Genomic DNA, 144179 nt, shown 5'->3' on the forward strand with positions numbered 1-144179 from the left:
TTAATATCCTGGCTCTACTGTTTACCAAACAATTAGCTGTGACATCCTGACTTAATCTATATGACATTCCATTTGCTAATATGTAATATGTTGATTATTTTTATCCATTCTGCAAGGTTGTCTTAAAGATCCAATTCAATATACCAAAATCACTCAGTTTAATACTCGCATGGCTGCTGTAACAAGCAGTCAATAAAGGGCAACTGTTTATTATTATACTATTATTATTACTCAGATTTAAGTTCATTGATTTCAATCATAATATGGAAGGTTAAATATTTATCCATGAATTGTTTTATACCTTTATTGAGATATAATTTATATACCATAAAATGCATCATTCATAAAGTACAGTTTTGTAGATTTTAGCAAGACCAAATTTAGATAACCATCACCACAATCTAAGTTTTGAACATCTTTATTATTCCAAAAAGAAATCCTGTGTCTATTAGCAGTCATGCCCCTTTTCCTCCCAGGGACTACCCTAACCCTAGTCAATTACTAGTCTACTTCCTTTCTCTATAGATTTGACTATTCTACATATTACATTTAGATGGAATTATAAAAGATGTGATGTTTTATTACCTGCTTTCACTTCACATAAAGTTTTCGAGATTTATCCATGCTGCAGCATGTATCGGGGCTTTATCCCTTTTTATTTCCACACATTCCATTGTGTGCATATACCACTTATTGTTTAGCCATTTATCTATCAGTTGATAGATATTTTGTCTTGTTTCTGCTTCTTAGTTTTTATGAATAATGCTGCTATGACCAATCACGTACAAGTTTTGTCTGGACAAATGTTTTCATTTTGCTTGGTTTGTCAAATTTGTTGATCTTTTTAAATATGCCACTTTTAGATTTATTTATTTTTTTATTGTTTTCTAGTTTCTATTTTATTCATATCCATGCTAATCTTATTCCCTTCTTCCTGTTATTTTCAGTTTGGTTTGCTGTTATTTTTCTACTTTCTTAAATTGGAAGGTTAGGTTATTAATCTGAAACATTCTTTTGTAGGTGGTAACAGCTATAAATTTCCATCTGAGCACTTCTTTAGCTGCATCTCATCAGGTTTGGTAAGTTGTGTTTTTGTTTTTCAAAATATTTTAAAAATATTTCCTTATTTTCCTTGTGATTTCTTCCTTGACTGATTGCTTGTTTGATACTGTATGGTTTAATATTTATATGAATTTTCATAATTTCCTCTATTGTTGATTTCTGTTTATATTTTTGTAATCAGAAAACATGCCTCTTATTATTTCAAACAATTAAACCTATTGAGGTTTGTCTTAGGTCATAATATATAATATATATGTGTATATATATATATATATATATATATATATATATATATGTATATATGCTTGAAAAGGATGTGTATTCTACTATTGTTGAGTAGTGTTCTATAAATATCTTTTAGGTCTAACAGTGTTTTTCAAGTCTTCTAGATCCTGGTGATCATTAGATGGTTTTATCCATTATTGACAATGTGATATTGAAATCTCCAGTTGTTATCTATGAATTGTTTATTTCTTTCTCAATTCTGTCTGTTTTTGCTTAATGTAATTTGGAGAGTTGTTTATAGGTTTATTCATAATTGTCATAATTCCTTTATCATTATGAAATATCTCTATCTGTAGAAATATTTTTTTGTTTTAAAGTCTGTTTTGTCTGAATTAATATAGCTACTCCAGCTCTCTTTTGATTACTGTCGTAGTCTGTTCAGGCTACTATAAGAAAATACCACAGACTGAGCAGTCTATAAATGACAGAAAATTTGTTTCTCACAGTTTGAGATCAGAGTACCATCATGTTTTGGTGAGGGCTCTCTTTTGGGTTGCAGACTTCTCATTGTATTTTCACATGGGAGAAGGGGCTAGGGATCTCTCGGGAGCTTCTGTTATAGGGCACTAATCCCATTCGTGAGGGTTCCACTCTGATGACATAAGTATCTCCAAAATTCTGTAAATTCTCTATTTCTGCAGTGTACAGCCACTGAGCTCTACTAGAATATGGTTAAGTTTTTGTTTTAATTTTAAGCCTAGCTTCCTAGACTCAGAACAAATTTAGTATTATTTAGTCAGTGAGTGGCCAGATTTCGAAAATTACCTTGCCTTTATGTCATTCACTCATGTCAAAAGGATTTGTGTGAGAAGGCATGCCTTCAAATTTCAGACCGTTTAAAATACAGCTTTACATAAACACTGGTGATATTGGTACAAGTATGCCTCTTTTTCATGATGTTCTCCTTTAAGAGTTGTATTTATCCCATTAAACACATAAAATAAGGCTTTATCTTTAAATCATAAGTACGCTTAAATAAAGTGAATACTGGGAAAGGTGCTAAAAAAAAATACAGCCTTAATTTTCACTTTCTGCTTTCATATGGCTTCAACACAACATCTGCCAGAGATGTGGGGGGCCTTCTATTTTCCCAGGTCTTTCCTGGTGTGCACATAGCCTTGTGTGTGTGAACAGCCCTTCAGATCCCTGGGGTAGCTGGTAGATTTTCAGAGTTCCATATAGTCACCTAGTTCACCAGCATTTCCTTTTAACCCCCTAACGAAGATCTTGTTTGTTTGCTTGAATTCATAGCCTTAGACACCAGTGGTATTGCCAGCAAATTGTTATTGTTTTGGTAATATGCTGGAGATAGGACTTTCCCTACTCCTTTCCTTTGCTGAACTCTGAATAATAAAATAGCCATAGTACTACAGAATATGTATTTTCCAGAGAGCTGCAAATTTGGACACAGTATTGATTGCTTCTGAGGGTGGTGCACATAACAAAATTACAAGATGGTTCAGTCATTTCTATTGACTGAAAGAACTGTTTTTTGTTTTGTTTTGTTTTGTTTTTTTATGGTTATTGTGCCACTATGATAGGGAGGGAAGGGTTAAAACATCACAGATTCTGCTGTTTTACTGATAGGTTCGGTACTTTCTCTTCGATAGACAATTTCAAGTTTGTTTTGTGGCTTTAGTCAGTTCCAAAGTTCTGCAATAATTTTAGGTTTCTGTCAGTATTTTTGCTGTTTTTGTGAGAGAGCTATAATTGAGGATCTCATTCCACCATTCCCAAAGTTGATCCTCCATGGATTATTTTAAAGCTATAGTCTCATGTTCTTGGAAGCTTTCACATTGTTATTTTATATCATTATTTAAATGGGTCAAATTCACCGTGCGTAGATTTTGTCTTGCTTATGGTACAGACAGTATGTTGGTGGTACTGAAACCTACCATGGACTTATATACCATCCTCTTCCATCTCATATCCTGACACATGAAATTAGGGAAAAATGCCCTCTAGACTAAGAAATAATAGAATCAGGAATTTATTTAAGTTGTGGGATTACATATGTGTATATACACACACATACATATATATATTCCAAGCCTTGACTATATTATTAACTATTGTCATGATACAGTTTGAAAGAAATGAAAGAAACAATTCACATACTTATAAATATTATGTCCGTACTCACCTTGTCACACTAACCAAATTACAAATGGTATGTGTAGGAAAATGGGAAAAAAAACAAAAACAGAAATCCTTGGTAAGTAGATGTGCTGGTGTTTTCTCTAGAGTTCCTGCGCAATAGGGAATATTACAGGCCAATCAGGACTGATCTTCTGGAAGCAGATTGTTTGGTAGCTTTGAAGGGGCTTTCCTTGTTACAGCAGCCACGTGCATATCAGACTGCTCAAACTATAATTTTCCTTTCAATGAATACAAAATTAAATAGAGACTTGGAGGACACTCAATTTCCACATTGGGCTCTGAGTGGTACTTATCTAATGGTCTCTTACATATGCAAATTCATATGTGATTAAGAAGAAAGAGGTGTTTTTTTGGGGGGGGGGTTTCTTTTTAAAGATTTTTATTGGGGAAGGGGAATAGGACTTTATTGGGGAACAGTGTGTACTTCCAGGCCTTTTTTCCAAGTCAAGTTGTTGTCCTTTCAGTCTTAGTTGTGGAGGGTGCAGCTCAGCTCCAGGTCCAGTTGCCATTGCTAGTTACAGGGGGCACAGCCCACCATCCCTTGCGGGAGTCGAGGAATCAAACTGGCAACCTTGTGGTTGAGAGCCCACTGGCCCATGCGGGAATCAAACCGGCAGCCTTTGGAATTAGGAGCACGGAGCTCTAACCGCCTGAGCCACTGGGCCGGCCCAAGAGGTTGGTTTTAAATGCATCTTTAAGCCCATTTTCACTTTTCATGGATGTGAAATAAACCAAATAGTGTATTAGCTTATTATTAATGAATGTATCTTTAAGTGTAAACACATTTGAAATATTATTATTAATAAAGGTTTATACTTTGACATTATGTTTATCTTCCTTCCTATGTGAGTATAGTAAATCATTCTGCAGATTAGTTCATTTTTGTAAAACACTTAAAACATACCAGTTGATCAAGGAGTGAATAGTTTATAGAATACACTGATTCACACTTCTCTAATACAAAATTTGAAAGTGATCACCCTAAAAATGCTTGGTTTACCAAGCTTAATGACATAAAATAAATAACTTTTTATAATGAATTCCAAGTACTTATAAAAATAATTCAATTGTTACCAGAAAACAACATACTATTGAGTATATAAGATGAGCAAAGAAAACCTAGAAAAAAAATGGTTGTATATACTTATAAAATTCTATAGATATAGATGTCAAAAAATGGTGAGATATAAGTTTCAGAGATTAGTAGAATACATTGTAAATATAAAGCTAGTTTGTTGACTTGATCAATAATCATCCAGATAAAGCAAATCAATTATGTAAACTCTAAATTTCTTCCAATTAACCTTTTTTAAAATCTGTCTAAGGGGTCAATAATCCTCATGCACTTGGAATCAGATCAGGCGTCTGGTCATCTTAGAGAAAATGGCCCTTTCTTATGGAGGGTAACAATCTCTTGGCTGAGCCTTTAAGAGGAACTTTCTTCTGCAATCTCTGTCAAAATCAGTTTGGACAATGAGTCAGTCTTAAAAATCAATTACACTTTCCTCTAATCATTTCTTATAAAAGTTGTGTAATTATAACTTCTTTATTTATTTAAGTGAGTCCTGGAAGTATCTTTCCTAAATCCTGATTTTAACACTCCTCTAAAAGACGTATCTTCCTTCTTCACCAGCTTATCAAAATCTGTTTTTTTTCAGAGGTGTTTTCACTTATTTTTTTCTATGTTTTGCATCTGTATTAATTACACCTAGTGAATTATTCTATAATAGCAAAAATCCTAAATTTTAGTGACTTAAAACTAGAAATGTATAGTTTCCACCTTTATGTTACCGGTCCATTGTCAGTGGGCAGCAGGATCTGCTTGCTACAATCATTCAAGGATTTAGGATGACAAATAAGAAACTATCTTGAATGCTGCTGGTCTTAGCACCAAATGAAAAATGAGATCCTTGGAATGTTTCACAGAGGCAAATAAACACTCAACCAAAAGAAACACACATCATTTCCATTCAAAGCTCCTTGATTAGAAAAAAATCACTCAAGTTCAACTGCTCATAAGTATGGGGAGTGGTGAATAAGTGCTATCCTATGATACAGCCTGAAAATAGACAGCTTGGAATATTGAGGGAGGGGGAGAGAGCAATACTGGTGTATATCAGTGTCGCTCCTGACAGCTGCAATACATGCAAGCATCAGTTTGGAGAAAAGCTAGATCATTTAGAAAAACCACAGATTACTCAGGATATGCACATTTTAAATTTAGTAAATTACTTATAAATCTTCTTTGTTCTTATGTACTTATGAATTTTCAACCTTAGGTGAGATTATTATCTTAAATCAGAAGATATTTGAATTGTGTACAATATATCCTTAGATTTTCAGGTGAAAATATGTCAGGGCAACACTGTTTTGGGTTGAAGTAAGAGTATCGACATAATTTGTCCTATAGAATCACAGCTCTTTAATAGAATATGAATTGTGGGCAGGAAAATAATATGTACAACAAATCAAGTTAAAGGGCAGAATGGATTTTAAATTATCCTGTGAAAATAAGAGAAATCCAAAGGAATATGGTTGTCTAATGAATGAGGGTGTCCTGGGAAAATAAGAAGTCATTAAATCAAGCTTTGACAAAAGAAAAAAAAAAAAAGAAAAGAAATGGTTCACTTTATCACTTTAATACAAACAATACAGTCAAACTGTATTGTAAAGCTTATTATTACATTATTATAAACCAACAATTATATTCTCATCAGGTTTCTTTAATATCATAAATTCAGTGTGATAGGATCATTTAAGACTTACAGACTTAAAATACATCATAATACTGAAAAACAGACAGGTCATGGACAAATTCACATGAATTCCCTTTTCTCCCAGCTTCAACTACCCTATCCAAAGTCTTATAGAGGAAAAGCATCATACAGTTAGTATCAAGATATATGTGTATATAATATATGCAATATATAATACACAAATTTCCAAATTATATGTCTATCATCCTAGAGATAGACTTTTGTTAAGCATGTGCAACATAGAAACTGAACAAGTAGTGAGGAAAGGAGAAAAAAACAAAGTTTAGTGTTTTCATGTCAACATGTCCCTGCAATCACTAACCATAATGAAGAATCATGCTTCCAATTATTTTGATAAATCTACTTTACCTTTATAAACATAGCAACATTATCTCCCCATAACAGGGAAAAATTTCTATTTTTATGCCTGTAAGTGTAAGGATGACAAAGTGGTGAGAAAGGAGAGTTTTTTTCTCAGCTTTGATCTTGACAGTGCTCCACAGAATCTATTGGAAAGTAGATGTAAATAATGCTATGCCATCATTACTGCTGATCTGGAAATTAAAGGTGCAACATTTGTTGCTCCCTTAGCCTCCCTGGTTAGAATGATAGCGTTGGCCTTTTCAAAGCCAAAGCCAAGCATAGTTGCAAATACGGTAGGACATTTTCCTCTACAAATTTGCTTAATGTCAAGGCAACTCGTATATAGGATTCTGTATATGAGTATATGTGCAATTGGCTGTCTTCAATAAAAAAATATTACAAATTACCTCATGGAGCTTTAATAGAAAATGTGTGATATTCATCTAATAGTTTTTATTAATTTTATCTTTATTAATTCATCTAATCCTAGCAACAATCTTATAAGGTGTTATTATCCCCAATTGAAGGTGAGGAAATTAAAACTCCAGCAGGTTAATTAACTTACCTAAAGTTACCCAACTACAAGGCAAAAAGAGGATGGGAACCCAGGCAGTCTGGCTGCAGAGTCCATATTATAACTATTGCTTTATGCTGTTCTGATCAAGAGGTACATAGGGCAGAGAAGTTGATTATTATTCAGTGGGGGTTATTTCCACGTGAAGGGACAAGACAATTTCCTATGTTAGTAGTTCTCTGGATAAGTCCAAACGTATTCCATACGGAAGCCTTTCCCAGTAGTTGGGTGCAGAACCCTAACCCATGCTGGAATGGCTGAGAGTATGGGCTCCGGAAACAGACACTAGGCATTTGAATCCTCATCCTACCTTTTTATTCCTTGGACTCTGGCAATTTGCATAACTTCTCTGAGACCTAGTTTCCTTATGTGTAAATTAGGAATAGTCATTTTTACTTTTATAAAATTTTTGAAAATGAAAAATTATATATAAAATATACAACATACGTGAAAAATATAAACACTCAATGAATGGTAGTAATTGTAGTAGTGGTGGTGGTATTCGTAGTAGTAGTATTAGCTATGGCACCATGAAGTGTTTTCTCTTTCTAGGGATATTTCTTTCCTGAAAAACTGTTCATCTCTAGTCCTCTACAATCAGAACCTTTTCTCTCTTGGGCACCCTTGAAGAAAATCAACTCTTTTTTCTCTACATAGTATAAAATTTACCATTTTAAACATTTTTAGGTCTACAGTTCTCTGGCATGAAATGCATTCACTTGGTTATGTAACCATCACCACCATCCATCTCCAGAACCTTTTCATCTTCCCAAACAGAAACTCTGTACCATTATACTAAAACTCCCCATTTCTACTTGGAAATAGCAACCACTTATTATACTTTCTGTCTTTATGAATTTGATTACTCTAGGAGCCTCATATATGTGAAATCATACAATATGTGTTCCTTTCTGATTGGCTTATTTCACTTAGCATAATATTTTCAAGGTTCATCTACATTGTAGCTGGTGACAAAATTTCCTTCTCTTTTAAGGCTGAATAATATTCCATTGGATGTATATACTACAGATTCTTTATCCATTCATATGGCAATTAATTGCTTCCACCTTTTCGGTTATTGTGAATAATGTTGCTAAGAACATGGGTATATAAATATCTACTTGAGTGCCTTTTGGTGTATATTCAGAAGTGAAATTGCTGAATAACATTAATTCTGTTACATTTTTTGTGGCACCACCATACTGTTTTCAACAGTGGGTGCGCCATTGTATATTCCCACCAGCAATGCACAAAGGTTACCAATTGCTCTACATCCTTGCCAACATTTTAAAGTTTCTGTTTTTTGTTTGTTTGTTTGTTTGTTCATTGTTGTTGTTGTGTGTGGCAAGGGGGTATGTTTTAAATGTTTTTATTAATTTCAGGTGGACAAAATAACATAGTGATTACACATTTACATGCCTCACAAAGTAATAACCACAATAAGTCTATTACCCATCTGGCACTGTGCATCGTTATTCAAACATCATTGACTATATTCCCTATGCTGTACTATATATCCCCATGATTATTTTTTTTTAATTATAGTTCACATTCATATGATATTTGTCTTTCTCAAGCTGACTTATTTCACTTAGCGTAATATCCTCTAGATTCATCCATGTTTTTGCAAATGTTAATATTTCAGTCTTTTTATGGCAGAGTAATATTCTAGTGTATATATTTACCACGATTTCTTTATTCAATTGTCTATTGATGGGCATTTCAGTTATTTCCATATTGTGGCTATTGTAAATAGCAATGCAGTGAATATATCTTTTCTAATTAGTGTTTTGGATTTCTTTGGATAAATACCCAGGAGTAAAATTGTTGGTTCATAAGGTAGTTTTTACATTTTAATCTTTTTAGGAACCTCCATACTGTTTTCCGTGGTAACTGCACCAATGTGCAGTCCCACCAACGGTGCACAAGGGATCCCTTTTCTCCACATCCTCACCACCACTTGTTGTTTGCTGATTTATTGGTGATGGCCATTCTGATAGGTGTGAGGCAATATCTCATTGTGGTTTTTATTTGCATTTCTCTAATGCTTAGTGATGTTGAGCATCTTTTCATATGCCTGTTGGCCATCTGTATATCCTCTGGAGAAATGCTTACCCAGGTCGTCTGCCCACTTGTTAATTGAATTGTTTGTTTTTTGGGTGTTGAGTTGTCTGAGTTTTTTTTTTAAAATAAATTTTGGATATTAACCACTCATCAGATGTATCGTTAGCAAATATCTTACCCATTCAGTAGGATGTCTTTTCGTTTTGTTGATTTCTTTGCTCTGCAAAATGCAAAACTTTTTAGTTTGATGTAGTCCCACTTGTTTATTTTTTCTTGTTTCCCTTTCTCGAGGAGCTGTATCAGTAAAAATATTACGAAGGGTAATTTCTGAGAGTTTACTGCCTATGTTTTCTCCTCGGAGTTTTATGGTTTCGAGTCTTACATTTAAGTCTTTAATCCATTTTGAGTTTATTCTTGTATATGGAGTAAGAAGGCAGTCCAGTTTCAGTGGGTTTGTTTTTATTTTCATGTATTAATATCTGTCCAGTTTTCCCAGTATTTATTAAATAGACTGTCTTTACCCTATTGTATATTCTTGCCTCCTTTATCATAGATTAAATGACCATATAGGCCTAGATTTATTTCTCGGTTCTCTATTTTGTTCCATTGATCTGTGTGTCTGTTTTTATTTCAATACCATGCTGCTTTAGTTACTATGGCCTTGTGGTATAATTTGATATCAGGTATTGTGATACCTCTAGCTTTGTTCTTCTTTCTCAGGATTGCCTTGTCTCTTTGAAGTCTTTTATGTTTCCATATAAATTTTAAGATTGTTTGTTCTAGTTCTGTGAAAAATGCCTTTGGTATTTTGATATTTCAGTGAATCTATATATTGCTTTGGGTGGTATGGACATTTTAACTATATTAATTCTTTCTATCTGTGAGCATAGTATATGCTTCCATTTATTTGTGTCTTCTTTAATTTCTTTCTTCAATGTCTTATAATTTTCTGAATACAAGTCGTTTACTTCATGGTTAAATTTATTCCTAGGTATTTTGTTCTTATGCAGTTGTAAATGGAATTGTTTTCTTAGTTTCTCTCTCTGATAGTTCATTATAGGTGTATAAAAATATAACTGATTTCTGAATATTAATTTTGTATCCTGCTATTTTACTAAATTCATTAATCAGTTCTAATATTTTTTGGTAGAATATTTAGGGTTCTCTTTCTATATAGCATCATGTCATCTGTAAATAATTACAGTTTTACTTCTTCCTTTAAAATTTGAGTGTCTTTTATTTCTTTTTCCTGTCTCATTGTTGTGGCTAGGACTTCCAGTACTATGTTGACCAAAATGGGTAAAAGTGGACATCTTTATCTTGTTCCTGATCTTAAGGGGAATGTGCTTAGCTTTTCCCCATTGAGTATGATGTTAGCTGTGGATTTGTCATATATGGCCTTCATTGTGCTGAGAAACGTTCCCTCTATTCCCACTTTGCTGAGAGTTTTTATCATAAATGGATGCTGGATTTTGTCAAACACTTTTTCTGCATTTATTGGTATGATGACATGATTTTTATTTTGTTTATGTGGCGTATCCTGTCAGTTGCTTTTCAGATATTGAACCAACCTTGCATCCCAGGAATAAATCCGACTTGATCCTGGTGTATGATCTTTTTAATGTATTGCTGAATTTGGCTTGCTAATATTTTGTTGAGGATTTTTGCTCATCTAACTGTTTTGTGGGTTCTACTGTAGTAGAATACAAGTAGTCAATTAATTGCATTATAAAATTTATGATAACATGATGCTATAGAATGTAGAGAAATAATTAGAGAGCAGAAAGACTGAAATGCTTGCACACTAACTTGCACACGTACACCCAAAACACCAGTGTGGGTTCCACAGTAAACACACAATATTCTTAAAATAGGAAATTTTACTTACAAAAGATTAATTGCCAAGGGTGGGTATAAGGAAACCACATGTTCTAGTCATTGTGCAGTGACCTGAGCCTTCTGCCATAGCCTGTGGAGAGGATAGCCTGGGATGAAGTCAGCAAGGAAAACAGTTAACTGTGGTTGACAGAGAAAGTCAAGCTGAGGCAATTTCTCTGGAAGGGAGGCAGAAAATAAATATCTAACCTCATTACACTCCTCCAACAATCCAAACTTTTGCCAGCAGTCACAATTCCCTACACCCAATCTTGGCCCTTGGCCCAACCTAAAGAGAGATGTAGGTGGACCCAGTTGGTACCTGATGGACATACACACATGCAGACACCCAAACATAAAAATATATGCAATCTTTGTCTCTCTCTCTCTCTCTCTCTCTCTCTCTCTCTCTCTCTCTCTCTCTCTCTCTCTGTCTCTTTGTCTCTCTCTTGTTCTCTCTCTCTCTCTCTCTCTCTCTCTCTCTCTCTCTCTCTCTCTCTGTCTCTTAAATTACATATTAGTGGGAATGAGCTCCAATGTAGCAAGGATTTGAACTTGGATAAGTTACTAATATTTCTAAGTCTCTAGTTTCCATAGCCATAAATAGCAACAGTCATGTCCAATTCACAGAAATTTTGAGACCTTAGTAACAAATATATACATATGAGGTTTACCTAGAATATATACTGTAACAGAGGCCACATTATAAATGTTTAGAATGGAGGAGAAGTGACTGTGGGGGGAAAAAAAAAAACAACAACCTCCCAGTGAGATACTTTATATTCCACTGTTCTTCCATGATCAACTAACACAGTGTGTAGTCATAGTAGTTACTTCATAGCTGCTAAATGAGTTCATTCTTCCTTAAAATTTAAACTTAGAGTATCTACACTGCCTTTCTTCCCTTCTTCCTAATATTTTTGAAAGCTAGTTCTAACCTTTCCTCTGGTTACCTGCATTTGGCAAGTTCTTTTCATATTGCTACCGTGCGTTGAATGATCTGAGAATGCAGAGATCAAAGTCATGCATTGAGAATTTGGTGATAAAGACTGTGACACTGACTTCAAAGCTTTTGGAGAGCATATTGAAGGAGACAAACAAGTGAATACATCCTTACAACTCAGTGACTAGGCTTGTGAGGTAGGGAAACAGAATAGTTTTGTTAAAGAATGGAATACTGGAGAGAAACTGCTTGGTTTTGACTTCCTTACCCAAATTGAAGCAATACGATTTTGGGGTAAATTCTATGCTTTAGTTTTTATCATTTTTAAAATGGGAATATTAAGTGTCTGGTGTATGGTTACTACTATTATTACTACTATTACTTTTACTGTTACATGATGGTGATAGTGATTAGGATAATGAAAGTGGCAAAATATGGTATAGGAAACAAGATGTTTTGGGAAGACTTTAAGGAAAACAGGGATATTATAAGTGCTACATTTTAGAGAGATCCCTTTGACAAATGTGCCTGAACAGATTTGATGTGATTGAAGAAAGCTAACGACAAGGGAGTGGAAATCACAGGGTATAGTTGCTAAGTCAAATTAGGGAATTAGAAAGAAGAGAGAGAAATTCAGGACCTCAGATTTGTGTTTTGTACAACAGTGTGAAGGGTGGCTTTAACAGGAAGGAGATCATAGGAAAGTCATTTAATTTAAGATCCAATTATGATCAGTTTAGTAGAGTTTGAGAGATATAGTGAGATGTTGGGTAGTTGTTTGGCTTCACATGTGTAGAGCTCTAGAAAGGTACCAGGGTAAAGTTAGACTATGCTGGAACTTCGGTGAACATCTACATTTAAAAGGTAAGGTATGATACTAAAAAGGAATTATTAGAGATATAAGAGAAATATTGTTAGAGATATAACAAGGGAAGACTTCAAGACTTTCCAAAAGAAGTTGTGGATAGTAATATCAAAGAAGTTTAGTAAGATACCGATAGAAACGCATTCCTAAGAGTAAGGAGTATGTCACCTTAGAGTCAGAAATTAGTTTTCCCATTGCCATGGAGAAGGACAACAGAGAGAACGATCCCATTCTTGTGAAGATGGTTCCTAGACCTCCAAATGCACTGTGGAAGGTTGCAGGATTGGTAATCACAAATTGCTTAAGTTATTTGATGCTCATCTATCTCAAGAAAACCAATTTTTCTCTCTCACACTTGGCGTAGTAACAATTAAATACTATAACAACTTGTCTTATGTTATTGACATGATTAAAGAAAAACAAAACAAAATGAAAACCTTTCATTTATAATGCATTCTCTTTGTGTAGTTACAATTATTTTGTTCATTTACCGATAAGGAAGCCTAGGCACAGAAAATTTAAGTTACATATCCAAAATCACATAGTAAGGAATGAAGCCAGAACATAAACCCGGATATCTAACTATAGTTATCGAAGTATAGTATGCTGTACTGCTACATTAAAAAAATTAGATAAATTATTGTTGTTTTTAACTATGACGGCTGATGTAGGTATAATATATCTGAATATTCATAACTGTTAATTTCAAAAATACATTGTATTAATATTGTTTTGCATACTTTAGGGAAATAGTTTTCACGTGATTTCTCAAAAGTTGATCAAGAAAAGTCAACTGGATTTATTAATAAATATAGGATTTTATAGTCATATGGTAATATGATGATCCCCAAATCAAATAATTATGGAGAAATACTTATGGCTATGTGTGAGAATGGAAATTGTGTATAACACATGTTCTGCCTTGAAGTCTCAGCCTAATAGAGGGTGAAGGTTTGGGTCCAGGGGGATAGACATGTACTCAAATATTGGCGATTCAGTCTAGTTTAAATTTCAGAATCTCATCAAGTTTTAGAATTTTAATTCCATGATTGTCTAATAAAGAAATGTCTATTTGAGACTATTTGATGTATAAGAAAATATATATCTTGGTAAAGGAGTGGCAAATTTAACAAGCAAACCAGAGTGTATATTCAATCTTTTTGCCAGATTTTTATGTTTGCTGAAGTATATGAAGAACACATTTGTTAATGTAGCGTACTAGGACCCTCTTTCCTTATCTGTCCATCCCATTTGTATTCCAATGTATGTTCATCATGCACATATATGCTAAAACCCCAAATCCAGTACTTTGTGAATTCATTGATTTGTTCATTTGTAGAATGCTCATTTTATGTTCATTGTTGAATTGCCAGATAATAGGAGCACAGCAGTGATAAGACCCACACATGGGCTTTTGAAACTCCAGGGATAAATCCCTGTTAATGTCTTTTTAGCAGGAAATGCAGGAATGACTGACACCTTTTCCTTAGTGACTCAACTCCCTGCACTATGCCCTTGGATGATATAAAGAACTTTTTGTCCCGTTGAGTCCAGACATAGCCTCAGAACTGTTCACAACAGTGCCCCAAGCAGTCATCATCAATTGATCAGAATTGTTACATCAGATGAAATCTTTTTGACATTATTCGGCAGATGAATGGTATTACCCTGTTGGAGAGAAGAAATAGGCAGAATATAACAGTAGCACATCCTGAAAGCAATGTTATTTGATATGACAGTAAAAGGAATACAGTACAAACATTCAGATGTAAGTTTTATTTGATTTTTACCTTTCCAAAGATTGATTAGTTTTCCAATAATTCCCTTACATACTCTGTGAAACAACTGGTTTAGATATAGTACATCCTACTGTGCTTAACTTAGATTTGTTGCTGCTATTGTTTTTTTAATGATTCTGTTACTGTTTGTTTTGAGTGATTTTGTTTGTTTGCGTTTTGTTTTGTTGTTATTGTTCTTTTTCGTATTTCAGGAATTATTGACCAAGTTTTCAATAAGCTTAAATAAATTTAAATCTGTAGGAGAAGACCATAAGATCAACATATACTTTTAAATGGTTACAAATGTAGGGCAAAAATGGCTAATGTTTCCTGCAAATAAAGAGGTTTAAGTAAATACAGGTTATACTCAGGTTATATGATCTCATGAATAGTCATCCTCCAAAGTGTGTATCCATAACTAGATAACATGAAAAAAGGGTTTATACCTGTCTGTCCATCACTATGGTTTTGGGCATTCCATTGCTTTGACCTAAAGCTCCAATATATTAAAACATTCCATGTACATTGAATTACTTAGCCTATTGTAATTTCTGAGCATATTAGATATACACATATTTTTTTCTGATAGACATATGACCTATTTTAATCTACATAGTGTTAAGTAAAATGGTGAAACAGACACACAGTTTACAGAATAATTACCCACAAGAATGTTAGTCTTTGAGATTTTGAGCTGATCATTAGAAATGTTTTGGACTTTCCCAGCCCATAGAAATTGGTTCAAGGAAATTGTACTTAGAATGCAACAGACTAGGAAAAAAATTAAAAGTCATCTGAGTTTCATAGGAGACACACTGGGGAGAGGGTTCCTGTGGGGTATGAGTCATTTTAAGAGGAGGGGTAATATTAACACAAAAAAATTCAATTTATGGGCAAGCCTTTTTAAATCTCATTGACCCAGATTGAATTAGGTTTGTCCATCCCTGAACCAATCACTGACAGGGGGTAAGTTGACATGAACTGTTTAGATTAATCTTGTTACACAATGAGAATACTGGGAAATTGGTCACAATGTCTGCAGCCCGGAAAAATTAAAAATTCAGAATCTATGCTATTGAGAAGGTTGAATCTAGGTCAACAGTAAGTTTTCTTTGCTGGAGTCACAAATATTTACTAGGGAGAGACCATGGCTAAGTAATATTTTGAGATGTTTCAAATCAAATTACACTAATTTTATTCATTTTTCCCCCCTACTGGCAAGATACACATATACTGTGCCTAGTTAATTACCACTCTACAAACTGTAAACTGAAGTTTTGTATTTAATATCTTGATATGCATTAACAATTTGGGCCATTTTATTAAAATGATACTCTCCAAATATGGGAATCATTCAAGTGTGGCAGATTAAAGATGGCCACAGATTCTTTGATGCTCCACCCATCCAGAGGGGCGGTTTATGCCCTTCTCCCTTGTCTTGGTTCTGGGAGATCTCTGCGACTGTTCTGAACAATCAGGTTCAGCAGATATGGTGCCATGCCAGTTCTCTCGTCCAGGCCCTCAGAGACTGGCAGCTTCCTCTCTTTTGGAAGGCTCACGTAGGCTACTCCCTGTTGGAACACAGCTGCCATGCTGGAAGAAGCCCCAGCCACATGGAAAGACCACACTGGTGCTCCATACATCAGCCCCAGATAAAACCCGAGCCAAAAGCCAGCATCAACTGCCAGTCATGTAAAGGAGATATTTCACACTTCCAACACAGTCTTAAAATGCCTTTAAATGACTGTAGGACCAGCCTAGATCTTTTTTCAACTGCATGACAGACCCCAAGTAAGAAGTGCACAGTTGAGCTGAATCAACTTACAGTATCATGTGAGATAATAAGTTATTGTTATAAGCCACTATAATCTGTTTTTTTTAAATTACATAGCAATAGAAGGCTAGAACTTCAACTAAAAATTAAATGTAAAAGTGATCAAAATTTTATTAAATCAAATGTTTTCTTTTCTTTACATAAGCAGAATAATAGCTGTGTTTCAAGCAATATTTTGCTAGCTCTCACAATGTTGATATTCCCAATAGTTAGAACTGCAAACTGATAATGAAATACAAGTATATTCTTATTTAGATACTAAAAAGGACATTGCAGAGATGAAGAGAAATGGCTGCCAGATTCTGCCTCCTTCTTGCCTTTTACCCTCCCCCAAATACACAGATATACTCAGCCAGGAAAGTAAAGGCAATGGAATGTAACTGGCACTGGTAATGCTGATATATTCTTTCTTGTGCCAAAACAGTCTCTTGGCTATATCCACAGCACTATTGCCCAAACAGAGGATCTTCTGTTTTAGGGCAGAGCATGGCAAGGATTCCAGTCTTTTACCTTCTTCTTTTACCATTTAAGTTAGTAGAAAACATTTCTGTATTTTGCTTTCTAAAGAATTGTGCATGAATGGAAATGATACCTGTATTTACAACTTGCCAGAGATAATTGATCTTTGAAATGCTTGTTACAATTGGCAGAGTTATATATCATTCTGGGACACTGGATTTAAATGCCCTGGGCTTCTTACTAAAATGTTCATTGTTTTCATTAATGCCTTCACCCTTGGAGGCTTTCATTTCCTTTTCAATGGTGTTTAGAACACTAATGCATCATGTGCTTAAATCATAGCCCTTGGTACTCAGAAGCATAAAGCAGAAGTAACAGGCTGAATCAGTACTGATCTTGGAAAACACAGTCTGCTTAGACAGAAGTCTAGGAGAGAAAATTGGCAAGAATGAAGAAATCAGACAGCTTCATGGAGAGTGTCTCAGTGGGAAAACCACTGAGGAAACACATAAGAGTTGAAAGCAAATGATGGCAGGGTCTATTTTTCCATGGAGATGTTTGAGAGAAAGTTTGATTCCCAGCTGTCTAGAGGACTCTAAATGAAGACTGCCTAGATATAGAAGGATATACTTCATCTTTGGAGATCCCTCTCAGCTCCGTTATTCTTTGAATTATGACCCAAGTAATTTTTTTTTTTCCCTCATCACTGCCTGCAGGAACCAAAAATACATTCTATCCATATATGCTAATAAGAAATAGACTTGTATCTGTCTTGTATTTGTTGAAGCTTCATCTGTATTTACTAATAAAAATTATGTAATGCCTGTCACATCTAATTTTAATTGACTTTAACTCAAATCTTGTGAACTGGAATTTCAGTCAATTTCAAATAAATTGACCTAAATACAAAGGAGGAAAAGGAAAAAAGAATAACATTGATAATATTAACATACTCTATTACTTGCTTCAAATTTGGCTCTGTATGTCCAGAGAGGGTAGGCAAAAAAAGGAAATTTAACAGAAAACATAACTCTAATCTTACAGAACAGATAAACTTCTAACAGTGGAGATAAACTTTTCTTTGGCGTAAAACATTCAATGTCAATTACATAGGACTTGAAGTGACAAAATGGATCATATATTTACATCACTTTATATTAAATGCAGGAACAATTTTTTTATGCTTTTATAGAACAGGATAGAAGTAATTCTGGGGTGAGAGAAATGGTATGAATTTGGCTTCTGATAAACCTATATTAAAACTTTGTCTTACTTTCTCCGTTTCTGAATGTGGTCAAGTGACATCTCTAAGTATGTAGAAGTTATTATTTTTATTATCTTCTTCTTCTTCTTTACAAGTACTATAACTTCTATTTTCTATTTAATGAAAAGCCTATTACTATGAAAAAAGATTTGGGGATTTCCAAAAAATAAATATTGTGAATTCTTGATAGACAGAGATTATATATCTTGTATTTAATTTTGAACAAAATCAAGTTGTCATGTTTATTACTCTTAATTATTCACAATAATTCCTGTAGAGTCATCAAAGTGTGACATAATCAATTTTGTATCATTTTGTTTTAGGTAATTCCCATATGGATTTATCAGCCTAATAATTCCATAGGTATCCTAAATATATATTTGTCACTAGCTTTAGTCTGGGTTAGAATTTAATCTATCGTTTTGACAGATGACCCTTCTGTAGATGGTTTAAATTACAAAAGATTTTTACCAAACCTTTATCTTTTCAATTGAATTGGTATCTCTTTTATAGCAGGAACCATGTCTGATATTTTCTCATTACTCTTTAGACATGGTGCAAAGAAAGCTTTGCTTATTTCAAGGTCATGAAGATATTTTCTGATGTTATCTTCTGGAAACTTCATTGTTTAAACTTTTATTATTAGCTCTCTGATACATCTGGGAAAGATATTTGAGTATGGACATTTTTCCCCATATGGACATCCAAATAATCACTCCATTTTTGTAAACTGCTGCATGGTATTCCATAGTAAGAATCTATACTGGTTTATATCTCCTCCTGATTTAATGGACATTGAAGTTACTTCAGTTGTTTGCTATGCCAAACACTGTGGCGATAAGTATCCTTGTTCATGGTTCTGTGTCCACAAATTTGTATTTCTCTAAAGTAGATGTGGAAAGGTAGAAATGGTATATCAAAGTTAAACATTTTTTGATTTTTAATACATAATGTTGTCACTAGATAGTGATAATATTCCTTGGTTCTTTGTCTTCTCCGGGGAAAGAATTCAGTAGAGAGACAGCGTTTTGTACAAGTATAGGGTAGGAAGAAGTTTATTAGTGAAGGCACATACCGTCTTTCCCCTAATATTAGACATACCCTGAAAATAAGCCCCAGTTACGATCCCAGCCAGATGGACGCATTTAGTACGTTCTGACAATGTTCCAGAAGAAGATGACATGACTGTGTTTTAATAAATGTAGATTGTTATACATGAAAAAATAAGACATCCCTGAAAATAGCCCTAATGGAGCAAAAATTATTATAAGACCCAGTCTTATTTTGGGGGAAGCACAGTACACTCCAAGATTGGAGCAAACCAATTCCAAGAGGGGGAAAGGCTTCTCCTTACATTGTATGAAGACTTGTATTTCTATGGGTAGAATTGTCGCCCCCTCCTTTCTCTTTGTCTCTCTTTCTCTATTGCTGAGGTGCCTAGCCTTCCCTTTTGGGTCTCAAGGTAGTTTCTGTCAATTTTCTTTTTATGACTTGTTTGAAAGCTCACTCAAATGGTCCTGATAAACAGGTGTATACTCTGATAAGTGGGAGGTCTTCCTTCCTTCTCTGGCTTCTAATAACACATCCCTTTGATTTAGGGACATGTGTAAGCCTGGAATCCTGCTGGGCTAGTAAGGAGCTGGTATCCTAAGTGAGGACAGTTGCAAAGCGTCTTGACCCAAGTAGGAGCTGCAGCAAGGGGCTTTCTGACTGGGGCTAGGTCTCTCCTCCTGCTCATTTCTATCTGTCTGCCTACCCTATCAATATCAATGTGACCTCTAAAAATATTGTTATAAATTGTACTACCACCAGCAATGCATGAACAAATCATACTGCTTTCTCTTAGAACTTGTCTAGAGCATGGCTCTTTTTGGAAACTCTCTCCTCCAATTTTTTTGTATGTTGTCTTTTATTTTTCAGGGGAAATACATTTAAAAGATGATGTGGTTTTCCCAGTTTCCCAAATACTTTTCTGCTAATTGTGACAAGTAAATTTATTAATGCTACATACATGGTTATAGATATCATGATGGATCCTAATAAGTTTAGATGATTTTTTATATGTAAACATTTATATAAAATGTTTGGAGAGCAAAGTGCCAGAGTAAATTAAAACATACAACATTCTTATTTATAGAGGTATTTCTGGGAGATGTCATGATTGAAATCAGCTCACTAATCTGAATATGGATTCCTTTACACACTGCATTTACCTAGTAGTATGAGGCAAGTAATGCACTCATAGTGTTTTGCACATTAAACACACTCAAGCATTCATTTATTAGAAAGTCTTCATACCGTGTGCTTCTATTTTCTGATAGGAGAATGGCAGCAGCCTAACTTCAAAACTTACTACCCAGTTTCTAAAAGCCAAAGAACCTTCGTAGAGCAAATGAAACTATCAATGATCAAAAACTACAGAATACCTAGGAAACAGAGAATATAATAGTTTTCAATGTACATTTAAAGATGAAAGACAGTCACCATTAACAGAGTCAGCACTGAAGTTCATCCCATAAATGGAGAGACATGAGAAGACTGTGGAAAAGAGGAGAGGGCAGACGGGGCCAGCAATAATGGAAAAACAAATAAAATTATCTCCAGAAAGAGAGTGTCCTATCTGAAATGGGGACACACCTAATGAAATAGAACACTGATTTCCAGGGAATCTAAAGGAGTTTTCAAAGTGCAGAAAAGGCAGCTTTTAGAAAGTACTACCTCGAAGGTGTCCCATGAAGGCTGGATAGCAAAAGGGAAAAAAAAATGAGGAAAATATAGGATTCTACAAAACAAACAAAAAAACAAAAAAACTCTTTTCATTCATGAGTAAACACAATCTTGAATTACATACTATGCGTTATTTTTTTCTGGTTTAGAAATTTATATAAATATACAATATAAACTCATAGTGTCTGGTTTCTTTTTGTGTTATAGTTTTGAGATTTAGCCATAATTCCATAAGGAGTTGTAGTTTCTTTATTTTCATTATTGTAAAGTTAACCATTATCTGAACAAAACAAAAACATTTATATATTCAATTTTTGATCTACAATTAAGTAATTTCCAGTTTTTTCTTATGAATATTGAGAATATAAATATTTGTGTAATGTGTTTGGTGACCATATATTTGCATTTCTATTGGATATGTATACCTGCGAGTGGGTTTGCTGGGTATATTATCATGCATGTTTAGACATGGTAGATACTGCCAAATGGTTTTCCAAATAAGCCCAACAACTTAAGCTTTCACCACAAATGTATGTAATATCTGATTACTTCCTCCTCCAACTTCTTCCCTCCTCTTGGTTTGTTTTCTTGTTATTTCTCTCATTCTTTCTCTTTCTTTTTCTTCTTTCTCCTCCAACCCACAATTTTTCATTCTCTCTCTCCCTCCTTCTCTTCCTTCCTCCCTTCTTTCTTGTCCCTCCCTCCCTCTCTTTCTCTCTTCCTCCTCTCTCTTTTTTTTGATTTATCTTTTTTATTTTAATCTTTCAGTTGATATGTTTTACCATCTCATTATGTTTAAATTTTCAATATCTGAAGAATAATTATGTTGAATACCTTTTCCTAAGTTTATTGGTCATTTGGATCTTTACCTTTGTGAAGTGCCTGTGAAATATTCTGTCATCTTTCTTCTTGGACTGTATTTTTTCTTATTAATTTTTGTGAGATCTTTGTACATTCTAGATATAGCATAAAACAAAAACCTTATTCGATTCTGTGGCTTGCCTTTTTTACTGTATTAATTGTGCTATTTGCAGACCACTATTTCTTATCCTTAATATAATCTAATATATCAATCCTCTATGATTAGTATTTTTTATGTCCTGGTTAAAAAATATTTGTGGATTTCAACATCATAAAAATTCTCCCTGTTTCTTCTTAAGTATATTATATACATAGTATGTATAAAAGAAGAAATATATTATTTTCTTCTCCTTTACTTCTTATTTTTTTCCAAAAACTTTACTGTTTTGTTTTTGCATTTAGACTTACATTTCTTCTAGGAGCATTTCTGTCTATGATGTGAGGTAGGGGTAAATTTTAATTTTTTTCATGTGGATATCTACTTGAGCTAGTACTAATTATTGAAAGGATTTTTTGTTTTCTCAGTGCATTGGATAATTAAATTTGTTGCACATTAGTGTGTCGTATGTTTAGATTGCTGTTTCTGGATTTCTATTTTGTGCTATTGGTTTATTTGTCTTTTCCTGCTCCAAAACCACGTTATTTTAATCACTAAAGCATTTTTAATAGATCTTGATATCTAGTAGTATAATTCCTCCATGTGTGTCTTATTTTCAAGATTACTATTCATTGACACACCTTGCCCATGTACACACATATATAAACAAACACAACTACTGGGATTTTTGCTGGAGTTGAATTTAACCTACAAATCCGTTTGTGTAATATTGAAAATTTTACCAAATTGTCTCTTTCAGCCTAGGCATATGTTATGTCTCCCTCCATTTATTTGCATTTTAATAATTTTTGTCTAAACCTCATTATAGAGAACTTTTATGTCTGTTAGACATATTCCTGGCTTCCTAATGATTATCGATGCTTTTAAAACTGTATCATATTTTTAAAATGTAAATTTTAATTGTTTAATACTTGCATGGTAATACAATTTATTTTTGCATGTATGCAGTCTATATCAAAATATTGTTATCTAATTATGAAGTTAGCTTCCAACAAGGCAGAATGAGAAGGCTGACAATTACAAAGGTGGACAAAATTGAAAAATGCAACTATTTCAGTGCTCCAAAATTCAATCAAAGATAGACAATCAAATGAGAAGTATTTATACCTGAAAATGATTAAATTTCAATAAAATCAACATAATCCATGGCATTTTTGCCCAGAGCTTCTCCCTTTCTCCCCACCTTGGTCTGCTCTGAAGGTAAGCTTTGCCACCAAAGGGGCACACTTGATTTGGATTGTGTCATTTGAAGTGGCAACATCCATGACGAGGAAACAAGGAGTGCCTGCAGCTTTTACTATGAGATCATGAGCCTGTTTCATGCCAGTTAGAAACCAGTGGACTAGTGAGGAAGAACAGGGCGATAAGACGGTCGTACATCACAAGTCAGCCAGAGGCTGTGTGAGTGTGCTACATAAACTGTGTGCACGCACCATTCACCCACACATCCCTGGCAGAAGGAACCTGCGATGCCCAGAGGAGATGCCAGAGAGCCCACCTGAAATCAAAAGCAGACTTAAAAATGGCCTGCATTCTGAATGTGCTCCCTGACCTACACACAGATGCTTCAGCCGATAGTGGCAACCTTACCGGCTTGTGGTGCTTGAGCCCAATCTCTGACCGATCTTTGAATGAAAAATAAGCTATGTGGACACAAGTGTGACTTTTTGGGAGTCAGACTTAAAATCAATAAGAAAAAAGAAAAGTTAGCAGAGGCATCAGCAGCTGCACGTTGTTCAAGAAACAGACTGCACAGGTTTACTCCTGCTACAAAAAAAACGTACAAACGGCACGGAATGGCTGCAGAAGGCTCTGAAAAGTAATTAAATACCAGGCAGACTGAGGAAGAAGACCAAAATATAAAGCACCATTGACCTCATTGTTTTCCTCCAGTATTTCTGGCCAGTGTAGAACTGGGTCCTGGGTAGCACACAGAGAGGGCTCAGGGAAAAGCCCTCTATTTCTGACTCAGGGAATAAGAAAGAGCACTCGCTATGCTCAGAGAGGGGAGGGACCCCCTTCTCCTTCTTTTCCTCCTGTTTTCCCTCCACTACCTCATGTCCCAGGCAGTCCCGTGGTAGCATTGGCAACAGGAGCAACAGGAACCAGGAGGAGCCCAAACTAAACGAAGAGCATCTTCTGCTCCAGTTGCTGGATCTGTGTCCAGAGGACGGTGGGATCAGACCACACTGCTTTTATTTATTTATTTTTCTCTCTCTTTTCCTACTGCTTGACTTGCATTTTTTAAATCCTTGTAGTGGTACCCTTTGTTATTATAAGGTGGTCTATTTTTCCCTCTTTTAGTAGAAGAAAGCATACAAAATACGGGACATACACAGTAAGATTCTATTTATACGAAGTTTGAAGTAGGCACGTGTTTAGGAAAGCACTTTGGGGTGATAAAACTAAAAGAAAGTCAAGGAACCAATTGCCATACAAATTATGATAGAGCTTAATGGGAAGGGACAGGGTCATCATTGGTCATCATGAGCTTAATCAAAAGGTGAAAATGAGTGCGAGCTCCAAGGGTGTGTAGTAACCCCCTAAACCATACATCTACGAATATACTCAAAAGCTGCAAACACAGATAATGTTTGTCCTCACCTGATACAGAAACCTGATACTGATTATATAATGTTATATGTGTACCAGGAATAAAACTCCTTCCTCTATACTGTACATATTTGTATTTAAGTCTTTTTATGCACATCAGGTAATTTATCCTGATCCTGTGATCATCTTGGAATTTAAAATGCCACCCTTGTCCTAGTTTCTCTGTGCAACTGTTAACTTTGTAAATATTGAAATCACCGTCCTGTATGTTGACTTTCATTTTATAAAAATTCTCAGTAAGGCTTTCAAATTGAATTATTATGCCTTAACTTCTCAGCATATATAAATTACGTTAATCTTAACAGTAAGTTCTTAGCCCTAGACAGAAGTTTAACCTCGGGGTGAGACACTGAGTCTCTTTTGTGGGCCTGTAAATGTCTTCAATGTCTATCATTACCTCCTCCAGATTCCTTAGTGCTTCTTTTAGATACTAAATTTTCTAAAGAAATTGAATGGTAGCTACTGTCACTTTGCAAGTATTTACTGTAACTTTTATATACATCATCTCATGTAATGCTTAACATAAAACAAATGGGTTCAGTATTTCACAGATTGAGAACTTGAGATTCAAAGAAGTTGAATAACTTGGCCAAGGTCAGATAAATGATGTGGCATACTTGTATTTTAGAACTGTCTGGATCATTCATTTGTTCATTATCAATTATTGGCTAGCTCTCATACCAGGTGTTTGTGACACGCTGGCAATGGGAGACAGCCAGAGTCCCTCCCTCATGGAGCTGGCAACTAAATAAAGACTAATGAATAAACAAACAAAACCCAAATAAATGCATAATTGCAAGCTCCATTTATGTGCTACAGAAATATACAGTGAATGAAATCATCTGTGGTAGAAACTGTTAATTGACTTGTGCAGAGACTAACATACCTAGAATAACCCTTTGCATTACACAATATAACCCTTCATATTGGCAGTGGTGCAGCATCTGTTGACGTGGGGCAGCCTTTCTGCAAAATCAGCTTCAGAATAATGATTTTACCCGAGCTCTACCTCACAGGATGAAGTATTAATTAGTACTCAGTAACATCAGTCAGAACTTCAGTCATCCACAGACGTAACCCTGGTCCTCAGTGTAATGAACAGGCTGGAAGGGGACTTCAGAAGCTGAGTTCTGAAAGGCAGTTCATGAAACATTGATTTAATTGATGTTTCATGTTTATGATCTAAGAGACTATTCCCAGCTTCTTCCAATAAGAGCATCTCTTTTAATTTTACAAACATTCACTTAATGAAAAATATATTTCTGATAATTTTGGATTAAGAATCCAAGTCTAAAAGCTTTCATGGGATCAGAAACAATAAAATTAAATTGCATTTTATTAATTAGTAAAGGATCTTGATATATTTAAAAATGAATAATATAAGTATGTGCATTTGGCTTCCAAGTACTATTGTAATAACTTTCCTAGAGGTTTGTGTCCCCAGACTGTGGGTTCAAAATGCCTTGACTACATTGCCAGCTGGTTGTGTGACCAGAGAGAGGTTACTTAACCTTGATGTACCTCAGTATCCTCATTTGTAAAAATGGTTACAATAAAGCACATATCTCAGGAAGATTGGAGAGGCAGTGACAGTTCTTAAATCATCTAGCCCCGCAAATCAAAAGATGATTTTAGCTCATGTTAACAATCATGTGGGAAATAAGTAGAAAAAGGGTTAGGAGGTAACATTTAGTTATAATATATCACCCTCACAAACCAGTATACACAAAGGAAATAAAAGCACATGATCTCCATTTTTTTTCAATCTTATAATTTCAAGTGGATATTTAAGGAATGAAAGTTTTTTAGAAAAGATTTCTCATAACTAAATTCAAGAAATTATTTGAAAGATAAATTAAAGGTAAATGTGTAATCATCAGAGCAAATCCCTGGGTGCTCTCCAGAGAAATCTTACATAGATCATCACATATGCAGCAACTCTTCCTTCTGAGCTTCTACCACCAATTGCATAGTTGTACGCTTTATTCCTGTTTCCTACTTAGAGAAATTACTCATGTCAAGAATTTTCTTAAAGCACATAGAAATGTCAAGTTTATAGTTTAAATAAAATGTTTTGTACTTTCCTTTCTATAAAGGAAGTAAAAGCTATGATTTCAGACTAGTTTGGAAAAAAATGAAGAGGATATATATATATATATATATATATATATATATATATATATATATATATATCCATAAAGAGTCAATTAAGTAAGAATATAAGAAAACAATGTAAGACAATGTATGCTTGTCAACTAAATTGTATAGTGACAAGATCTATACATTCAGAATAAAGAAAGCATAAGTCTTGGATAATTTTGGAAAGCTTCAAACAACTTATATAAAATGGCCCTTGACACTCTAGATGGGCAAAACATGAGATAAAATGAATAGAAATGAAGTAAAATAAAACATACAAAGATAGAGGAATGGGGATATTTTATGTAGGTCTATCTGGGAGTGGGATGTCCATGTGGTTGGATTGGATGTGGTTACACAAAGACTAAGACTGACATACATGGAGGAAGCCACTGTGAAATTCTTCAAATTTCACAGCTTTAAGGAGTTTTGACTTATCCTGTAGTGTTTCATTTAAGAAAATTCAGTAAACATTAAGTAAAAAGATCTAACATGTGTTACCTAATAGTAGGCTTTTACCTTGGGCAATTCATTTGACGTCGTTTTCTAATAATTTATCTCCAATATTACAAAGCTACCAGATGAGCCATATTGTATAGATGGGGAACAGAACAACAGTCAGACCTTCACAAAGCTCTACAAACCAAGTGAAATGTGTGTGCATTTATTTAACAAACTATAAAGATTAAGCTAATATAAACTGGCACTAATATATGCATTGTAAGTTAAATATTATCAGTTGAAACAACCTGTCTGGCTAGGTTTTTAAAGGAGAAAAGTTGAGAATGCTTTTGAATTTTATTTTGAAGCATTCTTTTGCAAACTAGCACTTATCAAAATGCAAAATATTCTTATGTAGATTTTAGTTCACACACAAAAGCAGGAAATATGTTTGCAGTTTGTATTGCAACACTCCACATTATTGTAGAAAAACAAGAAAGAGCATTTGGATGGGTGGTATCACAAGCATAAAAGTTGTTTACATTTTTAAAGCAATTGCTACTCACATTATGAAATGTCCTTATGAAAACTTCCTCTAAGTGCATAAAGTATTGGCAGACAAAGCAAATTATTATGATTATGATCCTTAAGCAGTCTCTAAAACTATTTAAACAAGATCATCTTTTGGAAATTGAGTAAGATGGCATGGAGAAAAACAGTATTATTGATTTGGGAAGTATAATATGTTAAAAATGAGTTAAAATGAGTTATAATGAGTTAAAAAAAATAGATGTTAGTGACAGTTAAGTTTCGCAGAATGTGAAGATTCACTCACAAAGCTCCCTGTTATATGTTAGATTAATAAATGTAGCTCCAAGAGGTGAAGAAAGTTGTGTATACGTGGAAACACGGTAGAAAGATGAAACACCTTCTAGTTCCTATCCAATGAGTGAACAAAATAACCAGTATAGATAAGGTTTTTTTTGGTTATTATTTAAGAGCAGGATGAACATGTGACAGTGATCAGAAGGAAACTTGCTGTCCCTACAGTATGAACTTTTTTTAGACAATGATACACAGGAATGATTCAGGGAGACCAATGTTGGCATCTTGACACATGTCTTAGCTATGAATAGCCTACCTAAGGTTTTGCTTAAAGACCATTAATTCACAGAGAAACCAGTTGCTCACCATAGAGAGGACACCTGAAACAGAAAGATCAAGAAACCTCTCAAAGATGGGGATCTTGGAAGTTTTCTGACTGCAATACAAGAGGAGAATGCAGTAGTTAATACATTTATTGATACTAAGCTAATATCTGGATATTATTTTAAATGAATGATGTAGAGGATGTATATCACTTGAGCTAGGAAATGATTTTACTTCAAATTTTATCAAATCTATTAAAAATACAGAAAAGTGTACAAATCAAAACACACACTAATTTTGGTGATTTTCACAGATTTATAGATTAATTCTATATTTAGTCAAATGTTTTTCTTTGAAATTTATTGAGAATTGCTTTATGGAAAAATATATGGTCAATTTTGGCCAATGTGCCATGTTCCAATTGAAAAAAAAAAAGTGTACTCTGAATCTGCTAGGCATCTTGACATTCTTTATGCTAGTTATTTATTTTTATCCTGTTTTTCAATTTTTCATTATCAATACTTGTCTGCTTGTTCTATCTGATATTACAGGATGTAGGTTAAAATCTCCAAACATATCTCTGGATTTGTCTCCTTATTCTTATCCATATATTTGGAGATTTGCTATTAGGTATATTCAAAATTAGAAATGTTTTATGACTTGGGGGCAGGGCAGAAGGGATAATCACTTACTTGTTTTAAAATATCTTATTTCTAGTAATTGTTTTTGCCTTAAGACTTCTTTATCTGATATTATATTAACTATAATTGATTTTTTTGTGTGTGTTAGTTGTATGGTATAGCTTTTGCGAACATTTTCTTTTAACCTTTCTGTATCTTTAATAGATTTCATAAATTTCTTATAAGCATCACATAATTTTTTTATCCAGTTTAATTGTTTTGTCTTTTAATTGATGCATTTAGTCTATTTATATTTAACTTATTAATATTATTAGTGTCTTTGCATTTCCTTCTGCCACCTTGCATTTTTCTGTTGTTGTTCCAATGGTTTTATATTTTTTTCTCTCTCTTTTTTATTTTTTTCTTATATCCTTTTGAAATAACTCCAAATAAGCAACAGGTCTGGACCAGATTGGAGGGGAGGGAGTTAAACAGGATGTGAATATCTGGAAGAATAGTTAATTGAGAGCCACCAAAGTCACATATTATAACATATAATGTGTATATGTATGTGTAAACGTAATTATTTGTTTAAAAATATTTTCTAATTTCCCTCATGATTTCTCCTTTGTTACTCATTAATTATACCCTCTTTCACCTTTTTTAAAGATGGATTTTTTAATGTTTACGAAATATTTGGTGTGTTGGAGTCTGTATTAATGCTTTCCGTACTTCTGGAAAAATGTAATTACCCCCATTCTGCAATTACCTTTAATTACCATTGCCCATTTTTGACTTTTGTTCATGTTTTTATGCATTTTATCTAAATATATTATAAATTCCAAGACATTTTTTATTATTTTTATACTGTCAGTATGCATGGATATTTACCATTTTGCTTCATTCCTTTGCATTTCCATCATGTCTCTAGGGTCATTATTCTGTTGACTTAAGAACTCCCTTTATTCGGGGTGTTCAGGGTTGATTTCTCCCAGTTTTTACTTGCATGAAAACATGTTTATTTCACCGCTTTTTGGAGTTGCAGTTGCATGTGTTCTAGATCTTTTTGTCTTGTATAAAATGTCTCTCGTTTTCTTCTTCATGTCTTCCTTTTTTATTTTCTCTGTATGCTATTATCTGAGTATTTTCCATTGAGTTATATATCTGATTACTAATTCTTCTCTTAGAAGTATCAGATTTACTGTTAAACTCATCAATGTGGTTCATAATTGCAGTTAATGTATTTTTTAGTTCTAGAATTCTAATCAAGTTAAAAAAGATTTTGTTTTCCATTGAAATTATTCACCATTCTCTCGATTTTTGTTTGCACATGTTTAATCACAGTATGTATTGTGCCTTTGTTAAATTAACATTTGTTAAGAGTAGCACAGGGTGCCAGATGTAAGCCCCCCACAAGAGAAATTGAAATAGAGAAGTTTATTACTCACAAGTCCTGGAGGAAGTACCTGGCGTGCTTCAAGGGGCCAGGGTGCATGTAGAGACTAGAGACAGGACCTGAGGTACATGTCTTTATTAGGGCTTTTGGGTGGAGATTTTTGTGTTCACAGGCTAAGACTGGATTAGTCAGTTCAGACCTAAAACAGCAGGACTTTTGTAAGCTCCATGAGGGTCTTATCTAAGAGACACACAGGAGAAGGCCCTGGGAGTTGGGGGAGACTTGATCACAAAGGCTGCTGGAGGAGTCACATCAGGAAATTTGCTTGTGACTCTGGGGACTGATATCTAGGGCATGCGGTTACATGAGGTAGCCAATGTCAGTTAAAGGCTACCCTCAGGCTGCTCAGCCAAACAAAATGGATGCCTAAGCAGCAGTACCATGGAGTAGCATAGTTAACCTCTTGACAGGATGTTTGAAATCCACTTCTCACATCTCCAAGTCCCAGCCATCTGCAATTCCCTTTTTTACGAAATGGTCTGATGCTATCTTAACCTTGTCTCTTGGAATGCTTAGTAAATATGTTTTAGTTGAGAACTTAGTTTTACTTTAGGCAGACAATTAGAAAATAGTTAAATTACCTTTATCCAAAAAAGGATTGAGCTAAGTCAAGGCCATGTTTGAGTTTTTGTTAAGAAAACACTGTAGCTCCTCAGGGCTTCCAAATGAAAATATAGAATGTTTATCAGAATTCTCTTGGACAATTCCTGAATTACATTTTATTGCCTCCTCACACTGTAAAACTTCTGAAAGCTCTACTGTGCTTCTCACTTTTGGTCTGTCTTTTGTGTTCAGTTTCTCTGAACCAACTTAACAATTAGCAGATACCTTGAAGGGAAATATGGTGGACTATCAGAATAACCTAATTACTCTTCCACTGATTCAAGTATTTGGGCCTCTCAATTCCTTCCAATGTTGTTGTTCTTTTTCTGTCTTTTTGTTGTTGTTGTTGTTGTTTTTAATCATCAAACTGATTTTTAAAAATCTTTTAGAAGTTTTATGTTTGTTCTTATGAGGGATATACTTCTGCTTCAAGGTATTTTCTCATATTCAGACACGGAAATTCTTGATTCTTTTTCAATATTTGCTCTAAATAACACTTCTTTCTTTGTCTGTCTTAGAAATACTTATATAATTTGATGGTTATATCTTTGACAAAATATATTTTTCTATAAAAGCCTCCTTTCCTTTCTGGTCTGCATTTATTTGAAGGATATAATAGAGTACTTGTTTATTACCAAAACCCATTTCCATTTTGATGGATTTTTCTCAAACTGCATCCAGACGGTCCCTGAAGAAAAGGTAAAGGTTTCAAAGAACTTGGTTTTTAGATTTTAGTCAAAACTTATATCAAGTATCCCTGAGGGGTAAAATAAGCAAACAGAAAAAAAAACAACAACAACAAAAAAAGAAACTGTTCTTTCTTTCTTTCTTTTTTTTTTTTTTTTTAAATTTTTGAATTGAAACTTTGTTTTTAGGAATAATGTTCCAGAGTATATCTGACTTTTGAATTGAGTATGAAATTAATAATAACACATTTAAAAAAAAATGCACCCATTCCATTAGTAAATATCAGAACAGGAAAGGACTTAAAAAGTCATCAATTCTGACTTAATATACAAATGAAGGAGTGGAAGTTCTTAGAAGGTCAATGATATTCCAAAAAAAGAAAAAAGAAAAGAGACCACCATAGAAACCCTAAATTTTTATCACCATTTACAACAATGTAGAATTTTAATTTAAAATAATAGTCATGTCTATAGAAACATTATATATCGCCTCCATTCTCACAGTCTTAAAATATGTAAAAATATTAATATATATCTAAAACATTTATTTACATGAACCCATACTTAACTTTAAAAATTAAGAACTGAAATGATTAAAAAGAATTATTGAAGTTATATTTTTATATAATTTGTGGCCTTTATTTAAAACATGAGTAAATGCATTGAAATATTTTTAAACTACATTAATATTTGCAAATAAGTCTTGCTTTTCAAAGAAACATGTGAACTTTTCTCTGCCTCTCTCTCTCATCTGTATTTTGCTGAGCTAAGAATATAATATAAAAAGCAAAAGCATTATGTATATTATTTTGGAGGCTTTTAAAGAGAAACTCCAAAGAAACATCTCTATGTATGTAAAAGGCATGGCTATTTCCAATATTTTGTTGAAAATGATCTGTATTTATAATATTTTTGATTATATAATTAAATGTTATACTGCATCTTAGTGATTTTTAAGTCAATACTCAATTTAGCATTACATCTAACATTTTTAATTTGTACCACTATATATTATGACTAGTTGGATAAAATTAAGTACCAATTTTAATTGTTCAGTGTATTGGCATTGTAGGAAATATTTCTTTCTGAGATGTGAGTTTTGTAATTCATTCAGCTCTCTCTTGGTTTTTCATGTTACCAAGCTGGTCATACTGTGAGATATCTCTCATTTGTGATCTAAATTTGACAAAGATATGCAGCTATCTGAAAACAAAATACAGCCAATTTGTTTTGTCTCTAGAGAGAATTTGTCTCCTGGCTTTCTGTGCTTGGGTTCAGCGATTTCTCCTCCTCTGGCTTCCTCAGGCAACTTCTTGGGATCAACCTCCCCACCTACATTTTTGGCTTCAATACTCTGTTATGAGAAGGGAAGAATCAGATTATTACATGAAATATTTTTTTAAGAGGAAATCTCATACTTTCAAAAGCATGAACATGGTATACTTTTCGGAAGGGACAAAGCCAATGAAGAAAAGGGACAAAGGCAACGAATGATGTGGAAATGCCACTTGACAAAGAAAATCAGTTTGCATCTTATAGACTCTAAAAAAACACAGCTAACTTTGTCCAATGTGTTATTTTGCTACATTGTTTGATTTAAATTTTATAATGACTTGCAAAATGCCCAAGCAAAACATGTCACTTGTTCTCAGTTTGCTCGTTTTGTTTGGATCAGTGAGGTTGAGAAACTACTTACTTTTACTTTGCTCTATTTCTAAACACTCCTTTGTTAAAGAAATCCTACCTATCCCTAATGGATCAGGCTCACCTGAAACTGCCTGACACTGATGATAAGCTATGCTGGCATTGCATTTTGAGCTCAATCCATAATACTTCTGAAAACGTAAAAAGCATAGATGCCACTCTTTTCTTATTTTCATCCACAAATATCGGGATTATATGCCAGAGTTGCTTTACTCTTTGACCATTAGTACTTAAATCAGGCCATTCAGGAGAAAAGAAAAAAATACTTCAAACCCCTTCAACATACCTATTGAAGTTGTTTTTCATTTGTTCATATGCTGAATACTTAAACAATTATTTCATCTATATTAGAGTATCTATGCGTAAGCACACTATTTATGAATCCAAAACCACAACTTCAGGTGACATATATTTTTCTTGGTTTATAAGACACTAACATTACAAAAATATCTTTAGCCTTTAAAAAAAAGATGTTATTAAAAACTCATGGTAATTTTCTAAGCTGAAATAACCCAATCTATAAATTGAATGCAGTCCCAATCAAAATTCAAGCAAATTATTTTGTGGATAGTTGCAGACTGATTCTAACATTTATATAAAGAGGAAAAGACTCAGCATAACCAACACAATTTTGAAGGAGAAGATAAATTTTAAGGATTGGCACTACCTGACTTTAAGACTTTCTATAAAGCTACAGTAATCAAGACAATCTGGTATTGGCAAACGAATAGACAAATAAATCAATGAAACAGAATAGAGAGCCCAGAAATAGACCCCCATAAATATAGTCAACTAATATTTGACAAAGGAACAAAGACAATACAATGGAGCAAATATTGTCTTTTCAAAAAATGGTGTTTAAACAACTGGATATCTACATGGAAAAAAGAATGAATGTAGACACAGACCTTACCATGTCACAAAAATTAACTCAAAATGATCACAGACCTAAAGGTAAAATGCAAAAGTACAAAGTCTTAGAAGATAACATAGGAGAAAAGTTCAATCAATGGTCTTAGATACAGAGATTACTCTTTATACACAGGGTGCCAAAAATACGTATACACATTTTAAGAAAGGAAAAAATATGTATTTAAATTATGCTGATGGTAACCACTTTGAGCACCTCTTGTAATTGCAGAAGTCAAACGTGACTTGTATTCATCTTTTGTTATCAGTATATATCGAATATTACAATCTTAATATATTTTTTCCCTTTCTTAAAATGTGTATACATATTTTGTCACCCTCTGTGTATAACACAAAAGGTACGATCCATCAAGAAAATACCTGATAAGCTAGACTTTATTAAAATTAAAAAGTTCTGCTCTGTAAAAGATTATGTGAAGAGAATGAGAAGCCAAGCCACAGACTGGGAGGAAATATTTGCAAAAGACACATCTGATAAAGGACTATTATTCAAAATATACAAACGCTTAAAACTCAACAAGAAGAAAACAAACAACCCAATTTAAAAAATGATCCAAAGACACCTAATGAAAGAAGATAAACGAACGGCAAATAAACATGTGAAAAGTTTATACTACACACCTGTTAGAATGGCCAAAATCCGAACACTGACAACACCAGATGCGGAAGGGATAGGAACTCTCGTCCACTGCTGGTGAGAATGCAGAATGGTGCAGCCACTTTGGAAGATAGTTTGACAGTTTCTTACAAAACGAACTATACTCTTATAATATGATCCAGCAATCAAACTCTTTGGTATTTAATAAAAGGAACTGACAACTTATATCCACCCAAAAACCTGCAATAGATGTTTGTAGCAGCTTTATTCATAATTGCCAAAGCTTAGGAGCAACCAAGATGTCCTTCAGTAGGTTAATTGGTAAACTGTTGTACATCCAAACAATGGAATATTATTCAACACTAAAAAGAAATGAACTATCAAGCCATGAAAATACATAAAGGAAAGTTAAATGCATATTACTAAGTGAAAGTAACCAAAGAGAAAAGGCAGCATACTATTTGATCCCAACTACATTAGAATGTTTTGTAAAAAAGCAAAACTACAAAGACAGTGAAAAGGTCAGTGTTGCCAAAATTTAGATTGATGGCGAGAAATGAATGGTAGAAGGCAGAATTTTTAAGGCAGTGGATATACTCTATATGATACCAGAACAGTGGACACATGTCATTGTACGTTTGTCCAAACCCACAGAATGTACACCAAGAGTGAACCCTGAGGTAAACTATGGACTTGGAATAATTATGATGTGTCAATGTAGGTTCATCAATTGTAACAAATATACCCTATGAAGGGTATTGATAACTGGGGCAGGAATATATGGTAAATCTCTGTACCTTCCTCTTCATTTTGCTGTGAATCTAAAACTATTCTTAAAACATAAAATCTAAAATAAAAAAAAGAAGAAAAGCTATTTCTACATCCTAACATGAATACGTGGTGGAGGCATTGGGTGATGCTTATGCTATGAAGTGCAAGAGCAGGCTCCTACTTTGCAAGCCAGTTGTGCAGGCCGTTATTAAAAATTACAGAAATTCATAATTAAATAAATAAATACCTTAAAACAAAGGTAAAACTACTGGGAATTTGAATATTATAATGTGGTAATTCTAGAAATCAGATTCTTCTCATTCCTCATGATTTACTGTTTTGTGATTGTTAAAAGCTTTAGTTGTTCATTTGTTTAGTGACTTTTCCAAACTGGTTTTGAAAAGAACATATTTTTAAATTTTCTTTTTCATTTTTTAAATTTCAGTTCTATTGAGGTATAATTGACATATAAAATTACAAGATATTTAAAGTGCACATAGTGTTGACTTAATATACATACACATGGTGAAAGGAGTCCCACCATCTAGTTAATTAACAAATCCAGAAAACCGTATTTCTTACAGTGTATTGTCATCAGTCTTTCTTCCCTTAGCTTGTGTTCAGTTAATATTTTTTTCAGATACTTCCTTGAATGCCAAGAACAAAGACACAAAACACCACACAAAGGAAAAATGTCTTCTATTCTATACAGATTGCCGCAATTTGATGCACTAATTCAGCCTTTTCCAGACTTCTGTGAAGTCTATAGAATAGCAGAGTGAAAGCCTAGTATTTCTGGGGTCTTTTCTGAGCATGCACCTTCTCTTGGTATGCAGGTGGCTTACTAAATTCCCAAACATATATCAGATTTTTTAATTGCCCTACTATACCACAGAATCTCTCCCCAGCTTTTCTTCTGCGTGGGATCATGATAACCATCCCTTCAAGCATGTGCCTTATCAAAGCCCATTATCTTCATTACTGATCACCAGCCAGGTCGTGTGCTTCGGATCTTATGCAGCAACGCAAAATATTGCATTCTGAGTTTCTTTATGACCTTGAAATATTTGCCATCTAATTCTTCTCCAAAATGGAGCCGTAAGAAATAGCATTATGGAGAATTACCTAGAGTCATGCATATAGCATGATCTAGAGCACTGCTTCCTAAATTGTATACAACCGACCACTAATAACTTTACCTACTAATACATGGTTCTACTAAATAATATAAACAAACGAGAATGATTCAACAGTGAAACAAACAAACAAAATCAATAAAATGTTGCAATGAACATAGGTAAGTTGTTCAACGAATGGTATTTCAGAGCCTCAAATATGCTAATGTGAGCTCTGTAGCCTGCAAAAAGAATATAAAGGGCTGCTTCACAAACTATCTTATGATACTAGTGTTCTTCAGATTATGCTCTGGAAATAGTTCTAGATGTTCTAAATTATTTCCTTAGACTAAAGTAGACTGACAGTTCTGGATCACATTAATTTGGAGGTCATTAAATATACTTTTACACAATTACACAACAACACTCATTACCTACCCCAGAGCATGTTGAAGTCTCTACAAGTTAATATTCATTTACTAAAAATATGCCAGGCACTGATCTAAGTACGTCACTAAACATAACCCATTTTTACCTCCCGACAGCCTTGTAAAATTGGAGCTTTTTTCCCCTACTTTACAGATGAGCAATGAGCTCTTAGTTGGTGAAGTAGCTCAGTTGTTCTAAAGCCCAGATTCAATCCTAAACAACATGATCCCATGCATTCTCTCTGAACTATGCAAAGCATGTGTTAAAAGAAGGAACTGGGGTATCAAAGATATTTTTCTCCTTATAAAGACCCATGGGAGAAAATTGACACAGGTCTCATTTGGAGGAAAAATTATGTTTCTCTTATAAATGTGTTTGTTGGATACTGTGAGTCTTATAACTCTTTTGTACTTTATCCTCCATGAACCTCAGAATCAAATTTGGAGTTTACCTTTATCAACTATATATAGTTACATAAGATACCTCTCCATGAGATAATCTTCTCTTTGCCTTATTAATTTTCTCATGTATTTTAATCCTAATTTTCTCATTATTTGTTTTCCTTTTTATCTATTTTGATAACAACCTCAAATCTTAGGTTAAAAAAACAAGCTGTAAGCGAATGCATGCATGCATACATTAATTGAAATTCATGTTTGCATTCTTCCTGTTATATTAAAACTCAAAATAGAAAGTATAAATGAATTCACTCATAAAATCAAAATTCACAAAACTTGGGGAATATGAGCATTCAACTCAATTTTTACTTGAAAAAATATTTAGATTCTTAAGATACTGTGGTATGCTACACACATTTTTAACACTTATAGTTGCAAGGATGCAAAATCTGGGTGTTCTGAGATATACCCAGGAACATTTTTAGTTAAAAAAATATATATTTTTATGCTTCTTATACCTGCAAATGATTTGTATGCCAGGCAATTACAAACAATTGCTGCTAACCCCTGTAATTTCAATGACAGAGATAAAAATGTCAGAGAACACAATCGTTTCAAATGAAAATGTCAAGACATCCATTAGAGAGGCATCAGAGGCACATGGTAATATGAAAAGGTCAGTGTTCTACAATGCTGTCATAGCATGTAATGCTACTTTTCTTTAACTTTTGATGAGGTACATATTATTTAAACAACTTAAAACATGCTGCGAAATCAGACATTATAAAATATGGCTCATGAGTCATGGTAGACTAGAGAACACAACATGTAACAGAGTTCACCATTTACTCATAACTATGCCTCCAATATACAAGGTCACAAGCTGAATCACCGTGGATAAGAATTTGATAAAAGAAATTAATGTTTTCCTTTGGAATGACTAGTGCTCGGTGTGTCATCAGTATGTATCCAACTAAATCCCCTGGTGCTGTGCTGCCATGAGTTGCATCACGTACGGCAATGAGAAGTTTGCCTGACTTATGATGTTTGTGCCAGAGAAATAGTGAGCCTCAATTTCAATACCATTGCTTCCAGAATGATATTATGGTCTTGTGTTCTATAATCAGTGAATGCCTTGCAAATTGTGAAAAACAGCTTTAAAGAATTAAAATGTCAGGAAGAGCTATCCTCACCAACTGGTTTCAAATGTAAGAAACTCATTCTCTGAACTGGTAATCACCAAAAGGAAGAAAAGAAAAAAGTGAGAACTTTTTATCATTACATTCGTTTTACAGATATCAAGTCATTAGCACAAATTCCTTCTCTATAATTAGTTCTACAAATGTGTTATAAATGACCACTATTAGGACGTCAACATGGAGCAATTTTTTTGGTGGTAATAAGAAAAATAACACAATGGGTTTTTTTAAAAAAACATTAAAAGAAAAAAATATATGTATATCTGCCAAGTGTTGTTCTGTTCCTTTCATTTGGGCATAAATGGAAAATAAAATTATTTTTGAACTTAAATCCAATTGCTTTCAATACAAAAATAAAAGAAAATTAGGAAACTTTTCATTTAGTTTCAAATGGCATTTATCATTAACTTGGCTATTATACTCTGCATTTTCATATTCAAGTTTAATTATATACAGATGTAGACATATGTCTCCAATATTAACACTGGTCATAGTGGAACTATGTAAATCATATGTATCTATATATTATCCAATCTTCAATATTATAACATAGAGAATATTTTGATGTGTCGGGTATTTTCATATATGAAAATTTCTTTTCAATGGCGTGATTTACTTTTTTATCATTTTAATATATTTAATATTAAGCTCTGTAAACTTGATAAGGTTATTTAGACTCTGTCTCAGGTTTTTCATGTGCAAAATCAATCAGGGTATTATGAGTATCTATATCAAAGGATTGCAATGAAGGCTAATATAGCAACAGCATTTAATACTGTGATGGCACTTAAATACTCCATACATATTATCTATTATTGTTGTTGTTGTGTTTGTTATTAAATAAGAGAAACAAACTAAGTAAAAATCAAATACTTGGAGACCAGATGATTTGCAATCTTGTTGTCTTACAGTTTATTTCCAAATCTTTTGGATCACCACGGATCAGGATTTGGTTCTCAGTTTATAGCTGTCAAAGCTAGTTTTATTTTTTTTGGTTTCCAAAATAATATTTAAATTCTAGAAGTCAGAATCAGTTACCCAAACTCAAAAGAGACTCCTTTAAATAGAAAAATGTCTTAATGACGTAAATGGCAGTTAAGCAAGAGGATCACTAGCTGTTGGCCCTCACATTTTAGGACTAAAACGGTCTGTGAAATCAATATGTGGATTAGAAAGCATGCTAGTTAACACAGAAATGCATCATTTAGAGTTTGAGCTTCTTAACATTTTAGTTTTATTAAGCTGAAGAATCTAGATAAATTGTTTCTTTTCATCCTCTGCATTGAAGAGGATTCTTACAACACAAATATGAATAAATCATGTCCATAGCCAGAAAACTCTTCTTCCTGCATAGTATTAAATGGTAGTAAATATCACCACTTTTTTTTTTTTCCTACTCAATGTTCCAGTCTCCTGTTGCCTTTTAGTAGCATCAAAAATATCAAAAGCACCATTACCTCTTGACAGACTGTGGTACCTGAAAATATCCACATCCTAATTACCCCAGAACTTGTTACCTTACCTGACTAAAGGGACTTTGTAGATGTGATTGAATTAAGGGCCTTGAGATTGGGAGATTATCCTAGATTATCTGGGTGATCTCTATGTAATCAAAAGTGTCATTATAATGGGAAGATAGAGGGTCTGAGAGAGATTTGAAGATGCTACACTGCTGGCTTTGAAAATGAAGGAGGGGCCATGAGCAAAGGAATGCAGGCAGTTTCTAGAAGCATGAACAGGCAAGTTAACAGATTTTCCCTTGAACCTCTGAAAGGAACGCAGCCCTGCTGTCACCTTAGTTTTAACCAGTGGGATCCATATATGACTTCTGACCTCCAGACTGTAAGACCTGCAGAATTGTAAGAAAATAAAATTTTAAGTCACTAAGTTTGTGAAAACTTATGGTAGCAGAAATAGGAAAATAATACACAGGAAAAAAAATATACCAACCCTCTGCTCAAAATACTGTTATCGGCTTTCCATCTAATTCAAGTAAAAGTGAAGACCCACCTTAAGTGGCTTAAAGGACCAATGTGATCACACCTACCCCTCTCTTCTATCTTTTAACTCATTTACAATTCTTCTTGCTTTCTTTTCTGCAGATCACCTCCCCTCTTTACTTTTCCTTGAATATGCCAGGCATGCTGTCTAAACAGATCGTGCTCCAGCTACTTATATGGTTTATATCCTCAATTATTTCTAGTTGTATCACATTCACAAAGAGATATTTTCTGACCACCGTGAGTGGGCCATAACTGTTTTCCCTATTAAGGGAAGAAAACTATAAGCCACTGCCTATCTAACATTCCAAATTTCCCCTTTCTTGTTTTCCTTTCTCAATAGCACTTATTATATTCTAACATATAATTTGCTTATTTAGTTTGTGTATTAAATTGCTGAAAGCTCTATAGGGGCAAGGGGTTTTGTCTCTTTTCTTTGTCTCCAGTGTTGGCACATAATAAGCAGTTAGTAAAAATTTGTTGAATGAATGAAATAAATGTCACTCTAGATTAGAGCTTTTATATTAAAAAAATTCATTAAATTGTAACTTTCCTAGACCAAAATGACCCATATATCTTGATGGAGATATTGAAATAACATAATATTATTAGCATCATATTTTTGAATAACAAAAATAAGTGCTTTACATTTTTGAAAGCCCTCTCATACATTAAATCCTTTGATCCTCTGAATAAATCTATTAAGTAGTTATTTTCCCCCTCATTTTATTGTTTAGGAAATTGAGTTTCTAAAACTGTACAATTCATACAGAATTAAGTAAAAGAGTATTTCTTTAAAACAGACCAATGGTCTCTGCCCTTTCTTCATCAGACATCTCTCAGTTTATGTTAACCAAGTATCTGACTAATCTCATCCATACTAATGTGCCTTTACTAGTTTCAATTTTCCTGCTAACCAGGGAAAGTTTCATGCGGTTTTTAACACATTATGGGATGTCTACATACCACCATCATCAAACATAATGACCCAGCAAACCCAACTGAAGGGAGTTATTTACCCAGAAGATGTGAAAACATCTGTCAACACAAAAGCATGTACATGACAACCTAAATGCCCATCAACTGGTGAATGGACAAACACACTGAGACATATCCATATAAAAGATTACTACTCAGTAAAAGGCGTGAATTACTGATACATTTTATATCATGCATTAATCTCAAAATAGTATGCAATGTGGTATATGCTAGATGTAAATGGTTATGTGTAGTATGTTTCTATTTAGATGGAATTTTGGAAAAAGACAAACTACTAGGACAAAACACAGATCAGTGAAAGCTAGGGCTGGAGATGGGGAGAGAATGATGACTATAAACATTTGTGAGAGAAAATTTGGGGACAATGCAAATATTAATATCTTGATTGTGGTGGAGATCACGTGACTGAATAAGTTTGCCAAAAATCATAGAATCGTACTCCTAAAAGGGTCAGTTTTACTGTATGCAAATTATACCTTAATAAACAAAAACAAGTAAAAATAAAAGTAAAATTAATTTGTAAAGTTGGAATTTTAACCAGAACAGTTTAACATTAGATAGTTTATGCTGTAAGTCACCCATGCTACCCAATTATTAATTAAAACACTTCTTCATAAATAATCTCTTTCCATTTCAAGGTTTTATTTTGTTTTGACTGAGAAATTTACCCATGATTATATTTAATGTGAACTCTGGAAGGCATAGTGTTTGTATATTTACTTAGTTTATAGACTTAGTTTAAGAAATTCTATATTTTAGCTTTTTGCTAGTCTTTGTCACTGTAGGAAAGTCAACCACATTCCCTGTATACCAGCATGTAAAGTAATAAAAGGAGAGTATTAAATTATAATTTTAAGGTACATTTTCTCAATTCATTCCTGGACTGGTCTTCAGTTATTGATTCAAATAAACTCATGAAGTTAATAATAATAATAATAAATAATAATAATAATACATTAAAAATGAACCACACTTCTAAGATTTCTTGTGGATATTTCTGATAGAAGCACCCTTGTTGTTTGACTCAGAATATTTAATTTATAGTTTCCCTTTGTAATATGAGAAAGTATCGTAATGGCTAATTCTGTGTCAACTTGACTGGGCCACAGGGTACCCAGATACTTGGTTAAACATTATTCTGAGTGTGCTTTAGAGTGTTTCTGGGTGAGATGAACCTTTTAATAAGTAGACTGAGTAGATTGTCCTCCCTAGAGAGTGTGGGCCTCTTTCAATCCCTTGAATGCCGGAATAGAATACAAACCTGAGTAAGAAAGAACTGTTGCTCTCTGCCTCACTATCTTTGAGCTCAGACATCAGTCTTTCCTGTTTTCAGACTCAGACTCAGAATGGAACATTCACCATCAGCTTTCCTTGTTCTCAGGCCTTCAGACTTGGTCTGGAAATATACCTTGGGCTCTCTTGAGTCTCCATCTGCAGATCTTGGGACATTTTAGCCTCCATAGTTGTGTGAACCAAATTCCTATAGCAAATCAAGTTCCATCTATCTATCTATCTATCTATCTATCTATCTATCTATCTATCTATCTATCTATCTATCTATCATCTATCATCTAACTATCATCTATCTAGCTATCTATCTTCCTTGATAGATGCATAGATAAAGAGATAATTAGATATCATCTATATCTATATCATCAGCTATAGTATATCATCATCTATATATAGTACGTATATCTGCATCATGTTGGTTCTATTTCTGTAGAGAACCCAGACTAATACAGTATCGGTACCCATTACTTGGGTTATATACATAGTTGTATCCAATATATTAATGTCTACATTTTAATCTCACTGGGCATAGTACAATCAACATCTTGGAAAAAAAATTTTTTCCCCTGAATGTCTTTTATCTCCATTCCTTTCTGTACTGTTTTTCTTTCCTGTACAGGTCACAAGCTACAGTGACTTCTTCCAGTCTGACAAATTCATCCCTATCCACTTAATGGAAACATAATCACAAAAAATGATTCTGTATATGGATACTTTTTTTAAAAAATAAATAAGTGCACACTGTTGACATCACAGACAATCTGGGAGATCATGTGGGAATGATGTATCTTTTCGGGGGGTGTCTTTAAAAGTCGCACTGCATTAGTGATCAGTTTTTACTTAAACCATATCAATTAGTCAGTCCTGAGGGGCCAGTAGTGATTATATAAGAGTAAATAATAGGCATTTGAAAGATGTTCTTATTGCAAAAAATTTAGAGATTCAAATTCTATGAGATTATTCATTTAAGATGTGATATCCCAAGTGTAAGCTGACTGTTCTGCCTTTAAAACATGATCTTCAAGAGTAATATCATTCCTACAAGGCAATGAAAGTCCAGTCAGCTTTTTCTCATGGTTAGTGATTGTCTACTCCTATCAGTGGCATTAGAAGTGTTTTCTGTATTCCCTTCATTCTAAAGTATCTCTTTACCAAAAAGTGGCTGTTCTTTTCCTCAAAAAAAAATTAAGAATAACTTGTTTATTTAGTAGAAAATTAACTTTTCTGCAACTGAAGTGGATCTTCCTTTCAGGGATTCTAAGAGATGATTGTATGGCAAAGACAACCAATCTGGTTCCTTTAGAAATTCTCCTGGTTTACCAATTGAATCTTATAGTACCACCCCAAGGAATGCATGGTTTAGAAGTTCAGAAATTATTGTGGCTCCTAAGAAATTCTACACGATCCAGAATAATTATGTATCTCTAAATGTTTTGTTGTTTTCATCCTAGGGATTAATAATTTTGTTATTAGAAACTATTGTGGAAAATAGAGTTTTCCTTCAAAAATATTGTTTAAAGACTTCAAAGCTTTTTATAATTCTCTGTAATCACATCTATGATAACAAACAAAATATCGTTGATATTTCCTTTCTCCAAATACATTGAACTACAGGAAAAAAAAAGACAAATATATTGAGCTACAATTATTGCCTTGATCATTGGTCATTTCCAAACACATACTGGAACAAAATTGTGTTGCAGCCTGCCATGAATAGTTTGGCACTGGGTCTGTATTTTTTTCATGTTTACATATGTTTTCATGACTTACATATATTTAACAAGTTTACAACTTGTTCAAATTTCTTTTCATTATATACCACTACTAACTCTAGATTGTTAGAAAGTTTTCTGAAATCAGAAAGGAGTAGAATAGTTAGAATAAATATTCTCACTATTTTTTCATACACTCATGACCTTCAAGAGATCCTGGTCTCACTTCTTTCATGAGAGGTTAAATCTGCTATTCTTAGGACACTCCCAATTTGTTTGACTGGTATTTGATCTGTTCTAATAGTGATACATTTTAAAATATGGCTTTTAATATATCTTTGTATTAAGTAAAGTGTCACACTTTTCCTATGTTTGTTTTCACAATTCTTAATTCTTCGTATACCATTGTCTGTATAATTTTCTCAAAAAATGTCTTGAAGTTCTTTGTAAACTTATTTCCTAAGTACATTAAAGTTTTGTAGCTGGACATTTCAGTGTGGTTTTTTTTTTAGTTACAATAATATTTTATATTTACTACTATAATATTGTATAAGATGTGTATATTTCTATGGACATCCACATACAGATCATTTTATGAATTTAAGTTGTCATTTCTCTTGGATTAATACCTAAAAGTAGAATTGCTGGGTACTGTAGTAAATGCATATTTAAATTTATAGGATATCACCATACGAGTATTGTTTTCCAAAACGGCTCTACCATTTTGCACTCCTATCAGCAATGTATGAGATTTCTAATCTATTACATCTTCTCCATCACTTGCTAGTGTTAGTTTTTTTTTTGTTTTGTTTTTTGTTTTTTAAATTAACTCTTGTATTGGTATAAAGTAGCCTTTGTGATTTTAATTTGTATTTCTCTGATGATTTTGATGTTGAGCATCTTTGGGTATTTTTGTATCCACTTTTTGAAGTTTCTGTTCAAACATTTTTTTTCCTTTTTTCGGTGTTGTTATTGAGTTGAAAGAGTTTTTTTTAATGTATTTTGGATAGGAGTCCTTAGTTAGATAAGGCCGTTTTACAAATACCTTCTCCTTCCCTATAACTTACCTCTTCTAAACTATATATTTGAAAGCAAAAGTTTGCAATCTTGATGATCCCATTAATCAACATTTTTTCTTTATATTTTCCATTTTTGTTCCATGTTTAAATAATACATTTTGCTTAACTCAATATCACAAAGATTTCTTCTATGCCTCATGTAAAAGTTTAATTTTAGCTTTAACATTTAGTCTATAATCCATTTTAGGTTAGTGTGTATCTATTAGATAAAGGTCAAGGTTCATTTTCTATGTACCTATCCGATTGCTCCATTTGTTGAGAAGCCTAGCTGTTCCTCTTGAAAATCAATTGAATGTATAAATGTGGGTCTATTTGACATCTGTTCTGTTACACTGATTAATAAATTTGTCCATTCATACACCAATAGAGCACAGTAATGACTTTTATCTTTACAGTCGATCTTGAAATTAGATATTTAAAATCCTCTAACTGTTTTTTGTTCCAAATTGTTTTGGCTATTCTACATCCTTTGTCTTTCCACATAAATTTTAAGATTGACTTATCAGTTTGGTCAAAAATACCTATTAAGATTTGGACTGTGAGTTTGTTAGATCTGTAGATCAATTTGTGTAGAATTGTCATCTTAAGAATATCAAGCTTTCAAACCATGACCTTGGTCTGACTCTCAATTTATTTAGATCTTCTTAATTTCTCGTTGCAATGTTTTGTATTTTTAAGTATATAGAGCTTGGAAAGAATTTGCCACATTTATTGTGAAGTGTTTTATTTTATACTATTATAAATATTTTAGTTTTTTGTTTTAATTTAATTTGGGAAATGTTCATTACTTGTATATCAAAATGCAATTGATTTTGTTTAAAAGCTTTGTATCTTCCAAGATTTCTAAGTTCAATTATGCATTCTAATATATTTTTGGTAAATTTCTTAGGGTTTTCTAGATACACAGTTATTTTTTCTGTAAATAATGGAAGTTTTATTTTTTATTTCTGATCTGTAAAACTTTTTTTTTTTCTCTTGACTTATAGTATTTGGTGGGCTCTCTAGAATAATGTTAAATAGAAGTAGTAAGAGCAGACATTTTTACCTTTTTCCTAATCTTTAGGTAGAAAATATTGAGGTTTTCATGTTGAGAATGATAGAGCTATAATTTTTTGTAGTTGCCCTTAATTATGATATTGATGTTTCTTTCTTTTTCTAGTTTGCTCAGAGGATTTTTTGTTTGTTTTATTTTTTGAGGTAAAAAATATATGCAGTAAAGTCACCCATTTTAATGTACATTTATGTGAATATTGACAAATACATAGAATTGTTTAACCACCAACATATAAAGATATAAAACAATTTCACTGCCATCATCCTAAAAATTACCCCATACCCTCAGACCCCTTTGTAATCAATCATTTCCCAGCCCAAGACCCTGGCAACCACACATATATTTTCTAGCCCTATAGTTTTATTTTGTTAAATATCATGTAAAGGAAATTATATAGAATACAGTTTCTAGAGCCTCCTTTCCTTTATATCTTTCACTTAAATTTATTCATGATGTTGCATGTATCAATGCTGTACTTCATTGCACATTATTGCTCTGAGTATTATTTCACTCCTTTTAGAGAGGAAATGAAAGGTCAAAATGTCTAAGTAACATTCTTAGGGACACAGAGCTAGCAAGTGGCCAAAACTGTGTTTATACTCAGTTTTTCCTCATTCTAAAGTCCATATTATTTTCTGTACAACCATTCTGCATTAATGTGTTCAAGTGTATGTTTTTGTGTGCATGGGAAAACACTTGGAAGTAACATATCATCATATCAATAATGGCTATCTCTCGATGGTAGAATTTTAAATATTTTGATTTGATCCTTCATTCCTTTGTGTATTTTTCACCTTTAATAATAAGCATGCATTACTTTAGTAATCCATTTTTGCACACATATACATATACACTAAACATTATTTTAAAACAGTTTATTTTCTCATCATTACAAATCACATATACACATTAAATACATTCCCTTATCAGAAGCTAAACAAGTCTTTGCCTACTAATCCCTAAACATTCACTTACAAACAAAAGTATTTGAAATGGACTCCTCAAGAAACAGTATGAGTTCTGAAACATTTTTGAAATATCAAAAATAAATATTATTAATCTGATCCCCAATATGATCCCACAGTAGACACTTCTGTTTTAGATCCTTGACTAAAATGTTGTTTCTTTAGCTCTTAATTAAATTCCCTTTTTAAATCTGAACCATAATTCATTTCTTTTTATGAAATGTTTTTTGTGAAACAGCTATTTTCGTTATGTCATATCAATTATTTTGTCACAACCCATCTAACCCATCACCGACTCTTGGCATTTTTTTTTTTGCCCTCTAATATTACTTGAATATGTCTGTTTTTCTTTACATTGCCATTATCACAGTGAAGTCACTGTCATCCCTTACCTAAATTGATCCCATAGTTTCTTAACTGTTATTCCCACCTTTACTCTACGTTCACCCTGCTTCAGGCGCTCATTACACAATATCCAGAGTCAATTATTTAAGCTACCACTCTTATACTTAAAAGCGGGCAGTCGATCCACATTGCATTAAAGATAAAATCCAAACCGTTAAATATACCTTACAAAGACCTGTGTGATCCAGCCAATAGACATATCACCAATCTCATTTTGAGGTCCTTTTTTCCCCTTTCTCTTCTCCAGCTATGCTGGTCTTTGATAATTTCAATGTTGTTAAATTCTCTTCTGCTTCAGTGTTCTCTGAACACGTGTTTTTCCTTCTGCCTTTAATGCTCAGTCTCCTGGCTCTTCATTTGACACACTCTTTCTCAAATTTCAGGCCTCTCCACCTCAATAAGGTTTTCCCTTGCTAGTTCTATAATTTAGTTTCCCCTGACCCACTATATCTTATCATCTTCAAGGTATAGCCACACATAGACATTTTATTTTTTTATTTGTTACTTTTCTGTCCCTCTATAACATAGACTATTAAGACTTGGCATCATATTTGTTTGATTTATGAATATATATACCGTGTTTCCCTGAAAATAAGACCTAACTGGAAAATAAGCCCTAGCATGATTTTTCAGGATGGCATCCCCTGAACATAAGCCCTAATGCGTCTTTTGGAGCAAACCTTAATATAAGACCCGGTCTTATTTTTGGGGAAACATGGTAAAGCATCTGGCCAAGGCTCTCCTTGTATACAGCTCGATAGACTATAATGTAACCGATGCTCCTGTAGGACAACTTTGGCACTTAAGTTCTGCTGTGTGTGTGTGTGTGTGTGTGTGTGTGTGTGTGTGTCCATATATATATATATACTTACATTCATACATGTGTACATACATATATAAGACTTTTAGTATATTTGTATTGAAGTCCATTTGATGATCAATTCAACAGTAATATACACAATGAATACCTACATAAGTTATAAATAGCTCTATAGCCTCATCATCAGCCCATATAAATAGAAACATGGTTTGTAAACTGTAGTTATATTTGTGATATCTGTTGTTTTTAAGTTATAAGAAGACAACCACACTTTTTCTCCTCTGCTGATTATAGATAAAATTTTGTCCATAGAAAACTAAGGGTCAGAAATTCAAGGTTTATTGATTTCCAGAAACATGTCATCAAAGTGTCTGAGGTATCTGTCCTAGCATCTTGTTTGAAACCATGACATCAAAACAGGGATTCCTCTCAGATGCATATCCGCTCTGTTCCAGCATCAGGACCCTCCCATCAAGCCAAGATAAAGGGTTCTTTACACTACAAGATTTGTGGGCCAGTTGTACACATTGAATAATTTATAATTTATTTTCAGGACCATCGTGACAAAGGAGAGATAGCATGTCCCTAGGTAGACAGGGAGGTCCCTGGTGGAATAAACAAAGACAGTCATATCCTAAAACTTCAGGTTTTGAAATCACTCCTTCGCTCCAGGACATAATGTAACAAGGCCTTGAGGTTAATCATAAAATTCATTTTGGCCTGACAAATGGAGCAGATCTGATAGATAAAGAGTGGGTTACTTTGCTAATTCCTTTAGGATGGGCAAGCAGAACAAACCTGGTAGACGAATTTCATTAGAAGGCATCAGTTCCCTTCTTCAAACAAGTTCCCCTCTTCAAACAGCTCCCCTTCCCCAAGCAGGCAAGGGAAGGTATAAAAGTAAAAGTTTTTGCCTCAGTCATTGGGCACCTCCCATTTGGGACCCCCTCCCGCTCGGGAGCTGCAACCTCTTCTCCTGACTCTAATAAACTATCCTCTTTTTAAAACTTCTTGCCTCTCCCTGGTCCTGTTTCCATTCTTCGGCTTCACGAGAAACGATCCCGGCCCGCACTCAGAAACTGCCAGCAGATCCAACATCACCTACATCAATTGGACATTGTCACATCATCCTACAGGCATGAGGAACATAGAGAAAGTAAATTGTGGTAGACTCGATTAAAAATATGAATACAGCCAAAGGATAGCATTTTTAGAAGCTGATCGTTAGATATTATGGCCTTATTGAAATATATTGAATGTATTGGATACAATCCAAGTAAAAGATTGCCCAGTTTAAAAACATACTATAGCTGATCCTACTAATGTTTCATAAACTTGTTCAGTATGAAGTCACAATAAAACATGAAAAATTCAGAGGGTATTAATTTCTCTGGTTCTATAAAACTTTTTTAAAATGACATGAGCACAAATGCAGACACCTGTGAAAGCCAAAGATGACATGGGAGCATGTATTTAAAGCATCTAGGAATCACAGTTGTTCATTTACATCTCAAGATAATCAATAACCATTGTCATAGGGTCAAAGGAGATCCTTTTATCTCTGCTGCCTGACCACAGGACATAGTCAGCATTATATTCCTTTGAATCACTTATTTCTTCTGAAACTCCTACCAGTTCAAGCAATTTTCAAGCTTCTCTATGAAATGCTGTCTCTACAAAGATTTTTCTAATAGGTGATATGCAATCAGCAGTTAGATCTTCATTGCTAATGGTTCTATTGTCTGAGAGACAGGAACAATAGTGGACAGAAGTCTCAGACACTTTCTCACATTTAGGAAACTCCGAATATCTGAAACCTTGAAATGGCTTCTTTACATCATCAAATCTTATAAATGAAGGGTATAATATGTTATTAATGTCTGAAAGGGAAGGGGGGTTATTGCTATGGTGTATCCCTAATAAGTCTTAAGATAATTCTAGACAAGGAATATTCAATAAAGGTGGTGGCTTTGTTTGAGAATGTAAACATTGTTAGAAATACTAAGTGTTTAATAAGTAGGTGCTCTTATCTGTTTAAGCACTTATGTACAGCTATGTGTCTTGTTTATATATTTTAATCTTCATGATAGACCCCTTTTACATGTAAGAAAACTGAGGCTCATAAGGCTATATAACTTGTTCAATACACCAACAGCTAACAAGCTAGTATGGTATTCAAATCTAGGAAATATGAGCATACACATGGTCATCTTTGTATAATTTTAAAAAGTGCATGTTCCAAGAGCTGGGTAAAAGAAGATGAACACAGTGTCTCCTAACTCAGTATTCTTCAAATGTGGAATAGTGGATAGAAATAAAATCCGAAAATACAGAAAATGCATATCCTTTCCACAGACTTTCTCCAGTCATTATCCTTAACTAGTTGCTCAACGGTGAAGAGATGCTGTACCATATAACATGAGGAGAGGAAAGAGTTGATGACCAAGGTAAAATTGCCAGTAGCATCTATGCTTTTTCTGGCTCCATCCTGTTCATAGCCAATCATGCTGGCCCATGGCCTCTTTGGAGTTGTTAAAACTGTATACTGTCAGTATGGCACTGCCAAATGACTACCGTTTTCCTTTGCTAAAAATCTCAGTTTATATTATACTCCTGTAAAGTGTAGTGAGAAGAAGGAAAAAAAAGCTGGAGGGTAAAAAAAGGGCAAATAAAATATGAGAGCATTGTAAAATAAAATTTAAAAAATGGGAGGAAAGGGTTGATAAACTTGCTCCACGGTCAAACAATCTTCAGGGTCTGCATCAAATCATATAAAATCTGAATATATTGAACTTATTACAATGGATTGAACTTTGTTGTCCATATGAGGAATTAGGAAGCTTTTTCCTGTAAAGGACCAGATAGTGATACTTCAGGCTTCATGGACCATACCATCTTTGTAGCAACTATGTCATTCTTCTGTTGTGTGAAAGCAGCCATAGACATTACATAAACAAATGAGCATGGCTATAGCAATGAAACTTGACCCAAAACAGATGGCAAAATTAAAAATTAAAAAAAGGAGATAGAGGTAGTTATAGTATTAGAAGGCCCAGAAACTTTGAAAAACAAAAAACAAAATAAAGCAGGCAGTGGTCTAGATTTTTATGCCAGCTGTGTTCTGCTGATGCTTGGTAAAAACAAACAAACAAAAAGCTAAAAGAATAAATGGATTTATAATCAAAGTAGCCTACACTGATCTACCAAGTTTATATTATACTTGGAGAATGCATTTGAAATGCAAATATGTAAATATATCTAGTTAAATCCAATTCTTAACATAAGAAATACTCTATCCAAATTAAAATGCCTATTGTTATCAATGATTATGACTTTTTACAATATTTTGTTGGCTTAACTTACAGATTTCAGAAAAATGAACATGGTAATATGAGGTTAAATGTTAATAAATAGGAACATTGTTTTCTTTATATCTATATGCTTATATATTTAATTACTGTTATGCTATATAGAGTTTATAGTCAATTTTCTCCCACAATTAGCTTATGATGATTTTTTTTTAGTTTTTATAAATATTCCTTAAAAACATGTTTTTTTTTAATTATTTCATAATTATCCATCCTTTAGTATCATAACTAAACTAAAAACTTCCATGTTCTTAGCTATTTAAAGTGTTTCCTATTTGTGATAACAAATCATCTAAGTGTTTATGTATATACACGTGTGCAGGCTTCTCTATTTCCTTAGGACAGATATCTAGGAAAGAATTTATTGATTTAAAAGATATGAACTCTTAAGATTTTTTAATACACAATATAAAATTGACTTTCTAAAATATTATGCTTATTCATGACACCAAGAGCTCATATAACTGCAACTTTTATCATCTCATAATATACTTAATGTAAAGAACGTATCACTACCAATTTAATAAATTCAACTTATTTGAATGTCTTCGTATTTATTTGATTATTCGAGAGAGAAAGGTTGTGTAATTTTTCTTGTGTTGGGTGGCTAACTGTATTTCCTCTTGTATGAATTGCCTTTCCATATCTTGTCTAGCATAGTGGGGTTAACAACTCTGCCTTTTGAGAAGTACCAGAGATGTGCTTTGATTTACATTTAATCAGAATATGTAATTTTTATTTTCAAATATTAAAACAGGGCCTAAAATGTTTATTTTTACTGGAAAGAAACATAGTTGAGAAAAAGTTTTTGTCATGCTGTTTAAGCATTTACCATGATGGAGAAGAAATCTAGAAAGAATTAGATTATTGTATTTTGGTGATAATCACTTTTTCTACCTGAATGTCTGCAGTATGTTTTTGTTTTTCCCTGAATTTAATGAATTTGTCTAGGCCTTGTCTGTGTGTGGGTCTCTATTTCATAATTTAATCTGGAAAAGGGTGAGTCCTCTCAATGAACATATTCAGTAGTGCTGTTCAGCTGATATACTTTTTCTACAAATATTTCATTTTTTTTTCATTTTTTCATTCTCTCCTTCTCTCTTACTTATATATACCTATAATTCTTAGCCATAATTTTGTTCTCTTTTCTTCAACGAGCTACCATCTCATCATCATTTTCCTTGCTACCATTTTCCTCTTCATTTAGTAATCTTCATGTGTTAATTCAATACTTCTATTTTGCCTTACTACCAGTTATTTGTATTTTCTTCTCATTAAGGATGATTTTTTCTTTCCTATAATATTTGTTTTCAAATTTGTGATTGACAGGACAATGACCTTCCAAGTAAGTTCTCATCCTAATCCCCTGATTACATGACTTTACACAGAAAAGGAGGCTTTGTAGATGTGAATAGGTAGGGGCCTTGAGAAAGGGAGATTATTCTGGAGAATCCAACTGAGGTCCAAAAGAAATGTAATGATAGAAGAAGGGTCAGAGAAAGATTTAACTTTTATGGCTTTGAAGATGGAGGAAGTGGGTGGCCACAAACCAAGGACTGAGGGTGACCTCTAGATGTTGGCAAAGACAAAGAAATAAATTACTCCCCAAAGTATCCAGAAAGAAATGTAACCCTATTGATACCTTGGTTTTCGTCCAGTGAGACCTGTACCGCGCTTCTGACCTACAGAACTTTAAGATAAATGTGTGTTGTTTTAAGCCACTATATTTGTAGCAATATGTTACAGCAGCAGTAGAAAACTAATGCAAGAGTTCTTTCTGGATATATTCAGATTTATGCTCCTCCTTCACTGAAGAAAAAAATCTGTATAATTTTAAATGATGAAAGCTTTCGTATATGGATTGACCTTGGCCTCACTCGCTCTATTCCTGCCTGTTATTTTTAAACTTTGTCAAATCTATAATCAGATGCATTTGATCAGATCAAAGTAAAGCATTTGAGATATTTATCTATGGTTTCTATGGTGGTATCTATATTTAAATACCTCTTTGACATTCTCAACTGATGGATTATAGTCAAAATCAGTTATATGTATATTTCAAACCCTAATTTTATTTAGTACTTTTGTTTCTTCTTGTTTTCACACCAGCTACAGTATTATACTTTAGGGACTAGGTAATCTAGGGTGTAATTTGCAACCACCAGGTGTCGTCAACTTTCTATCTAGTTTTCTAAGACTTTTGATCTATGAATCAATATAGAAAAGAAAGTAGTGATAGGCAAAATAATGAAGAAAGAGACAAGCAATTTATCTGAATATTTTTTAAATCATCCCATCTATAAACAGCAATGGCTGTTATATTTTCTGAATGGTAAGAGACAAGCATTACTTAAACTAGAACATGTTTATCGCAGAATAGTTGAAAAATTCAGAAAATCACAAACAATAAAATGGAAATTATCTTATCTGTTAACCCACCATTCAAACATAGCTATTTTTAAATACAATATTGTATAACCTTCCAAGAACTTTAAAATATTAAAATCATATGGTTTTATAATGTCATTTGTGCACTTAACATATTAATTGTATTTCCCCAAGTCATTGGTTTTAATTTGGACCATAGTGACTTCAATATTCTATTGTATGTATTATACGTGGTAAGTTTGTGTGTGTGTGTGTGTGTGTGTGTGTGTACATATAATTAACAAATCTTCAAATCTTTGCATGTAAAATGAGAGCAATCACTAGAGTCACCTAATTTCTTTCAGATTTTGTCAGTTTTTCTCTGTCCAACCTTTTAGGTATACATAGGCCAGAGTTGTGATGCCTCCCAGATTTTTGCAATAAGTTGATTAATTGACTTGTAGTCAAAACATCCAGTAGTAAAATAAGTTCTTTCCTTTTTTCTTGTTTTGATAGATTTTTTTGTTTATTTCTTTTTCCTTAGTGGGAAATTGACAGATGTTTTGTTGGCATTTATTAAGCAGGCCTAATTGTAAGAATAAATCTGTGCAAGGTTCTGTTACTTATGCTATTATCAGGTGGTAGCGATGAATTCAATAATCTTATAATCATAGAATACTAAAATTTAGCACTAGATGACACATTATAAATTGTTTACTACTCCTATCTTGGACATGAGTAAGCTGAGGCCCAGAGAGGTATCAAAAGAAGTTCACAGAGTTATTTATTGGTAATATCAAAACTAAAATGCGTGTCTCTTTTTCTTCTAGTACTTTATCATGATGAAGAAAAAACTTGCCTGACTATTCCATTTGCAGTTTCTTGATTATTCATTTCTGTCTGAACATATCCCCCTTCTCATGGCACATTTCTAGAAGTGAAATTCAATAGTGAAGCTGGTTCTGATCACTCTGAAGAGCTGTCAGACATCACTGTCAAAAGGCCCTTTCTTTTAGGAAGGAGTTACATGTACCTTCATCTAATTTATGCAGGTGCTTTACTTCCCTTTTCAAAACACCTCTTTGTTTTTGTTGTTCTATGTTTTCAAAATTCTATGTGGCCAGCGGAATTAGTTTAGCCCATGTGAAAAAGTACTACTTGTTTTTTATTATTAGACTGTATTCTCTTCATCTATAGCTTGGAGTAATAGCCAGTTTTGTTTTTATTCTTTTTTTAATTAAAATGTATTAAGGTGACAATGGTTAGTAAAATTACATAGGTTTCAAGTGTACAATTTTGTAATATATCATCTGTATATCATATTGTGTGTTCACCACCCAGAGCAATTTTGTTTTTTAAAGTACAGTACAATTTAAGATGTGTTTTGTTCTGAGTTTTAATTTGGGGAATTATATTTTTTGGTGTTTATTCCACATTCTTGTGATCATTGAGACTTAAATCGTCAACTGCTATTTTATGACTCATTTGATGTCTATAAATTGTTTTAATTCACTTAAAATAAATTTTTAAACTTTTCTTCTAAAACCAGGAAGTCAAATGTTGATAAGAAAAAAAATCAAAATAAGTTTGTCTCATTTTTCTTAACTATAATAGCACCTTGTTTACTAATTCCTGTTCTACCAACTTTTGTGACTTGTATCAACACATCTAGATCACAATGAACTCTTGGCAAATAATATAAAATTCAGAGTAAAATGGAAGGATGTGATTCAAGTGATGAAACATGATAGATAGCTAGATAGATAGATAGATAGATAGATAGATAGATAGATAGATAGATAGATAGATGATAGATAGATAATAGATAGATAGATGATAGATAGATAGATAGATAGATAGATAGATAGATAGATAGATAGATAGATAGATAGATAGATAGATGATAGATAGAGTTAGTATTTCAAGAGTGGGATCCCTCACTTCCTCACTGATGTACTCTTTCTTTAACCACTTCCACCCATGCTATTTAGCAAAGTCAAGTATCTTATTTTAGTTTTCATTAAAGATTATGTTAAATTACCAAATATCATATAATAAGCAGCCAGGATAAATTACTAGTCCTTTACTCATTTCCTCAGTAAAGATATGAACAGGATTTGTTGCAAATACATTTAAAGTTATCATTTAGTTAAAGCAGAAAGTCATTTAGGGCACTGCTACTCAAAATGTGGTTCAATGACCAGTAGCTTGACATCAAACATACAGAGATGAACTGAAAATATATGACATCTCCCATATACCCATCACTAAGAATTAACAAATGCTCACATTGGCTCAAATATTGTTTTAAAGAAATAAAACATTATAGATATAGTTGAAATATTCTTGAACCTCCTGATTCCTTTGAACTCTGTTTTTCCATATCCCATATTGAAGTCTGTTAACACAGTTCATTTTAAAAATTACATATGTATATTGATAGTCAATATATAATACTGTTTTCTATGTTTTAAATATTTTGTACAACTAATGTGACACTATATTTACAATTCTATGAGTTTTGTTTTACTCAATATTAGTTTTAAGATTACCCATTTAGATTTGTTTCTATATTAATTTTTTTTTCTTCTATGGATTTTAAAGATATGCTATTTACATTTATGATTTAGTCCATCCAGAATTTATTTGTTTATGTAGCCTGATGTAGAAAAAATGATTTAAATCAGTCTTTATGTTGTTTTTTAAAATCCCTTTACCTTAGTCTTTGTAATTTTCTTGATTCTTTTTTATGTTTACCCTTGTTATATATTTTTTTCTGTTAGAAAGAGTTAAATCATTTCGAAAGCTTGTAATCATCCATGAAAAATCCATTGAGGTGCTCACTGAAATGGAACTGGATGTATAGATTAGAGTAGAACTAATATCTTTATAATACTGTAATGCTATCACTTCTATTTATAAACACAGTGCATCTCTTTATGTATTGTTTTTTCATGTCTTTTAATAAAGCTTTGTATTTTTGTCCATTGAATTTCTTATACTACATTTGTAGATTTAGTCTCAAACACCTTTTACATATTGTTGCTATATTGAATAAAATATTTTACTCTATTATATTTTAGAAGGATTCATGAGGTATACAAAAGGCATGTGTATGCATAAATACACAAACATGTGTATGCATGTGTACAGATATGGACAGATATAGATTTAGTGTATGTGTGTGTTCAGCAATCTTGTTGAGTTCTCTTCTTTCTTTATGTGTATACAATTTTGCCACATACAAAATAGCCAGCTTCTATGCTTTTTTCCATTTCTTGCTCTTTTTATTTTATTTTATATATCTATTTCTTTAGTTATTATTTATTTATTTATTTACTTTGGTATACTGAATTAGCTAGGACTTTCAGTAGTTAGGTAATAGCTGGCAGCCTATTAATGATATCAATTGGGATATATCTCGAGCCTCATACATTAACATGTTCTACATGTTTTTTTATATAAGACCTGTCTTTTACTTTGAGAGGAGTTTCATCCTATCTAGTTTGCTAAGTTACTTTATTAGATCATGGGTTTAATTTCCATGTTTTTCCTATACATCCTAGTTTATATTTTTCTCATTTGATTTATTATCTGTGTAAAGTATATTAACAAGTGTACTTACATTAAAATCTCATTGCACTATTGGGGTAAACTTTTTATTTTGATGCATTTGTTGTATTTATTGCATGTATTATGATGCATTTTATATGCATTACTGGAGAAGAATACATTTTTATTTCATTTAGATATTAATCATTTTAAACAATAATGAGATTGGTCTATAATTTGTATTTTATGGTATTGTTCTTATCTAGTTTTGGTATCAATAATATACTAGCTTCATAAAGCAAACGGTAGTTTTCTCTACTTTTTCTATTTTTAACACAGTGTAAGAGTTGGATTATATGATTTGTTTACTGAGATATTACTCACTTAAAACAATATATTCGTATGGGCTTTATATAAAATATTTCATCTTGAATGTGAGCAGTGGACAGTGGATGGTGTAAGCCACAGTGAAGTGGATTCTGTAATCTAGGGAATGGGAGCAAAACCATTAAGTCTGAAAAGGACCACTTTCAGGATTGCAGCTAATAAATATCTACACTTAGACAGATTTCCAAAAATAACCCATCAACATAATATGTTTTGAAATAGTTTATTTATTAAATTTGTATTTTTGTATTTGTTTTTTTTATTCCAAATTGACAGTTATATAATAAAAATGTCCATAAATTTGGAAGATATGTTTAAAAACTGATAAAATTATGCCTGCGAGTGGAATAAGACAGATATAAACAGGAGAAGCATAACAATTAAATTTTGAAAATTGAGCAATTTTTAAAGTTGATTTAATGACCTTAAATTTATTTATGTCTTGAAGGATGTAAAATACTTAAAATGGACAATTCCTTGGGATATATCATAGATGGATACTTCACAACTGTCCCATTGACTCTGTTCCATGTCCAAACTTGTAAAACAGATTCTGATTATGTGTTTGATTTCCCTGGGACCTGGCATTTGAGATAACAATTACTAGTATTTCATACACTGTAGAAGAATATCCAAGTGTAAATGAACAAGTTATTTTCTGATTAAAAAATGAATCTGTCAAATATATGGTGATGGAAGGAGAACTGACTCTGGGTGGTGAACACACACGATCTATGTAATTTTACTAACAATTGTCACCCCAATAAATTTTTTAAAAAATGAATCTAATGTGGATTTGGATTATGATAACATTGATCAACTTTGCATTACTAATTGAGCTGAAAAAACCTTCTAGTTTTACTACGTTATCAATTCTGATTTATTGCTGATAGCTGCCTATGTTGATAAATATTCTGAGGTCAAGTCAAGCTCATCATATAAATGCAATGACTTATTAGCAATGTTACAGTGAGATGTGAAAGAATGATTGGCAGTATAAATATCCCATATTCACCATCCTTACTATACTCAGTTTTTAACCACTGAGGTAAAATGTGAGTGCAACCTAATCTAAAAATAGTTATTTTTTCCTTGTCTTTCTACAGTGATAGCTATACTATAGATATCTATTAATCAAGTGCAATCTAACAAGGATAAATATGCAGGTACACCTTGGGCGAAGATGCTACAGTAAGAAAGAATCAATTGTCTCTCAATTGCAGAAAATACATGAATGTATTGATAGCCTTCAACGGGAAAAAGTGCCCTTGAACTAAGTCATGAATGCTAGTGCTACAAACACTACCGTAACTTACATAGTTTAACTTTGCTAACCTATCTAACTCTTTATAATGAACCACATATTTTACATATTAAATTTTTACTTCTTAAGGCTACTCTTCAAAAGCAATAGTATTGTACCCACTTTACATATAAGGAAACTGAGACTCAGAAATATTCATTAATTTGTCAAATGTTTAAAATAGATAAATTGCTTAACTTAACCTGGTGAGTTACAATATTTGCCTTAAGTCACAAAAGTATTAGATTTTGCAGTCATAATTTGAACCCAATCAAAATGCTGCAATAGTCTATTCTCTTTCCAATATAATGTAATCTCATAGTCTTCCAGGAAGTCCCCATGCTTTCTTTATTAACATTCTAATATGGGAAAATATAGTAAGAATTGTATTCACATATTTATATAAAGGTCATAAATTTACAGATGTTTAGAGATCATTAATACAACACCTACAGCAACAACAACAAAAATACCCATTCTCTTAGCATGCAGTTTTCAAGGAAAGAAAATATTATATTATTGCATATAATGTTAATTCATTTATTTCTTCATTCGGGGTCATTTAAAATGAGAAAGTAAGAGATTAGGAGAAAATCTAATCCCTCCTGCTTCTCAGATCACCTGTAAACTGAAAAGTACCCAAGAATAGGTACTAATTTATCATTTTTTCCAGTACCTAGAAGGTATTATGTACTCAAAAATAACCCATCACCATACAAACTGCCTACCAAAAAAAAAAAAATGTTTTTGATGAGTAAATGAAGAGCACTGAAGAGTCATCTATAAATTAGAGGTAATGGGACATACTTTACAAGAATATTGAGACTATTAAATGAGTGGTTATTTGTAAAACACCTACACAATGCCTCGAATGTGCATTTAAGTTTAGGACCCACCCCTAGCTGAATAAATGGCACTGAGAATGTAAACTCTAGAATAATATTTTTCACACTTTTATGTGCTTATTTAAGGATCTTGTGAGGAGATTGCCTTCAATGAATATTCCCAAAGATCCCAATTTAAGTAACTAACCCAAAAATCTATCTTTTACCATAACAGGTGATCTAGATTAATAAAGAACAAGGACAAAATGTTAGAAAATTCAAATCTAGAAAACATTGTCAACTAGAGTGAATTGTTTATTTACAATTAGGACATTTGACATAATATTTAGAAATAATATTTAGAAATTTAAAAAGTACAATATTTAAAAAACATTTTGCAATATGTGTTCTTAAGTAGGTAAGAGCCCCATGGAGATAGACAAAGTTCCTGAATTATTCCTGTTGCTGTGTGACCGTCTGGTAATGGGGATTAAGAACTAGTCTTCTCTCCGTTACGTAATAACACATTATCGTTACATTCACCCCACTTTCCTCCCACACCGCCTGCACATGATGGGATAATCACTTTTCTCCCAGCTACAGTATACAAAATGTGATTTAGAAAATTCATAAGAGGGGACTTGTCCTCTTCTCAGATTTACCATTTACACCTAAAATAATAGTTTGTGAAGTTGTAGAATATGGAAGCTTCATGCAGAGTACAATCTGAAGCTCAGTGTTCTTTCTGAAGTTCAATAAAGCTTTTCCTTCAAAGAGCTCCAGGCACTGAACAATTTGCTTTGAAAGTGTACAAATCACTTTTCCAATGAAGATTTCTAAATGCCCTTTGAGTATGTGAGAGTGGAAGCACAGAGAAGTGAAAAAAAGGAGTGAGAAAATGGAGGTGGGGGGATATAAAGAAGGTATGTAAAGAAAGCAAGCAAGTACAATCTCACATAGCTGAAAGCATTATGAATTGCCTAATTGACTTTATTTTTAGGGCCATGGGAGCTTCTGATAGTAGTGCTGAAAGCAGAAAGGTCCCCGGTCCTGTGAGAATTTTCAGAACCACAGCTTATACTCAGCTGGGCTGCTTTCCTTAACACCACTCTGGTGGCCTTTTCTCTGGTTTATTACAATATCAAATTTCCCACGTCTGCACACAAGCTAGGAATCTTTGTCTGCCAAGACCTTTGTTTGCAAAAATCTTTGTTTGCAAAAGTTCAGGGAGAACTTTTAATTCCGATGTAATATAAAATAAATAGGTGTATCTCTTCTGCATGTCGTATAAACCTGACAGTTGAACAGTGTAACTTCTATGCAGTACTTCACAAGTGGGTATTTCATGTAAACTCCAGTCATTTCCTTAATTTTTGAGGTAATGTCAATCTTACAAACTACGCTTTACTTTAGGAATCTCAGGTGAAGTTTATAGAAGTTAACTTTGATGAGACTGGAAAACTACTATTTTTATATAACTATTCTTTACTATAACTCTCACCCTGTGACTTAAAACATATGTTCCTTTTGAAAATATTCATTAACCTTTCACATGATGTATAACTAGCTTTATCACAGTGAATAAAAAAAAAAAATCCCACTTAGAGTTTTGAAAGAGAGACCCAGTGGGAAATACACAAATAGTAAACTCTACCGAAGGACACAAAAAGGCCCATAAAACATCACAAGGGTTACAGAGGTCTATGGATTTTAATTGCTCTGTGCCATTGGGCCTTTACAAAGCAATCAAGCAGGCAATCTCCAAAGACAGTCCTGCCATAATACATTTAACAATAGAGTTCTCACCCCATCGGCAGACTAGGGTTTATGAAAGTCCCAATAGCAATTAATGACCTTGTATGCTGAGAGAGAGAGAAAGAGAAGAGGGGGAGAGACTTAAATTGACTCTCTTTTTGATGCATAATATAAATATAGAAATGATAATTTCAAGAGGAGGGAAGTAAAAGAGTAAGGGATACAATGATATTTGTAAATGTTCTTTATATTTTCTTTCTTTAACTTTCCCCCAAAGGTAAAGAGAATTGGTGAAAAGAAGGGTTGTCACCTAAATTAATATTACTTAAAAGGCAGTTTTATTTTCCAGGATGGGGAAATGCGATTGACAGATTCATTTAAGATACCTTGAATATCTGATTTTTATTGATCCCAACTCACTAAAACTGAGTAATGTTACTATTTTCACTGCATTTCATCCTGCTGTGTATCATGCAATGCACATTATTTTATTTAACCCTATGTTCTGTTACTCTTTTTAATTGATGGAGTAGAGCAGGTAGAGAAATGGCTATACTGAGATTCTAAGTGACTATACTGAGATTCAAACCTTGATATTTTAACACCACAAACTCAATGTCTTTCTACTACTCATATACCACTGGAGTACTGCATAGCTGTGTTGTAAGCATCTCCTGCTTTGTAATGGCATTCTTCCAACTCTGGCCTAGGTTCCTGGAAGAATTGGAGTGTTTGGATGTGATAGACATTCTCTTCCTAGCTGCCTTGAAGTGTCCACTAAGCACGAACTTGACTGTATTTGCAGAATCTTTCCTACAAGCCAGCAGAGACTGTAAATAGTATGAAAGCCTTCTACCTAATATCCCAGTGCCTTATGTTGACTAGACCTATTGGCCTCCAGAGAACATTGTTCAGTAGCTTCCTCATTTGATTCCCATTATCGGCAGCCATTTTGGCCACACTGGCGCTTTGGCTCAGTTCCCCCAGGTTGAGTTTCTGTCTGTTGCCTCATATAGTGGGCATTCAGAGAGGGCAGATCTGAATCAAAGTTTCATGCAAAAAATAAAAACAACAACAACAAAAAACAAACACACACATACATAACCAAACAAAAATTTCTTATAAGTTGAATTTATGGCTCTTCAGATTATTAAAATGTATAACCTCCCTCACCCTTTGCTTTTGTGGGTTGAACATAGATTATTTCTATACATGTCTATCATGGAATTCAGAATACAGTATTTTTGCCTTCACCACAAATCCTGGCTCAATAGAAAATAAAGTCTATCTCAGTTTGTCCCAGACAATATTTTTAATACTTATTGTTTTGCCCCCAACAGACCTTATGTTAGCTGAGGAACAACCTGTGATAGAGGGGAGGTTATATGACAACATAAAACACTCCCCTTAACACTTACCAAGAAAAAAATGTTTCATAAAGGAAATTATTACATAAAACATTATTCACCCTATGTATTTGTGTGATTAGTGCCTTTGAACCACAGGACGGCTCTCATATCAAGACAGAGGAACTCTGATAATAGCAATACTAATAGACATCTTTTATTTTGAACTTGATAGGAATAAAGCTCTTTACAAGTGTTTCACATATTTATCCTTATTTAACCAATACTTAAATCAGAACTTTACTGTTTCCACAGGTAATTTTACAAAAACAATCTCTTAACTATATTTTTTAATATAAATAGTTCTATCTACGAAATTCAAACTTATACCTGAAATTGAAAACAAATGTTTTGAATCCTAACGTTTAATTTTGTGACCCCACACAGAGCAATGTATAATACCTTGATATATAAATAAAACAATATTTTCTTTGATTCTTTCACATGCAAACCTCCAAATTTACCAAAGGCTTATTTTCATTCTGATTAAAAGCTAGTCCTCGAAATGGCCCCAGACAACTAAGACTTGCTTCTATTGCCTCTCTGATTTCTCCTCCTGACTCCCTCCAGCTTCCCCAACTCCAGCCATACAGTCCACCGTTCATCCTGGAACAGGCAAGGACTCTACTACCTCAAGGCCTTTGTCCTTGCTCTGCCCTCTCCTTGCACAGTTCTTCTTCCAGATGTCTTCCTAGATCGCTCCCTCAACATCAAGACTTTGCAGATATGTCACTTTCTCAGGGAGGCCTTTTTTGACATTCTGCTTTAGAATGTCTACCCCAATCTCAATTTTAAAAATCTATATTGATTAATTGTCTTTCTTTTTGGCCAATTTATGAATCTCTGCTATATGGTACCTTACTAATTTATTTAATGTTTCCCCAGCTTCAGTGAGATGTAATTAACATATTACATTGTGGATGTTTAATATGTAATGTGATGATTTGGTATACATACATATATATTGTTGAATGATTACAGTAATATTAGTTAACACATTCATGACTTCACATAATTATCTTTCTTTTTCCTTTTTTATTTTTTATTTATTTATTTTTTTGTGGCAAGAACATTTAAGATCTAATCTCTTAGCAGCTTTCAAGTATACAACACATTATTGTTAGTATAGTCACCAGGTTGTACATTGTCCCCAGAATATATTCATTTTCTAAGTTTGTACTCTCTGACCAACATCGCCCCATTTCCCCCATTCTCTCAGCCTCTGGAAACCACCAATGTACTCTTTATTTCTATGAGTTTGTCTGTTTTAGATTTTGTATATGATATCATACAGCATTAGTGTTTTCTCTGTTTGATATATTTTACTTAGCATAATGCCCTCTAGGCTAATCCATGTTATCACAAATGGCAGGATTTTCTTCTTCTTTGTGGCTGAGTAGTGTTCCACTATTCATATATATTGGACAGGAATTGCCTTGAATCTATAGATGGTTTGGGGTAATATGGACGTTTTAACAATATTAATTCTTCCATTCCATGAGCATGGACTATCTTTGCATTTGTTTGTATCTTCTTCAGTTTTGTTCATCAATGTCAATAATTTTCAGTACAGATGTTTACCTCAGTTTAATTTATTTCTAAGTATTTTATTGATGTTTTTGTAAATGGGATTATTTTTTTTATTTCTTTTTCAGATTGTTTATTGTCAGTGTATAGAACTGATTTTGTGCGTTGATTTTTATATCCTATAACTGTACTGATTTTACTTTGTGAGTTTTAACAGTTTTTTTTGCTGCTGTCTTTATGGGTTTCTCTATATATCATATAATGTGCAAACAGAGACCATTTTACTTCTTTCTTCCCAATTTTGATGATTTTTATTTATTTTTTCTTGTCTAATTGCTCTGTGTGGCTCTTCCAGTACTAAGTTGAATAGGAATGGTGAGAATGGGCACCCTTGTCTTGTTTCTGATTATTTGGAAAGCTGTCAAACTTTCACTGTTGAGTATAATGTTTGCTGTACGTCTGTCATGTATGACTTTTATTATGTTGATGTACATTTCTCCTATGCCCAATTTGTTGAGAAATTTTTATCATGAAATGATGTTGAATTGTTTTCAAATGCTTTTTCTTCACCATTTGTGATGATCATACGATTTTTATCTTCTATTTCATTACTGTGGTGCATCACATTTATTGATTTGTGGATGTTGGACCATCCTTGCATCCCAGGGATAAACCCCACTTGGTCATGGTATATGATTCTTTTTAGTTTCCTTAGTCATTATGGATCTGTTTTATTTGTTTAATTAATGTCTCCCAACACATAAGCTCCTTGAAGACCAGGATTTTGGTCTATTTACTTTACTACTGCGTTCCTTACACCTAGAGAAATGTATGGCATTTAATAGGAGCTCAACAAATAATTGTGAGTAAATGAATGATTGCATGAATTCACAGCCTGGTTCAGTCCAGGATTTGTTTTTAAAGAAACAGAGCTCAAATAAGTTAAAATGAACTCCATTTTTCAATGTCAGAAATTGAATCTCTAGAAGCCTATAAAGGAGATTCAGTTTCTGACATTTGACAACATTTTACCCCTTCCCTCTCAGTCCCAATTCTCACTCATACCTGAAGCCTAATCCTTTTGTTACTAATTCCCCTCCAATTACAACATTCCTGTCCCTAGCCTATATAGGCATCTACCCTTCCCCTTTGGTCTTTACCCCTCCTTCTTTAAGATTTAGCATTATTTTTTTAAAAAATAAAAAATCCCAAATCAATCTGGCAATAGCTAGACTGTTTTATATGGATGGGTCAGGGAAAATTATATCAAAAACTGTTTAGCAATAAACAGAGAGAAAAAGATTGGGCAACATTCAAACAATAAAAATGTATATCCTTTCAAACTTTGTCAATGTTTCTGAAATAGTGGCTTGTTTTAAAATTAACATCAAAAGAAAAGTTTCACCTTGTTAGGGAGAGGAGAATGTTGTGACACAGTTGTCAGCGCCTGTCTTTATGTTCTTAGCCATGTTAAAAATGTATCTGTTTATTCAGTGATCAACTCAGTTGTGCTATTTCCATTTGTATTATCACAGTTAATTTTTAAGATGAATTTGGATACATAAGTATAGATTAAATTGTCTTCAAATATATTAAATTATGACGGCATTGAAATGAACTTTCTGTATGGAAGAAGAGCAGTAGAATGTAGTTTCAAAATATATATTTATAAATGAAGCTGATATCTGTCACTGATGGAAACAGGTCATTTTCACATTTGCTGTAAAGCTTTTGAAACATAGGGAAGATGGCTACAGATGCAACTTTGTTTCATTTTGTCAGCAAGACACATGAAACCAACTTTTACCTATCATGTATAGAGCAATGAAATTAGAACAGCAAAGTTAGGACATTGCTTAGAATATATAGTATGTTATAGAGTTCAGATAGTTAGGTTTTATTGGTGAATGCCTACATATGTGTGTGTGTGTGTGTGTGTGTGTGTGTGTGTGTGTGTATGCATCTGCTTACCTCAAGTCTCACCATTTAGGCACCAAACACCGGTCTCTCCAAATGATCCAATATTCATGTAAAACTGAAGTTCAGGAATATATAATCCAATTGAGGAAAACAAAATGACTCTACAAAATTAACAAAATAGGAAGTGCAGTCAAAACCCTGATATATGCTATTAAAAGATAAACAGTGGCATAATAAACATGTTAAGAGTTTATTTGAGCATTTATCTTTTGGAATAGGGCAGTGCCAACCCAGAAGTAGCTAGAAGCACTCCACAGAGGGGGTCAGGGGAAAAGACTTATATAGAGAAAGTGAGGAAACAAAGAAAGGAAATCGTTTCATTGGCAGCAGCTTAAAGCCTAGTTGATTCTCTATGATTGGTTGTCCTTAGCATTTTGATTTTGTGACCTTGAGGCATTTACATGCTTAGATTTTGGTGTACTTACATAGTCCGTCATGTGTGTGTGTGCGTGTGTGTGTGTGTGTGTGTGTGTGTCTGAAGCCACCTCAGTCTAATGATCTACTCAGTCTAATGACTCAAATAAATTACCCAAGAAGGGGCAATTAAATTTCTGGCAATTTTAAAGTAACTATATTAATAATAATAATAATAATAATAATATTTTTAAAAAATACAAAAATAACCTGAAGACAGTTCCTCTGCCTGGTCTTCATCATCTTCATCCTCTTTCTCTTTCTAATTAGTAAATGTTGGAATGCTCTGTGGTTCAATCCTTGGACATACTCTGTCTTCTTTCTATACTTAACTCCTTATGTGATCTCACCCAATTATTGCTGTATTATTCAGAATGAGCAAGGCTGTGCTACAATAACAACTCCCACATTTCAGGAGACTAAAATAGCAAAGCTGATTTCTCACTGGCACTATGTCACTGTGAGTCAGTTGGGAGTTATGCTATATGTCCTTATGTTGGTACCCAGATAGATGGAGCAGCCATCATCTGGAGAACTGTCAGTAGACAATGGCAGAGGAATGAAAGTTATTGAGATGTTCATACCGAAGTTAAATGGTTCCACCTAAAATAGCTTCGCCTCAAAGCTATTTTACAGGCCCCAACTGACCATAAGGTAGTTAAGAAATGCAGTTTTACCATATACCTACAAAGCAGAGGACTAAAAATGTCTGATACCACAGCATCTTCCTGAGTCTATTGGACTTTAATTGATTTCAGCTCAAAATAATCTGCATGCCTGGCAGACTCCTGCATCAATCTGCCATCAAATTCCTTTATCTCAATTGTCACAATATCCCAAACTAACCACTTTTTATACATCTTCTTCCAACTATCTTGTTCAAACCATTAAACTATCTTCCTTGGACCACTAAGATGATCTCCTAATAGGTGTGTCTATTTTTCAAAAAATTATAATCCATACAGCAACTGAAGTGATCCTTTTCAATCACAAAGATTATTTTATACCCTGTGTGTATGACTCCGGTGGCTTCTAATCACATTTATATAAAATTTCGTATGCCTCACCATGGTCTGTAAGGTCCTGTATAATGTGATGCAGACTAAAAATCTATTCACCTTCCAATGGCTAGAATGATCCTTTTAAGTTGAGTTTCTTATCATGACCCATCCCCTTTTAAGCACTCAGATTATTTCCCATTATACTTAGAGACAGTTCAAAGTTGTTCTTTGGCCTTAAATTCTCCTGTCACCTTGTCCCTTGCTCTCCCTTACAGCATCACCGTATCACTGTCTTCCTTGCTAACTTCTTTTTTGTATTTCAAACTTCCCATGAACACTGTGACCTCACACCTTTTCATCTGCTGTATTGCTGGACTGAAGCTCTCTCACCTGATCACCTGCTTAGCATGACCCTTCATTTCTTTGTGATTACTACTGAGAAATCACCCATCACAGAAACCTTCCTTCCCTGACTACTATCTAAAATAACGTTTCTCTTCTCCTCTCCCACAACACTCCTTCCCCTCACCCTGCTTCATTTTTCAAGTGCCAAAAACCACGATGTTAAAGTAGATTTAAGACAAAATAAGAGATCATGAGGAAAATAAAAGAATAGCTTTCTTGCAATAATAAAGTAGAATTAAGTGTCATTTTGATTAAAGGGTAGAGGATGCACCATTCCTTGCTTTTTTGTGCTTCATTAAGGACATTTCGATGCTGCCAGGGATTCTGAAGCCTGTGATTTGGGTCCTTCTTTAATATGACCTGTTCTCCCTCTTTGCTAGGATCTTGTAAAAAGAGAAGTGTTCTCTTATTGTCCCTATGATCTACTCTCATTCAACCCACTGACTATTCCCATGTGTTTGTTTGTTCCACTCCCAATTCTGCTCACATCACCTGCTGAAAATCAGTGCCTATTGAATGAATAATTAAATGGGATTGGAAATGTTGTAAAGTTCCTTTTTTAACAAACCCTTTTCCAAAATGACAGGAACTTTTTTAATATACATCTAATCAAATATAAGAGAATAAGAGAACACATTTTAATCACAGCTACAGTGGTTTTCTCCTAGACTTAAAGAGATATTTCCAGAAAAATCCAATGTGATTTGCATTCAAGTTTCTTTTCCCTCAAGCTTATGCTGCATAAACTTCAGTTTGGATTAATGTGATCTCCTTTACATAAAAGCCTTCTTCTTTTACATAACACTTCAAAATTATCATGCTATTAATAACTTCAAAATATGTTGATGAGAGTATGATGAGCACAAGAAACATTATATACAATTTGCAATAGATCTACATAGAGAATTTTGTAAATGAGACAGTGTGAACTTTGAAGACGACCATAAAAGTAGTGAGGCATCAATAAGAGTACTTCAAAGACTTAAAATTAAAGTTTTCATCAGGTTCAGTAATTTCCAAGATTATTTAACCATTCTGAATAATCGCAGCATCACAGAACCTAGAAACGATTTGAGAAACTAAGGAGTAATGGACTGAAGTCACATCCAAAAGGAGCATAAATTCCTTCTTAAACTAAGCTGTTAACCATTAGGATTATTAGATAGTTGGGTTATTTGTTAAGGTAGCATTTATTGATTACTCAAAATACACTAATTATTAGTCTATCCGGAGATAAGTATGAGATAGGTATTGAAAACAGAAATTAAAAAGCATAGTCTCCTATCTCATGAATAATATATATTGTAACAAATATATATTCATAAACTATATACTATGCTACAAGCTTACAAATACTATAATACTATAGATTTTCTAAGAAAGCCCATTATTGTTGTTCTTCTGCTTCATGATATACATATATATAACAAAAATCTGGGCTTCCTAGAAAATACAGTATATGGTGTCTGTAAGCCTAGTGGGCACCTTGTTTTAGCTGAGAAACTAAACAAGAAAGTTAATAATAGTAACTAATGATGATAATGACAGAAATAGCTAACATTCATACCTCATTAGTATCTTTGTAGAGTATTTGATGTTAAAAAAAGTTAATATACTTGTGAAAACAATTTTATAGGCTGACCTAGTCCCAAATCCTTCAAATACAAAACCAAACTTTAATTCAATATCTGCTGTGGCTTTGTGTTTCCTTTTTCATTGCATTTAACTGACAATATGCCTCTATCAGGCTGCTCTATGTAGTGGTTGGTAATAAAGGTTTGGGAGCCAAACTGCTTGAGTTTTTCGCCCCAGCTCTACCACTTAACAGCTGTTTGACTTTGGATAGATTACTTAGGCACTCTGTGCTTTACTTTTCCCCTGTATATACAGGAGATAATAACAGAACTTATCTCAAGAGGTTGATACAAGGAGTAAATGAATCAACAGTCTATAAAGCACTTAGAAAGAACAATGTCTGGCATCCGAGAAATATCTGTAAATGTTATGTACTATTATTACTTTCATTATTAATAATTTTCAAGCAGATAAATACCATAAAATATTATTTGGTATTTTATTGTTTCTTGTACTGTCAGAAATGTTGTGTTAACATTTTCATTTATTCATGACTATTTTTACTCCCAGACATGAATTTTTCACATTATTATAAATCCATTACTTAGATTCAAATTCTGCTAGAGCTGAAATAGCTATCCAGTGTTTTGGTTCCAGAGCATAAGAATATATTTTATATAATATTAATTTACAAAGATAATCTATTCTCCTATTTTGACTCTTGATCAAATTAAAGTGTAAAAACGCTAACTTACCTATTTAGGTAATAGTTGTTTCCTCTTCTCTCTCTTTATCCTCTCTTTTATCAAAAAGTCACATTGAATATCTATGGATTTTGGAAATCATGATTTTTTTTCATGTTGTACCAAAGAACATTTTACTATTTTATTATATTAGTGAAATTTAAATATATGTGTTGTTCTTTTACAATTTTTAGAATTTCTCTCCTTAGACAAAATCATGTCTTCTCCTACAAAATGATTATGTATTTTTAAACAGAACATGACCTAAAACTTCAAAATTCAAAAGCACATTTAACTGAACATCTTACATTTGAGGCCATGTTTTAGTCATCATATATCATTGTACTTTTAAAATGTTATTAAAAAGTAAAATAGGAAAATATCTACATTCCACAGGTCCAAAGAGGTAGAGCAAGTCATCCAGCTCACTTACAAAGTTGGTCAAAAAGCAAAAACTAAAAGGTAAGGCTCCAACTGTCAGCTCTCTGGTCCTTTCTACAGAGAATAGTCAAATATTATATACAATTAGAGTCAGGTTCTAATGTTAACATATTTGGTGAAAACCAAGTACACATGCAATTATTTTTGACATTTCTCTAAAGTATCTGTAAAGTACAGCATGGTTCTGTGTGTACAACTCTGTAGATATATCTCTTACTTTGTTAAAACTTTAAATTAAAGTTGGCAGTTAGAGTACATGAGATAGCAGAGTGAATTATGAGACTGGCCAGCCTATAGCACCAGTGGGGGGGTGGGGGGAGAAAAATAAACAAAAACACAATATGATACTTCAGTGAAGTAGCATATTGATTGAAGCTATAATAGACTGTAGGGTGGAAATTAGGAGAAAATTCCACAGACCTCATTAGAGAAGGCTGTGCTCTGTGCCTCCAGCACTTGGAATGGGGTACTTCCCAGTAAAGGGTCTTCAGTTGGATTACTCAAAGAATTTAATGCATGTGCTCTGCAGTATGTGGCACACAGGGGAGCAAGGTTTGTCTCATGCTAAGAAGTCTCAATGGCCAGAGGCAGGTTGGCCAATGCACATCAAAGGAGAGACAGCTGAAGTGGGCTTAACCTGAACTTTGAAATTCCATTTGGTCAAAGTGTGTATCAGTGTTTCTTTTGGACTGGGAGTGGACTACAAGCAATAGAGGATTAGAAAGAGAGTTGTACTATGTTCTGCCCCATAGTTATGCATGTTCTCAAACAGGTATCAGATTCTTGGATTCTTAATGCCTAATAATTAAGGTGAGAAAGTAGAATTGTACATGATAGGTCCCCAGCAGTGGGAAAAGAACATCTAGACAACTCATGAGCTTGGTGGATGATATGTTTTTCAGATCACACATTTCATCATCTGTTAATAGAAAGTTTATGTGAAAAGAAAATTCTGTGATCTTGTAACTTTACAAAAATTTAGTTACTAAATCCCTCACAATATTTACAATGCATATTAGTATATTAGGGATTCTGAAAATTCTGCAGTAAACAATGCAATTTTGCTTAATTAATTATTTACAAATGATTTCTTTAAATATAGACTTTCCTGTATACTTATTGCTATCATTCATATATAGAGTGAATGGGAGAATAATTTGCCACCCAAAAATATGCCTCTTTGGTACATTGATTGTTGGAGGCTGATTATTTTTAAGAAACAGCAGACACAGGAGAAGCTGTAAAAACTAAGTAGAAGTTGCTCTTTTATAAGAAACATTTATAATAGAAATTTTTAAGGGTGCCTCCCTCTCTGTACCAGAAAGAGGAGGATGACTAAATCTCTAGAAACTCTTACCTGTGGAGAAGACACCCACTTAAATCTGTGTAACAACCATACCTTGCTTACTGTTGTTTGCCTGATAAATTCCCACACTGACTCCTTTCCCCTACAACGTCTTTTATCTTTAGCTGAAGATGGTATTTTCAGGTGTTGGCTCTAGCCATTTCAAGGAGTTACTCAGCTTTTCTGGGTCTCTCCATGTATACAGGAAATACATATGTTATTAAATTTCTGTTTGTTTTTCATCTGTTATTATGGGGGAATGGGTGATTTCAGCCAAGAATCACAAAGAGTAGAGGGAAAATTATTTTCCCTCACCTACAATCACACAGACACACATATGTATATGGAAAATTTCCTATATGTACATGATTAAATATTAATATATAACATATATTTTACATGTATACTATATATGTTTATATATAATTATTATATAAAATATACAGATACATGCCATATGTACATTATATATATATATATATACACAAACATATATATATATATATATATATATATATATATATATATTCATATTCCTTGGACCTCAGATTGAGAAACCTTGCTCCATATTCTCTTCCACACCTCCAAATATCAACATGTTTTCAAAAGAAAAATGCTTTTCAAAAGTCATTTTATAATATATTAGTCACAACAAGATTGACTCCACTACAGTAACAAATCCTGAAATCTCAGTAGATTAACCTTTAAACATGTTTGTTTGTTTGTTTGTTTGTTTCTCTCATTTCACAGTCTGACGCTCTCATTGGTGGCTCTTTTCTCTCTCTTAGGGATCTCAGTTGCTTCCATTTTTCCATCTTGTATTTCCACCATTTCACACTTCTTTTCTTCAAACCTCAAAGAAAGAAGAGAGGGAAATGGAGACACCATTATGACCATTCTTATCTGACTCTAAGGAGAAGTGGCACATCATTTCACTACCTCTCACATTCCCATTGGCAAGGACTCAATTATAAGGCTCGAACCCAACAAAAAGGGAGGCTGGAAAATGAAATCTTTCTCCATGCTCTGAAAAAAGAAATGTTGTGGTGCACAAGTAAATTTTTTCTGGCACACACCACATGCATTTTCATGACAAGAAATAAATGAGTTTGCACAAAGGGGTTCTCATATTTCTCACTGGTTCTCCATAGCCACTTCCAATATTTCTATTCATACTCAAGATCCATCCATCCATTCATTCATCCATTCAGTTGAGAAATATTTATTTAATATCTGGGGGATGGGTGATTTCAGCCGAGAATCACAAAGAGTAGAGGGAAAATTATTTTCACATTCTATGTGATAGAAAAGATGTAGGGATATATTGGTAAACATAAAGGCAAAACCCTGCCCTCATGAATTTTAGGAACAGACAGTGAATAAGAATTTTATTTTTCTAAACCGTTGTTCTTTTCATCTGCCAAGTAGTGTTTGAGGACAACTATCACATATTTGTCATGTGGTGAGAATAGCATCTTAATTTTGATTTAGATCATAGGCCTAAATAAAGACTATTAGAATTTAAGTTGATATGTAATACCGTGTTTCCCTGAAAATAAGACCTAACTGGAAAATGAGCCCTAGCGTGATTTTTCAGGATGACATCCCCTGAACATGAGCCATAATATGTCTTTTGGAGCAAAAATTAATATAAAACCCGGTCTTATTTTGTGGGAAACACAGTAAATGTATAAATTTATCTTTAAAATCTTCCATTACACTTCACAGCATGGTTTCCTTTTTTTAAAAAGTTTTAAACGGAGAAAAAAATCACATTGATATAATAAACACAAATATGCTAGAATTATTTAAATATTTAATCACTTTACAATATATTTCTCTTACAGAGAAATATATATATATATATATATAATAGAAATTCGTTTATATACTTCCTGGTTTTTTTGCTTTATTTTACATTTATTTGTGTTCACAAAGAGTAAGTTATTATTTTGTGAATTTTAAAAATATGCCTAAAGTATATACTCTACAAAGATAAGGATTATTGTCTCTCTGGTATATAATTAGCATTCAATAAATATTTGTTGGTTGAATAAAGAAACATACATTATTCTGAAACTTGTTTTTACATAATTAAGAAACATTTTTACTGAATTATAAGACATGTACAAATAATCACACAATAATAGGTATTGTGATAGGCAGAATTCTAAAGATATCCACGCAAGATTTCCATTTTCCTGTGTTCAATCAAATACTAATCTAGGTACTTCTGTGAAGGGACTTTACACAGCTAATTAATGTTATGAACTTTAAAATAGGGAGATTATTTTAGATTAGCTAGGTGGGCTCAATCTAATCACGTGAATCCTTAAAAGCAGAGGAATTTCTCCTGGTGGAGTCACAGAGAAGTTGAGGCAGGAGAGATGAGGTAGAAGAGATAAGAGAGATTCAAAATGGAAGAAAGACTCTATATGTCGCTGCTGGCTCTGAAAACGGAAGGGACCGGAGACCAGAGAAAGGGACTAGTCCTTAGAAACTGAGAACAAACTCCAAACAAAAACCAGCCAGGAAATCAAGACCTCAGTCATACCGCGGCCTGGGGCTGAATTTTGATAACCATGTGAGTGAGCCTGGAAATAGATCTTCCCCTAGAGTCTCAGAAAGGAATGCTGCCTGATCTTTACCTTGCTTTCGCATTTCCGAGACTCTGAACACAGAAACAGTTAAGCCATGCTGTGCCTAGACTTCTAACCTATGGAAACAGTGAGATAATAAATGGGTGTTGTTTAAAGTTACTAAGTTTATTGTAATTTGTTATTGCAGCAATAGAAAAATAATACCGATTCATGGAGTTATCACACCATGAGTACACTAGTATAACCACCACCCAGGTCAAGAAATAAAACCTGCCCAATCACTAACCACGTTCTACTGTCCAAATATAACCATGATCTTCACTTCTAACAGTATAGATTAGTTTTGCCTATTTTTGAATTTTATATTAATGAATTCAGAGGCAAGTATTATGTCGGACCTAGCTCCTTTCGCTCAATATTACATGTGTATGATATACCCAGGATTGTTTGCCATTTTCATTGTTGTATGACATTTCACAGCATGAATATACCTTACTCTTTACACCTCACATAGATATTCTCCATCTGTTTTCATTTTTCTTCACATATCTTAAAATACATTCAACTCATGCAGCTCATTTTAGATCATAAGAATTCTCAGTGCACACATCAATGACCTCAGGACAAATAGAAATAAAACTAGGGTAGTATCTTTATATGAAGCCTATCATCAATTTTTGTTTCTTAAAAGGAAAACAAAACAAAAGAAAAACAAACTAAAAAAAAAAAAAAAATCATGCAGACTTTCACATGCTTTTTTATGATTATCTCAGGACCTACCTGTTTCTTTAAGATAATCATTATTTTCTGAATACTTTTTGCACCCAAATTCCATCCTGGGCTGTGTGTGGAGAAGGTTGGCAAGGGAATGTTAAGAGGGCCCATTAGAGAGGGATAACAAAGAGAAAAAGGAATTTAAAGCAAATAGACTTGAAGGATATTGCTATTTTGTGAAAAAAGGAAAAATATGCGTTAGATGTTAGAATCACTTAAACATAGTTAACAAAACATGTAAAGTAATAGGAGAAAAACCAAATACTTAAACATTAAAAGCATGCAGAATGAAATAATAAACCATTAGTAAGAAGGAACAAGTCAGGTTTCCTTTCAGAGGTGTTTCACATCAGATTTTGAAGGACTGAAGACTGAAAAGGATTCCAGATACAGAAATTGACTAACACGTCAATTTAGTACATTTTTTTGAGACTTTTTCTCCTAAAAATGTAAAGAAAGACTGGGGAAAATGATGTAAATATGAGAGAGAGAGAGAGAAAGAGAGAGAGATGAGTGGATTGAGAAGAACCTGTAAAAGGAGTAACACTTTATTTATCATACACTTTATTATTATATGTGTTAGTGTCGTATGTAGTAATATAATTCAATCACAACTAGACAACCAAGGTTGGTATTGCACATCTGTTCCTTAATTATAGTACCTACAATGGAAGCAATTCTTTAAGTTGTAAACCACCCTTTTCACCTGCCTATACGGAGCTTTTTAATTTTTTTAGAGGTGACAAATGATTTCTTTGACATAACCAGGGTTTTTAATCTCAGCACTATTAACATTTTGGGCCAGATGATTTTGTTTGGGGTTTATCTTGTGAATTTGGAGATTTTTAGCAGTATTCCTGTCCCCTCCCTCCTAGATTTCAGTAGCACCTCCCCCCTCCCCAAGCCATATGTACCCTGGAGGGACAAAATTGTCCTTGTATGAGAACCCCTGGCCTAAACTAATCAAAAAATGTGGAGCTCAGTAGACTCTTAGAATCTATTTATCAGTTCCCTGTTACTACAGTGAATCTGTAAGCCTATAAAATCTTAGAATTATGAAGGGATGTAATAATCTAATAGGGTGTTTTGTTGTACAGGAAAAAAGGTAGAATTGGTACATAGTCCTTGCTCTCTAGGATGCTGAAATCCTGAAGTGTGTGTGTGTGTGTGTGTGTGTGTGTGTAAAATGATTGTTTGACTTGAAAAACTGTATTCATCAAATGATTCAGTAGCCATCTTCTACTTCTATAAATTAGAAGAGACTGAACTGGGGGTGTTGTAGTCTAGCCGCTCAGAAACCTTGTGTGGAACAACTTTTCCAGTTGGAGTGAGAGTACTGATTATGGTCAAAAGCATATCTGTTCTGGAATTTGAAAGCAAACAGGAATCGAGCACTCAATCCAAGGGGCCAGATCACAGCCTACCGTTTCGTCTTCGAGTGATTCCATGTAATATTTGCACATTTTAACAATTTTGGATTTGACTAACTTAAATAATTAAAGGCTAGAGCCAACACTGCGAAAATATTTTCCCCAAATGAACAATGCAAGCCTGTCATCCATTTAAGAAAGAGCATTGTAGTTACGGCATCCATCTTCTTTCACTGTTACATAATACGTTTATTCTTTGAATTGTACTAAGGATTTAACACCACAATTTTACATGCATAATATCAGACACTAGGGCTTCTTTGTTACTTCCAAACACAAACATTTATGAAATAAGATAAGATGTCTCTATTGTGTTATTTTCCCACTTGCCATTCTTCACTAAGAGTAAACAGAGCACTAAATGAATTGCAGCTATTAATTTCTTTATAAAGGAGTAGCACTGTAGTAAGATCTGCATAGCTTTATCATCAGAGATTCCTATTTTTCTTATATGTTCACATGCAGGCTCTCAAAATCCCTCATTTGGAAATGCTCATAAAAGAAGTATCAAAGCTATCTCTACATTAAGCATGAAATATGTAAAACTAGCCTGGTTTCTTCTCTTTCTTTTCATATGCTGATTTAAACATTATTTTTCAGGTATCTACATATGCCTCTAAAATCTTGTGCAACTGTTCAGATGTTGAAATTAAATAATCATTCTTGTTTAACAAAAAAAAAACTAAAACAACCTTTAGACCAAACGTGATGCATTATATTGACATAATAAATGTGGACATTAATTAAAGAGCAGCAGAATCAAGCAGAGACGTTTGCCCTCCATCTGCTTGACTTGAGGTAATAACAATGTTCCCTTAACCCAAACTGACAGATTTTCTCGGATTTGACTTCATCTCTAAAGTTGCTGCTCCTGGTATGAATAACCATATGTGTGACATCATTCATAGCATGCTATGTGGAGTCAAATTAACTGCTTATTTGTTTGTTTTGCATTCTATCTTCCTCTTAAGCTCTGTGTTATATGCAACCCTTCATATTTTTTACTAGTTTACCACCCGTACACATTCCAGTGCAAAGGACCTAGGCCCAATGTGAAGTCCCAGATTCCGATCACTTGTATTTGCCATAGGAAATTACAGAAAGCCACATCATATCCACACTAAGAAAAGAACTAAACTAGCAAAAGTGAAATACAGCATAGCAATCATTAGGGTTATTATCTGAGTTAACTATGAAAGCAGAAGTATGTTAAAAACCATCACATATTCTGTACGAAACAAAGAAAAGAACTAACAGAATTAGTAATAATAAATAATAAATTCTTAGGATGAGGGATCTTGTCCCAGAACTGAAGCTTAAATCTTTGAATCTGTTCATATCCAGTATATATTAGTTAACTAAGGGAACTGTTTTCCTCTTCCATCTCATTATAGATCAAACATTAAAAGCTTTCCACCAGAAGCAGGCACCCAGGAGGTGTTTTGCTTTGTCACAATACCGTATTCCCAGCCTCCCTGAGAGGAGCGCTAACTCTCGGGAACCTTAAAGAACAACAGTGCAGTTATTTGTTGTGGTTCGTCCTCTCCTCCCCTGGAATTGCTGCTTCACTGTCATAAGTAACGTTCCTTCTTGTTATCCAGGTTCCTCAAGCCCACAGAGCTGACTCCAATGACTTTAGAACAGACTCACTGTTTAGTCATTAATCCGAGATTATAAACATGGAGGGAGTTTCATGAGAAAGGGATGAACTCATGGTTTCTAAAGAAAGACAATCGCACACAGTGTTTCCTCAGGGGCTTTGTGTATGCATGCATGTATGTGGTGGTGGTGGTGGTGGTGGTGTGTGTGGGGGGGTTTGGGATTTATTCTCATTTTAAATCTTTCCTCTTTTCTGAGAGGAATTTTTCCCCTTGTCTTTTGAAGCCCCGTTATCCTTTGGCTTGTTTTTACTTGGAGTGGTCAGCAACACCTATCACAAAGGGTGTGTCAGGCTCAGGCTTCCTTTTCCCGTGCCTTTGCCTGGACAGCAGATTCCAGAGGGCAGCATTATGATGGAGCAGTGCGAAACCCGGACAGGTCAGACTTGCAAACTTATCCACAAGCCAATGCTAGAATTTCAAAGTGCTTACCTTTCTTGTAAACCTGTCTACTGTTTGTTTTATTTAATTGGAAATGACAATGAAGCACCATTGGTGACTTTGTGTAAGAACCACTGAGATATATTTATGTATATTTAAGGAATTATACTTTGATTCTAGAAATCATCCTGAAGGTTTTGATGTTCTCTGGTCTTGAGTTCTACGAAAATTTTGTTTTTCTTCTTTCTTTTTTACTATCTGGAGGAAAGGAAGAAACTGCATAAAAATAGACACCTATACTCCATACTGCTCTATTTTCAAGCTAACATAGTAATCAGGAATCTTGAACTTTTTTTCTGTGTGTGAACTTGATATGCATTCAAGTCTTTCATCTTCCCCAGAGATCTGATTAAATCTTCTGAGATCTTTTTGGCAGCTAAAGAGAAATAGTACCCTGGATCTGCATGATTTTAATACTGCATTACATAGGAAATTAAAACATTTTTTCTGTCGTTGTTGTTGTTGCTGCTGGAATTGGCTTTAGAACAGACAGCATGTTTCCTTCTTGGTCTGGACTCTGATGTCAGTGTGAGCTAAAATATTCTCCCATCCATTTCCCATCTCTGCTGCTTTTGCTGTTTCCTCATAAAGATTATACATACACTTAGCAAATGAAGAAAGGAATTAGTGATGCTCTCTCATTTCCTGTCTTCCCACAGATGGTGATAAATTCAAATTCAGACTCCATTAAACCTGAGTAGAGAAACCCAGCAGGTGGCTGGACTAATGGAAAATCCTGGCTTTGGAATAATGGGAATTACAAACGACAGCTCTTCTACCCCACAAAAAAGATGATGTATCCTTATTGACAGTGTCGCATTTGAGTCCAGAAGGCTGATCTGATAGCTCATTCCTGGCACAACGGAAGCTAAAAGCCCCCTGGGTGTTTTCTTGGCCACACCACTGTAATTTTTGTCATATGAACTTGCTATTACAATTCATTTTACAAATCTCATATAAGTTGAAGAGAGCAAAAGGAATGGAAGGGAGGAAAAAGAAAGAGGCTTTTATTTTGCCTACAGGCATATTTTTACTCTTTTTTCTCGGTTTAAAGGACAAATAAAGGTTGACATACAACAGTATTTTCAGCCAATTCAGTATTTTTAATGCTGACATACTTGGCCCAAGTTCTTTTAGTGATCCTACACAAGCTCATCTGAGGGAGTTTCTGTTTAAAAGATGTATACATTGCCCTGGAGGTGTAATGTCTGATGTTCCACTAGAAACTAGAAGTCATGCAGGAGTTCTTCATGTGTATGTATTCTTTTTCTCCTTTTCTCGTAGCTCCACCTTCCTTTTAAAATGTGAACATTATTTGCAAAAAAGATTTGGTCACAATGATCTGGAAAAGCATCTGCGTGTTCAAATATTTAGAACCTCATATTTTCAGTAAGCTCCCTAGTCTCTGAAAATATAACAAGGAGTTATCAAAATATTTCATTGTATTCACCATCTGTCAGCAGTTTAAAAATATTATATTAAGATTAATAATCACACTTTGCACTTACGCAGTATAGCATGTTTCCTCTTGAGAACTGTTTGTACTTTTTAAAACTAAACTGAGTCATTGACACTTTTCCCACAAGCACTCTTCTGGGTAAAAAAAAAAAAGGTGAGGAAGTATTCAAAAGACAGGTGAAGGTTGGAGATGGGCTAGAGGAGTTAACTTTTAATTCAGTGCAGAATTTTGTTTCTTCAGCCAATTAATCTTATTCACAGTTTTTGTTTTGCAACTTGTTGAGCAGGAACTTTGTTCTAATCAGTTAAAGAGTTTGGCAATCCCATTTTCTTTGCCAAATTCAAAGCTTAGAAATTGGCTTGTAACTGAAAAATAGACCTACCAGCCTAGAAATGTGAGATTGGAGCAATGGGATTTTAGGACTTTGGAGAAGAGGAATACAAACCTGATGAGGCAATAACAGAGAGGAACTTGTACTATTACCACTTTTTTAAACAAGAATTAACTGAAAATTGATATAACTACTTCTGTGTGTGTGTGTGTGTGTGTGTGTATGTGTGTGTGTGTGTGTGTGTGTGAAAGAGAAAGAGATCCTTTAATGTGTATATTTATAGAGTTCTCATTACATATGGGTTTCATCATTTCTAATTAGCTTGTCTTTGTTATGATGTTCTGAATTAAAGAACTGCCCCAGATATTTGTCTCACAGCTGAAAGGCAGACCCTGAATCCTTATCATATTGAAGAACGGGCAAGTCACTTCTAGAGAGCAACTCACAGTGGATATTACAGCAGGAAACAATTATTTGTCTCTGAGCATAATAGAAAAATAAAATGCCAAATCAGAAGAGCTATGAAATATTGTTATCTTCAAACGGTTTCATCATGTCAAAGCACTAACCACAATGCATAGACTGTCAGCAAAAACAATGAAAACTCAGAAGTCATGACGTAAATGTAAGACTATTAATTCAGCTCCCTATATGTCTGAGTATTTTAGAGTCTATGATTGTTGCCTACAGGCATAACTTACTAGAGAAACAGACATGCAAAATTTAAAATGACTGATGTTATAAAATTGTTAACAATTTGCACTTAAAAATTATAATAACTTTCATTGACGGATTAGCATGTGCTGGGTTCTGTTCATTAATATTAAGATTTGCAATAGCCTCTTAATAGCCCCATTTTCCTGAAGAATAAACAGAGACTTAAATTTAAGTCATTTTACGAGGATGATTTTGCTTGAATAGGATATGCTGGAATTTAAATTCAGGACTGACTGCTTCCAAAAACATTGAAATCTTAATTGTGAAAGACATTGGTTCTCAAAATATGGTTTTTAAACAAGCAACATCAGCATTACCTGAAAAGTTGATAGAAATGAAAATTCTTGGGTCCCAATCCAGACTTATTGAATTAAAAATTCTGGGACAGGGATCTAGAAATCTGTTTTTTAAAGCCTCCAGGGTATTCTGATATATACTAATGTTTAAGAACCACAATTGTGTGTTGGCAAGGATGTGAAGAAAATGATATCCTTGTATACTGATGGTGAAAATATAAATTGGCACAGCCTATTTGGAAAAAGTATGATGGACCCTCAAAAAATTAAAAATATAACTACCATATGATCCAGCAATCCAACTTCTAAGTATATGAGGTCAGACAATTAAGTTCGTGAACTCATCCTAGAAAAAGTGCTACATACCTCGTTGCTGAATATCACTATGGTCACCTTCTAAGTACTCCCCTTGGGAAGCTATGCACTGACACCAGAGCCTAGTCCACCCTTCAAAGGCAATTTTGGAACTCTTTTTCTGGAATGGCCATCAGAGCTGTCGTCGTATTACCCTTGATGTCCTGAATGTCATCAAACTGTCTTCCTTTCAATATTTCCTTTATTTTCAGGTAAAGAAAGAAGTCATTGGGGGCCACATCATTTGAGTAGGGAGGGTGGTCCAATACAGTTATTTATTCACTGGCTAAAACCCCCCTCACAGACAGTGCCCTGTGAGCTGGTGCATTGTCGTGATGCAAGAGCCATGAATTGTTGGTGAAAAGTTCAGGTCGTTTTCATCTAACTTTTTCACACAACCTTTCCAGCACTTCCAAATAGTAAACTTGGTTAACAGTTTGTCCAGTTGGTACTAATAAATAATGACTAATATCTCTGATATCAAAAAAGGTTAGAATATCATTGCAACAAGTTCACGGATTTAATTGCCAGAACTTGTATATCCAAAGGAAATGAAATCAGTATCTTGTAGACATATCTGCACTCCCATGTTCTTTGCAGCGTTACTCACAGTAGCTAATATATAGGAACAACCTTAGGTGTATCTTTCAATGGAAGAATGGACAAAGAAGATATGAATATTATTCAGCCATGAGATAGAAGGAAATCCTGCCATTTGCAACAACATGGTTGGAGCTAGAAGATATTATGTTAAGAGAAATAAGTCAGATAGAGAAAGACAAATATTGTATGATCTCATTTATATGTATATTTATATTTGTAATATAATATATATACACATATATATACATATATACATATACATATATATATGTATATGTATATATGTATATATATGTGTATATATATTATATGTGTGTATATATATATATATATATATATATATATATATATATATGTATATGTATATGTATATATGTATATATATCCCCAGATCTCCAGTCTCCTGAAGTTTTCCAGGTTGAGGCTTTTCAGCTCGTTTTGCTCATCCTTATGTTCCTAACTACTTTCTGTCATGTACAAATTTATTGAAATATTTAATTTTTGACTCTTATCCAACTATACCCCCACTCTCTTCATTATTATGATTTTATTTGTCGATAGACTATTATATTTTTATTTCAGTGGTGCCTCTGGAAAGCAAGGCAGAAAATGGTGGGTTATGTGGTACTAAAATTGGAAAAATTGTGAATTCATTAATAATAAAGGAGAGATAGACATAGTATACTAAATATACAAGTTGGCTTCAATTCAAAGAGTTAAGATTTTCTAAAAATGAGTTTGAAACTTACTATGTATACTTGGACACATAAAATTATTATGGTTGTTATAAGTGTTAATTTGGAAGGAGCAAGAAATATCTACTTTCCAATATTCTCAATATAAATTAATTTCTCCCTCTCTCCTTTCTTAAACTTCAGCTAAATGGATGTGAGAGAAAGCCCATAACTTTCTCCTGAAATCCAAAAGAAATATATAATATTTTAAGGTGAGGCCATTCAAACTATACATCAAGACCAAATTAGTGAGTCATAAAATCATTTAAGTGGTGGCAATCAGCATTAATAAAATTATTAATTATTATTAATAAAATAAAGTAGACTGGGATAGAAAATAAAATAGCAGCATAGCATATAAAATATAGTTTTGTCAAACTTTTGTTTCTGTTTTATGTCAGGATGTGCACACATGCATGCATGCAAAGTGTTTGTGTGTGTGATCCAAAATTTGTGAATTATACTACAACATATTGTGCTACAGAAATGAACAATGTATTTCCTACCTGGATTCTCATTCATGGCAAAGGGTTTGAAAAACACTACCTTGGTCTCTAAAGTACCAAAGGAAGGTAGAAAGAGAATGCATATTTATTGGTTGAGTACTGTGGGTCCAACATAGTGCTCAATATATATTATTGAAAACTCCCAATCACCATAAAAATGTTGATCCTAATTATGGAGTATTCTTTTTTTAAATAAAAAAATGTTTTTATTAAAAATATAGCTAACATACAATGTTATGTTTCAAGGGTACATCATAGTTATTCAACATTTATGTAAAGATGTGCTCACCATAAGTCCAGCAACTATCTGACACCATACTACACTATCACAATATTATTGACTATATAGTCCCTATGCTGTACATTACATCCCCATGACTTATTTGTTTTATACCTGGAAATTTGGACTTTTTATCCCCCTTCACCTTCCCCCCCCCTTTTTAATTTTTCAATTATATTTGACATTCAATATTATTTTATATTAATTTCTGTGGTCGAACATAGTGGTTAGACATTTATATAACTGAAGAAGCGATCCCCCTGACTAGGCTAGTACTCACCTGGCACTATACATAGTTATTACCACGTTATTAACTACATTCCATATGCCGTACTTTACATGTCCATGATTATTTTGTAACTACCAATTTGTACTTCTTAATCCCTTCACCTTTTCACAGTGCCCTCTATCCCCTCCTATCTATCACCCCAGCAAATCTAGTAACCATCTGACACTATACATAGTTATTACAATATTAATGAATATATTCCTTATGCTATAACCTACTTTTTAACAACCAATTTGTACTTCTTAATCCTTTTCCCTTTGTTTCACCCACACCTTGAAACCCCCTCCCATCTAGCAACCATCAAAGTGTTTTCTGTATCTATGAGTTTGTTTCTGTTTTGTTTGTTTATTTTGTTCTTTAGATTCCACATACTCGTATAAGTGGAATCACTTTACATCTGTCTTTCTCTGTCTGACACTCCATTCGGCACAGTACCCTCCAGGTCCATCCATGTTGCCGCAGATGGAAAGAATCCATTCCCTTCCATAACCAAGCAATATTCCATTGTATATATGTATCACCTCCTCTTTATCCATTTATCCATCGACAGACACCCAGGCTGCCTCCACATATTGGCCATGATAAACAATGCTGCAATGAACATACGGATGCACATGTCCCCTCGAAGTAGCATTTTAGGTTTCTTTGGATGAACATCAGAAGTGAGATTACTGGGTCCTTCTGTGTCTCTTGTTATAGCTTTTGTTTTAAAGTCTATTTTGTCTGGTACAAGTATTGGTACTCCAGATTTTTGCTTCTTTGTTTCCATTTTTATGAAATATATATATATATATATATATATATATATATATATATATATATATATATATATATATTTTTTTTTTTTTTTTTCCCCCATCCCTTTACTTTCCTTCTGTGTGTCTTTCAATCTGAAGTGAGTCTCTTGTAGGCAGCATATTGTAAGGGTTTTGTTTTCTTATCCATTGAGCCCTCCTGTGTCTTTTGATTGGAGCATTTAATCCATTTACATTGAAAGTAATTATTGCTAGACATGTAGCTATTGCCATTTTATTATTCATAATTTTGACTTTTTTTTCCTTTTCTTTTCTGTCTTAAAGAAGGTCCTCTAATATTCCTTGCAATACTGGTTTGATGGGATAAACTCCTTTAGCTTTTTCTTATCTGGGATGCTCTTTATCTGTCCTTCATTTTTAAATGATAGCCTTGTTGAGTAGAGTACTCTTGGTTATAGTTCCCTGCTGTTCATCACATTGAATATTTTGTGCCAATCCATTCTGGCCTGCAAAATTTCTGTTGAGAAATCAGCTAACAATCATACGGGAGCTCCCTTATAAGTTACTAGCTGCCTTTCTCTTGCTGCTTTTAGGACTCTCTTTTCATCTTTAACATTTGCCATTTTAATTATAATGTGACTTGGTATGGGCCTGTTTGGGTTCATATTGTTTGGAACTCTCTGTGCTTCCTGTACTTGTATGTCTATTTCATTCACCAAGGTAAGAGAGTCTACAGTCATTATTTGTTCAAATACTTTCTCAATGCCTTGCTTTCTCTCATCCTCTGGTTCCCCTACAATGTGAATGTTGGTACACTTGATGTTGTCACAGAGGTCTCTTAAACTATCTTCACTTTTTTGGATTTTTGTTTCTTTTTGCTGTTCTGATTGGGTGTTCTCTGCTACCCCATCTTCCAAATCACTCACTCGATCCTCTGCTTGATCTAGTCTGCTGGTGAATCCTTCTAGTGTACTCTTCATCTCAGTTATTGTATTCTTCACTTCTGACTGGTTCTTTTTTATGGTTTTTAATATCTTTTTTTATGCTTGCTATCTTTTTGTTGAATTTCTCACTAAGTTCCTTGAGCATCCTTATAACCATTGCTTTGAACTTTGTATCTCATAGTTTACTTGCTTCTGTTTTGTTTTTCATTTGTTTGTTTTTGTTGTTGTTGTTGTTGTTTTTCTGGAGTTTTATCCTGTTGTTTCATTGGTCACATTTCTTTGTTTTCTCGTGTTGGCTGCCTCACTGTGTTTGTTCCTATGTATTGTGTATATCTGCTATGTCTCCCAATCTTGGCCTGGTGGCTTTATGTAGTAAGTGTGCTGAGGGTCCCTGGCACAGCCTCCAGGTCCCTTGTGTAGGTTTTCCATGCCGTCCTGTTATAGTTGAGCCTTGATTTATATTGGCACTTCAGTGGGTGGGTTTGACCCTCAGGCTGTTTGGCTGTGGGGTTTGACTCTGTCCACAGCTTATGGTCTGCTGTGTGAGGGGGCTTTGGAATTTGCCCCAGCACACTCTTGTTGAGACTGCCCTTCGTGTGTGCTTCTTGTGGTGCTAATTGGGTGATACTCTGCTGTGGTGTGAAGCCAACCCCAAGTATGTTGATTCTGCAGCCTTTTGGGAGGGGCTCTGGTCCAAGCTCAGGTCACCCAGTGCCTGTGACCAGCCAGAGACTACCTGGTAGGAGCTACAAAGTGATCAGCAGTTGTTCGCTGCCTGTACTAAAGTTGGAAGCGTGTAGGAGAGGCCCCTCTGTGACCAGAGGATGGTTGCCACCTGTACTGAGTCTGGGGTAGCTCTGTAAAACAGCGAGACACCCTGAGGCCTGCTGTCACCTGCCAGCTCCCTTAAGGTTCAGCCACTGATAAAGCCTTGTGTGGTACACAAGTTGGGTGAGGCAGGATTTCAGGGAGTCATTAGAGTGGGAAGAGTTGTGGTCACCAAGTTAATATAGATTCTGATTTGGGCCAGTGCTGAGCCTGGAGCTACTCAGCAAAAGTCTCAGAGCACATTGAGGCTAGTTGTCTCCCACCTGGGACCTGCAGACTTCTATGGTTTTCCAAAAAAGAGTGTGATGCAGGTAGGGCTGGCTGCTCACCAAGAAAGTGCCTCCAATGATGGGGGAATGGGTGGGGCAGATTCCCAATGGAGCTTACTAGAGCAATTCAAATTCAGGTTTGTCTGTGAACATGGGTGGGGGTCGCTCAACACAGGAAACATGTCATCCATCTGCCAGCTGCAGGGGAGAACGAACCCACACAGGGACAATGGTGACTATCCTTTAGCCCTCAACCTGCATTCACACACCTCTGTCAGCCCCCACGTATGCCTTCGACATCCCCCAACTCACTGTCCCTGTGCAAGAGCCCAGGGTAAGTGCCTGTGAGTGAGTGAATCTGTGCACCTGCCCTTTTAGAGGATGTCAGGGTTTCTCTCAGCTTTCTGTCTCACCTGGATTGTTGGAAACCCCACTGGGTTTCACAGCCAGATGTTGTGAGGACTCCTCTTCCCAGCATCAGTGCTATGGGCTAGGGAATATTGTGTGAGGCTGGGGTCCCTCACTCCTCCTGGAGGGAACCTCCGCATCTGTGATATCCCTTCCTCCTGAATCTCAACCACCACATGGAGGTTGAGGCCAGTCTGTTTCATTTCTCCACCTCTCGTACCACCCTCAATGTAGCTTCTTTATATCCTTAGTTATAAAACTCTGTTCAGCCAGATTCCACATGGTTTTCCAGGTTGATTGTTCTATAATTTAGTTGTAATTTTAATGTGTTCATGGAAGGAAGCACACACAGTGTTTATCTACTCTGCCATCTTGTATCTGTTCTGGAGTAATCTTTGGTAGTTTACTATTAATGAGTACACCTTTTTTTATCATAATGATGTAATCCTAGGATACATAAGCTTGATTAAAGAGCATGAAAGGAAATTATGTTTATTGATATATTTCTGTTTTAATTTCTAAAATTCATTAAAATATTTTAAGTATATTTTGCTTTTAAAAAGCCAACGTATGGTCCCATTTTTCATGAACTCTCTTTTGTGCCTTACATGGTTGTATTCATGCATCTTTTTAACCTTAAAAATCTTTGTTAGACATTTTTTCCCAATATACATGGGAAACCACCAAAATATTTAAGGCTAACAGTGGCAACATTAGATCTATGTTTTATAAAGTTAATTTGGTAGCATTGTGGATAATGTAATTGAAGAAGGGAGGAAAGGAGAAGGTAAACTAGTTAGGAAGTTGTATGAATTCAGGAGAGAGATGATAATGGTCTAAACTTGGTCAGTGGAAGTGGTGATGTAAAATAAAAGTCTTATTGTAAGAAATAGTATGGGAATCCCAAGTCTTCAACAGTAGGGATAAAAATAATGATGGAAGAGGTTGATAGGAATTTTGTGTTGTAAATTAGGAAGGGTTGAAATCTCATTTCTCTAGAGAAACAGAACCAATAGGATATATAGATAATGACAGATAGATAGATAGATAGATAGATAGATAGATAGATAGATAGATAGATTTAGTTTAATAAATAATTGTGGAGGCTGACAAGTCCAAAATATTCTGGGTAGGAAAGCAGGTTGGAGACGCAGGGAGCACTGATTTTGCATTTCTAATCTGAGGACAGTTTGGAGACAGAATTCCCTCTTTCTAATGGGATGGCTGTGTTTTCTCTGAAAGCCTTTAACTTATTGAATGACAACCACCCATATTATGGAGAATAGTTTGCTTTACTCAAAGCCTACTAATTTAAATGTTAATCTCATGTTTTAAAAAAATACCTTCACAGGGACATCCAGTCTGGTGTTTGATCAAATAGCTGGGTAATGTAGCCTAGCCACATTGGCACATAAAATCAACCATCACAAGTTAGAGGTAATGTTTATTATCAGACAAGTAGTACTATGCTTTTCATAGAGTAAACACTCAATAAATGTAACTGTGATTGTCAGTAGGTCAAAGAAGGAGTATAGGTTCCCTACTGAAAAGAAGTGGTAAAATACAGAGGTTGTTATTGAGAGGGGAGTGCCAAACGTAGACTGATTTTAGAGACATTCATTTTTCCTAAGCTTCTGTTTCCACTGCCAACACTTTCCATGCTTATTTCAATCCCCAATCAATCCAACCAGGCAAGAGGCATTGTAACCATTTTATCCATGCTCTCCCTTCCCTCCTTTTTCAGTAGAATTTAGAATAAGTCATCTTAAATTCCTCATAATTATACCCTCATTTTAACTGGATTTCCTGTATTGATATGTTGAATTGAGACCAACATTCTCTTCAGGCTCAACACCTACATTAGCTAGTTTCTACACCCCTTATTGGACATAAGTCTAGAGTCAAAAGTTCTTAAATTGAAAATCTCCCTGCTCTTGAGAAACACAGAGTCAAAGTCCTTGAGATACAAAAAAAGAAATATGTGTGTATCAAATACTGTTAGAAAATATATAAATGTCAAAGAGCAAAAGGAATTCACTATGCCTCCACATTGAATCAGCTGCATAAAAGATACTGTGTTTCCCTGAAAATAAGACCTAGCAGGACAACCAACTCTAATGTGTTTTTTGGAGCAAAAAATAATACAAGATCCGGTTTTATTTTACTATAAAACATGGAAACATGGTACCAGCAATATTTTCATTTTCAAGGAACGAAAAGTTCATATTCAATAAGAAAAAAGCAAATCCACTTTTCCTTCATAACAATTTCAAGAAAACTCTGATTTTTATAGAAAACCATTCCTAGTATAGTAACTCACACAGGTTCTAGAACCAGAAACCCCAGAATTCTACCTCCTCCAGTTACTAACTTTAGATCCTCATTCAAGTCACTCAATTCTTTGTACTTCAATTTTCCTGTTTGTAAAATGGGCATAAAATAGAACTGAGAAAGAGAAAAGTATCCTCTACCAGTTGTTAGCTAGCTTGTTGCTAGGCCTGCATTCACAGTTAGGTTATGGTGTTCTCCTATTGAACAAAAAATGCCAGTGGAAGGCTCTTAATACATATGACAGAACGCCTCAAGAGAGCATGTAACTTCTGTCTGCTTAGATTTAATTGCTACATATCACTAGTTATATTGATAATAATGGGAAATTTTAATATTTGCTAATGATACAAAAATACAATTGTTTGTATTTTGTCATTAGAAATTTAAACATCGTTTGACATGTTTACTTGTTACATATTTCCTCTTTGATAATTTGCCTTGTCTTATTGTTTGTACACATTTTCTTTCCTGCGGTTGTTTTTATATTTAGTTTGTATATGTAGGGATATTGACCCTTTGTCTTAAAGGGAGAGCAAACATTTTGCTAACTTCTATAAAATAATTCTGCTGAAGTTTTGTGTATGCATTTAACAAAAAATATATAAAAAATATTTTATAAAACAATCATTTTAAGCAAAGATTCAGAGAGCCTCAAGTTTTTCAATTTATTAGATTTTGTGACATCACTCTTATTTTCTATATTAGGTCAAAATATTAGGGTTTAATTAAATGTAGCCTGTGAAGGGTTTGAGTTTTAGTGCTTGGAAATTTATAAAGTCTCAATAATAACTGAGCTTCTTTTAAAATGCTTCTTCATGAAAGTTATGTATATATTACACCTTATCATTTTCTAATGTTTTAGTGATTCTTTTTTGCTATTTTAAGACTTTAATTAGAATATAATTTGTTTGTTGTATGGTATTGATCTAAATTCCTTTCCTTCATAATAACTAGTTCTCCATAAATCATTTATTGAAGAAGTTATATTTTACCAAATTATTTGAAATGTCATTTTACGATAGACTATGCACATCTCTCCTCACATACACATACACAATACACAGACACTACACTTTGGTCTGCTTTTGTATTTTTTGTTCAGTAATATCAACGTGTTTGTACTGATGCTAGTATAACACTTTTGATAATTACATCTTTATGATACATTTTTAACATTTTCATTTATTTCTTGAAATTTTTCTTTTTTTCTTTTTTTTTTGTTTTTTGCATTTTGGATAAGTTTATTTTTTAAGATACATATCGTTTTGGTTTTTTTGGGGGTTTTTTTTTCCATTGAGACCAGGTAAGAATAACAACATATGAGTGTTTTTTATTTGGAGATTTTTAAATTAACACTCTAGAATTTATACTTCTTAAAAAACAAATGTGTAATTTTTATTTCAGATTTCAAATTTATCTTGAAACTTATATTAACCTAAATTTTGTTAAAATATGAGATGGCTTTTAAATAGTATATTTTGATAAACTATTCAAGATGGGATTCCTTAAGCCAAAGTCTTGAATTTTTAACCAATACAGAGAACAATGTTACTTACTGAAGAAGGAGTCTCATTCTTTGACAATTTAAACTTTGTTCTTAGAGGTAAGAGTAAGAGAGATGAATAAATTTCAAAATAATAACACACATTCAAACATATAGCATAACAATGTATTGGACTACGCTGGAATATTTAGAGTATGTTCATGTAAAGCTCTATCATAAAGCACTGTTTAAGAGAAAACAATGAAAAAGAAGAACAAAGTTGAATAACTACACTATAGTTATTTCAGGACTCACAATAAATCTATATTAATCTAGTTAGTATGTATTGGCATAAGAATCAAAGCATGAGAATAAAGAACCAGGTCAGACCTACAAATATGTAGGCAAATATCACTTTCTTTTTTGGCCAAATTTGTAAAAGTAGTTCAATAGGGGAAAGATAGTCTTTTGAGTTGCAAAAAAATTGAACCTCTATCCATACCTTGAATCATACACAAAAGTTAACTCAAAATGGATTATACACATAAATTTAAAAGCTAAAACTATAAAATTCTAGAAGATAACATAGAAGAAACTCTTTGTGACCTAGGTCTAGGCAAATATTTCCTAGGACAGAAAGTCCACAAACCATAAAAAATAAAGAGATAAATTAGACTTCATCAGAATTAAAAATGTGTACTCTTCTTAAAGACACTAGCTTTAAAAAACATTAATAAAAAACCGCACCAGTATGACCAAAATGCAAAACATTATCAACACCAAATGCTGTCAAGGCTGTGGAGCAACAGGAACTCCAATCCACTGCTGTTTAATATAACATTGTACAGCCACATTGTACAGAAAACAATTTGGTGATTTCTCACAGAACTAAACATAGGCTACCATACAATCCAGAAGTTGCAATCCTTAATATTTAGCCAACGGAGTTGAAAACTTATGTCCACACAAAAACCTGCACATTATTATTTATAGCAGCTTTATTCAGAATTGCCAAAACTTGGAAGCAACCAAGACATTCTTCATTGGGTGGATGAATAAATAAACTGTGGAATATTACTCAGAAATAATAAAAATGAGCTATCAAGCCATTAAAAGACATGGAAGAACCTTAAATACAACTTACTAAGTGAAAGAAACCAGTGCACAGAGGCAACATACTTTATAATTCCAACCATATGACATTCTGGAAATGGCAAAACTATGGAGAGAATAAAAAGATCAGTGGTTGCAAGGGGTTTGTGGGAGAAGGGATGAATAGGCAGAGCACAGAGGACTTTCAGTGCAGTGAAAATACTCTGTATGATACTACAATAACAGACACAAGCTATTATACATTTGTCCAAACTCACAGAATGTAAAACACTGAGAGTGAACTGTACGGTAAATTATGGATTCTGGGTGTGTGATATGTCAATGTATGTTCATCAAGCATAACAAATGTACCCGCTGGTGAGGAATGTTGATAATGGGGAGGCTATGCCTGTATGGGGCAGAGGGTATATGGGACATCACTGTACTTTCCTCTCAATCTTGCTGCTAAACTATAAAAGTACTAAATAAATACAAATGGAGAAAATATTTGCAAAACATATATTTGATATAATACTTGTATTCAAAATATATTTTTAATCACAATAATTACACAAGTTTTTAAAAGAGCCAAAAGATTTGATATTTCATCAAAGACAAGAGCCAAATGACAAAACAGCACATGAAAAGATGCTCAATGTCTTTCATTATTCATTAGGGATATACAAATTATAACAATGGGATCCCACTACACATCTGTTACAATGGTTGGTGAGGAAGCAGAACAACTGGAACTCTCATACATTGCCTATGGGAATGCAAAACAATACAGTCACTGCAGAAAATCACCTAGCAGTGTCTGATAAAAATAAAACATACATAACAAACATATTTCTGACTCTTACATATTTATGCAAGAGAAATAAAAATACATGTCCACACAATTAGCCATACATAAATGGTTATAGTGACTTTATTAATATTAAAAATTGGACACAACCCTAATGTCCATTACTAGTGAATGAATAAACAAAATAAAGTACCTTTATACAATGGAATATTACTCATCAATTTATCAATCGATAAAAAAGAATTAACATGAAAAATGAAGATGAACCTTAAAGTATTATGCTAAATGAAAGAAATCCACACAAAACCCACATACTGGACTCATATGATTCCATTTTTATGACATTTTAGCAAACACAAACTTACAGGCACAGAAATCAGTTCAGTAGATGCCAGGATCTGAGGGTAATTGAAGAGGATAGGTTATAAAGAGTAACAAGTGAATGTTTTAGGGTATTGAAAATATTTTATGTTGATTGTGGCTGTGGTTACACACTTAGTATGTTTGTCAAATCTCACAGAACTGGGTCTTTTAATATACATAAATTAAACTGCAATAAACCTGACCTTTAGGAAAGCACAGGTTTTGATTTAGAAAGAGCTAGATTGATAACGTTGGCACAGAAGATACTGACTGTAACTTTAGATGAATCTTTTCACTTTGTAATGTTGCTATACCTCTCTTTATATTGGAAACGATAGTAGTGCATGCAAAGTGTTTGGCACGGACCCTCCTTCTGAGAGTTATGCAAAGATGCGGATGATGGCTCTCCTCCATAGTGAGAGGACCGGAAGTAGTAATGGGATAGAGGTAGTGGGTACACATGTAACTCTTTTCTAGGAGGAACAGGAAAAACCCATGTACCCCACCACTTCCAAGGCCAAGATTATCTTATCAAATTGATTCAAATGGAAGTTTCTCACAGCTTACAGAAAGTGATTTTAAGTTTCATTGCCAACACAGGAAAAATATAAACTATAAATATATGTGTGTGTGTGTATCATGTACAGTTTGTTAATTGGAGTGTGAATGAAGTAGAAAGAGGGTATGAGTAATAGGTGGCTTAAGCCAAATTTAGTTTAGTCATATCCTTGTTCTGCCAATATACCTCAAGCTTAAATGGTATCACTGAGGCTGTTTCAGACTTGAATTGCTCCAAAGTATTATGCTTGTGCCAGCTGGGCTAAAACTGGGTGGTAGTTCACGTCTGCAGCCACACACAGTATCTTTTATGTTTTATTTATTTACAGCATCACGTCAGCCAATGCATAACTTTATATGTACTTATAAAGCTAATGTCACAACAATTTGTGAAGCAAATTTATGCCAGGAAATAAGCAGTTTACAATATGAAATATATTTTTGTATAGGAAAAGTTGCTAGAGATCATGTGGTTAATTAAACAGTCAGCCCCACATAAACTATTTGATTGCTACATAGAACTAATACTAGAATATTAACCACTTTTTTGTGACTCGTTATGGGAAAATTTGTTTTAAATCTGATTCTGATTTAATATCTCTATTTCCTCAGTCCAATTAAGTAATGGTAAGCAAATCCTCTTCCATTGCCAGCATCTGAATAACAGAAAAGAAATTCTAGTTATTGATCATCTACACAAGAAACAAATTTGGGGTGCAGACCGAGATTCTCTCTGTTTCCCAAATTCAAGTTTTGTGTTTGGTTTCTATTATACCTTGTTACCTTTCTTTAATATATTAATACTTCTGTTTGGGAGAAGGGTAGTGCATGTTTGAGGGGTGTTTACAATTATTTTTAAAATCCAGGAACTTGAATGGTTGAACACTAACTATGTCTATAGTGTACATATACAAATATGTGTTTATAAATTAGCATTTAATAGCAATGACTTAAGAGTCTGAGTGCCTGTGGTGTGCCTACTCTTGTCCATAAATCATAAACAACTTGGCCTACAGGCTAAGCAGTGGTTGGTTTGAAATTTCACGTTAAGAGCAACTTTGCAAATCAATCAAAAGTGAACTCACACAGTTCTGAGATGCTGATGCAAGCCAATATAGATATGTTATTCAAATTATAAAAATAAGCTATCCATTCATATATTAAATAGTTTTAATTATGGAAGCAACAAAATCATGTATAAAGGGAACAGTTACCCATAATTTCATTCTCCTAAAAAAACTATTATTTATAACCTTCTTATCAATGTGGCTTTTGCAGAGTAATGTCTTTTAAAAAACAGGACATACCTGAAATTCTTAACGGACGAGTTGGCAAACTCTCACCTGAAAGCCAAAATCTGTCAGCTGCCTGTTTTTGTACAACCAGCAAACTAAGAATACTTTGTATAATTGTAATGGTATGAAAATCAAAAGAAAAAATAATATTTCATGGCATGTGAACATTAAATGAAATTCAAGTTTCAGTGTTGACAAATAAAATTTTGTTGAAATACAGCCGTGCTGATTTATTTATGTATAATCCATGGCTACACAGGGCTGAAACTAGGTTAAGACAAGTGAGGCACTTACCTTGGGCACAGAATTTAAGAGGGTGCCCAGAAACGTGGTAACAAAGATAAATAATATCTTAATGCAATTTCTAAATGTTAATCCAAAATTAATGCTCAACAAAATATCAAAATTTCATGAAAGACAACATCAGTTACTATAACAGCAGAGCTGAGTAATTACAAGCAAGACTGGATGGGCAGTAAAACCTCAAAGATTAACTGTCTGGGCTTTACCAAAGGAGTTTGCCAACTCCTGCTCTACAGCATTTAGGCCCTAGGATTGTTTTCCTGTTTCCACCAATAATTTCTTCTTTAGTATAAGACACAGACAGGTCAATAAAGTTTTGTGATTAAGATATTCCTTGCTGAGGTTCTTTGTCAATCACAAGAGAGGAAATAAACCAAATGAAACATATTTGATTAATAATACGGTAGGCATGAACTCTTCTCATTCTTACTGTGGTTTTCTTAAAATCAAGAGGAGGAGGACAAACAGGAGGAGGAAAAAGCAGAAGGAGGAGAAGGAACTGGGCCATGTGCCCTAGTGGAAATTATGTGTGAAAGGTCGACTCCATCTAATATGATGATAAATAAGATACAAAAGTGAGGGTACCACAAACTTACAAAGACAATCATTCATCCCAATATTACCAAACATTGCCTGCTTTAAAAAAATCACTTATCATTTTATGTTTGCTACTGGGTTATTCTGCACCATAATTTTATTCTGAGGAAGTTTAATATGTCAGACACCAAGACTTATTATCTAAATTCTTTGGGTTTTTTTAAAGATTTTATTGGAGAAGGGGAACAGGACTTTATTGGGGAACAGTGTGTACTTCCAGGACTTTTTTCCAAGTCAAGTTGTCCTTTCAGTCTTAGTTGTGGAGGGTGCTTTTCAGCTTCAAGTTGTTGTCCTTTCACTCTTAGTTGTGGAGGGCGCAGCTCAGCTCCCGGTCCAGTTGCCATTGCTGGTTGCAGGGGACGGAGCCCACCATCCCTTATGGGACTCCAGGAGTTGAACCAGCAACCTTGTGATTGAGAGCCCACTGGCCCATGTGGGAATCGAACCAGCAGCCTTCCGAGTTAGGAGCACGGAGCTCCAATCGTATAAGCCACCCGGCTGGCCCCAGATATTATCTAACTTCTTAACAAGAGAAGAAAAGACTTTGCCAATGGTTAGCCTATACGTTTCAATGATTTTCAAGAGAGAGTTGCCTAATCATGATTGCTAAGACATTCACCTAAATGCAAAGTACTGGAGATGTAATACCATGTAAAGAGATTAAATATCAGAGAGAATTTGAAAACCTCATTTCTACAGATTATTTTTGAAATTCTTACTAGTTTTTCTGAACGCAGTTTTTTTTCACATTGTCGGTATTTATAAAAAGAATTTGCTTCTTAACACAAGTAGTGAACTGATAGTTTTTCCTACTTACCCAAAGACATCTTTGATTCTGATTAGTCAGAAGTCTTTTATCATTGTTGAGAATCTTGAAAAAATGGGACACATAGAATCTCCTGCATCTTAGGAGTCATTATGTTTTTCAAAGATTTCTGTCCTATAACAAGGATACATATGTTTGTTACCTGGGCAAAGTTACATTTTACCAATTTTTCTAAATGTTAAATGCTAAAACATCTGAAGTTTAAATTTTTGTTATTAATCATATAAAAAGTATAAAACTTAAACCCCCAAATATTCACTTATTAAATAGTTGAAGAGATATCCAATTTATGTTTTTAAAATAATTTTGGAAACAGAAATATAATCTTTTAAATACACAGGATCCTTGTATGGTATTTTACAAAATATTTTACCTTTTTAATAAAAATGTTTGATTACACAGGTTTGCAATAAATTAAGGAAGGGAAGAGCCATTGTGTAGTAATTATATTATTAGAGGATAATGATACTTTATTTCTGCAACTTATGTTTAACTCTGATGAATTTAAATTTATTTGCGATTTTAAAAAAAAGTTTTTTAACTATCTGATATTCAGTATGGTGAGATTCATAAACACTCTCAATTACATTCTGATTAATCAACTCAATTACCTGGCATGGTTAACTTATCTAGCTTCTTACAGACCTTCTAACTTTCAGGTTTGTCACCAGGAATTCAGCTTTTATGAAAATAAAATACTTAATGGATTCCAGAATTGCAAAATTACAAAATTTTGAATGATATGCCAAGTTTAACATTGTAAAATTACTCAGAAACATAATATATACCATAAGAAAATTATGGCATCTTTGTTAGTTAGAGTTATTAGTGAGTGGTCAGTGGCTAATTCTTCATTTTGCTGTGTGCGTGCAGTGAATTTCATATGAATACTTGTTGAATGCGCTCAGAATATTGAACAGACCCTGATAAAACCATGTTAACACAGGTGATCATTATGGACTTTTTCAAAGTCTCACTAAACATTTCAAAACAGTCTTTATTAAAATTAAAGTCAAGGTTAGAAATGCGTATATAGATTAATAATATGTGTGTGTGTGTGTGTGTGTGTGTGTGTGCGCGCGCGCGCGCGCGCACACATAGATACATATATAGAAAGTGAATAATAACTGTAAGTAATCTTAGGTCCATGCCTTAAAAAAAAAATCAAAGAGTTTTAAAAACCTGGCTTTATGTCTAAGGGGGCATATAACCGTCTTTATCCTTTCTACTGCTATGACAATATAGATTCAGAGAAAAATTTAAAGTGAAATTTCTTAAGAACTAAATAAATGTCCATTATGTTGAGAAACTCTCCTTGGTTGCTAGTTAAATGTAGGCTTTGTTCTGTGATTATATTAAATATTTAAATGGCTTTCACGAATAATATTTACTTTAGGTAAGTCATAGTCTAAAAGTGGTCCCATTAGTAATTCCCAAAACCAAAGAATTGACAAATGAATAACATTTATTAAGTGAGTATTAAAAGAAGAACAATAGATGAGGCTCTTGAGAATTTTAAATAGATTCAATTCTACCTACCTATATACCATTACGACTATTTTCTCTTAGGTCAGGGACATGACAAACATCTGGAAACATGAAGAAGAGGTTATTTTAAAGAATCCAAAAGATCTGTTGTAACGAAGCACTCACAGTGCTGAAAAACAAAAGCTAAAAAGTTCATCTGCAAGTCAGAAATTGTGGATTTTGTGGGTCAGTTCTGCTAATAATGGGTTATATGAATCTGGACAAGTCACTTAATCTTGCTGGCCCTGAATTTTTTCAACTCTTAAATGAAAGAGGTTACAGAGCTATTTGATGATCCGAACCCCTGAGTCAAATTCCTAGTGGGTTCTACAGAAAGAAATCAAGTCAGAGGCAGATGGAGGAGGCATCTGAGTTCTGTTGGCAGTGAAAGAAGTCGGCCATCAAACGTTAGGATGCGAGAAATGCTGAGGGTCCACATGCCACACACTCTCCTGTTTCAACAAAATCTACCTTCTATCACACAACTTGCCAGCTCAGTACTTTTAAATTTTTTCTGATTCTTATTCACAGGGCACTGCAGTCACTTGCTAGTTTGTGTATATTTGCTCAGAGTAATCATTTCATATCCAGAGACGTACAGTGTGGTCCTAGGAAGTGGCAGCATTTCAGCTGCAGAAAGAGGATCAGTCTGAGCATTCTTGAGGAAGATTGCAAAGCTGCTTTCAGTTCACATAGTGTATTTCTAATGTGAGATTTCTTTTAATGGGGAAAAAGTGATTTTTAAAAGGAAAAACTTGGATGTTTCCTAAAGCAACATTCAAAGCAATTAAATGAAGCTTTTAAAGCAACATGATCTTTTTCACTTTCTCAATCTCCTCTTTAGCCTTAAGTTAAAACCAGAAGAGACCTTTGAAAAATGATGATTTTTTTATATTTAATATGTGATCTTTTCATGTTTCTGCTGTTGTATGCTTTTGAGCTAACAACTATAGCTATGTAGCCAGAAGGGCAGACTTGTCTTATATCCTGTGAAGAGGTGACTACCTGAAGTGTGAGAATGAAAGAAAATATAAGAATTGTATGAAAGGTTTTACTACAGAGAATATGGGGCCAAGACCTTCATCTAACCCTGGATACACATTATTCTTAATAATGCATACCGGTATCTTTTTTTTTTTTTTTTCCTTGGCTGACTTTAAGTAGTGAGCTTTCGAAAATTGACAATATTTTACAGAAACAGGATTTTTTTTTAAAAGCATAGTTCTGTTTCCTGTATCTTTCACAGTTCTTTAATTTGAGACATATCACTTTTATCTCATCTTGCTTTAACACCAGATTTGGTTTAATTAAATTTATGTCAAATGAACACATGAAACGAAAGGAAAATCAGAAAGCCTGCAGTTGCCCATTAGTGAGTCAGTGACTGCAGTGAAAGGCTTTTGAAGCCTGGCTTACTGCCAGGACAAGCTTGCAATGATGCTCGGAGACACCCATGATGCTTTGAAGGGAAGGACTTAGCTGACCTGAGCCTGCTCAATGAAATCAGTCAAAATCCTTATGGGCTGGATATAAAATCTATAACAAGTCTTCTGTCTTCAACAATTTACCTGTCAAAGGAAAAAAGTAGAGGGTGTGAACCACAATCTATATAGAAAATTAATTGTACTAGACCCGTGTATTATTATTTTCATCATTATCACTATTATTGTTATTGATTAGGTGGGTGATTTTGTTTGTCTGTTTTGAAAGCAACATGCCAAGATTTTTGAAAGGTACTGCCAAACTGTCAATTTCTGGAGCTACTCTATCAAAACAATCTTTAATTTAAGGCTCTCCTAATTGAAATATCTGTCAACTAGTCAAATACTATATGCTGTTAAAGAATATAAAAAGCATAAATTTTAGGAGCTAATATTTAGAACATTGCAAATGTGTCACTGTTAAAACACCTATGTTTAAAAATAAATGAAGCCCAGATGTTTGACACTCCTGTTATAATGCAAAGGAAAATGCCACACCTTGTAGTCTTTCTGATACCACATAGTTTTTGTGTTTTTATACTTGATACATTTAATGCTTTAGACATAAAACACATTATACAGCCTTAGCACCTCCATATAAAATATGTTGAATGACTCTACCAATCATGTAATGTTTTTTATTCTGTTTTTGTGTTTAGACATATCCTTAAGGGATATATATGTACATGTATATACCTATATGCATACATATGTACATATACATATAACTATGTTTATTCCTTTTGCTTATTGGAACCTGATCCAGAGGTTCATTTGCATTTTATATTTTCATATTTTAAACATTAAAATATTTACACAAACTTTCAAAAATAAATAAATCATTAGGTAGTAGCACGGTGCACTGAATGTTACTAAAACAGGACATGTAACAGCAAGCTTGGTGAACATCTAGAAATATCAAAGGGATTAAAGAAGGCAAGAGAGGGCTTTTAGTGCCTATATTTTTTGTCTTGTTTAAAAAAAAAAAAAAGAAAACTTAAACAAAGAAAAGTCTAAGTGTTCCTAAAGTCAAATCAATATTATCTTAGGTGCTCCACAATCCAGCAATATCAAGAATCATCAATGTACTTGCTCAATTTCCAATTTACTCAGTTTTGCTGATCTCCCACAGTTACACTGTCTCAGATTTTCTACTTACAAATGCCTGGTGTGTGTTTTTTGTAATACATCCATAACTGAAAATAAAAGTAAAGTAAAAAAGAATTAGAAAATGTGAAGGGTTACATCTGTTCCTTTTGAACAAGATTCCATTCAGAGACCCAACATGTGTTGGCATATTCTAAAGTGTTTTCTAAAACACTGGAACACCATACTTAGAGTTGCCTTTGATCAAATACCGTGTTTCCCTGAAAATAAGACCTAACCGGAAAATAAGTCCTAGCATGAATTTTCAGGATGACATCCCTGAACATAAGCCCTAATGCGTCTTTTGGAGCAAGAATTAATATAAGGCCCGGTCTTATTTTTGAGGAAACACGGTATCATTCTGAGAAGAGAAAGGATTTCTGCCTAGAGCTGAATATGAGACATCATTTCTTGGCCAATAGCAACATCCTTAATTTTGTGGAATTTGTGAAATATGTTCAGCGGGATTCTGCCACTTGCCTCTAGTCGGATATTAGCAGTCTTTTCATTTTCATGAGATCAGATAAGATATGAAAATATTCAGTGTTCTCAAATTCCATAGGATATAGTACAATCCTAGTAATATAAGAAAAAAGATGGGTTTAATTTGCATTCACATTACCTTTGATAAGGTTAAAACGTAAGTTTATATTCAAATCATTCACTTCTTAATAATGATGCTTTTTTTGTTCTCAATATACATTTAACATTTAAAATATTATACCATATGTAATATTATATATATATATATCTCCAAATAACATAATTAAAAAGGAAGAATTTTTATTTATGAAAGAATCTTCAATCATTCAATATTAAATCAAAATTCTTACTCCTATATGTGTTTTCTTTATGAAAAACTTGTCAGTTTCTTCAGTTATTTTGTTTAATAAAGGATAAATTAAATTATCTGTTACAAATTAAACATGATCATGGTAATTGGGAAGAATCTTAAAATGTTCTATCGAAGAACTATTTAACAAAAAAAAGTTTTAGGAAATTGAATATATTTGTGAACATGATAAGTAATAGTCTTATTTGCTTGTTTTTGTGTTAAGATATGATTAAATGTCTGCTTTGTTTTATCCATGAAGACTTTTTTCAAAGGATTATTGGAGAAAAACAAGCAAGCATTAAAAACTATCCTAGAGACTGCTCACAAATATGTATTCCCTTCTGCAAAATATTTGCCCAATAAGCTCTTTTAAAACCTGGATACATAATGAACACAATATGAAGGCAAATTTCTGCTTTACTTCTTTTTTCTATCTTGAATTATTCTAGTAATTGTGCAGTGCAGCTTTTCCCCCTGGCACTACCAACCTACCCTCTTTATTCCACATTTTAAAACCAAATTGCCAGAAGTGTCTGAAAGGCCTTTCTTCAGGAGGGAAGAAAAAATAAAAAAATAAGGCACTTCAGGGCCAAGGTTTTGCTAACACACTGAGCATTAAGAGATGAATCCGGGGCGTAGCAGAATGCTGAGAGTACCTTTCACCCTGGAATCAAAGGCATGCCAGGAGGAGTCAACATTTTGCCTGAAGTTGCTCTCTCTGGCTCTCCCGTTGCCTGTAATGAAGTAGCTAAAAGGACATTTGGGACAATTCTGGGCCAAGCAGAGCTGTCTTAGATCCACCTAAAGAATCTTAGCCAAAGAAAAAATGATTCTAACAAATATCTCAATCTAATTCTCATATTTGCCCACAGAGAAGTGTGGCAAGGCATGGCCCACTTTACTGGTAGCAGAATTTGAGGTTCCATCAGTTGTTCCTCAGTAGTCCTAAATAAATTGCCACCTGTTTGAAGTCTGTCTTCAGTTTCATCTAGTTGATGCTAATTTAAGAGTGCGTGTTTCATGAGGATGCAAGTTCCCAAGTTGTGTTTTCTGATATCCTCAGTTAACTCAAAATGGAAGTTTTAGGATGAAATGATGAGAAAGAGGAACAAACATTTTAAAATTGATCCAGGAAGACATTTTACCCATATGTGTTACTATCAACAGTAAGACTATCTGACAGGAAGGTATTCTGTCAGATACTTTTCTAGCTCAAAGTAAAGATTAATACAGGGCCCTAATTGATTATGTCAATGCCTAGCAAAGTGCCTTCATATCACTTCAAAAGAAAATTGCTCACAAGTACCGTCTATTCATTTATATTCATACAATGAGGCAATTAGATCAATAAATGGATATGAAGCATTTGGAGCATTGGAGAAGCCAAAGTTTATCACACCAATTTTTGTCTCATAACCAATCACACCCCTAGTTTTAGACCGACGCTAAATTGCAAAGACAACCCTGTGATTCCAGTTACCTTTCAACAAAGGATTATTTTTAAGAATTAAAAGCATATAACCTGTTTTAATATTATCCTCAAAATATATAAATGAGTAAATAAATATTTCCTGCTTTAGTCAGATAAATATATATTTTCTCTCTTAGGTGCTATTGAGAACAATACCTGATGGTGAACAGATGGTGAAAGGTAAGAAACTATATTTAAACCATAATTTTAAAAGATGTGATTATCCCTCATATAAAATATAAAATATTTAAAATGAATGAGGTTCATGATTCATGCAATTCAAACCTAAAACTCAACTTGAAGACAATATATTTTTCATTACTGTAACTGTCCACAAGAGAGCCCATATCACTTGTTTTTTAGAGCAATAACTTGGTTTATCTATTGTCAACATCGGTACATAAAATGCTTGGAGTCCTATTTGAGAAATCACAGAGTCTGTCTGTCCTTGAGTCCTTTCCTTACAAATCCCCCGGTCCTAACCACATCATCATAGAATAGTAAAATGTTCACAGCAAAGGGACACACAAGTTTGAAGGTTCCAGTCAAACTGATTATACACAACAATAACACAAGGGTTGTCCAGCCATAAAAGCTGATAAGTCAAAAGGGGGAATAATGTGCATTTTCACTGGCAACTTATAAAGATTCAGTGCCTCAGGACAGCTGCATTCCCACCATCAGAGCCATTCCAGGAAGAAAGGCTTTTGATTAAGACCGTTAACTTAGCACAGAAGCAACTCTGAAAGAGACAATAAGGGAGAATATGCCCAATGCACATCTAAAATATTAATTAATACACCTCCAGAACAATGAGCCCTTACATTTCAGTTACAAAGGCAGGGTGAATTCTTGAACTTAGTTCAACATTCACCCTTGCGTAGTGATGGGGTGCAAAAGGAAGGCAGCGATGAAGTCACTTACAGTTTGCAATTCAGCTGTCATGTGGAAGCCTGCAGTAGGTATGAGCAAAATATACTGTGAAGACTATGTGGCTCAATATTATACAGCAAAATCTAACTTTCCAACTGCTTATGCATAATTAATTATCTGGGACTAGCCTGCTCTGGTGCACCACTTTATAGAGTAATAAAAAATTAAACTAAAAATACAGACTCCTAGGTAACTGTGGTCACAGTAAAACTCTATCTTCCTTTGCAGGCTTATTATTTCCTGAAGCTGTGGCTGACAGCTTCTATGAACACACATTTTTGCATATATTTTGTTTAAGTGCAAACCTTGGCATTTCAGCCATCTCCTGCTGAGGCCCCTTTCTACCATATGCTTCTGTTTTTCTTCATTAGTTGATGTGATCCCTTTTGACTGTTGCATGCACGTGAAAGGACAGTGGGCTGTGGGGGAAAAGAAACCCTGCTTTAAGAGAGTACACGTCAGTTGGCCTTCAGCTGTTTGGAGCTGATTGCATCTGACAAGTGTTGTAGCTACTCGTCATAATGGATGTCTCTGCTTTAGCAGAGAGGAGGTGAAAAGGATGTAATTCCCAGTGAAAGAAAACAACATGAACTATTATTTAATTACTGCCTAATATAAAACTCCCTAGGAGTCCCTGTTGATTTATCATTCTAGCTTCTTCCTTTCTTTATTAATGAACAATCTAGACTTTTAATGCAATGCAGTTAAGTCACACCTGTTATTGATGGGGACTTTCCCAAACAAAAAAGGCAAATAATCCATTTTGATAAGTATGTATGCTTCTGAAATGCTTTATATTCTTAAATACAGAAACTTCTCTAGCCCTCTGTAAAAAAAATAAACAAACAACAAAAACAAAAACAAAAAACCTTGCACTCGTGTTACCCAGTTTGTTTCTTTCACTGGTTTAGGATTTGGTGTTCACATTTTTTATTACTCTGCATAGTGACCTCTTCAACTCTCTGCATTCAAAGACTCAATTAAAATCCTCTTCTCTCCCTACCCCACTTCAATTCTCACACCAATAGGATGCTGAGTTAAGGAAACAGTTTTTATTTTGTTTTTTAACCACAATCAAATTCTTCTACACAGAATTTGTTGTCCTAGTAGGGAACTGCAACTTCAAAATCTAGAGGAAGTTGTAATGCAAATCTGTTATTCATTGTCAAATTACAGGATATTTTGCAATATAATGTTTCTATTAATTTCTTTTATTGGGAAACTGGTAGAGGTAAAAAAATAATAATAATCATGCGATGTTTATGATTGAATTCTACTTATAAGTCCAGTCACTGAAAAAATATTGAACTAATTTAAGTAGTAAGAAGCTTCTACTCATATATTAAATACAAAATCAGATTATGTAACTTCCCCTTTAATATATAGTTTGTATGAATTATATTGAAGTTTCTTATATTTTTATTTTTTTAACTACTACTTATATTTGCCTTATCCAATTGTGCTGAAGTTTTATTCTTGTAACTAATATAGTAGAAACATAGTAGCTAATATTATTTATGCAAATTCTTCAGCCAATATTTCACAAAAGGCCGCATATTAACTTTGGAAAAGTACATGTGTTTGTGCCAAAATCTCATATGGACAAGAAAACACTGTATTACATAGTCCACATATTTAGTGCAGTCACCTTTAGCTCATATTAATTTTTAAGAACATTTTCATTTTGTTATATCCATATTTAGCCAGATACAATTTTTAAAATACTGGTTTCCTTTTGAAGTTAGCCAATTTGCTGATTTGCATATTATCAGGAAACAGTTAATATGATGACGCTAGCCTCTGATGTTTTTATACTCTACATTTTTGTTTCTTGAGAAATAATCACATCTACCTAATTTAAGCATATGAAAAATAGAAACAGATATTCTGCAAATAACACAATACTATTTTACGTTAAAAGCTTGCATTCAGGATTTTCGAAAGCTAAATCCTATATCTTTCATACAGATTCTAAAGTTGGTCTTTACAGTCATGTAAAGAAATATATATATATATTTTTTTTTAAGAAATATATTTTTATCCAATGACTGTCATTAATGTAGACCTCTAATTTGTGAGTGTTAATTTTTCAATCGTGGGCATGGATGCTATTGCCTGTTTGCTTGGGAATATTTTATTACTTTGGAGCAGAATATGTGTGTATAATTTTATAAATTATCCATTTGTTTTCAACTTACTTGCATAGATATAGATCATGTATTGATAATCTTGGAAGAGGAAAAGCTGTTTTCGTGGCAGTTTCCAAAGTGAAATAGTAGCTAAGCCAAACTGAACAATTTAAGCTCTTAATGTCAATTAAACACTCTGATTCCTGATATAAAATTTTATAGATTAAAACTAAATGTTAAAATAGGGAGTAGAATTCACCAAATATTGTGAAGGTAAAGTTTTACTTTCAACTGTACTGTACAATAAAAGAATGCTTTCTGTCTTTGCTATAATTAATATCACTATGTGGAAATTTACTCAAATAGAAATGTACAAATGTTTTCTTGTGTGGTTTCTCAAGAAACGATGAAAAAATTAAGAATTTGAAATTCTGTTTTAATGTAAAATCAGTTAAGCTTTATATAGTTCCCGATGATAATATATTAGTATTTTCTACTTTCTTTTTTGCAAGTCTTTATTTGTAAGGGAAAAGCAAAACCACAATTATAAGAAAACAAACTGTTTTAATATTTCATTTGACAAAAAATCTTCATATATAACGAGGAACTGGGAGATTTCATGCTTGTAGTGCATCATAGAGCAAAACTGCTAATTAAATTCAAGGTGTAAACTCCATTAATAATAGAGCTATAAAAAAAATTTTTAAAAGGTATGTCTTTTTCCAAGATAAGTATATTAATGTTAATTAATGTGATTGAGGAATATGAGATAGAATATTTAAAGATACTGCATTTGGTATATAACTGGTCATTTTCTACTTTAAGGATTTTTTTTTCATGATTTATGGGATTTTAAATGCCTAAAAGAGAAATGAATAATAAATTTTTTTCTGAGGATGAATATAAAACTACCTAAACCTTCCTCCTTTTCTAACGCAGAAGAAAGTTCAGTGCTTAGCTCTGTAAGTAATAAGTTTCCTTAAGACAGTTAGAAATGTTAATATTCTTTTTTCCTCTATCTTTTATTTTTAATGAAAGAAACACACACACACACACACACACACACACACACACACACACACACACACACCCCAAAACAGGGTTACTGCGACTGCATTTTAACAGGCTGTCATTGGCTCTGAGGACAAAGTCCTTAGTTTTAATAACTAAGACAGTTCTAATAAAGAAATTGTTTTAGAAGAGCATCAAAACCTCTTACAAGGTAAAATATTTAAAAATGTTTTTTTCTCTCATCCTTATAAATGCAGTAAAATAAACATAAAATTTTAGGATTGCAAATCACTTAAACTGGGTTTTGAGTCTAGGGAGAAAATTTCATCCACAGACCTCAGAGCAAATTTTGTAGTCATCTTTACTCAACTCTTAAAACACTTGACATTTTAATTTCTTCAAAGCAAGTTCAAACTTCTTTATAACCACAGTATAAATGACTCACAGACAGCCCTAATTCAAACATACCCTTGTCTGATTATTAAAAAATCTTTATGAAACTCACAAAAGTATCTATCATCTATGCAAAGAAATGTGTAGACAAAGAAAATTTTCTACTCCACAGTTATTAAATGAACATTTTACAAAGTAAAAATATGTTTTCTACAGATGTGTCAAACAGGTTTTGAGTAGCAGCTAAAATAAAATCTTAGGTCTCCAGATTTCTATTTCAATTTGATCTCATAACAAGAAAGAATACTGCTGCCCAGAAATTCTTCTGGCAATGATTTTGTTCAGTTATACAACGTGTATTGAATGCCCGTGGGTGATGGGGATAGTGGTCATTTTAAGAGGAGAGACCCCATCCCAACCTATAGGTACTTCGCAAATCCACAATTGAAATCCCATCTCCGTTCTCAGAGAGCAGCGCTCATTGCGCTTGGCTCTTAAACTGTATGCGCCAAAGACTCAATCCCAAATCCGAAGGAAAACCGTTGAGGTTTACAAACTACTTTTCTTAATCATCGAAAGTACAGGGGGTGGTATTCTTGCTTCATTTGTGGGTCCACTCCAACTCCAAACAGATCTGAAGCCATTACAACACATGGCAGTTGGTCGATAGTGTGGAAAAACCTCATTTACTGACTGGCCAGACAGTTTTAAAACCTTCAGATTTTTCTAAGTCTACGTTATTAACTGTCTGACTGTAATCACATCTTCACCATAGGGAGCTTCAAAAGCTTTTCATTTGCATTGAATCAGTTGCCTTCCTCCCTGTCTTTTTTTCCCCCTGGAAATAGGCTTAAATAATTCAACAAACTACACACATGGCTAGTGATTATTGAACCATTCTGAAACACTCCAGGCAAATGGACCATTATGTGGTGGGAATTAAAACTTTCCTCCCAGTCACTGAAAGGGTATGTATTTATATATAGCAAATATTTGTGTCTGCAGTACTCTTCTGTACTCCTCATTCTCTTAGTGAAAATGCCTACAATTGGGCCATAACTTTTAATCATCATTGCTGGTTTTGGAGATTATTAGGTCAGACTTTTGGTGTTTATATGTATTCAACATTTTTTTCCCCAAATGTGGAGACTGAGTCACTTTAAAAGAAAATTCAGCACATTTAATAGTCACACTAAAGATGAATAAGAAGGAAACAAATTACATTATTTTAGTCATTCTAAATTTTCCCTATACTTAGGCCACAATATGATTAAGTATTTTGGCTACTTGACTTCACCTGAATTATAGCCATTTATATTTTGTTAGGTCTGTGTGTTAAGGTATTTATGGATATTTTACATTTATAGTCACACAAATTTTTGAAACATCCCAGAGCAGGGTGAATATTTTGTAATTTATCTTGCCATCTGTTTTTATAGATGTTTGATGAATGAAAATAAAAACCTTACTCATTGTCAGCCTAAGGTATAAACTAGGATTTCGTGCTAGATTTTAACAAAGAAAATATTTCAAAAGACATTTTTTATAGATATAGTGGTTTTATTTCCCTAAACAGACAGCAGAGAAATCACATATTTCCATAACAATTAATCTTTAATGTAAAATATCATTGAACATTGAGTAACTGTCACTGACTGCAGAGTGGAAAATTTATTGGGAATAAAGTTATTTTTTTCTTTAAACATTAACTTTGAAATCTTAAGAATGAGTCATACTTCATTGCATAAGACTAATTCAAATATTTTTTTTTTTTTTATTAAAGCACTAGCTATTAGATATTGCATGTGTCCTGACATTCCCCAGCATTTGGGATGTGCCTAAACTAACAATTTCATAGAAATATTTTTTGTGTTTATATATTTGCATACATGGATAGATATATACATATACAGTATGTATATGTATTCTACTTGTGTAGTAATTATATAGCTTTGTACCTGCTTCCAACAGTGCACAGCCTTTGTCAAACTTATGATACATTCATCTAAATTATGATTTATATAAAAATATATGGGTGCTACAAAAAGACTCGGGTATGTAATGAGTGATCAATGAAACCATTTGTTTTTTACTTCTTGTATTTTTGATGCTCTGGTTACCTTTTCCCTAATTCTCTACCACCGAATGGAGCCTAATTCATAACAGCTCTTAATAAATATTTGCTGTTGAGTGAATCCATCTACTTTATTCCTTCTAAGCTGCTATAACATCAAGGAGTTCAGAGCAATCCAGAACTTTATTCCATTGGTGTGTTGTTGACTATATTTATTTGAACATAGGTTTTTTTGAAGAGAGATATGTTTTATTTTATGTATGTCTTTGCTATTAGGTTGGTGCAAAAGTAATTGCAGTTTAAAAGGTTAAAAATAATTGCAAAAAGCACAATTACTTTTACACCAACCTAGTACTTTGGCCCTGTGTTTGCTAATTCTTCCTAACAATTATTCCAATAGCTTGAGCATCCTAACTACTCTGGCATTATTATATCTATCCAAGGCAGAAAAGCATGTGCTTCTTTGAGGCGATGGTGGTGAGAAGTGGGTTATAAACTGCTTTGAGAATCTGATTTTATATATTGATTCTTTCCCCCCACCCCCAAAAACTATACATGGCCAAAACATTTTAGGTAGAATTTTCAGAGTTCATAGACCTACTGAAATGGATCTATAGTTCAAGGAACCCAAATTCAGAGCTCTTAATCTAAGAGGAGTTTGTACCTTGGAGTACTTATTTAAGACAAGGACTGTGACACTATCAACTTGATAGACAAGATCAGGAATGGGCAAATTATGACCCTTGGGTCAAATCTGACTGCCGTCTGTTTTTATAAGTAAAGTTTTATTAGAACACGACCTTGCCCATTCATTTACATATTACTTCTGGCTATTTTCATGCTGTAACGACACTGTTGCATAGTTGCAACAGAGAACATATGGCTAAAGTCTACAATAATTATGTTGCCTCTTACAGAAAAGAGTTTGCCAAATGATGGACTAAAAGGGTGGTCTCAATACAGTGGATTTTTCATATTATCCAGGAAGCTAAGACTCTAAATTAAATATGAATTAATGATATAAGCAGCTGTCTATAAAACTCAAGTGATTTTGATGTAAAAGTTTAAAAAAAAAGCTGAGGATAATCGTATGATCGTAGCAGTCTACCAGGGACATCTAGAAAACATATAGTATTGAATATCACATTTTAGTACAGTTAAATTGATTGATTTTATTTTGTTTTTCCTGGAGAGTGAGACCAAGATGGTGAGAATACACACACACAAAAAAATAAATTTGGAAGAAACAATTAAGAAAACAAGAATATTTAGCCTAGAAAAGAAGAGATGGGAGGGTAGTAGACAAGGGGTAGAGGAAGATAATAGCTGTTCTCAAATATTTTAGTGATTTTTGTGGAGGGTGAAGTTTAATTTGTCATGTTACCCCAGAGACAGTGGTATGCTGGTAAACTCGTTTTTTTAAGGGAAAAACAGTCCTGGTTGGTAGTGTTTGCCAATTTGGGGAATGAAACTATTCCCACCATGGCTGATGTCAGGCTACCAATATGAAGTTGTTGAATGCGGAGCTGAGAAGACAGGCACACAATTGGCTTTCCCAAGCACATCAAGACCAGCTCCAGCACACCACTGCAGAGGGCAACAGGTAGATATATGGCTTGGAACTATAGAGAGCAAACATGACTCACCATAAGATTTGAACTGTTCTTCCTCAGAAGACTGTAAATGCCATTTCTGAGAAAGAGTTTAACAGAGGCTGTGCAGGTAGTTGATGAGTACACTAAGTGACTAAAAAGCACGTCAGAAAAATGGGTTGTTCTGATCCCATGCAACTGTTTATGATTCTGTGATAGTTGAAGATATGTTAAATGTGCTATTAAGCACTTTTGCCATTTTTTCTGAGATAAAGTTTCAGATATTATCATATCAAAGGAATAAGAAAGACATATATTTGCTGATTTCAAACCTTAACACAATAATCAACAAAGTGCTAATTTGACAATAGACTTCTAAGCATAGATATATTAAAACTTTCCAAAAATACATGTTTTGTGTATATCTTTACATTAACTTCTCATTTTATCCCAGGTTGACTCTCCCTCAAGGTATTTGAATTGTATTCATTTCCTTTTGCTGCAAACATCTTTTTGATGTGGAAGGTGTTCTTTGTAAAAGCAAGTGAGATTATTGGAGATCACACCTTATATTTACCTGCCTATGGTTTCCTGAGGGAAGGCATCTCAGAAAAGTCCCCAGACATCCCTGACACATGTGACAGGGTCTAAAAACCTCATTGATCTATAGAAGAATACATTTTCTTAGGTGACTGAAGAAAACATGTCTTAAGATGAGTTTTCACTCAGAAATCCCATTCTACAAGATGAAAAATAAACCAACAAATCGTGTAAAACCTAGTTCTTACCAAATTGAAATATTAAAAGTGAGGGCAGGTCTTGGCTGACTCTTATGGTTAACTACCTACCAAACAGCTAATTCTAACACTTTCACAACTGCACTTGTATCAAAGTATCTTGTATGTTAGGTTAGCCTTGTATGTTAACCCAAGCCAATGGGCAATGGGAAAATCTCTTGGTATTCTCTTTTCAACAAAAAGCATTCTCTTTTCGGGTGTTCAGACTGATAAGTATGAGATTCTTTGGACTGATCCAGTTATTCTATGATTATGAGGGCCAGACAAGGACCAACATTTCCACAATGGAAGAGCCGAAAGTTAGAAAGAAACTGGATGCTGGATGATGCTATTGAATCACTGGTTCAATCATCCCTGGAACCATGCTGCTTCTGAACTTCTTTGTGTAAAATAAAAATGAAGGTTACATGAAGACTTTTACCCACAAACAAAAGCTGAGAAAATTCATTGCCAGCAGACCAGAACTACAAGAAATATTGTAAAAGGTTCTGCAGGCAGAACTTTCCAGCTGGAAATCATGATCTAAATAAGAAGTGAAATTATCCAAATTTGTGAATAAACATAATAACTGTCTCTAAAACAAGAGTATAAATATATTGTTTACTTTATAACATATGTAGAAATAAAATCTGATGATAACAGCAAAAGATGGGAGGGAAATAATTAAAGTGTATTATTATAAGATTTTTATACTACATGTGAAGTGGTAGAGTATTATTTGAAGATTGACTTGATAAGTTAAAGATGTATATTGAAAACTTTTAAGGGACTACTAAAAAATTGAAAAGAGGTATAACTAATAAGCTAATCATGAAATCATTTAGAAATGCTCAAGTAACCTGAAAGTAAAAGTTAAAGAAAAAAAAGCAACAAAAAAGATCAGACAATCAGAAAACTACTAGCAAACTGTAGCTTTAAATCCAACCATGTCAGTAATTGCATTAAATATTGTGATCTAAATACGCCACTTAAAAAGCAAAGATTGATAGATTTGATAAAAATATCTTGCTTTAATAAAGCAAGACTCACCTATGTATGTCTATAATAAACCTACTTTAAATATAAAAACATGGCTAGGTTAAAAGTAAAATGATAGAAAGAAGATATATCATGAAAATTCTAATCAAAAAAAGTTGGAGTAGGTATATTAATATTACAAAATGTTGACATCAAAACAAGAAATATTAGCAGAGATTAAGAGAAATATTACATATTGATAAGGGATCAATTCATCAAGAAGATATAACAATTCTAAATATGTATGTATCTAATAACAGCCTTCTAATTTTTAATATGTGTCCTAAGGACAGTGTTGCTTGGAAGATAGTTCTTTGATGCAGAAATGTTGTTTATTTCCCAAGAAATCATATTCAACACATCCACAAACGTAGCTTACATTGGTGAAATGCATTTCTAAAACAAGAAACAATGTGAGTGACTATTAAGAGTGCTTTCTCCTCTAGTGCTTTGGCAGTTTGACACCTGCGACAGCAGAAAGCACTCGCGGTCATTATCTTACAGAATGCTTTGGTGCAGAGGTGAATCTTGAATTTGCTTCTTAGAAGACTAAATCTGAAAACTCAGAATTAAGAAAAGTCGATCTGCAAAAGATGGTGAATTAAGGTATTAGTAATATTCAGAAAAAACAAACAAACAGAAAAAACCTCTGTTTGGTAGGCATTAGATTAGGCAGGCAGGATTCCTTTCCCCTACACATTTCTACTCCTATTCAAATTAATATTCTAATTTTAGCTTGAGATATTGTATATGCAGTTTCATAGCGAAGAGTTAATCAGATTAAAAGTAACAATAATATGACTAATTACTTTTTAAAACTAAAACAGATTTGTATTTGTGTGTCAGTTTCTGCAGGTTTACTTTTTTATTATCTGTTCAATTAGATTTTATTACATCTCCAACTTTTAACACTAAGATGCCTCTCCAATCTTCATAGCACATCAGAGTATAGTTCTTTTTTAAAAACCTACAATTGAAGCATCTTTTCTGCAAATATTTTCATGTGCCTTCAAATGATTTGCTCCTCTTGCCTATAAAAGATTAAATAATTTGTTCAAAATTTTTCAAAATCTGAATCATGGAAAGGACAATTTCCAAATACCACTATTTTCATAATACTCCCATATATACTCTATTAAAGTTAAACATCATTAATTGTGATTCAAAACATACATTATAAATAAACATGTATAAATATGATTCATTCCTTTAGAAAGAATATTACATATTTTTTTCAAAACCAAATGTAAAAGATGTCATGAGAAACTTTCATTCATTCGGTTAACATGTTGATTGAGTTTATACAAGCTACTGTTTCAAATACAGGAAATACACAAGGCTGTGAAAACTCACATTGTTTCCTGCCCTAAAGAAACTTAATAGAGGAAACAGAAATATTAACTTCACAACACGGGAAATGTCAGCTTTGAAAAGTTCTATGAAAAGGTACACAGTGCAGAGTGCCTATAGAAGGAGGAGTTAGGCTGAGAAGTGATACTTTATGTGAGATCTGGAGAATGAGTCAGAATAATTGAATGAAAAGGGACAGAAGAAATGTCCAGGCAGAGATATTGGGTATGCAAAATTCCTGTGGTGAGAAGGAACACGGTAAATAAAGGATCAAGAGAAAATCACTTGGATTAGAATGAGCAGGAGGTGAAAATAATCTGAGAGAAGATACAGTCAGAGAGGTGGATAGGACCAGAATATGCTAGTTATGCTCTAAAAATTTATTTACCTTTGAAATATCTACACCAATAGGAAGCAAAAATAGAGCTTAATTTAGGGAACAAAATAATCAAAGTTGTGTTTGAGATTTTTTTCAGCACTAAAGAATGGAATGAAGATAAGTCAGAATCCATTTGGGTGCTACTTGGCAATTGTGGTATGTATAATCTTAGATGGCCCCCAAATTCCTCACTCCCTTATGTATACACCCCGTGTAATCCCCTGCCCCTTGAATTTAGGTAAAATTTATTAACATGATGGGATTAACTTCCATGATTGTGTTAGGTTATGTGGCAAACATGAAGAGATTTTGCAGATGTAAGTAAGGTCTCTAATCAGTTGACTCTGAGATCAATAAAGGAGAAATTATCTTGGGCCTGACCTAATCATTTGAGTCCTTTTAAAAAGTCCTTTACAAACCATGAATAAGGAAAAAGAGAAACCGGAGGTTGTAAGAAAATGGAGGAGATTTAAAATTTCTGAGGAAAGTGTGAATGGGAGTTGACCAGAAAAACAGTTAGAATTAATGCTAATTTGAGTATCATTTGATATTGGTGATTAGGACTTTATGATAGAATTACTAAACCTGTTTTGAGACCCCTGCAGGCAAATTTAAGCTGCTCCATGTGAGTTCTGGGAAAGTGAACGCTGGGGTTCATTTTGAGATAAAGTTTTGCCAGACCAGTAGGATAAAAGGAAAGTGGATGAAAGGCCATAGTATGACTAGTAAAGAAAAGTAAAGAAACCAGGCAAAAAAGAAAAAAAAAATGTGGTGAAAAGGTGAGGTTAAAAAAAAAAAAAAAATTTGAGACTAAATTACTAAATTATATAAAGGGAAACAAACATGTCAATATAGTATAGTACATAAATAAATATCCTAGTGCATTTGGAATGTAGCTCATTTGATTTTCAGTTTTGTCATGTATAGCAATTATTTTCTCAGGAAATCCACGGAAAAGTAGTAATGTCATATTTAAAGGAAACAAAATTACTTTATTCTACCTCTTTTAATCTTCTCTTGAAAATTAAAAAAGAAAAAGCAAGCCAGTCAAATAATTAGGTAAAATATAAATTAAAAAGGTTTCTGTGTAAATGCTGTATTTTATTTGTGTATATATATATAAAAACAACTGTAGTAAACTTGGCATCCAGATAATACATAGAATAGTGGTTAATGAATTGTTCTCTGAATTAGGGCTTTCTTATTCTGAATGCATATACTGGTGGTGTGACGTTAGGCAAGTTACTTAGTTGAATTTCCATTTTATCTTTTCTAAAATGGGGATAATAATAGTACATAGCAGTACATAATGGGTTTTGTGATGATTAAAAGATAGAATACACTTAGCACAAAACTTGAGAGTCACCATGAAACAAAACTACATGTAAATTTAACTTGCTTTGACTATACATTGTTCATGTGTATAGAAAGTGAACAGTAAAATAATGGAATAGGGTGCTAGAACAAAATGAAAGATATTACTTGGAGAAAAATATTTTGTAAATTGACCAGCCTGAAATATTGTAAAAATATTTCCCAATGGCTAATATCATGGTATATTGGCACATAGCAAGTAGGGATACACACAGTAGGTGTTCAATAAATCTTTAGTAAATGAACAAAGTGGTTACATCAAAATAATGAGTTCACATGTAAACAATTGCCATATTATATTTAATCATGTGGCACCATTAAAAAATCTTTAAGCATGAATGTGTCTTCCATTATAGCAGGAAACTAAAACAAAAATAAACAAAAACAAAGAAAAACAGAATCACTTCTTTCCTTTGATAATTGACTGTTAGAAATTGCTCTCTTCCCATGTTGCATACAGAATAATTAGAGTGTTAAGCAATTTGAGTTTGTTAGGCAGCGTTATTGAGTAAATCAGAACAATAATTCATAGGGCACAAGGGCTACCAAATTAGTTATTCAGCAAATGCTCCTTTTATAGCACCCAAGGGGCCTGATTTCTCATATTTTATTTATTTTCTGTGCGCACCTGTTTAGCTATTAGATTCTTTCCCTCCCCTGTTACATCCTCTTGCTCCATTTCACATTTCTTGAGGACTGCACACACAGTAATATTGTAAATTAAGGAAATGCAAAGGAGGAAAGGAAGAATACTTAAGAAAGGGAAGGGTGAAAGGGACACTAGAGATCAAACACATAAAGTGATTTCACCCTACATTATGGTATAAAAAAAAATCCTTTCATAAAATATGCCATTTTTTGTAAATACGCTTCGCAAATTTTACTTTGATACAATGTTAAAAAAAAAAAAAGTTAAACATGTGCTGATCTAATTTACTGTCTACCAAATCTCATTCAATAACTTTCCCTATGCCATAAACAATTAGTCATACCCCCTTGTACTCTAACATTTGCATTGTATAATTAGGTTATAGTATGCAATTGACTCATGTTTTTTTCCTTGTAACATCAATAAAGTACTTGGTGGGAAGTTACCTTGATCTGTTTCATCCAAAACAAAATTTCTATTGCACCATCCTATTGACATATAATAACCTCAGCCCAAGAAATTCTCTGGACAACAGGAAATAAAATCAGACTACTGGCCCTCTTCCTGGTTCATAGCCAGAACTTTATTTTTTGTGTGCTCTCTTGGTGAAAGGGGCTACAGTGCTCTGTGAGGTCTCTTTTATAAGAGAACTAATTTCATTCAGAGGGTTCTACCCTCATGACCTAATGTCCTCTTAAAGACCCCACCTTCAATGTCATCACATTGGGCATGAAGATGTCAACCTATGAATTCTAAGGGGATCCAAATATTTAGACCGCAGTACTACTTACATTCCAAACCACAGTTTTTTAAATAAGGAAACTGTATTGTAATGTACTTACCTCATAAACTTGTAGAAAGTCATATACAATTGATTGAAAGTATGTACAATTGATAAAACACTCAACACAGTGCCTGACACATTGTAGGTACTCAAATATTGATTATTAGAATATTTTTATTATTGTAATATTTTTATATCACATTGCTAAGTAATACTCCCTCTTCTTAAATTTACTCATTAATTATTTTGTGGAAGTTATGTCTTTTTCCTTTTATTTGCCAACTGAAAAGTGAAATGTTGTTTCTCACTCTGACCTCAGAAACAACACGAAAGTTGTCTAACCATAATCAACCCAAAGGCCTAAAAAATGCAATCGAATTTCTGTTTTGGCATCTAAATCTTTAAAATGAATAGTATTTTCAAGATAAACTGTTTTTTGTTTGTGATGAAAGCTCATATCTAAAGTATACTTATTGTCACATGAGTAAGCCAAAGGACATGGGCATAACAGGCAGTCAGTTTACCAAGCAATCAGCTTGAATAAACAGCATGTAGAGTAGTTAAGGGGTCAGACTGCAGGGATTAAAATCCTAGCTTCACTTTAATGACTCGTGTGACTATTTTTAGGGAAATGAAGTTCCATACTTTAAACAATAATGCTTTGAGAAAAAAAAACAGAAATTATGTCAAAGGAATTTTGTTTTATAATTATGAACAACAACAAAAATTTCTGTAATATAGGTAGTAATGAACTGAAATTCAAACTTACTGAAAAGGAGCTTTTGTGAATATGCAGTTTATCCAGAATATTTGGACCCAATAGGCTTTGATAAGAAACAACTATATTGAGACTTTTAATTGTCAAAGGTATTTTCCACATCTTTCGTAAATGATAGCAAATTTGCCTGGTGACTTTAAATTTGAAGCCATAGAATAGACTTTTAAAAATATGATTTTGAAAAAAATAATATGCAACACAGGCAAATTAGTTTTATTAGCCATTCTTACCCAACTTTTAATTATTAGTATTACAATATGATAAAATTTGATGCTATTCTTTTGTTCAAATACCAATCGAGGTGTTGCTTTTCTATTTGTAGTGGTAGCCATTTGCAATAACCGACCTACAGTATTATTACATTATCAATATATTGAGAAATTGCTCTGAAGTTATCTTTTCTATTTTTTTCATAGTTAGTGAAGAAATATGGAAAGTGACCTGAATTCTAAATTTATATTTTTCTACTGCAGCATTCTAGCACACCGTCCAAATCACCTAAGCCAGGCAACAGTACTATATATCACACCTTTATGGATTTTGACCCTATAGAATAATTACCCAAGAGGGCAATGATTCATGCAAATGTGATGTTGATCTTTTAAATATTGGCAGACAGAAGTTTATTGCTACAATCTTTAATTTCCATTTGTTTTGCAGCCAAAATGAAAATGTTCCTTAATTACAAAATATCAGACCATTTGAGAACAAATAGACCCCACTATTGAGAACAAACCTTCACCATTCTGTAAAGGTAAGAGAAATTTTTGATGAACATTACTTCCTTGATTTTGTGTCTGGTATCACATAGTGTTGCCTCTCAACATTTTTCTTAAGCCACATTATTATATTAAAACAGTAATCTTTTTGAAGTCTGAGAGGCTAAGAAACGAAATTATATGAAATAATAGTTTATGATCTATATCAACTGTCAGCACTATGTAAATTTATTTTTTAAAGAAATCTCTGCACCATGAAAAATAAATAAAACAGAACAACTTGCAATAATCAAACCAAAGCAAAGTGAAAAAAATACAAAACAAAACAGCGTAGGTAGATTGATCATTTGATTTAGAATCAGAAGATTTAGGTTCTGATCTCAGTCCTGATAAGAACCAGCTCAACATCTGAAACAAGAGATTGGATTGGGTCATCATTATAGATTTTCTGGTGATAGGAAGGAAGAAAGAAGGAGGAAGGGAAGGAAAATATTAAATGTCAAATAACCAGAATATTTAGTTATAGATCAGAACATAAAAAAAAATCAAAGAAAAGCAAAACAAAGAAATATAAAATCAACAAAACAGCAACTAGTTTCTAATACAAACAACAAAAACCAAAATAACACTGACATATATAAAAGAAAAGAGTGAAAGTGCATGATTTATTTGTGATAAAACGGAAAAATTATTGATTTGAAGTTTTTGTGGTGGTTGTTTTCATTAGAAACTGTTATGTGATTCAGGATGAATCTTTGGCTTGACTGTTATAGAAAAGATATTTTGATAGCATTATATTTAAACATCGTGGTATAAATGAATTTCATGGAGTTGTCCCAAGGTAAAATATTGTATGTCGAATTTCAGTGGGTCTTGAATGTCTCAGGGCAAAAAATGGGAATTGTACTACCCACCACCTGAAATAGTGGTTTAATCGAGGTAATGCATGAGAAAATGCTCAGCATAATGCATGACTCAACTCAGGCACCTCAATAAATATAAAGCGCTATTAGTACCTTTGCCAATTTTAAAAGCCAACAATAAAACAACCTGGAGTTAAATAATATAAACAATATTCTTTATTCAGATCAATTTCATCTAAATTGTCTGATTCTGTAGCATTATTTAATATGGTAAATAACCAATGAAAATATTTATAATTTCAAAGGAATGAATAAAGGAAAGCATAGAAGTACAGAAAGGCATAATTTCCAGGTAACAGAGTATGACCAAAGAGAGAAGATACCTTATACAACTAGGAAAAAAATCTGCATTACTTAATAGAGCAGGGAACCAATTAAGAACAGTCCCCTATCCAGTTTAATTAGGCTAACTACAGGTAAGGGAGTCCTGTGGTACAGGGAGGAGCATTAGGTGGTGAATTCTCACTGCATCTCTTTCATCTATGACCCCTCCACTGTGACAATGTTAAAGATATGTAGTGCTTGACTTTCACCCAGGATTGCCCTTTTAATGTGGAATTTAAATAAATTAAGACTTTCACATTGCTAGGCAGTGAACTACAGGTGTACCCCAATAATGTAAAGGAAGGAACAAATTACTTGCTCTCTCACATTACAGTATATTGACATCTAATTCCAGTTCCAGTAAATTGATATCTCGCAAAAAATTTTGTGGTGTCTGTGTTTGTGAAAAAAGGATATTCTACACATTAATCATGCAGGGCCAAGAACTAAGCTTTAAAATACTACTGAAAGATGAAATCAGAAGGTGAAAAGAATAACTTTAGTTTTTTTGTGTGGTTACTTTTTCTTAATTTTCTCCACTTTCGGTGTTTCAAAAAGACACTCTAGATAAAAACTGGATCTTGTTTGTTTCCCCCCTTCACATACTGATTTTAGTGATGAAGCAATAATAAAAATCCACAAGGGGGCAGGGAACTAAAAACAAAAAGACAGAGAGAGAGAGAGAGAGAGAGAGAGAGAGAGATCCCCTAGTCTGGTCAAAAACATACAGTATGTATTCATGAATGCAAAATATAAAAGAACTAATTTTGCAAATTCAACTCAACTTGTTTAAATGAAGGCAGGGTTGGTAAGGTTAGAAGATGGGTTATTTACCTGAAATAAGTAAAGATGCTAGTGTCAAGCAAGTAAAAACTTAAGATCTGGGGAGAATACATATTAAAGTTCTTTTAATTAAGATTAAAAATCTAATTCATGTAGATTTTTAAAAATGTATTTACCCATCTTTAAAGCGACATATTTTAATAAGAGAAAATTATTTTATAGATCTCTGAGTGGAATACTGAATTTACAGACATTTTAGGGGCAGAAAAATGGGATGCTGCAGGAATTGAGATTTTGCTGTGGGAAATACCAACATGAAAGGTAAAACACTCTCAGGTCATATTCTTGCTAATACTCTGCTTTTTTCAGCAACATTTAGTCACTCTCCTCAGTGAATGCAGCTGAAACACAGTATTAATAAACTATATATCAAGACTATTAGGGGAAATAATTACTGCAAATTAATGCTAAAGAATATTCTAAATCATAACATATATACATATATATGTATATGTGAATATATTATATATATACATATATATTCTTAAAATATATCTATAACTTTACCTATGGCTATCTATTTGTCTATCTCTTTAAAACATCTATTTGTTTTTTGTGAATGTGCAGTAAGGAAAGGATTATGATAATTCTTGCAAAGGTTTAAAAAAAGAACGCATCTTAGAATTTAGGATCATGTAAATTAAATCAGAAGAGGGAAAAAAGTATCAAACCTGCTCGTTGGCTTCTGAATGCTTATATTTTCTTCTGGCCATATAAATTGAAATTATCTTGGGCACCTTTTTCTTTTATCCACACTATTACAGTGAGCCTTACTCTCCATAGCAATAAGAATTTCACTGGTTAAATAACTTTTACTACTGATTTCATAATGAAAAACATATTTAGAATTAAATTTTGTTATTTCTACTTAAATAAAAATGCACAATTTCAATATCAAGGCAATAAAGGATTACGATTTTATAATCTCTCAAGTATTCTCTGATCTGACTCTGAAATGGCTTTGTATTTAATAGTACAACAATGAATGACATCCATGGTTCAACATTAAACATAACATAATAATAGGAGTATTAACTTCATGTAAGTGTATTTTGAAGGCATTCATTTAAGGCAATTTAGCTTTTCATATTACTTTGCTTTCAAAGAGCAATATTGTTGACATCCATTCATAAATTCATTCAAAAAACATTTATCAAGCACCCACTCTATGTACTTAAAATACACTAGGCATTTTGGAAGGATGCAGAAAATGTAAGACATATTTAAGTTTCGCAAGAAGAAACAGAAATATAGCATAATTTTATACATGATTACTGAGGGCAATAGAGCATAATTTTATACATGATTACTGAGGGCAACCTCAAGACCAAGGTTTGTATGAATTGTCTAATAATGTACACAGTCAGTTCTCTGGGTTTTTCTACAGTGAATACCAAATGGGAAATTTGAGGTATATTCTCAATCACATGTAATTGTCCAATTGACTCATCTAATGCAAATGTGGAACGAGCTCCAGTTGTGAACTATATTCAAACCATTTTAAACACCTATACATACAAATTACTAGCATCATGGATTGAGACTTTGTATTACAAGAAAACAGTAATCTGTAATACAACATAGACTAAATTTTGTAGAAAAAGTAATAAACAGATTGTCTTACAGTTTTGTAATTATTGATAAGAACATTATTTAATGGTATAATGGGAAATTTAGAAAGTAGCCGTGCATCCAAAACACACAAAAGATAAAAGTTCATTTATAAAATAGAACGAGAAGGGAAAATGTCTTGCTAGGAAAGTCTGCAGTTCTACTGCACGGAACACTGCAAACATCATCATCTATATTGAGTCATAATAATAGGCCTTTAAAATTTTAATAAAAAAGACTCCGAGGCATATAAACAATGTTCAACATTCAAGGAGCGTGGTAAATCAGATTGTATTCCTTTTGAAAAGGCTTTATGACGCAGTTGTTTATTCAGCAAAACAAAACTGTTCCCTGTGTCCGTTAACGAGCCTGGCTTTGTGCTACACAGGCTTCCGCGGGGCTGACTCCTGTTTGGAACCATTTCACACTAATTAGAAATAAGAGAAAAGGCGGTGTTCATAAGCGCCACAGCTTTGGGCCTCTTTGAACAGCTCTCTCCCAAAATTAACTCGGTTGTAACCCTGCGTGAATAATAGCTTTGCGGCAACAGTTTAGAGAAATATATTGTTAATAATTGCCATCTTGCTGAGCAAAATGCTAGGGCAAATTTTACATAACAGCACAAGATGAAATAAAAAGATGAATTTGTGAAGCTTTGAACAACACAGTTTGCAGTTCAGTTTTGTTTTTAAAACTCCTTTCATAATGATTTTGAAGAGCATCACAAACAAGTCAGAAAATGATCACAAGCAATAAAAAAATAGTTGTTTAATTTAAAAAAAAATATTTAAGAATTAATTACTTATTGATACTAATCATATAGAGTTAACTATAAATAGGCAGTTTGTTTTTCAAATCACACAAATGAAACAAAGGCATTGCATTTTAGTTTGATACAAATAAATCACTAAAGAAAAACTAGGCGGTATCTATAGTTAATAAGTGGTAGAAATTTTACAAAGCTCCTGAAGTACAGTATGCCTTAGAATTCATGTAAGTTTGTGCACAGCACAGAGATAGAAAGCAACACTTTTTTGAGAGGAGAAATGTGATGTTGAACCTAGGGCTTAACCTAACATTGACAAAATATCAGATAGAGGCAAAAAAAAAAAATTACAAGAGGAATGTCAGCCTTTAAAACAAATAATTTATCTCATATGCATATTGGTTTCTCTTATGAAGCCAGGTTTCTAACGATTACTTGTTTGGACTATGCATGGGACTACATATATTTTCCCATCTGCAAAACCATCTTCCAAAAAAGCAAAAATCTATAAGAGAAATAAAAACTGACAATATAATTAGAAACCATGCACAGCAGCCTTAAATTAAAAGTCTTAATTGCTACTGGGTCAACTTCTAAACCAAAGCACAGCAAAGAGAGACGTTAGGTTCTGATTGCTAATACAGCTCTGAAATTGAAGATCAACACTATAAATAGGCTGTTTGCCTCAGAATCTTCCATCCTTTTAATCAAATAACGTTTCTTCATGACAACCAGTTTCAAGGTTCTCGATATACTAAGGTTAATAAGTACAATCCTTGCCCTCAAGCAGCAGACATTCTTTGGCAAAAAGAAAAAAAAGAAAAGAAAAAGAAAAGAAAGGACGATGACTAATTTGTACAACGTACTATGGGAGCACAAAGGAGGTCAATTCTGGAAGTGGAGGGAAGGCAGAATGACAGGAAAAGTTTCCTAGAGAAGGTGAAACTTGAGATGGATCTTGAGATATAATAAGAGAAGATCTGATATATGTAAAAGTTATTTCAAAAACGGACTTATTCCCTAGGGAATTCCAATAAAAGGATATGAGTAAGATATAAGTGAACCAAAAACAGCAACAAAAAAATGCCTTGCCAAAGAAGAGGTATTGTATTTTTCTCCACATTTATTTCACACTGTCTACATTATCGAATTTCCAAATTAAATTCACCTGAGCAGATAGTTGTTGATAACCTACTCGATGATTTATACCATTAGAAAACCATATACAAATGTATTGGAAATTGAACCTAAGAGCTTATAATTAAATCACAAAGATAGACAAATGCATGCTAAATATAGGATGATTTAAAAGACTGGAAAAGTGGAAATGAAGGAAAGTGTTATTTTTACTAGGAATCAAGGAATTATTTTAAAAAATCAAAATTCCATTATTAGATAATTTAGGCATTAGTGTATTTAAATGTGCAAAGATAAAGATTTTAAAAAGAAAGACAAGCCATCGGGGAGAACCTGTAAATATTCTCAGGGGAATAAAAACACATCACAGTTGGAGATCAATAAATGAGAAAAGAAAAGAAAGTATGAGTAATTAAAATTATCTAGATGGGGGAAAGCATATTCAAACAATACCATTGACAGAATTTCATCCTAGAGATTCTGATTAATTTTGCCTAGAATGAGGTCATAGCATTAATGTATTTTTTTTTCCTTTAAGTCCTCCATGTGATTCTAATGTGTAGCCAGGATAGGTTGACTGTAATTGTTATGTGCCCAATCTTAAAAATGTGAAGAAAAAATCTATTTCTCTTAAACAATACAATTTATAAACATTTAGGAACTTTTAAAGTGAATTTATTTAAAACACTGGAAAATTACAAACATGATTACTCCCTTTGTACCATTCCATTAAAATAAAATTGATAAAAGGTTATGTATAAGATATTAATACAGTGGAAGTGTTTCTTAGAGGTTAGTCTTTTACTTTCTCTTTTTCTATACAATTAATATTTCAAATAGTGAATTTGCAGTTAACACTGCGTAAAACTTAACAATATGCAAAGTAATTTAAACAGCTTTTTTAAAGAAACAATATTTTCTATTAGTACATTTTACTCTAATTTTCATCTGAAATTGTAATTATGCTGGTAAATTATTTGTATTGCTTGATTTCAACTTGATTAAATGTACCTTTTACGAAGCAGGGAATTGTACCAAATGAGGAATGACTTCTTGAATTCTAAATTTGGAGGGGACTAAGATTCTCCTTCAGGTTCTGGTATACGGAGAGAAGCAACCAAATAAAGGCCATAATTGAGGTTCATTAATACAGATTTGCAAATTTAAGGCAAGGAGACCCTTATCTTGACCTTAAACCTTAACACCACATTGCACACTTGTAAAACTAGGTCACAGCTCTTTAAAAAAAATTCTATAGGTTTTCCTGCCATTTAAACAAGTCCATAATAATCCCATTCTTAGGCTAATGAAAAAGACAAAGATTCTAAAATGCTGGAAGGCAGGTCAGTACATTTTACCACATTAAAACTGTCAAAAAAGTGTCTTCCAAACTTAGTACCAAGTAAATGAAGGGAAGGCCTACATTAGTTAGTATCTAAAAATTAAGACCATTCTTAGATGTTCGCTAAAGTAGGCAGAGTTGCCTGGGGGCAGGTTTACAAACTCTGGAGGCAGATTGCCTGGGTTCAAATTTTGCCTTCTCTCTTAAGAACTGACATCTTGAGCAACGGAAGTTAGCAACTAAGTCTCAGTTTCTTCGCCTGTAAATTGGGGGTTATAAAAATCACCTTTTTCACATAGCACAATTATGTAAGAAATAATACATACTGTCCAGCACCAAAACAATTAATATATATTAGCTGTGACCTCATAACCCAGCAGAAAAAAAAAATTCATGTGTATCTCATTTTAAGCAAATTTTTCTAAGATGTGGTTACTTATATATAGTACAATTCTCAAAATAACATAAAGAAATCTTATTTTAAACAGTCTAGCCATACCACAGTTTATCTTAGTCCCAAGATGAAAATTGCATTTTGACCTTTAAAATACAGTGAAAATATAATGTAGTAGGACAAAATTTTGATAAACACATTTTCCTTTAAAATATGGTTTTAGGATTGTATCCATACCAAGTCTATGGTCTTTTTTGCTACTATACTGAAAAAATTATTTAATAGTGAATGTTAACCCTGGTCTTTTCCAAATTAATTATATTATAATTTAGGTATTTATTTAAAATAGATATAAAAATCAGTGATGGGTAATAAATCTGTTTGTACATACATATAATAAAAATGTTTACAAAATAGGATTTTCAGGTGAAATTATGGATCCATAAGAGTATGTAGTTTTCCAAATGTTTCACTGCTAGTTAATTGCAGGGCTCAGAACAGAACACAAATATCCGGACTTAGATAGTTTTGTACTTTTTCATTTATAATTCTTATTACACTTTGCAGCCAAGCATTTAATGTAAATTATATTTTGACTACTCTTTTTTCTCCTACTAAAATACAAGCTTCAGTGGATCTGTTTTTCTATCACTGTATTTTAGGAGAATACCAGAACATATCTGGAATTCAAAAATAAATGAGTCAAAGTTTTAGTGTTATCATATCACTTTAAATATGAAGATACTATTATTTTACAAAGATATTTCTAAAATACTAGAGGTATTAACTAAATTATTTACCAATCAGTTGAGTTGTTTCCATTATTCCTAACTATTTTTATTGAATATGGGTAGTTCTAGCTAGAATCTAAGGGATTCTTATATAAAACTTGTTAATACTACAAAGAGTGCATTATTCAAAAAAAAGATGCCAAATGATGACAAAGATGATGGTGATGATGATGATGATGATAAAAGAAGAAAATGAAGAAATGTCTTTCAGACCTATGGTTTCATTCCAACTGAAACTTAAATTGTATTTCTGTGTTTTGTTTTGTTTTTAATTTTACTATGTAGATGTCCATAAACATTTGTTGGGTGGGAAAAATGACTTCATGATTTATCCAACGTTCAAACTATCCAAAATATATTTTCAAATGTTTTTCCTGGTTCCTCATAGTCCTCTCCCACAATTAGAAACCCTCTTGTGTTTTCTTTCTGTTTATTTTCTTTTTAATTTCTCCTCTATACATTATCATATTAATTGTGATAGACACTAAAGCCTCAACTATCCTAGAATTAGCTCCTATATAGGTAAGTGTGACCAGCATTATAGAATTAATTGTATTGTGATTAATGAATGACATTGCAATTAATGAAGCCCTAAAGAGAACCATGTGCATGATTTAAAAAAAAAATGAATTAAAACAATGAGTAAAATGATTTTTATAACTTTTTATTGTTTAATAGTTTAAGACTCATAAGCATTACAAAAATTATTCAGAGTTCCCCTATGTATTTCATCCAGCTTCCCCTAATGATAATATCTTACATAGCCATAGTACATTGCAAATAACTATTTAAAATGGTCTTTTAAATTTTATTTTATTTGGATTTAGCATATTGGTCTTCAAAATAATTATTTAAAGTGAAACCAGTTTATTGTTAACACACTGAGTATCTCCCCAAAGGAGTATTTGAAAAGCTCCAAAATATTTTTGATGCTATATCCCTCATTTCTATGAATAGCCAGTGAATGAATGTGTTAAGTACAGTCATAGAATGTCTCTTTACCATTTCTGGAATGCTAAAGAAGAGTATCTAAGAAGGGCCAGTGTAATCAGTTTCTGATTGGCTCAGCCCACATGCCTATAACCTTGCAAATATTCCCAATTAACAGTGATGGTGACATTAAAATAGAATTAACTCCGTTTCCCAAATCTAGACACTAAACAAATTGCCTTTATCGAGAAACACAAATTACTTCCTGTCTTGTATCAAGTTTGATAGATTGCTGTGTCCTCTTAGTACCACTCTCCTTAATATTTAATAATTTAAGAAAATATGTGAAATATAGGAAGTATTCACAAGAAAGACTTGACATGGGCCAATAGCTCTATCCCTTATGTATTAAGTCAGTACACACTAGTATATATGATTTTTTTTTTAAATACAAAGTCAATGCATAATGGTAAAGGCATGGTATTTGTAGTCAAATACCATTTCACAACTTTTTTGCTGTATGACTTTGAGCATATGACTAAATTTTACTGAGCTTTAGATCTACCCTTTATCAAATCAGAGTAATAACAACTATCTCATATTGCTATTGTCAAGATTACATAAGGAGTTGTGTTTAAAGTGCCTTGCTAGCTCTATGGCTGCTATATGGAGTGCCGTACACAGCTCCAGGGGCTGTAGACATGACTCAGTCCCCACTACCACAGTCCTGGCTCATAGTTCTGCTTTAAAAATTTAAGTGATAATAGTGATAACTGTTAATAAAGATGATAATGATACGTATGTTAATATCCAGTATACATCACTAAGTGCCTTTAAAAGCTATGTTAACGTTTCATAATATCAGTACTTCAAAGAATAACTTGGTGGGGGAATTGAAAACAATACACTTAGGCCAAGTTGAGGACAGCAAAGGATAAATTCCTGTAGAGAAAATGAACTTACATGGATGGTTATTCTTTCCAACTCTGCAGTTTAAGGACAGGGGCATACATCAGAATAATATTTGGACACTAAGGTCAGTTAGAGTCTGTGAAGAGTCTGTGAGAGATAGGTCATAAAGTCCCAAACAAACCACATTTAGGGCACTAGATCAAATGGATACTAAAATTGGGGCAAAGCTCCTGGCAGTAGTCAATTTAAAACTGACAGTGTTTAGAGCAGTGAAACCAATCATTTAACAACTGTAAAGTCATTGGTTAAAAAGTACATTCTGTTTGAAGCAGAAGCTACAGTCCAAAGCTACAGGCCATGCCACCAGGACATGAAGGGCCCTCAGGAAATAGCCTGAGATGGGACAATAATGGTGAACTATGTGGTTTCCTAGGCAATTGACTTCTGTTCTCTGTAAGTGATTCATCTTAGTGCTAAAGAAATAAAAATGTCATAACCATTAACTCCATTCCTAATTCAGAGTTCAGATAGATCAATACAATTCTATACCATAGCTAAGTAAACTTAGTATCCAAAGATATCTCTAACTTTTTGATAACACAGGTAAACATTTTCCAGTCAGGGTCTAATTTAGTTCTTGTTATGAGTACAATTGCATTGTGTCTATATTCTGTAAATTGTGTCAACATCTCTGAAATTATAAAAGTTATAAATAACCAATGGATAATCAAGATGCATGTACTAAAATTGCATATCTAAATGGAAAATGGAAATTTCCGTTACAAAAAAGCAGTCTTGGGCTCATAAAGAGAACATCTGAATTCTATAAATTCTGTATATCACAAGATGGTATGCCAGCATTTATCATGCATCTATATTTTGGCATATAGCTATCGAAGACTTTATTAATTTATCCATAGTCCTTTTTTAAAAGAATCACATAAAATGTAGATCAATTATTTTTTCTGCTAACTCTATCAAATGCCTTGTCTGAGCTAATTATTTCCATCCCTTTACTGCACATTAGTTCATTATATCATTTGAAATTCAGTTTCTGCTGCAGAAATTATTTTAAGACCACTATTTCCCATTCTTTCTTGGCTGAATACATTTTGCTCAGAATAAAAGTCATAGAAAAAAGTCCTTGGCTGCATAAAAGTCCTTTGTTGGTGCTTTTGAACTCCCTGGTCGTGGACTACAAAGAGTCCAGCGCTCTGCCTCTCACCCCTGTAGAACAGACACGTCGCCTTTTGTGGATCTTGATATACAGGATACATTACTGAGTGCCTTTAAAAGCTTTGTGAACCTTGATGGAAATCAGAGGTGAAAATGACAGTTCAAATGTCTGGTCTGGGTTTAAGAGATCCATGGTAATATATTTTTCTTCATAACAAATGCAGATAAAATAGTGAGAGTTGTTCTACCAGTAAAAGCTGGCTCAGATTTACGGTCACCACTCTTTGTACTTCCCAAAGCTATAGCCCAGTGGACTCAGAAGCATACTCAGTGCTCGGGGTGTTGCTAGGAGCAAAGAAACATTATTATACTTACCAGGATTGGATGAGATTTGGATCATCAATGTCTTTCAATTCTGAAATGAATTTTGTATTTAAGTCACCGATTTCAAAGTGTAGTTACTATTTAATCATGATTTAAATTATTGCTCATAATCTGGAAGATCTTTGAATTATCAGTGTTTAACTCAGGTCAGGAGAGGTGCCTAACAAAAGTCTGATTCATTGAAAATGGGATTAGAGTTGTATGAGTGAGGGTTTATTTAAGAAAGCAGACATACAAGGAGCATTATGTGAATAGAGAATTTATTGCACGGATTAGCCCTTCTACAAAATGTGAGCAAAGCTTGGAAAATGAAGATATGGAAGGAGGAAGTCATAAAATCACAGAAAGAATCAATAATTATTCCTACTGAAGCCCGGCCATGGGTGAACAAGTCAGAATTTACAGGGAAATCTGAGGAGCCAAGCACATCCAGCCTTCAAAATGATACTGCAAGGGAGTATTTATTGAAAAATATCTGGGAAGCCATTTCCTATGTGCAGCTGCTACCTCTGTGGCTCCATAGGCAAGCATCTCTTGCCGGGCCTGGGACCGTGGTAATCAGCGGTGTCATCAGTCCCAAAGATGGAGGTACAGCAGAGAAGTATGAGAGCAAGCTGTGACACTTGGAACTTCTTTGCCTGCATGTCATTCTAGATGATCCATGAACTTCAGTAAGAACTTCAGTACTTCCTTCCACTTCCAAATCTCACAGGAGTTCCTCTGTTGGCCAACTGTAATCCTAAACCTTACAGGTAGGGTAATTCTGCAAAACATAGTTTCTAATTTAACTAAATTGACAACAGTGAAATTCAGCCCAAGGGTTTTCTTTCTAATGGATACAAAAATAATTAAAGTAATAAGAAAAGGAAAGCTAAAGAGTCTTGTGTATACCTCCTCCATGAGCTCGTGGTTCATTCACCAGACAAAACAAACAAAACACAAGGTATATAATACTATATCTCATTAAACAGAGCTGTATATGCTGATAGAATGTTGTTTTGTTAGCATATCTTTGTCTAAAATACTAAAAAGTGTGCTTTACAAATGCACCATTTCATTTGGGTTTACAGCTTTAATGAGATAAAAATCTGTGCTTCCAGATTATAAATCCCGGTGTAGAATTTAAAACAGTAGTTAGCTATCTGAAATTAATCTTGTTCAAGAATAGTTATTTCCACTAATGATGGACTTATGTATTACGAATTTATGGCAAGTTACTGGTTTATTTCTCTATCTCTTTTGATAAAATACTCAGAGAAAAATCAGTATTCTCCCATTCAGTTTGCATATCCTTCTGGAAGTGATATAAAGTCTTATGGAGTGGGTTTGGGACACATAGTAGTATCTGGTCTATAAACTATTATCTGTTCTTGCTGGTCATTGTTCGGGAATAACTTGTCTTTCTTGGTCCTTGCTTTGAACTCCATATATTCTTAATACTCATAGCCATGGTCTTTAGTTGTCAGATCATGGAGATATACCATTATTTTTCCAACTTTCACACTTCTGCTAGCTTTCTTAGTGATTCAATACACCTTGAAAGTCTGGAAAATCTTGGCCACTAGCCTTCTCAGTCTGGGGAATCTCAATAATTCTTAGGTGCTTTCTCCAACCTTTTCTGCATTTTGTGAGAAAAATCTCTCATTTACCAGAGCACCCATGAGCCTGTGATATTTGACTTAGCTTGTGTTTCTTAGAAAGCAGTGTCTGAGCCAAAGATTTAAGTTCAAGTACTTCATTTAGGCATGCAATCTGGAGATAGTAATCTGGGACAAACGGCGTAAAACAGGGAATGATAAGGTGCCATTATAAAGAAACGTTATTATATTGGCCACCTCTACAGGCAACTGGATGCTTGATGCCATGGACTGTCTAAAATGTATCTTCAGAAACGTCTTGCCTAGAGAAGGACAATCAATCAGCTCCCTCATTGACTGATTGAAAGATGCCCCACAGTAACTCCTCTGCATTTCTGCATTACACATATATAACTGTCCAGTTTTGAAATAGGAAATGAGAGGTGCACACCCCAAGCCTACACTAATGCACTGTCTCATTCTATTGAGTGAAGCTGACTGGACAAAATAGAGCAGGTCACCACAGTAGAGAGTGTAATAAGATTAGAGGGAGAGTATTTGAAGGAAAGTTCAAGAAGTATTCACCCAACACAATTCACTCCCTGCACCACTCAGATCCCATGTGCCATTTCCCCCCTCCCCCATTAAATCAAATGGATCTAAATGTCCTTCAAGGTAATAAGCAGGAACCCTTATACCTATATTTAATTCGAGGGTTAACAAAACAAGCTGTAGTCCCAGCCACTGTAGCTTAATTTATCCAAAGCCTTAAACGATATTTTTCATTTCCTTTCTCAACCAGCCATACTAGTCATTCTTCACCTCCAACAAGTACTTTGGTAGATAGGGGGCCCATGAACAATGAGGTGTCTCAGACTTTTACCCACGAGGGGTCTGATCATTTAGTTAATTAGAAAAACCAAAATTGAGAGACATTCTATAAAACAATGTGCCTGTACTTTTCAACAATATTCATGTCATAAACTCTTCCAGATTAAAGAAAAATAAAGAAGTACAAGTAGTTGCTATGTGTGGTCCCATATTGGATACTACCGTAGTGAAAATTAAAATAGTTATGACTGACAGTGCTGGTAAAATAATGAATTTCAACATGTATTGCATATTAACTAATAGTACTGTATAATGTAAAATATCCTGAATTTGATAATTGTATTGTGTTTTTGTGAAAAAAAAAAAAGTGCCTTTGTTCTTAAGAAAAAGGGGTAAAGTAAATGGGATGAAGTTAAGTGTGGCAAAAAATTGATTGATGTGAGTGTAAGATCTGGGAGTACTTTGTATCATTCTTTAAATTTTTCTACAAACTCCAGATTATTTTAAGTAATTTTTTTAAAATATTTAAATTAGTAGAGAAATTAAGGGATTTGTATTCCTAAAGGTTTCAATTTATAGCCTGCTGTATAACATATGACTTAACTGTGTGCCCTTGGGCAAATTGCTTAATATGTCTAAATATGTTTATTTTCTTATTGATAAACAAGATGATAGTAGTACTCAACTTGAAAAGTTATACAAATGAAGACTCAAAGAAATGTTTTTAAATTTTTAGCAAATTTCCTGGAAGTAAACATAAAAAATATCAGCTATGATTTTTATATAACAATAATAACAATGAGGTGTTTCTTCATTTTAACTTAAATTATATATTTAGTGTGAGACTTTAACCAATTCTTAGAAATACTTTCCTTAAAGATTTGGTCTCATGATTTAATATTGCATAGCCATATCAGACAACATATGCCAGATTTAAAATGTAAGTTTGTCAGATATTCATAAACATTTGATTATTGGGTCATCTCTACTTCATTTCTGATCAGATCTGGTTTTCATCAATAAATGGGTCTTTGTGTATATGACCTTTAGAGTAATGCCTTCCCCATATATCTCTGATTAATAATTACCTTGGCTTCATAATCTATGATATAAAATATCAATATTCACATTTTAATTTATCTATGCATATAAAAAGGGCCTAGTTTGATATCCACAATTTAATTGAAATAAAATGTTAATTTTATATACTCACAAATAAATATTTCTATAGTCAACACTGTAGTATGCTGAAATAATAATCAAACTGAATCTTATGCTATTTAAATCAAAGTGAGCTCTGTCCTATTTAAAATGTGGAGAAATAAATTTCATGGACCATTAGCAATTACCCTTAAATAATTATTTCATTAGAAAGATAAATTTATTTCCTCACAAATTTCAGATAATTTTAATTATTGTTATGATTTTAAACCTAAAGTATTTGTTTATTTAACTGCTAATTTTCTCTTTAATCTCTTTAATTTTGAATACGTGCCTTAATGAAAGATTGTACAAATGCCTTCATACATTCATGTCTTGGCTTTTTTCTGTTTACAACTAGCATGTAAGTAGTGATGCAAATTGGAAAGACTGTGGTTATACTTCTAATCCACATTAATTTGCTATGGAATGATACATAGTGATCACTTAATTCAGTACCTTTGTTTTAAAGAAACTTCGAGATAGACTGATTACAATTCAGGATATCCAAGTGATTAATACACACAAATTATTCTCCAGGTGACCATAATCGTTGATGACAAGTGATCATTTATTTGACCGTATTTACTTTTCGATATTATAATTGAAGACAATTACAGCAATTGCTTCACACATTACTGTGAGAATTATAAGAGACAAAGCATCTTAAACAGTAATGACAATTTGTAAAAGATAATAAATACTCAATAAACATTAATGAAAATATTGAGGATGGCGATCATAAGAGTGATGATGATGATTAGAGTATCCCAAGATCTTAGAGCTTGTTGATGTTTGTCAACTATAGTGCGTTGATTCTATTTACCCTACAGAGGGCATTGTATTAAAGAAATTTTTGTTGTAACATTAGAAAATCGTGTTATTTAAACTGATTGTATTTAAATTAAGGGTTTAACTCAGAAAAATGTGGTCTGGGTCAAAACTATAATTTGTTAATGATTTGGCACTACAGAAACAAAAGATAGTGTTAAATAACTGCTAAAATTTGTTTAAAGTATGGCATTATTCTCTATATAAAGAACATAAGAAGAGTTTAGGGAGCAGCAAGCTATGTAAGTCATTCTTTATGCATTCCATAAAACATCCCATTGTAAATACATTCTAAGAAATCTCTGTTTTAAGGAAAGCAATCTGTGTTCCATTGTAATAACTTATCAGACATCAATTCAGAATTCCAGTAATATCTATTCTTGTATGATTATATTTATGATATTGAATATCAGTATTTGTATTTATATTCTAAAATTTTCATTGATAATTACTCATTAATGGAAGCTAAAAGTAATATTTACATTCCATCCTAACCTTTAGTCACTAGTAGGTAAAGTACGATTTTTTTAGATATTTTTTATTTATCATCTGGCTCAAAATATATGAATGGTTTTACTCCATTCACTTACAGTTCTAATTCTTTTTTAAAAAGAAGTTGATTTGTCAACCACTGCCAGAGTCCAAACCAATTTATTAAAAAGTCTGTGTACATAAACTGAGTAATCAGAAATATATATTTTAAAAAAATACTTTGTGGGCCTAGTTTCTATGATAACACACCAAAGAAGCTAATAAACAAGTAATATTAGGTTGCCTTCCAAGAGCCATGAGGGCGAGAGAACATTGGAAGCCTCCTAAAGCTATCTGATCACAGTATTTGAGGAACTGAAATGAAACCAGTAGGTGGGTCCTAGATCACGATAGTAAAATTTCAAAAATCTGGATAAATCTAGAAAAGGCATAAACAGCTTCAGGATAGTTGGGGCTAGTTCTGATGAATATAAATATATTAAATATGAGAATAAGCATCTATTGCATATTCTCCACACCTCCTAGTATAAGAAAATAAATTGAGCCCTTTTCTTTATTTCCACCGTACTTATTTTGGAAAAGTTAATACATCCCTAAAGATATTCTTATTATTTAACCCAGTGCAGATTGCAATGAAAACTCAGTGTGGGTATCCAAACTGCAGTTTTTAAAATGATTACCATAGGCAGAGTAGCAGTTGTAATAATTCTATTTCCTATGTCATTAGTCTAGAAACAGTGACGTTCCTGCTGACATTCTTATAAGAGATGTGGACAGACTGGAGGAAAGATCAAGATCCCCTTTGGAAAAACAAGGTGAATATCCCCACACTGTTTAATAGATATGCAGCACTGTTTTGTAGAGCTTGCTCAAGAAAAGACCACAGAAATACAAAGAAGTTTTGATCTAGATTCAAACCCTTAATGTTGCTGCATGTAGGAAATCCTTAATATTCTGCACATTTTAAATACAATGCCTTTGTATGAATCATGGATATCAATAATATTTCACTTTCGAAAGATAAATCAAATAATATGAAATAACAAAGTAGGTCAGGTGAGCATTCCTTGTATCAACAAAGAAATTGACTTATATTTAAAGCTAATGTTTGGGTTGGAATACAGTGAAAAAACATTTGAAATCTATTTTTAACAAAATCAATCTAAGTAACTTACAACATTATGAAAAAATATACAGATATGTTTGGTCATAAAAGCTCTTTAACCTCAGAAATACTTATTCTAAAGACCATGCATGGAAACTGTTATATATTTAGGGGGGAAAAAAAGAGTTCTATGATTAGGGAGAAATCTCAGATTTCTAATGGTATTCTAAAGGGACTATGGGACAAATAAATTTGAGCTCTGATTTATCAGCTTTTATATGCATATATATTATAAAGATGGTGTTGCACACAATCAAAATGGTCTTATATAATGGCTTGTTAATGCATCCATATTTCCATTCTACATTTTCAATCTGGTTTAAAAATAACTATAGAGGGAGGAGTCTCTAGGATTTTGGTTTCCTTTAGTAATTTAATCTATTAGTCTTGCTTTCTTTCTTTTTCTTTAGCTACATGTCCATGTCTTATAATTTGCAATTTCTTGTATTTTACATTAGTATACTACAAAATTTTAATTAAATTACAGTAAGGTAGCTTTTGAACTTTCAGACAATTATGAAAATAAAATAGCTACCCAGATAATAATTTTTTAAAAATAGTGCTGAATTTCCTCCAATGTTTTCTCAGATCATATACTACTATAAGTTTGGGAAGCTACGGTTTGTATAATTTTGCATTGTGTTTATTGGTGTCTTTATTTTCATTTGCTATTTCATTTTAATGTTGTGACACTACTTTGAAAATATTTCTATGGCTGCAAAATTATCCTTTATATTGTCATAATGTAATGTTACCTATTGTTGACATAAAGTTACTACCAGTATTGTAAGTAATAACTGACAAACATCTTTATTCATGAATCTTCTAACATTTTCTTAAAGGAAGGTACTAGACCTAAAATTAGTGAATTGAAAGGAATGGAATTTGATCAAAAAAATGAAGCAAACTTCCGAAAGAGATATATTAAGTAAACCATCCTAGTGGGGTTTCTCCATTGCTAACTCTTTGTCAATATTTTTGTTATTGTGTTAGAGACCACCTTTATTTTTAACCTCTTCCTGAAAGGAAATACCTAAAACAAATCCCTGTATTCTAAAGGACTAAAAACACAATAAATATTAAGCCTTGCCTTGACCATAAGAATATAAGAGATTTCAATAAAGTATTTCCAAGACATCTAGCTAGACTTTGTGTTACGTGGACTCCAGTGATGAAGCCTCTAAATTTTGGTTGCTTCTTGAATACGTATCAATTAGCACTACAGTTTTTGGTGCCATCTTGCTCTTGAGTCTTCTAGGTGACGTAAGATTTTTTTTCCCTGATGAGTTTTCCAAGTTGGATAAATCAAAGTAAAGTTTTGACCATATATCAAACCTCCTCAAGGCTCATTATTGCTTTTCCAATGTTGGGAATGTGTGCAATATTTCCTAACTTAGCACCGTCTGTGAATTTAATTAGCATGCTGTTTATTTCCTCATTCCCATCATTAATGAGCCTGTTTAAAAGAATTGGACCTACGACTAACCCTTGTAGCTGTTCTCTAATGCCTCCTCCCTCCTGGAAAAACTGTCATTTATTATGAGCTCTTTTATGTGATACTTCAACCAATTTTTACTCTATGTAAATGTTCATATCCAAGCTAATTTAAACTAATTATTTGAGTAAAATTTTATAAGATATGCTATCCTTTTGCTTTGCTGAAATCAAGATATAACACATCTATTGCTGCTTTCATCTATTAATCTTATAACTTTATCCACAAGAAAAAAAGAGCAATTAAATTTGCCTGGCATGATTTTTTTTTTCTTTGTAAAATTATATTGCTTGCTTTCCATAATTCATTTATCCTCTAGATGTCTTCCAATATTTATCTTAGGATTTGTCTCCTTATTTTACTAAGAGTTGAGATAACTGCTGCTCTCCTTTTCAGAAAATAGAGCCTTGTTTGCTCATAGCTTTTCTCATTTATAATCTTGAGTTACCTGTGAAAATAAACAAAGCTGAGCTCATCATTGGAAAGCAAACTCACTGAACAGATTATGTCTCCTACTCTGTCTAGAAAATGTGGCACAAAAATTAATATATATATATTTTTTTATTTCTCAACATTCTGGATTGTGTTGTAGAAAACAAAATGATTGGTTTCTAAAATGACCCTGTCTTCCTTGTGTTTAACAAGATCTTCATTACATGCTAATTGCTTCAACTTCCTACCTATGCTTTTTTTTTTCTTTTGTTAAAGATGATTTTAGAAAGCAGGTCAATATCCTAGTCATTTCAAACTCTTTGTGGATTTCATTATCTTCTCATTAATTAGTATATATATATATATATATATATATATATATATATATATATATATATATAAAATCCTTATTTATTTCTTTGAAAACCCCTTTGGATATTATTAACATATTATTTTCTTTTATAAATACTTTTTCTGAGGTTTACTTTTTGCTGAAAAGCTTCTCTCATTAGTTGTATTTTTAAAATTTGGACTCTATTGATCTTCAGCAGCTATAGTTTTTCTTCATTTCTACACTACATCCCTGAAATAACATTATTTATGCTCATCACTGGTATACTTAATTTACAGCATTTGGAAATATTAGATCTCTTCTTGAATTTATTAATTTTTATTTTCTCTTAGCAATAATTAACACATTCAAAGTCTCTAAAATTTTTCAGTGAGTCAAATACAACACCCCCTTCCCACCTCACCCATTCCTAGACAGGTTAAGATTGGATGATTTTAAATCCAGTAGTGGGGGAAGGTGGGAAAAGGTGAACAATTAAGTTATTGCAAGATTCCTGAATAGGGAATACAGGCTAAAAGTCTTATAAAGCAGAATTGTAAAAGGATAGAGAGGAGGGAGTAGATGTCAAAGGTTTATAATAGTCTTTGGCAACTAGGAATATTCAGGAAGCTGGGTTTCCTTCTCCTTGCTGACATTTCTTCTACCATAGTAAGTTAAATCAGTACTTTTCAAAATTATTGTGCATATTAATTACCTGGAGATCTTGTTAAAATCAGAGTCTGACTCATTAGGTCAGTGCTGAGCCTGAGATTCTGCATTACTAACAAGCCCCCATATGATGCCAATGCTGACGATACTGGTTCTCAAGTCACACATCAAGTATCAAGTGAATAAATGACTCTCTGGAATCTCTGAGGAAGGACACCCAGCCTACAGTCACTCTAAGGAAGAACACTTCCTAAGCCATTGACAATAAAAGCTTAACTTGTTTTGTGTTCCTAAAGAGTCTAAGATAATGACATATAGATATGAGTGGTAATGTAATACTTTAAAGTATCATGCTTAACAAAGAACATATTTGCACCCAAAGTACAGCACTTCTACCAGGAAGAATCCCTTTATATAAAAAGGCTTCAGATACTGAGAAATAATATTCAAATTATTCCAAGGATGCTACCACCTGAATAAATGATCTGCCACATTGGATGTCCAATTACATAGTTCCATGGATAAATATAAATTTCTCACAAAATAATTATAGAAGTCTGGTTAAGGTTGTGTCATTAGGTGTGAGGACAGAGAATTTTGGTGGAGATAATGTTTTGTTTTGTTTTTTTAAACCAGTTATTGAGGTATGATTGACATATAGAAATCTGAATGTATTTAATGTTTGTAACTCTATGAGTTTGGGGATATACAATGCATTCATGAAACCATCCCCACCATAAAAGCCATAAAATAGAATCACCTTCCAAAATTTCCTCGTGTCATTTTATTATTATTATTTTGTGTATAAGAACAGTTAACATAAAATCTAACGTCTTAGCAAATTTTAAACATGCAATGCAGTATTGTTAACTGTAGACAACTCCCAGCCCCTGGCAACCACCATTCTACTCTCGGTTAAATTTGGCTTTTTCAGATTCCACATACACATGACATCATACAGTATTTTTCTTTCTCTGGTCTGACTTATTTCACTTGCCCTAAAGGTTCATGAATGTTACCACAAATGGCAGGGTTTTGTTTATAGCTCAATAGTATTCTATTGTGTATAAAAACATTTTCTTGATCCATTGATCTGTCAATGGACACTTTTTCACTTCTGCTATTGTCTAATTCTGCTTTCATACTTCCTTGGTTAATCTCAATAGCATTTATCAATTTTATTAATCTTTTTTTGGGAAGCAAATTTAGACTCTGTTTTACCTATTGCTTATTAGCTTTCCATTTTATTAGTTTCCACTAATATTTTTATGGCAGAATGACATAATCAAGATGGCAATATAGATTATTTCCAACTTCACTCCCCCTCACAAGAAAACCAACTAGCAACTATCCATAGACAAGACACCATATTGAAAATTCCAGAACACAGAGGTGAGAACCTTGGACCACACTGGAAGTATAAAAGCAACAACTACACTCTGATCACATCACCCCTCCCCAAGGCCAGCACAGTACTACACTGAGAGGACACCCCGCAAGCTTCCAGTTTCTCCAACAGGAAAAAGAGAACCCGGGCCGGCCCGGTGGCTCAGGCGGTTAGAGCTCCGTGCTCCTAACTCCGAAGGCTGCCGGTTCGATTCCCACATGGGCCAGTGGGCTCTCAACCACAAGGTTGCCAGTTCGATTCCTCGAGTCCCGCAAGGGATGGTGGGCTCTGCCCCCTGCAACTAAGATTGAACACGGCACCTTGAGCTGAGCTGCCTCCCGGATGGCTCAGTTGTTGGTTGGAGCACGGGCTCTCAACCACAAGGTTGCCAGTTCGATTCCTTGAGTCCCGCAAGGGATGGTGGGCAGCGCCCCCTGCAACTAAAAAAATTGAACACGGCACCTTGAGCTGAGCTGCCGCTGAGCTCCCGGATGGCTCAGTTGGTTGGAGCGTGTCCTCTCAACCACAAGGTTGCCGGTTCGACTCCCGCAAGGGATGGTGGGCTGTGCCCCCTGCAACTAGCAACGGCAACTGGACCTGGAGCTGAGCTGCGCCCTCCACAACTAAGACTGAAAGAACAACAACTTGAAGCTGAACAGAACCCTCCACAACTAAGATTGAAAAGGACAACAATTTGACCATTGTTCCCCAATAAAGTCCTGTTCCCCTTCCCCAATAAAATCTTTAAAAAAAAAAAAAAGAGAACCCAAGGTGGACGTTCAGTTTCCCCAGTATTGTAGGATACTTTCCAGTAGGCTCATCAGGTCACACCTGACAGAGTTCACTGGGGCAATCTGTGGGTCTTGACCACTGGCAATTAAATTAAGGTGGGTGGGGGATGGGTTACAA

General features: G+C 33.5%; 1 long non-coding RNA gene across 1 annotated transcript; it reads left to right on the forward strand.

The window, feature by feature from the left end:
* Positions 1 to 1018: 1018 nt before the first annotated feature.
* LOC141571346 (uncharacterized) lies at positions 1019 to 121362 on the forward strand. Its single transcript, XR_012496108.2, has 3 exons — positions 1019 to 1079; positions 105486 to 105528; positions 121269 to 121362. It is a non-coding gene; the product is annotated as an uncharacterized LOC141571346 (long non-coding RNA).
* The last annotated feature ends 22817 nt before the right edge of the window (positions 121363 to 144179 follow it).

Source organism: Rhinolophus sinicus, chromosome 16 (genome assembly GCF_057876585.1).
Source record: "Rhinolophus sinicus isolate RSI-liver-muscle chromosome 16, RSI-T2T, whole genome shotgun sequence".
Classification (NCBI taxonomy): domain Eukaryota; kingdom Metazoa; phylum Chordata; class Mammalia; order Chiroptera; family Rhinolophidae; genus Rhinolophus; species Rhinolophus sinicus.